Below are 135986 nucleotides of genomic sequence, written 5' to 3'. Positions count from 1 at the left end.
TATCCATAATTACGTATATAAAAACGTCTTTCGCAACTTGCTCTGATATACTCTATTGATTTTACTAAATATTCTGTGTGTATATAATTACGTATACAGAAACGTCTTTCACAGCTTGCTCTGATATACTTTATTGGTTTTACTGAAATATTTTCGCGATTGCTCCTTTTGCAGCAAAAGGCCACATCAGCAGCTATACCATAATCATGAGTCTAGTTTGTCTAGTATGCCAGGGAATGAACTCTCCCAGAACTTAGCCCGATCACCATTACCGATACTGACAACAGTGCTAACTCTGATAACTGGAGGTCAATATTGTCACAAGGTGGTTGTAGTGCCAGGGTATGTCAGGTTCTACCCACTCAAACCACAACCATCTTACTATCTTAGTTGCAACGCCCTGCTGAAAGCCTGAAGATCGAGGACCCCTAGACGACCCATCTGTTTTGTAGCAAAACTTTCTTCCAAGCAACAAGACTGTGATCCCCACTCGGCCACTCACATCCTCCCTCTCCTTTCCACAGAAAGCTCCTTCTGACACTATCAATTCTTCTTTCCAGAGCCCATTTCTTGAGGGCAAACACTGTTAGGAAATATATTGGCACTGAAGTCAGAACTGATCTCACTAGTGTTAACCATCCAGCCTTATGTAGTAACTTTCCTTTCCACGATTGTAGTCTGGCTGCAATCTTGTGTATCAATGGCTGCACTTCCACTCCTTTCAATTTTCTTATATTCAGTGGCAGCCCTAGGTAAGTGCAAGGGAAGCACTTAACCTGACACGGCAGACTCTGTAGAACTTTATCAAGATTTGTTGCCTCACATCTGATCGGGTATGATGCACTCTTGTCTAAACTTATTCATAAACCCGAAGCTTCCCCAGTTGCTGCAAACATTTCTTTAAGCACTTCCGCATCTTCTTTCCATGATTGACAAATACTGCCTCATCATTTGCATAGAGGCTAATCCTTAGAGTAAATTCCCTGGGTGCCATTGAAAAATATAACTCATCCATTGTGTGCCACTGAATGGCATGTAGGGGATTTTTTAACCTCACTGCTTTCTCAAGTAAATTTTGTAAAGATTCTAGTGCTAGGATAAAGAGCATTGGTGAGAGGGTGTTGCCCTGTCTCAACCCCGTGCGATGTTTGAACATTCTTCCTTTGGTTCCATTTAGTAAAACCGACGACGTGGCTGTGGCCACCAAGTTTATGATCCATCCTCTCGACCTCACTCTGAAGCATCTAGTGGCGGCAGCCGAAGAACATGTCTTTTTCGCTGAACCTGAAGAACTGCAACCTGTAATTATTAGTACGGACCACCGCAGCTGTTCTTATGCAGCACATCGGACATTGCCAAGATAGAAAGACCCTCTGACGACAAACTTTCAACATACATTTTAAATTGAGAACATGAGACTCCTTGGATGTTTGGGCAGCAATGTCATATCACGGTAGACGCTTCGAAATATGAAGCCATATGATGTTGGCTGCAGAAATGGAGCAGCTTAGCATCGAATCCCTTGCACGTGCTGGGCGAGATCAAAGCGGACAATCCCAGCAACGCCGCTTTCGCTGGCCTGGCAGCCTCCTCGCAATCAATTTGTGATGGCTCTAACTAGTTAGCCTTGCCGATGCATCCAAATCAACGTCCCCGCCGTCCACAGGGCATCAGAGGTCGCACCGCTGCTCGGTCGTGCTCCTCGGCGCTCGGCGGTGCTCTACTTTGGCCGCGTCCCTGCCTCAGTGCCTCCTGCTCGCGTACGTCCTGACAGAGGCGAGTGTTGGATTGGATGGGGAGAGCAGATGAGGTCGTCTGGGCTAGCTGCGCAAGCACACAAGTCCTGGGACCGCGCCGGCCATGGTACCGCCGCACCGTTCCACCACCCATGTCTGGAGGGATAAGCATCGCACCTGCCAACGAAGCTATCGCAAGCGCCGAAGTGATTCGTGCGGCCACTGGACTCTGGCTCGTTGGTCGAAGCGCGTAGGATCGGAGGCTCGGAGCTCCGCGCATTGTCGAGGTCTCCAGGAGAACTGACAGTCGGGCGAGGAAGAAGCAAGGGCCTTCGCTGTCTTCGGAAATCTGAAGGGGTGGCAGTACGTTTATGATCTTACGGCCAGGAGACGCCCAGCGTGCGGACGGTATTTGAAACTCCGTCCACCCGGACTGTATCTCATCTACCGTCCCCCCAGGGATCAGGCGCGTGGCCACCTGGCCGGGATTGCGGCCCAGAACTTCGCCGCCATGGCCTCGAATGAGAGCTCAAAATCTGCCAGGTGCGCGTTTCAGGCCCCGTGCACCGTGCTGGTGCTCAGGCCGGCGCGGCTCGTCGGCGCCGTCGTGACCTCCTCATGCACTGAGGTTTGTGCTGCGCTGCACAGACCGGAGGTCGCGCGCTCGTCGTCATCTGCATCCAGCCGCCGGAATGCCGTCACCGATCCCGATCTCGTGCTTCAGTGCCCACTCGCTCGCGCCCGCGTCCTCGAGCTCCCAGATCCTGAGGCGCGTGCCGACGCTGGACGCGAACCGCTAGCGGCCACGGGCCCACGGCAGTGCCCGGCATCAGACGGGGCCCCCGCCACGCACCGCGCTTGGAGTCGAACACCTCAGACGGGGCAGCAAGCACGGGGAGGCACAGGGGTCGAACGAAAGCACCGAGAGCAGTGCCCTCGCGCGCGGCGCAGGAAGCCCGGCCCGCCGCCGCGTGGTCGGGCTCACGACGTGGAACACTGCCGGCCAGGACGCGTAGTAGAGCAGCAGCCCGTCGCAGCCGTCGTGGTGCGGGAAGAAGCCATCTCGCCGGCCTCCGTGACGCCACCGTCCGGTATACGGCGACGCGCTCGTAGCAGTGGCGGCGATTAGGCCCAGTCCAGGGACGGACGGTAAATGAAATGCCGACCGGGTGGACGGTATTTCATTTACCGTCCGCCCTCGATCTCTTTTGGCCGTTGGATCTCACATGTACGGTAACGATCAGGTCAAAGTACCCAGACTATTCCTCCTTCCCCGCTTGACCGCAGTCCTCCTCGTCCTCGACGACGCGCTGGGCTCCGGTGCGCAGGTGTGATGGTTATCTCGCCGGAGCCGACGAGTGGATCGAACGGTGGTGGTTCAAGCGCCGTTGCTATCACATATCGTCGCACTGCGTCCCAATGAGATAGCTGCCCGTGTCGAGCACGGCCGTGAGCGCGAGCGACGGCGTGCCGATGCGGAGGTCGACGAGGTTCGTCGCCGGGCTCCCGTGGACTGCAGCCATTGCCGTGGCAGTGGAAGTGCCAACGCCGTCGCTCCACATCATCGATGTGATTGGCGCCGTGACCGCGGCGAGCCGGCCAGGAGGCCGCTCCCCCGGCGGCGCGGTCGGCCGCCGCGAGGAGACCGCGGTCGTCGACTTTCGTCAGGTCGAGTCGGATGCCACGGCCTGGCTGCTGGGAACGGTGAAGAACGGCAATTGGAACAGCAGGCAGAGGAGAAACCGTCGCTTGGAGGCGATTAGACATGGTACGAAGGATCGATTCTTGACGAACATGGTTAAGGCAAATTGATAGACAGACTGCCGGACCTCGGTGCCGTGCGGCAGCTGCGCACGCTGGCCAGCTGCCGAGCTGCGGTAGCACAGAGTCATGGTGTCCAAGTCAATGTAGTGGTCGAAGCCAACAAGTAGCCTCATTGTGTCATGCTTGTGAAGGCTCTCGCCATCGCCGGAGGCAGGCTCGCCGCAGTACTCAGAACGCCAGGAACCACGCCGGCCATGGCACCACCGTGCCATTCCACCTTGTCCGGCGGGGTAAGCATCCAGTACCTATAAAGCTCTCGCAAGTCGCAATTATCGGAATCGGAAGTGATTCTTGCAGCTGCTGGACTCTGGCTCGTTGGGCGACGCGCGGCTTCGAGCTCAGTGCGACGTCGAGGAGAACAGCAGTAGAGCGAGGATGGAGGAAAGGGTTGTTGCTGATTTCCGAAATCCGAAGGCGATAGGTGGCCGTCCATGTGCGATCTAACGACCACGAGAGGCCCAGGGGCGGACGGTATTTGAAATACCGTCCCCCCGGACTGTATTTCATCTACCGTCCCCCACCGGAGTCGGACACCACATGCCGCTGGCCACCTGGCCGGGATTGGGGACCAGATCTTCGCCGCCACGGCCGGCCTCGATCCCCATGCTGGTGCACAGGCCGGCGCGTCTCGTCGGCCCCGTCGTGACCTCCACCGTGAGCTGCCACAGCAATGTCGACCTCCAGCGCCGTCGCTCCGCGTCTTCGTTGCGGAGGGCGCCATGATCTCGGCGAGGAGGCCGCTCACCCGACGGCGCGGCAGACGCGGTCGGCCACTGCGAGGAGACCGCGGGCGCCGACGTGCGTCAGGTCGAGTCGGATGCCACGGCCTAGCTTGCTGGGAACGGGGAAGAACGGCAACGGGAATGGGAACAGCAGGCAGGGAGAAACCATCTCTTGGAGGTTTACGAAGGGGGAAATGGGTAGTTGTCCCTCAGCTTAAGAGCAGCCTGAGCAGTGGGCCCGCGCCTGCTTGGGGTATGACCGCTGTGTTGCACTGGCAAGTCTGAAAGAATGCAGTGGAATAGGTGAAGGTGGTGCGGCAATGGTGGTGGTTTGGTGGGTGCGTCATGAGCGCTGTTTAGGTAGGTTTGGGAGGTCGGAAAATTAGGTTTCAATTTTTTCGTGATTTCCCCATCTCGCTTCAATTAGGCTGCGATTTCTACCAGCCTTCCACATTAGCTGTCCAGAATGACCTTCCCTTCCCTCAGCTCGCTTCCAAATTTGCAGCGTTCAGTATTCAGAGAGGAAGTCAGTCAGAGAAAGAGCAACAAGAATTTTCTGCATCCATCGTCATCTTCATTATTAATTTGTCAGGTGCAGTAGCGAAAGGAAACTACATCAGATCAAGCTCTGCACAAATCTAGCACCGCGAGGTTTCGGGAGAAGGATCACTCGCTAGTCGCTAGTATCTAAGTAGTAGTAACTCATGCAGCTCTTTCCGAGCAATAACAGAACCAGATAGCAGCTGGGCAGCTTTGTATCTCTGATCTGTCATGGGATTTCACTCAGCTAAACGATAGTCTATTTGTCCTGCTATGACGAATTCCCGGCACTACAAACATGCAGCAAGGCCAGGTAAAACTGAAAGAGTTAACACTTGCATGTATATACAGAAAATTGGGGCTATCTCAGTCTGTACGAAATGCTAGAAGTGCTCATTATTGATGACCACCAAATGAAGTACACTTACGTAAAAAAAAAGCAAGGCATAACCTAAAATGACTCTTGAATATAGCAAGAACCAGACTAGTATCATGCATACACCATACATAAAGGCTGCCAGTGTCATCAATGGTGACCTCCTTCAGTTGTCTCCATTCTGATGTACATAACCGCATCCCGAAGGCAGAAAAGCGAAGGGATCCTCGGAGATGTCGAATCCAGGGCGAGTGAAGTCATCGAGTGCGCCAAAGCAAGGATCAAAGCTCAGCGGCGAGTAATAGCCGCGTGCATCATCAGCCATTTTCATGTCAAGGTTTGAAATGCCATCAGACGAGCTGCAAGGGAAGCACCCCATGCTCCTAGAAATTTCATTCATAGGCTCGCTGTCCTGCTGTTGCTCTGATGCTTCTGATACCTTGACATCATCCATGGGGAGCGCAGGTGTGTGGCCCTGGAAAAGCGCAACATGCCCGAAAAGCTTGTCCTTCCTAGAGAATGTTGTTCCACAAGAACAGAGCCACTTGTCACGACCACAATGCTTCTCATGAGTCTTCAAGTCAGCAATCACAGAAAACTTTTTAGTGTTGCAACGGCTGCAGGTGTATCTCTTGTCACAATGGCTTCGCTTGTAGTGATTCTTCACACACAAGATTGTCTTGAGAGGTTGGAACTTCTTGTGCTCTTTGTTCCGCTTGCAACCCACAAATGGGCATGAGTACCTTGTAACTGGTGCATGATCTGAACCAGAATCCTTTGTGGGCTTGGCAAGAGCCGCAGCAGTCTTGTACTCGTCTCCATGGCCCCTCATGTGCATCCTTAGGTTAGCATCTCTCTTGAAGCCCTTCCCACAGATCAAGCAGAAATGAGTATGCGGTGCTAAAATCTCCTCCTTTTCCAATTGCAATACTACATAAGAACCAGGGGGGAGATTCTCTCCCTCATGTTCACCATCATCACTCTCTTTTACATCAAGGTCTTCCATCGGAGTCGGTTCAGACCCTTCCCCACCACAAGGATTTGGGCATTTGATCAGATCATCTCTTTCATCTTGGGTAGTATTAAGGCTATTGATCAGTTCCTCATAACCAGAGGCCTTTCCAATGTCAGGAATATCAGTCTTGCTATCTACACTTGGTCGCTGATTAGCAATCATGCCAAAGCCCATAGGAGAACCAAGAGTATTGCTGAGCTGCCTTACTGCTGGATTGCTGCTAAGTGGGTTCTTCATTGAAGGGAGCAGCGAACCAGCAGTTGTGATAAGCTGGATTACAATGCTAGTGAGATCAGCAGTTATGAGCTGCTGCTTTGCTGCTAGCTCACAGGAACCGCCAGCTACTTGGTTCTCTCGGTTACTCATGGACTGCACAACATCTTTTACCTGCTTGATCTTCTGCTCAAGGAAAGTTAGGTTGCTAACTATAGCTTGCGGATCCCAATCTGTATTCTGTGAAGGATTTGGTTCAAATTGATTGCCAACTTTAGCTTCATTGTCATTAGGAAGATACAAACTGGAGGAGAGAGGCCCAAAGAATGGTGGAATGCCTGGCAAAGATTGGCCAGGTCTTGGAAAATAAAACTGCTCTACTGAATTGGAGCGGACAGTCTGTTGGTCAGGGTCAGCATTCGTTGCCGTACCACTTGCAACCAATGAAGAAGCTTTCATGGCAGTTTCCAAACTTGACATCCCGCCTTCCATTTCGATTCAGCACCACCTGACTTCTGCTTCAGTACTCCCTTCTATCCCAGGAAGTACAATCATCCGGTGTAGAATTGATCTACCGAGCAAGTATGAACCCTGAACAGAGAGATTCAGAGATTATAGGTTGCAGAAAGATAAATTTGAGTCATACTCATAACCAAAGCTGGAAGGAAGTTTGAATAAAAAAAACAAAAGCTGGAAGGAAGCTGTGACTGGTGGCCAGCAGAAACGGCCTTTCTCGTTCAAAAGAAAAACCAGTGCCTATTTCTGTTGACAATCCTATCTCTTGGTATTTCAGATGAAACATACCAGAAATTATTTCAGGATTCAGGAAACAACTGGGAAGTTGAAAGAATAGGTTCACAGTTCACTAGCTAGCCGAGGTTACTAGTCAGATTGTCAGAATCAGACCACTACTTCGCTCATCATGTCCTAGTATTTCACCGAACAAATATTTTTACTGAAGTATATTTTACTGATTGATAGATAACTTCTCGAGATCTTCACTAAAAGACAAGTCAATAATCTAATCTGAACGCATCAAGAGATTTGTGGCCAGAAGAGATGCATCCATGAACTCAGGCCATAGCAACATCTAGTAAAAGAGCTTGAAACCTAGTAGAGAGCAATCAGAAGGATGGATGCAAGCTCTTTTGGACAGGCGACACAAGGTCGACTGAACAAATGAATCATTAGGGAATCAGGCGCTGACGGTTCAGTTCAATGAACGGCCGTAACGAGATCAAATCGAAGATCCGAAATCTCCTAATCGAAGAAAAATTTCAGTAAACCACTTCCTTTCTTTGCCCCCCAGATGAATTTCAAGAATACACTGCAAAGCAGCCCGAGCCGTAGAGGCAAAGATTCCAGATCAAGGGATCTCAAATGCCTCATGTATCACCCTTTCTCCATAACCTCAAGATCCTCCTCTACTAAAAAATCGTTTATCTTCATCAGATAGGGCCCGAATCAGACTGTGTAATTTGGTTACTGAAAAGTAATGAAATCAGAGCATGTGCTCGTTTTTGGAAAGAAAAAAAGGCCCGAATCAGACAAAAGCAGGCAAAATAGAAGAAATTAATACAGGGAAACAACCTTCTAGAATTCTTTAAGCAATCTAAAGAATCATCAAGAGGCGAACAGCACAAATCCCGGATAAATTTCCCCCATGTTATCCTCACCAGCTCCTCAATCGGTGTTCTCGTTTCAATCGAGCCAGCTAGAAGAAGGTCGTAAGTAAATAAACAATTCAAAGGTGGACTTACAAAGCAGCAGGTCGGAATTGCGGCTCCCGGGCGAGAAAATGGGAGCCCGGTAGGCGGATGAAGTGGGTTTATAGGAGGAGGAAGGAGCCTCCCTGCCCGCTCCCCCCTCGTTGACCTCACGAGCTCCCCACCCCACCTCTCCGCCGGTTACTGATACCGCACTGGGGGTCTGGGGCCTGTGCGAGCTCCGTTGCGGTGCGCCCCCCACCTGGCTCGTTTGGCTCGTGAGCCAGCTCGAAAACCAGCTGCCAGAGCTTGCGAGGCCACAGCCATCAGCCAACAGGGTCTTCCTGGTTGCGGGGAGTGGGGGTCCCGTCGCCCGGAGCTGTAGGTGTCGTCACGCAGAGCAGCGCAGGGATGGTCTCGGTGAGTAGGGATGGCAACGGGGTGGGTAAGATGTGGGTAGGGCAAATATCCGTTTGTGACAATATTCGAAACTATAAGACATATCTGTACTCACGAAGTCTAACAGAAAAAATTTTATACCCGTACTCATACCCACCAGATACGGGTCGGATTTCGGATACACATTGGATATTTTAATAATAGCATAAATAACATATCACTAGCATATTTTAAATTTATCATCTATATAAGTGAACACAAAGCATTAGTAGGAGTAAACGAATCATCTTGCACCATTTTTTTCTTCTTATTTTCAACATCTATTTTGTAGTTGTATGTAAGTACATGTGTTGAATTCTAATTATGTATTTCATCTAAAAAATATAACAATGATCATATGTTTCACTACAAATAATAAGCAAAATGTCAATAACAATTTCACATATATTAGTTCACACAATCTCACTATTCGTCTATTTAGTTCATACAATCACAAGAAAATGAGACATAAAATTTGTGAATGATATGAGTTCACTAGATTATTTTTTGTATTTCGGGTACCCACGGGTGAAATTTTATGCCCATACCCATGCCGCGGGTAAAATTTTATACACATACCCCACCCGACGGGTGGGGTACCCGCAGGTAAAATTGTCATGGTGATGGCGCTGGCCGGCGGCGCGTAGGGACTAGGGCTGCGGCGCGCCTGCGTGCCTGCGAGGGGCTGGTGGTGCGCACGGGCCGAGTGGCTGGGGAGCGGAGGGGGCAGGTCGGCGCGTGCAGGGCCGCGGTGGCTAGGGAGTGGAAGGGCGTGCAGGACCGGGGCGGCTGGGGCGCAGGGCACCGGCGCTGTGGCGGCTGGCGGCCAGGGACGGCCGGACGGGCGAGTGCAGGGCGTGGGAGGCGACGGGCGAGGCGAGTGGCGACCGGTGACGGGTGAGGTGGGGAAATCGGCTGGGTGCTTGGGCTCGCGAGCAGTTTGAGCTGGCTCGATAAACTACTGAGCTAAATCTTATCTCAGCTCGTTAATATTTTTAATGAGTCAAGCCGAGCCGCTAATGAGTCGAGCCGAGCGAGCTAGCAAGCCACGAGTTTTTCAGCCAGCCTTCCCAGACCCAGCGCGGCGACTTAACGTGCTCCAGCTGCTTTGTACGGTGGATACTAACCCCGTTTGGTGTGGGGCCGTCGTGACAAATAGGGCATGCCAAATTTGCAGTGCTGATTTTGTACGATTGGATGCTATTTCACTGGATTTGCCTGCTTGATGTGCAAGCATGGGCATCAGGGCATGTGATCAGCAGAGAATAGGTGCTCTATTATAGATTAAATAATTGCTCCACCTGGTCCCAAATATTGTGCACTTCGACCAGTATTTTTTTTAATTCGGACAGAAATGTACTATTTCCAAGAGAGTATCTTTATTATTCTCAAAAAAATTGAAAAAATGCTCGGTGAGTTTATTTTTCTGGTTCTCTCTTGCTGCTCCCCGAATAGCTGATGTTCTAGGGCATGTACTTTAACTAGAGTAGAGTAGCAATCCTCCAGCGTGTAGGCAGCGAACTCCCCTCTGAAAAGGGCAACTCCATGATTCACGAGGGAAATATGTTGTTATCCCACCAATTCTCATGTTCTGGATAGTTCCCAAATTATGACAAGTGTGCTATGTATGTGATGCTCCACAAGGTGAACTGAGAATGAAGCTTTCCTGGAGCTGAAAAACCCAAGGCTGCAAATGCAACGGTGTGGATCACGCTATCCAGTCCCCAGGACGGCACAGCGCGCACCACAAAAGCCACGGCCCCAGAAGAACCATACCGACCCGGCTTTCTTTTGACATCATCGCTGAGGTCACAGGGAACAAAAACAGAAGGGATCAACAGGTGCCTTGTTTGGTTTTGCAATAAAACTAGCGCGTACGTTTTTCGAGAAGAAAATCTTATATATATAAATTATTAAATAAAGTCTATTTGTAAAAAAATTTTAAGAATGGGTGTAACTTTCCGCGACGAATCTAATGACGGTAATTAAGCGACGATTAGCTACAGTAATGCTACAGTAATCATCATCTAATCACGTGGCCAAAGACCTCATTAGATTCTTTAAAATCACTAGCGCGGGAGTTCTGAAATTGATTTTGTAAACTGACTTTATTTGACACTGTAATTAATGGTTAAAGTTGTTATTATTCCTAACGCGCTACAATTGTAATGCCAACCAAACAAGACCCGGAGCCTATTGGGCCCTGCTCCTCCGGCAGTCCAAATCAGTCCTGCGTGGACCCGGGCCCACCCATCCTCCGCTTAAAGTAGGATCAGTACACCAAGCTCCAATCCAATCTCATGGTGTGTTTAGGCAGCGTTTAGTTTCCAAAAAAATTTGCAGAGTACCCGCACATATATGAAGTATTAAATGCAGTTAAAAAAATAACTAATTACTAGCTTACCTCACCAACTAGCTAATCAGATGCGAGCCCCTCCTTGGACGAATTTCTCTTTTTGCTCCTCAGCCTATGGGGTATTAGCAACAATTTAACTGAGTAGGACGAGATGAATCTTTTAAACTTAACTAATCAATGATGGGATATTAATTACCAAATAACAATGAAATGTGCTACAGTATTCAAACCCAAACTTTTTCACCAACTAAACACCCCCTTTAGAGTTGGTGAAAAAGTTTAGGTTTTGATAATATAGCACATTTCGTTATTACTTGACAAATAATGCTCAATTATGAACTAATTAGACTTAAAAAAATTCAGCTCGTGCTAATCAGTTAGACTGTGTAATTAGTTATTTTTTCAATTCTATTTAAGGTTCTATACATGTGTCCGAAGATTCGATGTGACGAGTACTGTGGAAAAAATTTTGGAAACTAAACCGTCCCTCACTTGAAGGAGCTCTCTAAGTCTGGGGAAAAAAAGGCGACGTGTCATCCCACATGTTTACACTTGGCCATTTGGGGCTAAGGTGTCAGCATCTTCTTTTTCTTTGTTTGAAATGGAATGTGTCAGCATTTTGCCATCTTTTATTTTAACTAGAGAAGATGTACGTGCCTGTATTTAATTTTTCTTCCATCAAGCAATGATGTTATTAATTTTTTTTCTAAAAATAATACACATCTTTATTTTTCTTTCATAAAACAATGATATCAATTAATATCATTCCAAAACCATCAAGTAACAATGTCATTTATTTTTCTTCTAAATAATACATGTCTTTCTTTTTCTTCCATAAATAATGGTGTCAATTATTGTTCTTTCAAAAGAAAATAATACAATGTATGTGCAAAGGAAAGTATGTGCATGCTAAAGGAAAGAAATATATGGGTACAAGAGGTGAGTATAGAAAATTGCTGGTGTAAAAAATAATAGAATTTTGGTGGAAAACATGAATGAAACCAATCTCCCCTTCACTTTCGTCAAGTTTTTTGTCATGACAAGTGGGGCCTCCATGAGAGGTACGGTGAGTCTAATTTTAGTGAAAAATATTTTCAATTGTTTTAACTTTTATAGTATAGATTTGTTATCCAGATTAGGACAACTCTGTGATGGATCGCGGTTGACCACGGAATTTAATAGGGTTCTAAAGCAGTGCCGATTGCTCGAGCGAAACAAATATCTTAAGGTAAGTAAGCGAATCAGAAGGTGAGCAACTGTCTAAACAAAAGTCGCAACTGACTTGCGTAACCCACGAATAAAGGAGAGACTTAACCGGCAAAGGCAGATCAACTTGATCTCCTAAACAAATTCAAAAATAAAGGTCAACCAAGCAACACAAGGAAAGCATCAAGAATTAACATCTTGACGGGAACCCAAGGCTCAGAATAAATTCGATCAGCATGCTTGCAAGACAGAGAACCAAAACGAAACATGGAAAGCTGAACGAGAGATTCCACTGGCACAGAAACGTGCACGTACTGTAAATCATTGCCGTTTGCCAATAGGTTTGTTGGGACCATAATGCCGTCGCCACATGAAAAGATACTTTGAGCCCCCCTTCCTGCTGCACCGCACATCAACCATGGCCCAACATCTTTCCGCATCAGCTGACAGCTGGTTGACAATTTTACCACAACTTTCTCACCCTAAATTTGGATTTTTTTTAAAAAAAAAAGTTACAAGCTTGAAGCTCCACAATCCACACTATCCAAAAAGTAAATCAAGGTGAGCTTTGCCCCTATGATGAACTGATGACGTATAGATGTTTGCGGTGGCGGATCCAAAAAATTATGCTATGTGGGGTCTTTTTTCTTCTCTTTCTTCTTTCCTCTTCTTCTCTTTCCTTTTCTTAATTCCTCCTACCCCACACTGGATCCATCTCTAGATGCTGGGTATTACTTGGTTGCAAATACATCACAATGTAGCAGTTTATACAGGCAACCCTGATGGACATAGGCACCAAACATTCGCTCTGTTCGGCTGGCTGTGCCTGGTAGCTGGTGTTGATTTGTTATTAGAGAAAAATATTGCTCGCTAGTTGCTGGCTTGTGGCTGATGCTAATTTGGTGTGAGTGAAAAAACACTGCTGGCTGACTGGCTAACAAACCAGCTAAAATTTTGTAACTACACTTGAGGCGTAAGTCAACTTGATCTTCCCACAGCCAGCCTCGAGAGCATCAGCTCGTACAGCATCACCGCATCATGCCCTTATTCCTACCGGCACCACGTAGCGTATGCAAACAGAACAGGCATATGCTAATTTGAAATTCCCACAACATCAGGCTGTCAGCCAGCTTCGAGCAGCATCTGATTCAGGTGATTTCTCACTGCAATACTGAAATCTGCTCGGCACAGTTGCAAAAATGTAGCATCTCCTTGAACCTGAAGGCCTCACTCCTCCACTTCTTTGCTAGCAGCACAGTGCCTTGTTGATGCCTGTTTGCATACCGCCGCGCCGCCGCCACAGATCGAGTCCACGCGGCTGTACCGCCGTCTGCGCACAGCACGCCAGGAGCACCGTGCACCGTCACCGAGACACGTATACGCTCTCCCCGGCCATCCATCGACCTCCGGTGCTGCTGCGTCGTCGTGCTCTCCATCGGCAAACGCGCCTCTGGCTCATTGGCTCGCCGAAGCACCGCAGCATACTGGAACCTCCCGTGTTGGCAATGCCGGCGTGGAGGATAACGGCAGACGGGCGGAGGAGCGCACACGGGTGGTAATGGATCACGGCGCCGGTGTTCTCTTCACCCGATCAACCATGTTCTTATATATTTTTAGTTTTAAATTATATAAAATAAGAGTTCGGTTGTTTTAGGATCTGATCTTTAGATTATTTAGAGTAAAATTTAAAACTCTTTTACCACCCTGTAGTGCACCACGACCACGGGTGTATTTGAAAATAGTTAGAGGGTTAAACAAAAATATTCAGATTGCCATTGTTAAATCACGGTTCAAATTAGAGGGTTATGTGTAACTTGTAGGGTGTAATATGAAAATATTTATCCAAATAAGGGGATATTTGAAAAATAATCCCGGTCCGGCGACAAGGAAGCCGGTGAGGTCACGGCGCGCCGCCGGTGCTGGCCTCCGCTGGCCGTGTCCCGTACCTGCCACCGTGGCAGCTCCGCCGAGGGCCCTATTTCGTCCGGAGATGCTCCCACGGCAGCGCCGTCGCCTCGACGTCCGGAAAGCGGTGCTGGGCAACTCCACGCCCGTCCCTGCCACCGGCCGGTGCGCCCTCCCTCCAGCCCTGCGGTGGCACGAAGCATTCACCGCTGCGCAGGGCGAACAGGGCCGCACTAGTCGCTGGAGTGACCATTGCTTGAAATGTGCAGAGAGCCCGATTTTTTTTTAGAGTCTCGAAAAAATTTGGTCCACGAACACGGAGAACTGGTGGCGAGTCCTTGTCTAGCCCGTCTGCGCGATGCCAAAGGATGAGCCCTGGCCGGCCGGCCAACTTCACACGTCAGGTGCTTTGAAAGCCGAAGAGCAGGATGACAACTTTTATGCAGCAGAAATTTGGGACGAACTTAGTTACAGAACATCAATATGCATCATCCCTTGCTCAGGGTTTTAATATCCGACTGGTGTCCGGTAACCGCCGGCCTCCGGTACCGGTATACCGGTCCGGTTTGGCCGGTTACCGGTCGGAACCGGTGGAATTCAAATTTGAATTCAAATGGCGCAGTTCAACTGGTTCGTACCGGTATACCGGCCGGTTAGACCGGTTTACCGGTCGGTTTGATTAGTAACCGATCAAATTCAATTTTTTTTCTTTTTTGATTTAAATTCAAATGCCCGCAAAGTATACTAAATAAATGTTTGTATAACATATTTTAGTCTAAATGAACCCTCCAACCCTCTTTTCTACTATTTTTACATTGTATTTGTATATTTTTGTATGCACGTTTTTTTTGTTTAACTTCAAATCCCTGCAAACTATACTAAATGAACAAATTTTTGAGAAAATTTGACACCATTAGATTCGTCGCACCTTGAAGTATTTTTAGGATTTTTTTTGAGAATTTTTCATTTTTTTTAATTTAAATTTAAATTTTGAATTTATGCCGGTTTGGTACCGGCCCAAACCGGACCAGACCGGTAACCGGTCAAGTCAAACTAGACCGGTTCCCACCAGTTAGGTGAACCCTGCCCTTGTGATCTTCAGTCTTGTGTCATAAATATCTACATGCATCACTGTTGTGCGATGGGGTTGGACGGGTTTCACATTTGTTGTAATTTTTCTTCTGAGATTTCTGATAGGATATGGACATGCATGATAGATTGATAGTCGACAAATGTAATTTTTTTAAAAACAGTTCGCAAATCTAGGTTGCAAGTTAATATTTTTAAAAAGAGATCGTTGCTTTTCTAATGGACGGTGGGAGTGGCGCGCAACTTGAAACGATAGTTTCAGCTCCTCCATGCAGCACCACACCAAAAATGTCGCAGCATCTTTTCGTTTTATAAATGGTCGACAATTTTGCCATCTACAGACCACAATTTTTTCATCCTAAACTTGGACTTTAAGTCATTTAAATTTGGAAAAAAAAACATGTTCCTCATCGACATGTTTCTTACACCAGATTCCAGTTAGCAGATGAATACAAGCTTTTCTTCGTGATGCAGTGAAATTATTTGGATGTGTACATGTACCATTAGCAGGGCAGCTTATATTCTGGACATATAGGTGTAACTGAAGAAATCAAATGGATGCACAGGCCTTCAGGTTTCTAATGTTTTGCATGATGCAATCGAACTGAATACAAGTAGGGTTTATTATCCTGTTAAGTCATTTAGCTTGCAACGGATTTCTGAACTTTTTCCTAAACGTGATAAAAGCTAGGGAGCCGAGGAGCGGCCATGATGTTACAAAAGCAATGTAGGCAAGCAACCAGATTGACCTCCCTTGGTGCCGTGTCAGTTGGTTTATGGATCTCTTGACGGGAGCAATTATCTCATGAAGCTTATTACTGTAGATGTCATCTCCTTGCCGATTCGCAGAACCAGCGGGGCTTTCGTTCCCTGCTCCACTTACTTGTTCATTATGTTTCTCGCCAGATACTTCTAACTGTTGTCTGCCACCCACCCCGTTACTTAACTGTACTCCAACCTCATGGTCAGAAGGTGAGCCATCATTATTGCCAGGGCCATCTTTTGTTACTGGAGCTACCATTCCATCTTCCATGATATTAACATATGGGCTCTTATCAATAGATGATTCCAAAGAAGAGTGCAAAACATGATCATTTGCCTGCATTTAATTATAACAGGAAATATCAACATGCAAAAAAGTGAGCATTTAAGGTGGCAGATTCCATTGATGAGTTAGTTCAGTGCCCAAACCTTCTGCCGATGCATGTAAGAGCTTTCATGAAGAGCAAAGAGGAACTCAGAAGCAGCTCCAACCCACCTACACAATATATTAGATGACACCAAACTCAGAATATCAAGCAATAGTGGATATATATGCTATAGTACAAAACAATTTAATCCTCAATGCAGATACAACACAAATGTCAGATTTGTACAGACATCTTACCATAATCTTCCAGCAGTTAGTCCTTGAAAGAATGCAAGATGGCCACCATTTGGAGTAGTTGCCAAAACAATGTTCTTATTGGCCCTAAATCAAATCAAGAAGCTTCTGATTAATGCATTCTTAGTGGTCGTAAATCAAATAAAGATCCCCGTGATACATAAACAGTTGTTCAGGAATCAGGAGCATGAGTTTCAAAAGAAAACTTCACCTGCATTCATCCCAAGGTATAGCCTCCCGTGTGCAAAGGGGATCATCCAAAGCATTGATACAAAGCAAGGGAACTGACACATTTCCAACATAACTAGCACTGCTGCACTGGCGGTAGTAGGTATCCACCGTCTGTAGAAAAAAGTGTATTCGACAGAATAAGCTGTTACAGCGACACTTGGAATATTATCTATATGAATGCCATAAAAGCCACGGGGAAAGTGAAACATGAATTATAATATGAATGAGGATAGAATCAGCAAAGGTTTGCTGCCATGTAAGGTACCTCATATCTTGCAACAACGCAGGTAGCATGGTGGTCGAATTCCCGGATAGATCGTGACTGCCAAATTAGCAACAAAAGAAAAATAAGCAGTGGGGTATCAAGTCACGAAGAGTCCATCAAGACACAATTTCTGTGAAAGAACCTAGGGATGCAAAAGGTATATAACTAGTCAAACAGTTGGCAGCTCGTAGATTATCCTTAATAACACAAATACTATATAACACAAATGTTTAGTTCAATACGAATCAAGATTGCAGCAGAGGAAGTCAAACCTTTCTAATACCTTCCCAATTTGCAAGTCGGGCCAAGACAGGTTGATGTCTGCAAAAGACAAAGGTAAGCTGTCTCAACAGTGAATAGTGATCATGTTCTTATTATGTGTGCCCATGGGAAGGCATCCAACCAAAAATATTTGCATTTAATTGGAATTTATGTTCCTACAAGACAGAACTCAGATACATCGTCATGATACCTCTGGACTGCTATGTTCCAGCAGATCAGCAAGTGAAGGACTGAAGAATGGACACAACTAGTTATATGCAACAAACAAGCAGAAAGCGTAGAACACTGGTACATCCACTTCAAGCTCCAGACAGGTATTAGAAAACTACATTGAATAGTCTAACCATCCACAAATGATCATGGAAATATTATTGTGTTGACTTGTAAATCACTCTAGAAAACTATGGTTCAGTCACTTGTACTGTTGAACATCGTTAGCAACCACTACAATACAAGCTTTTCAAATATTTGCATCTGTTATTCCTATTCTCAGGAGAGAACTTAAATTATTTAAAAGAACAACTTAGATTTAAGAGAAGTAACAGAGGTCCAATGGGGAAAGTTGTGGAATCACAACTGACCATAAATTTCCTGAGTACCACTAGTGTACCTTTTTAAGATGTGGAGATTCTGCAGAAGTAAATAGTCTCATATAACATGTAGAGTGTATACAGCTTAGTGAGAAATAGAAGCTTACAGCTTTGCATAGCTCTTCAGACCAATTGCAAGTGCTTTGTCATAAATACGTTGCACAAGCTTGCGAGAAATAAATCTGTCACCTATCTACAAAAATGAAGTGAAACAACAAAACACAGTGAGGGTAACAATCAGTCTGTTGTTTTGGCACTATGCTGCAGAAACAATTAATGAACTTTGTTACATAGAATCCTAGCCAGTAATGAAGATGAGGTTGACAGTCTATGGAGAAACTTCTTTTTATAGGAAACTATATCCAGAACTAGTATAGCAGAAATATGTTTCCTGATACAAGACACATTCCCTTGTCTAACATGCCAGCGAGCAAGGTTAGCAGATAGGATGTATGTTTGGTTCCCATGTCTAGCTCTCTTGAGCACTGCAAGGGAGAATTTCCTTGCTTTTCAGGGAGAGCCAAATGTTTTTTTTTCTTGAACACGCAGGAGAGCTGCACATCAATATATTAAGAAGAGAAGGTGGAGAGCCAAATGTGCCTTCCCTGCTTCACTAGTAAAGCAAACATTAACTACTACTCCATGTTCCAAATTATGTGTTACTTTAGATTTGTTCTAAGTTAAGCCTCTCTAACTTTGACCAAGTTTATAGAAAAAATGTTAATTTACACAATACCAATAAATACACTATAAATACATATTTCAAGGTTGATTTAATGAAACTAAATTTGATGGTGTAGATGTTTGTACTTTTGTCTATTAACTTGGTCAAACTTAGACAAGTTTGACTTAGGACAAAGCTAAAGTGGCAAGTACTCCCTCCATCCTGGAATTTAAGGCAGTGGATGGTTTAAAATTTGTAGCAAAATGTAAGGCATCCTAGGGTACTTTGGATAAAAAGGCATGCTAATCTCTTTGGTTTTGGTGCTAGTTTTGTAAAAAAAAAATCAATTGTGGTGGGCCGGGGGAGTAAAAAAGGCAGGCTAATCCCCTTGGTTTTGGTGCGGGCACTAAAAATTAAGCAATTGATTAACTGAACAATGCACTAATAAGGGGTACATGTGTCTTTTCTCTACCTCCATAATCTGTCTGTGAAAACCCAGGATGCCCTACATTTCAGGACGGAGGGAGTAGCAAGGCTAGGAAAGGTTGGAAAAGGAAAATGAACAGGACTTAAGTCACTTAGGCATTTCCATATTTGGAGAGGTGCAAAAGTGTCTGGAATTATTGAGGCACAACTTAATAAAAATTTCTAAATACTTAGCATTCAAGTCTTCCTAGTGAATTACAGCAACTAACCAATAGATCCCATGGAGAACAAATAGACGCTGCTCCAGCCACGGGAGTATTTTCGCCTTCTTCTCCAAGATACTTGACCTGTATAAAGATATGGAATAAATATGCACTGTCTATATTATGTTCCGAAATCAACTAATCAAGTGATGCACTTTAGCAATTGTAAAAAAGGTAGGATGCGTATAATGCGGTCGATGTATTGCATTGAGCCCCTTGGGCGGTATATATAGGAGTACATGGCTTGGAGGGCAAGTAGCCTCTCCTAGAGATAAGGAAGGTTATCCCGGGATTACAATCAATCCTAAACTAACCATATCCGGAGTTGCCTAATATACTCTAACAGCAATTCTTCAATTTAGGATTAACTACCATTGATAGGGGAGGGATTGAAATAATGATCACGGGCATCATGGGATTCAGGAGATACAAAAAAGTAAAAAGTACAACATTAATGAAAAATCTGACCATGATTGCCAGATGACTGACCACCAATGGTGGATGCAAACGAACTACCAGGAACGCATCAAAACCCAACCAAAATTACTAATATGGATACAACAGTGAGCTCAAAGAAAGTAAAGAGGAAGAGTAAGTGGGTGGATCGATGGGGCTGGGTACAAGTACAAGGTTTCATGAACACTTGTCAAACTTCAATAAACCACTGCTTCACTGAAGTATGGTAAAATTGCAGAAGTAGTGGATAGATACTGAATGATTCTAACCTCATTGAGTACTTCTCTTGGAAAATATATAAATAACATATGTAAAGAAAGATTATTAAGAATGGATTGTGTCAACCAGTTTCTTGTAAAAATAGATCATGCTGATTCTTGGCCTAGTTACAAAACAAGTCACAATTGAAAATCTGAAACAAAAACATTAAGTTTGTACAAGTGTGTGACTCTTTTTTGAGAGAGAATCTACCATCCGTAAATCAGGCAACACTTGCGTATTGTTAGCTACCTATACAGGTAAAACTGCAATTAGCACTTTTCAGTAGTAGGTAGCAGCAAAAAGTGGACATCATAATCTGAAATAATTCAACAAAAAAATAAGGTTAAGCCAAGGTTAAAGTTGCATACCACAATATTGGCACCTATGCTTGTACCAATGCAGAACAGTGGGGTCTGTGGGTATCTTTGATGGAGGTATTTAATGACCTCTCGGACATCTTCAGTCCAACCGCCATTGTAGAAACAATCTGACTACCATAGGAAATTATAAATATTACAATTTCAGTGGTGATGGTTACTATAAAAAAAATCATTTGGTGCCTCTAAAACATGTTGCAGTGAAAACAGACAGCATGAACTTCACCAATTTGCGCCACCAATTGTGGCAATCATATATATGGTTAACGTAAGAGCCACAAATCTTGGGAAAACATTGCGTATTACAAGCTGGACCCAAACAATGACCAGGAATGCTTAACTAAGTTTAAATCAAATTCAAATACTTGGTGATTGAATTAGATAGCTTACAGTAATGGACACACCACCAAGACCTCTGTGGTTGCTTACGACAACATTCCATCCTTTGCTTGCTATAGAATAAACCGAGTGTTTTACATACTGCAACAAGTCATTACATCTTTAGAATGACTAGGAAAGATAGTAATACGTTATACAACAGAAAAATCAAGAGCTCTTCAAATATACAATGCAGAATATGTCAACATTAAAAATACACTAGCAACTTACAGCAGCAGCAGAATCACTAGTTAATCCAGGAACCACAACTACAAGGGGTGTTGAATCATCTTTAGAAATGAAACCGTCTGCAGCTGCAACATAACCAAAAAGGTCAGATAACCATGTAAAGATACATTACACACAATCTGTGATCTTCTACCTTCCAGATCAGAGGCAAGAAGCCAATCCAGAGCAATGGTTCCACCATCATGGACTGTGTACAGTTGTCTGTGATGCAGAGATTGCAATTAGTGAACTGCCAACTAAGAAAGCAAACATAGTGTTTTGGCTCACTCAACTAAAAAATAAGCAAATATCCTGAAGAAATTAGTTAAGGGCTTAATCATTTGTTACTTTCAATAAAATCATTTATAAATACATTAGTGAGAATTATATTGTGTTCCTTGTCAGAAAGCAAAGAATTACTTTCAATAAAATAAATTCAACCTTTTGCTAATCAGTTTTCTTACTTTCTTTTTTCTTTCCCTTTCTGCAAAGTTCATGTTGATTATGAAACCATAAGTTCCCCTGATAACCAATAGAGTCGCCAAAACAATATTATTTCAAGGAATTCATCCACGGAACTGTAAAAAAGCTAGAAACAATGCCCAAATATTCTTGCAGCGCTCACACAAGCTGATTGAGATTTGCATATATATAATCCACTTTATAGTGAAATAGGAGCAGCATGAATTCATTGCAAAATTAGATATTGTTCCCTCCGATTGCAAATATAAGTTGTTTTATCATTCCTTATTGTCAAACCGTTAAGCTTTGATCATCAACATATAAGAAGCTACATAGATTGATGACACATGATTGATGTTTCTAAGCGAAAAATACTTTCATACCATATAATCCGTTTTTTCAAAAAATTGCTGGGAAAAGTGTCATACCGAATACCATATCAATATCCTAAACATCGCATTAACAACTGATGGAGTGTAATTATATTGTGATGAGGTCATTGGATGTCAAACATATTTTAAAAATCATGGTGATGTATAACAGAGCAGAATAAACTCTTGACAGGGTCCAACTGTCCACTGTACTCAATTTTACAAAGGACGTCTAAATGGCTAGACTGAATACGGAAATTTAAAAGACTGGAGTAATGTTAACTCTCTTGCACTGAATCTAACCTCTTATACGTGAATGATGGGGGCCTCCCAGAGATGCCGAGGAACAATGTCTGCAGATGCGGGCTCGCCAGCCATGGTGTCGCCAGGTACCTGGATAGTTAATAAGTTAATAATTATACTACAAATCCGTCATGATTCCCAACTTAAATTGACATCATAGAATGCAATTAATGCGTCGCGTAATTCAGAACCCCAGCTCGCAAATTTCATCACAATTGACCAAACGCGCCCAACATTAGTACTGCCACTAAATTGCGGGGCCAAACCGAGACAGCCCACTGCCATACCTGCCGTGGAGGGAGCGGCACTTGGACGCGACGCGGTGGTAGATCTCCGAGGCCGGGTGAAAGGTGAGCTCGACGCGGCCGCCCCGAAAGCCGCGGAGGGCGTCGCCGATGACGTGGAGCTCGAGGAAGCGGTACAGGAAGACCGACACGACGGCGACGGCGGCGAGCGCGTAGCGCTCCGCGGGCACCATCGCCGCCGCGCGGAGCAGCAGCTCGGCGGGCGACTCGCCGCCGGCGACGGCCTGCGAGTCCGACATCCTGCGCTGCGCCGGGGAAGCAACGCGCGCCCTGGGGTCTGCGATTTGGGAGCAGCGATCCGCTCAGTGCGGGCGCACGATAAAAGATGAGCCCGCCCGCCCACCCGCACGCACTGGTCTCCGTCGTGGAGCCCTCCTCGCCGCCGCGCGGAGGCGACCCGTGCGGTGGGAGTTATGAAGCCGACCGAGCGGCTATCCCGAAGTCCGGCGGAGCACGCCGCACGCGATTCACACGGTGGACGGAGAGGCAAAGAGCGCCCGGGTCCCCTTGTTTGAAGTGACCTTCGCGTAAGTGACGCGGTGGGGCATGGATGTCGGGTACACACGTGGCTCTGGTTTTTTTTTTTTGAGATAGTCGTGGCTCTGGTGGGAGACGTGACGTCGCGTACCCTCGTCGGGCACTCGGGCTTCACGCCAAGCGGAGCGACCCGTGAGCTGAGTGGAGATTATATGTCTGGGCTCACTTTCAGAGGGCCGGCGTTCCCCATCTTTTGGTGCGGCCAAGAAGAGCGGTTGAGCAACCATCCACGTGAGCGTCGTTTTCATTTTTTTTTGAAGGAAAGTGAGCGTCGTTTTCCGAGAGGACGCCATTACGCCAAGCCTAAATTCCAGAGTCAAGGATGCATTTGGATCTAGCGCCGGATTAGTTGATTTTGTGGTCTTGACACACCAAACTTGAGAATTGTGGATCCGCACCACGTGTTTCTTCAACCAAACATCTTATCATTATATTGATAAAAATGGTATACGAAAACATTCAAACATGCTCACTTATGTCTTCTACAAGCATGAAAAAGATGACAACCAGTATTCATATTCAACCAGTACTCAAACATGCTCGCGAGTTTGTAAGGTGATGTGATGCATCTAGGGATGGTATAAAGGGTCTTAAAATTTAGCCTAAGTAATTTAAGGACCGGACTTTAAAAAATCAGATTCTAATCATATATAATTTTATGGTAAAAATATATAACAATTAAGTTGGATTGTGAAGAGACCACTAGCGTCACGATCTGTTACCACCCGTAGATGTATCCGCACCAAGTTCCACTACAGTAGTTTTATGATAAGAGGAGCGATCAGACATTGATGATGAAGAAGATTTAGACGCATGTATTTATAGCTTTACCGTTTCATAGGGCTTTCTCATAAAATCAGCTGATGTAATTCTCAGTTACCTTATGAATCAATATCAGGATTTATAACCCCTTGGCAAGGAAAAAGGATTATCATGCCACCAAACATGCATATACAGAAAATTTTAGGCCGTGTTTAGATGGGTCCAACCCACTAACATTGATTGTCCAAGTTCGGCCCATTCAAAATGAGGCCTAGCGAGCTGCATGTTGAGTCTTACATTTTTGTTTGCTTTTTTATTCCACTTACTAAGTCACTGCTTACTAGTAATTTTTTATGACGGATAGAACCATATCGATGGTGTGGTGGAGGTGCGACCGTTCCGTTTCCACCCACAGGCTCGAATCACTATACACAATACACAAACTTAATTATTACTAGCTATAGAGGTGCAAATTGGTGATCTTTAGGTACACCTCCAACTCTTTTTGGTTCAAAGTTTTGTAGTAATTTTTCAAAATAAGATCTGATTTTGAAGAAATAGTACAAAATTTTGAACTAAAGAGGATTGGAGGTGCACCTAAAGATCACTAATTGACACCCCTAACTAGCTAATATGCTCAGGCATTGTTACGAAAATTCATATAAATATATTAATTAACATAGTATGTGTCGGTCGAGGCTTTTAGTTTTTTCTATTTTACTCGTCAAACGCTAATTCTAAACAGTCTCGAATCCTTAACTTAACAACCGGTCATCCGGATTCTAATTAGAACTTCGATAAATGGACCAAAGAAATATTGCTTATTTTAGAAATAGGTAAAGATAAGAGGGTGTACGTGGTATAGGATCAAGCTCGCTAATATAAAAGTGTAGTGTACGCTATACGACTATAGTTATCCTTATTAGAAAAAAAATGTTTACAAGATGCATTGATGATTTATCCTCAACAGCAGACCAATAATCTAGAATAATGGAGTATCATGGGAATCTCTCTTTTCATCAGTTCATCACAGTACCACACATTATTCCACAGCGCGTGCACGCGCGTGTGCGACGACCAACAAACTGCGACAAATATCGACCAACTCCACCCACACGACGCAATCACCTTTAAAAACTGCGTGCATTCCTGACCGTAGCATGCAGTCGAATCAACCAATTTTTTCCAACCCCAACACATGACCAAGCAAGCATATTGGTGGATGAACCAAATGAAACCCCTGATCATCACTTATTCAAATCTCCCTCCGATCCAATCCATCGCCGTCGTCGCGCGATATGATCCCCCATCAGATCAGACGTCCTGCGTGACGCCGCTGGGCACCTTGTTGTGGTGCGTGTCATTGTCCGAGTACCAGCCGTGCTTGGTGGAGTCGAACTTCTCGCCGTCGCCCCACAGCGCGTAGGCCTCCTCGCCGTGCACGGCGTCGTCGCCGATGGTCAGCTCGTCGTCGGGCATGCGCAGCGGCACCACGAAGCGCACCACCAGGCACACCAGGCTGGTCGCCACCACGTTCCAGGAGATGATGAAGAGCGCGCCGCCCAGCTGCTTCCCGAGCTGGATGCCGCTGCCGTAGAAGGCGCCCTTGGAGTTGGTGACGGGAAGGAACATCGGGCACAGCGACGGGTGCGCGAAGAGCCCCGTGGTGACGCCGCCCAGGACCCCGGCCACGGCGTGGGTGTGGAACACGCCCAGGGTGTCGTCCACCTGCTGGAGCAGGCGGGAGCGCTTGTGCACCACCATCATCGTGAACCACGGGATGCTGCCCGAGAGCATACCCATCACGATCGCCGCCCAACCCTGGACAAGACCTGCAGAGGTGGACGACATAAGTTACTCAGTTACAACTTACTAATATAACAAGAAATGCCTCCATTATTTTGCAGAGGCTAGCTGGAGATGCCTACATTTCTAAACAATAGGAAATTTATGCCCATTTTGAAATTTATTTTATTTGCAGTAGTGAAATGAAAGCTGCAGCTAAATAGTATAGAAATTACTAGAGATTGGCCTGGTGTTGAACTGTCAAAGAGGTAGTGGAAGCATGCATGACTACGGTCTACGTAGCTAGGCTGACAAGAAAATAATCCTCCAAGATTATTGGTGCCTCTCGGTGGTCTGATCACTCTAATGTCTCTTGATGTCTCAGTGCATACTCCAATCTGACTAGAAGTCTTCATAGCTTTGGAAAAAAAAGAAGGAAGCTGCTTTTTGCTGCTTTTGTTTCCTTCTAGAAATACTCAGCTTTTAAAGCATGGTAGGCTACACACAGAGACGATATCTAGTGCGAAAAATCTTTTTTAAAAAAATATGTTCTTTCTTTCTTGCTAGTTGATATGAATAATCTTCCACACGTGCAGAGGTCACTTTTGTTCAGACCTCAGCTGTCCTACCTCGTTCATGGAATCTAAACTGATTTTTTCGTTTAGTTCTAACCCCATAAACCCCGTAAACGCAAAAAAAAATGTCACATCGAATATTTCGACACATGCATGGAGTACTAAATGAAGTCTATTTACAAAACTTTTTGCATGGATGGGCTGTAAATCGCGAGACGAATCTAATGAGCATACTTAATCCATGATTTGCAACAGTGATGCTACATTAACCATCGGCTAATTATTAATTAATCATGGATTTATTAACATCATTAAATTCGTCTTACGATTTACAACCGATCTGTGCAAAAAAATTTGTAAATAAACTTCATTTGGTACTTCAAATTAGTAAGATTACATCGCAAAATTTTTTTATAAAACATCTAAACACGGCCTCAGCATACTTTCCCCAAACTTCCTCAGTCGAGGGAAACGCTACAGAGCACTCGGGCGGTCGGGCGAAATAAAGTAACTCGGGTGTCATATGTCTGTCGCACAGCAGTTGGTTATTACACAAAGTGTTGGACTACTTTGTTATTAGTCTTCTAGATAAACTACAGCACTATCCAAAGTGAATAAATTAAACTCGTGATGTCGAACTCTCAATTCACTGGTACCACGCTTTACTGACACGGGTCAAAAGAGGAGGGTAGATTCAGTGCAGCGCAGCTGTGAAGAATCACAAGCTACAAAAAATTAAATGGCGGTCCGTGTCTAATTTCGTTGATGACAGAGTGATGATGACATCGTGCCCTAGCTATATGCCCGCTGGCGCGTTGTGATTAACGTATCTGCTGGTTAGTAATACTACAGCTATTGCTAATGATGACTAGTAGTAGTGAATAGTAACAGCGCATGGGAATGGGATCGGATCGACTGAGTCGTCGTGTGTAGCATACCTGCGCCGGGAGTGATGCAGACGAGGCCGGTGATCATGCCCTGGACGGCGCCGATGACGGAGGGCTTCTTGAAGAAGATGACATCGAGGCAGGTCCAGACGAGGAGGCTGGTGGCGGCGCAGATGTTGGTGTTGAGCACGGCGAGGGAGGAGTCGATGTTCGCGGAGTAGGGGTCGCCGCCGTTGAAGCCGGCCCAGCCCATCCACAGGATGCCGGCGCCGGTGAGCATGAGCAGGACGTTGTTGGGCGGGAACCTCTCCCTGTCCTTGGTGGACCTGGGCCCGACCCAGTAGGCGGCGGTGAACCCCGCGACGCCAGACGAGAGGTGGATGACGTAGCCGCCGGAGTAGTCCATGACGCCCCAGTGGAAGAGGAAGCCGCCGCCCCAGATGGAGAAGGCGCCGATGGTGTAGGAGAAGGTGAGCCAGAGCGGGACGAAGAGCATCCACGCCTTGAAGTTCATGCGGCCGAGCAGGGAGCCGGCGAGCAGGATCAGCGTGATGGCGGCGAAGACGCACTGGAAGTAGACCATGGACGCCATGGGGTACCAGGGCATGATCCCGGGGGTCTCGACGGCGCCGTGGTGGGCGTAGCGGTGCTCGGTCGCCGGGAGGGAGGCCTGGCCGAGGAGGACGCCCTGGCCGAGCGCGTGGCCGGCCTTGCCCCAGAACGGGAGCAGCTTCTCGCCGAAGGACATCTGATAGCCCCAGGTGACCCAGCACAGCCAGACGGCAGCGAAGGCGTAGAGCGCCATGAACGCCGAGTTGACGGCCCACTTCTTCTTGACGATGCTGCCGTAGAGGATGACCAGCCCCGGCACGCTCTGCATGCCCACCAGCGTGGCCGACACCATCTGCCACGCGTTGTCGCCCTTGTTCAGCCAGTGCGGTACGCCGGCGGCCGGCAAGTAGGCCAGCGTCATGTTGTACGCATTGGGGTCGTCCGACGTCATCTTCGATCGCTAGCGACGACGAGACGACGACCGATCGATCGATCAGCTACAAGCTGCGACGCGGTGGTGGTCGCCGGAGATAGTGGCGGCACCGGCACTGGTGAATGGTGATCGATCGATGAGGCTTCCAGACGAGGCTCCTGCCGTTATATATAGGGACCGGATATCCGGCTGACGCCTGGGGCAAAGGGTGGTTGGTGTTTAGTGTTGGGCGAGCGCAGCGAGAGCGCCGGTGAGTGGTTCAAGGAGAGGAGCTAGATCCTAGGCTGGGCGTAAAGGCCAGTGGGGATGCGGAGGCGAGGGAAGAATCCAAGCGCGGGGCATCGGTTTCGAAGGACCCAATCATGTAAGATTCTGGCGCCAAGAGACCCAGGCTTCTTCGTCGATTTTGTGCCCTTGCGCTTGCTCGCTTCTGAACTAGTTTAAGTGCTGCGAGTTCTGCTTGGCTGGTTGAGGATCGCCTCGGCCTGGCTGGACGTTCTTGTCCGGTGCTCGCTTGGGCCTATCCATCGTGCACGAACCTCAGTAGACAGTAGTCTAGAAATGTAGCAGAAATGCAGAATCCGTGTTGTGCAGATCAGGTTCAGGCTCAGCCTTGCTGCAGCTGGCTGGAGCGCAATAGACTAATCAGCAAGTGCTTGTAAACATCTGCCTGCGTCATGGGCCTCTGGCGACACACAATCTCGTATGCAGATACGCCAGGAGAACCCAAACTTAAGCCGTAGTGTTTAGAGCTGGCAGCTGGGGAGCTGCACAAGTACATGCATCTGAAGTACTAGTAGTCGAGTACTGAGCCGTGGCTGATTAAGCATGGCCCCCAGTTCAGTTGGCTTAGAACATCTTCAACAGTCCTCTAATAATCTTTTCCCAATAATTATTATTGGAAGATGTCCCGATAGCAGTTTTAGGATTATCGAGGGAGTTGTTTTGCAGTCTCTGAATAACCTTCTCTCAATCCAACTATCTTATTGGGAGAGTCACAACTCCCCTCTTTATTTAGGGAGAGGTGGGGTGAATTGTTGGGATGTCCCAATAATTATTGAAAAAAGAGAAGGGCTTTGGGATACTATTGGAGTACTAGTTTCTTATTTACTCTCCCGATATGGTAGTTCGATTGAGGATTGGGGGACTGCTGGAGATGTACGTATATGCAACCCAAAAATGATTGATGATTTAATATAGGAATCTTGCCCAAATTGACGGCTGAAGAAGACCATTGAATCTGTAGGATAGGATTCCCTCCAGCAAGCTAACACCATGACTTTGAGGTCAATAGTGCGAAAACGAAACCGCGCGTGGAACTGCTATTTTGTCTGAGAACTGATAGGTTCCTTTGATCCAATCATATGAATTAGAGGAGACACTTGACTGAGACGGTTCAATCAGTAATTGTTCGTCTGGCAGAAACTTACAAGGTGTAATACTTTTTCTTTCACTATTATCATGACATCAGGTAGATACCATTAGTACCTCTCGAAGTTCAGCAGCCGTTGGTTGGACGAAAGGAGACACCAGGCCTCTTGGAGCATGCATTTGTGCTAACTTGCTGACGGCTAACCAGATCCGGCCAAGCGAAAGACAATTATAGCAATAGCATACAAACTACTGATTGCCCATGCGGGCTATTGCGATGTTATGCTGTCAGGGATCTTGGGTTGAGCTATCTCATTGTCTGCATACGGCTGACGTGTAGTGCATCAACATATGGCATGAGGGCATGAGGCTGCCGCTCGGTCGGTCCGAATTCTGAATTCATGGCGCAACGCAGAGACGCATCTCTGATTCTCCTGTTTCTTTTCTTTTTTTTTTTGAAACCTTGATTCTCCCGTTTCCACATGCGAGTACTGGCAGCTTGATGGCTTCCCTAATTCGACGAGGCACACGGTCGCTTTCAGCTCTGCTTGGATGATTTCAGTCTTGGTAATCAGAAACAAGGTTCGGATCTCATCTGAAGTTTGCGATTTTTTTTACCAAAACTGAATTGTCTCTCGCGGTCTGAAACGAAATAAACCAGTCTGCCACTATTTAGTATTTACCATAGCACAATTTGTATGGCGGCAAACTAACCACACTCAACTCTCGCACGAGATAGGGCTCTTTCGGATGTAGCCCCGCACGAGGGTTGTGTGAGGTCCAGTCACTTCGAAAGTTACACGCTTACAGCAGCTTTGAAATCCATCGTCTACTTTTTTATTCTGACAGATCAAAAAGGCCCAGTAAATATCGTCTCCACCATAATGCTTAAAAGTTCAGTTCACACGTTGGATCACAAGCTTTTTTTTTGGTGCAAAGATATCTGTATTATACGGTAAGGAATACATCCATGAAGACGTACGAATACAGACGCGTCTATAGACGATATGAAGGATACAGAAACTGCAACCAAACTATACAGAGGATCCTAGAAAAACAACAAAACACAAGTAAGTCCTTTGGATCCCCTGTGCTCATCGGAAGTGCCGCCGCCTTCACCAAACCGTCGAACAAATGATCGCCGGAGCACGAAGGTGCAAGCACATAACCCAAGCCGAAGAAGCATCCCTCACGCAAAGGCTTCAAATGGAACCGATATCTAATACTCCTTGTGGCTCGCAGTCGGGGACGAACCCCGCGCTTCTTCGGCGCAGGAGCCGGCCAGGCAGCTCCCGCCCGCCTATCTTCCTCCTCCCCTGCATCCAATCCTCCCCATCCCCACGGTGGGGGTGTGCAGACCTGCGAAAGGCAGATCCAACACCCCCGAAACCATTGCCGCCGTCGAGCCATCGACGACCCGTGTCCAGCCGCGAACGGTAGAGAAACCTCGATGCCGGAAAGCCGACGACACTGCCACCGCCGCCGCCCCCAGATCCGGCATGGAGGTAAACAAATCCGGCACCGACGCCGAAGACACCAGCTCGGAAGAGGAGCCCAAAATCCGTCGTCGCCGGCCCAAGAACCAACGACTGGAACCATCCGCAGTCGCCGACCACCGCAGCAACCCGGAAGTAGTCACCACCAGGGATGACAAGAAATTCCCGCCCTCCGCAAGCAGACAGGGAAACAAACCTCCCGGGGGAACCGCTGGCAAGCCGGTCGGAACCACACAGGAGGAACAAAATCATCACCTCGCCGACCAAGAAGCACACACCGCCGCCGGCAGGGAAGACCTTTATTCTCCGCCGGAGTCGCGCCGTCACCGCCGCCACTCCCGGATCAACGCTCCGCCGCCGTAGTCGACGCCGAGCACCCAAACTACGCCTAGACCTAACCTATCTAGACTAGTATGCACAGCAGCCGTTGGATCACAAGCTTAACGGAAGCATCAGCTTAGACAGCCTACTCTTCTTCTTTACACAAATAAATGATCCATGAAGTGACCTGATGCACAGGTCGAATGTAACGCAAGGACACTTGAATACTTGACAGACAAACGAAATAGTACCCAAAAAAAAAGAACAAATGTCAGCATTACATCAGTTTCATTCCTAGCACGAACACATAACCATGATTAAAATACATCTATAACACCATAATTCTTAAATGGCAACGTATGCTATGGAAACCAGCCTGCTGTGAAAACCCGTGCAAACCACGATAAAAAAGTCGTCTAAATTTACTAAAAAAATTACACATGCAGATGATATGATGACACACGATCTTGTAAAATATCTTGTCCAAACTCGACTTCGTTTGTGAGATATAAAAATAACAAATTTCTAACAAATCATCTGACAGCTTTCTGGGTTGAAATTTGTTATTTTTATATCTTACAAACGAAGTCGAGTTTGGACAAAATATTTTACAAGGTTGTGTATCATCATATCATCAGCATGTGTGATTTTTTTGATGAATTTAGACGACCTTTTTGCCGTGGTTTGCACGAGTTTTCACAGTAGGCTGGTTTCCATAGCATACGTTGCCTTCTTAAATAGCCCACTTGTGCACATACGCCGTAAACAGAAGATGACATGCTCATCATCAGTACAGGAGTCCCCACACGTCAATTGGAAGGCCGGCAGAAAACGATCACCGCTGGCTTTAGTCTCACCTTCACCGTTGATGTTATAATTTGAATAACTAGGACATCGGCTGACATACTTACTGACAAACGACAATCAATAAAATATGGGGAGAAACCCAGTGCTAGAGTGGCAGAGAAAATGACAATACCAACAATTATGGGTACAGCAACTTTGAAATCACAAAAAAGGGTACATCTTTTCCTAGGAAGGAGAGGGAAACACCAGCTGGAACTTAGGAGCATGCAAGGACATTGATAAAAAGGATAAAGTACAACCAATATAACTATTAAATCTTGAGTAGGAAATCACGGAATGAAAACAAACTTCTATCTAGGAAACAAGCAAAGATTCACAGCACAAAATGAGATGTTTCAACAAAGTTGTTGCATAGTACATGATGACACAATAGGACAAAATGCACTAGATCATCATAGTGAATGCTTCCACAGCAAACAACCAATCAGCTGGCCTTGAACAAATCAGCAAGTCAAATTGAACTATTTATGCTATGTAGAAATGAGTTTGCCAACTTCTCAGGCCTCAAATGAAAGGCCTTCTCGTTGCTGGCTTCAAGATGAGTTCCAAGTTCCAACATTCATCAACCCTTGAAATCACTCTGAACTGAGGAGGCAACCAACACAGGTGTATCACCAGGATTGCTATGGGGTGTGTTACAACATGATTACATGACCTACTGGATGGTATTTTGGGACTTACGTCTCTTTCAGATCAAGATCATACCTGAGTAGCTGAAGCTTTAGTGTCTCTGCATCCTATGCCTTTTTTTCTCCTCATGACGGGTAACGTATCTTGTGTAGTTCCTATGATTACAGAAACAGAAACCTCATGCACTTGGAATAAACAAACACATAAGTTAAAATTTGCATGACATTGGTACCAAACAGCCAATGGTCCAGACAAATGTTTGTATAAAGAAAATGGGTTGCTTTTCCCAGGACTGTTATAGGCTATAATGCCAGGTCTCATAATGTAATGCCAAACACCAAAGCCAAGAAATAAAAGGTTAACCCATCATTTTACTTAACTGTCAAGTTTATGCTGTGAAAAATTGCAATAATGATATTATGTGAGTTTATTTTTGGCCTTTTGGGTCATATTTAGCTATTACAGCAAGATTAAAGTCAAGCCACAGCAATTATACATTTGATGTGAGGAAACAAGAGAAGTTCAAAATAGTGCAATATGACTATATTTATGTATTAACAAATGGAAACAAACATGCTGATGGAAAGTACTTATGTGCCTGTATGTGTGTGATATACAATACCAGAGAACCAAGATGGAGATACTAACACAGCATATCCTGTGCGCATGCGTACTTCTTTACAAAGATTTCATGAGTTCGGTCATATTCATCAGCACAAAGCCAGAGACTGGTAAATTCACTGTGCAAGGATAACACCATCCTAAAATTGAAAAGGAGTCATCTCAGTTAAAAGAAATATGGTACCAATCAAAGTTTACACCATATTAGGAAAATTGTTATGTTACCAGTAAGCAAAAGGAATATGAGATGCAAGATCTTACATCCACAATAGAAAACTTCTCCTTTGTTTTAAGGGAAGGTTGCATCCACTCAGAAGTATATGTAGAAAGTACCTCATTTTCATGCACAGAGGGAACTTCTGCTTCTACTATACAATAAAACTAATACGATTACAGTGACCGAGAGAGTAAATTTTAAATCATATATAATAGACTTAACAACATATACCTTGCAGGTTTATCCTGTGAGTAACAAAGGACTGCAAGAACACAATTTCAGAGAAATTTTAGCCTGTTATACAGTTATTATGATTCCAATATATAGAAAAAAGGGCAAATTTATATCTTATGGATGAGCACACATCAACAAAAGAAGCTAAGAATCAATTTATCACAGACCTGCCATATTGATGGCATATATTCCCGAAAAGAGAGACTTCTTTCTTCCTCCAGTCTTGAATATCTCAAAACAGTTGAATCCTCCATCACGTATTTCGAAGAACCCCTAAATACCACAAAAAATCACCTAGCACTTTCAGGTGAGGTGCCCAAATTATATATTTTGAAGAAAAAAACAGTGCAATTGGCCTGGAGACAAATAATTTATTGAAATGTTTAAGAGTGATAATGATTAAGTATCTGACAATTCATTTTATACTACAATTTTGCAACCAAATTAAAATGGATATTAAATTTGAAAAATTGCAATATGGTTCAATAACCGTCATATTACAGTTAATTTAAATTTGAGTTCAAATGATTGCTAGCTACTAATTCTTACGCCATCAACAGTTTTGGTTTTCTATTACAGATGTCAGAGTTGGCATATGTAGACCCTATTTTGCGTGATGGCATCAAATGTGCGGTTGTCATTCGAGCTGAAGAGATAAAGAAGGTCCATGAAGTACCATGTTTGGGTTCTGATGGCTATAAATCCGCATTGAAATATATGTACAAGTACATAAGATGTTGTGAGAATCTTCAAGAAATCAAAACTGAAGAAACTTTTTATGAGAACCTAGATTAGATTAGATTTAGAATGGAGTTGATTGTTACATTTTTAATAAAAATGATAATTTAGTTGTTTTAGCGGAATTTAATTGTTTTAGTAGACTTTGCTTATATCATTTTTGAATCTCATGTTATTTTTAAACACGTACCACAGGTACGTACATCCCCACTAGTTTACAAACTAAAATTGTTAACAGGAAAGTAAGCCAAGAATATTGACTACCTATTGAAGTCATTTGCTGTTGTAGTGCCATCTGCATAAATGGGTGCCTTCGTGACCAACACCAATGCAGGTTGAAGTTGCAAAAACTTGCGTATCTCGTGGATAACAGTTTCAGTGATGCTCTGCAGTGATTTCCTGCATCAATAATTGTAGTTGGCCCAAAAGCATAGAGATAAAATTGTGACATAAGCTTTTTAGCTAAAAAGGAACTGATGCTAAAATTCAATTCAAAATAGAATTTGGTGCCATTGCTGACTGTTAGCATTTTTATAACATGGTATAACTGTCAGCCTATCAAATTACTCTAAAATCCAGACAGTATTGTAATGGCTAAATTTCCTAGCCAAACTACTCGCTCTTTTCCTTTATCCAAATATATGCAAGAAGTTCTTAGAACAAAGACATAGAACTATAGAAGTATAGGACACTCTTTTGGTTAGTCACATGTCACCAATAATGACAGAACGACTTAACATAATAGATGAAATGACAACCAACAATTCAACAAAACATGTAATGACAAATCGATGGTTGTTGTGTAGGTATATACTCCCTCCGTTTTTATTTACATGTCATATTAGGTTTGTCCTAAGTCATACTTCACTAACTTTTTCTTAATATAATGATGCGCAGTTCTCCTGCGCATTCGAAGAAAATTTTTTTGACTAACTTTGACCAACTCTATAGAAAAATATAGCAACAACTATACTATTCAACATATGCACTATCAACATATATTTCATGATGGATTCAGTGAAATAAATTTGATATTGTAAAGTTATTATTTCTTCAACAAATTTGATCAAAATTTACCAAATTTGACTTGGAACAGATCTAATACGACATGTAAATAAAAACAGAGGGAGTAGTTTTCACCCTTTATTCTCTCCGACAGGTTGAGAAGCACGATCTATCCAATAGAAAGCACCAATGCTGTAAAAAAAAGGAAAGTATTAGAAAGATAACCATCATTACAGGAATGAAAATACAGAAACAGAGAAGCAAGTTATCTGCTTTTGAAAAAAAGGAGGAAAGGTTAATAAATATCGCTTGTTATTTTCTATGCAACAGCAATAAGGCAAATAACTATAATAAGACCATTTAGAGAAAAAGATGCAATGGGTCTAGTATAAAATGCAATTAATACAAAAAATATGTAACAAAATACCTGTCTATCATAACAAAATATATGCCAAGACCAAGAACTTCACTTCTTGACTGAGACTGCAGAGTCTGTAAAGTAAATAAAACCAGATAAATAAGAACATATGGATCTCGTAGATGAAGATATGATTTATCTAAGCATGGCAAGTAGAATGCCAGCTTTCATTTTCACCAAATGACCCTAGTAGTTTCTTAACGGCAGTGGTATTTTAGAGAATTAGGGACAAACTGTGTCAAATACTTTAGTATGTAGTCCTTTCTTGTAAGGTGTGTATGGATCTAAAACATGAAATTTAGTCTGGAGAGGGAAATTTTTATCTTAATTCTGGAACATTGTGCTTGGAGTCTGGAGTACATGAAATAAGATGATTGAGCATATGGTGGTGAGAGTGAAAATAAGTTTTAGTAATCCAGTGCTACACGAAGCTTGTCACATTTACCTAGTAAAATCCAATTTTGTTAGTCAAAGATTAACAAAAGAAAAATTCAAAAAAAAATCAGAAGCATGTGTTGCTAAATGTGTAAGATGTATCATTCTTGGCTGTCAGTAAATATCGTCTCTTCAAGGGAAAAAGAAAAACTCGAAGTACAGACGTTACACTTGTGGCCAATACACTCTTGTCCTGCTAACCATGGAATGGAACCTTTTTAATGCTCACAAATTATTCACCATAGACGATCCAGCCAGTTCTTTCCAGAGGTTCAATAGGTCAGAAGTGAGCAGTGAGCAGTATAAGATAGACCAGCTGTTATAAGATTCTGCTTGTTTGTTTATTAACAACAGCTCAAGGAAGCGGTGAACAACATATATATGAGCATGCCAAGAGGGTAGTGATTTTATGAGATATAGGACCCATACACAGAGAACTTGCCTTCAAAGCAGCTGTAAATTCAGAACTGTTGTAACAGCGGACATACAAGAAACGCTGCATGCAATCAGAGAACAGCATGTTTTGTAAAGAACACTGAAATTCGTCCTTGGTGCCATCCTTTTCAAAGTCTCCATTTCTTAGATGTGCTGAACCTATCAAATGTGAAAGGGGCTCTATGAAGGGTATGCAGTGCAGATTGATGAAATTGTAAAGCCTATAAAATGTTTGCATAGAACCCAGGCTCTTGCATATGTAGCCCTGGCATTAAGTCAATAACGCAAAATTAAGTAAGTGGAAACGGAACTTACTGACCCTCTGCAATGCGATTCCTCAGAATTCGGGCCAGCCGCAGCACATCAAACCGGCAGTCCAGATCCAAGTACATGACCGACTTCCCCAGGCCCCCAAAGTAGATGCCCTCCCACTCCTTTGGTAATATGCACTGCACTGCAGCCTAAGATACCAAACAAACACTGAAATTAGCTTTCGACAAAAATAGAAAGCGATGTCATTTTTTTTCTTGAGAATCACTCCCAGCCTAATATTTTATCTTCTAACAAACGGGGCCCCTCATTTGGAGCATTGCAAGTCTGAAGAGGATCAAACACTTATGCTCCCTATTTTCAAAAAGAACTCTGTGCTTCAGCATCGACAATGTCAGAAACTATTGTTGCCTATCAAAGTTGTGCAAATTCCTGAAGGTCCTGCAGATCTCCAGTGCTAAGTATAGCACCTAATATACATTGCACTCTACAGTCAATCATACACGCCATAACTCATACGTTTATTTCACGAAAATATTCTTTGCGACCAAAACTAGCGGAAATTTACTGAAGACACTCCCCCTTCATAACAATATTCCAAGCTTGGCACCATGTTGGCGCCATTTGCATCATATTTTGGACCAAAATGGGGCTTCTCTTACCATGAGGAGAAGGTGGGACTTGCCGGAGTTGGACGGGCCGGAGATCTCGACGACGTTGCCCGGGCGTAGCGGCGCGCGGTGGAGCGGCGGAGGGAGGATAATTGTGGGGCGCGAGGAGAGGGAGCGGGAGATAAAGGCCGCTGCCGTCTCGTCGACGGCTAGCCACGCTCGGGGTTCTCCTCCCGTCTCTCCGGCCATGGCTAGGGTTCTCAAACTCTCGTCGCCCTCTTTCACCCGAGTTTTTTCAAATTTATGGCGCTCGGTTCGATCACCTTATGCGCCTGCAGGTTTGTGTATTCTGTTTGCGCGCCTGCAGGTTTGTGCCTCGTGCGTTCTCGGGTTCGATCGTGTTGGGCTGGGCCGAGTAGCCAGTGACTGGTGTCGAGTGAATGTGGGGTACAGCACTTGACTGGAGTAGGAGTGTTGGACTTGGGCACGGCAAGAAGCCTCCTATTGGACCACGTGAGCGTTCAGCTGACCGGATAACAAGTAGACTACGGCTGCGTATGTTGGATTTGCTGAATTGATATCATGTCGATGATGAGCTTAGTGTCCTTCAAAAAAAAAAAAGATGATGAGCTTAGTGAAGTTCGCGATAAAGCCCCGAAGGCACGTGGTTTTCTAGCTTGGCGATTTGGTAGAGCCGTAGAGGGTATCCAACTATCCATCAACAATTAGTCCTGCTAACGGGTTGGGCTCTGATGGGTTTTTTGGGGCGGGTTCCGACGTGGGTCTATATGGATGGGTGCAAATGGGTTTAACAAGAGTTAGGGGCGGAGCACCTGTTATGGCGCACTATGGCGCGCGCCATACCTAAAGTCGGAGTCCAAAATTTTTTTTCTCCTCCTCGCGCTGCATTCCGCCCACCGCCCGCCCCGAGGCCGCCTCCGCGCCGCCAGCCGCCTCCGCCCTCCGCGCCGCAGCCGCCCCGCCTCCGCGCTGCCAGCCACCTCCGCCCTCCGCGCCGCAGCCGCCGCCCCGCAGCCTCCTCCGCCCCGCAGCCGCCGCCCCGCAGCCTCCTCCGCCCCGCCTCCGCGCCGCCGCCTCCTTCGCGTCGCCGCCGCCCCGCCTCCGCCATACCTTAAATTTCATCCATGCCTAACAAAATTTTTTATACCCTGTATATTTCATCACAGCCCAACAAGGCAAGAGGATTAGAGGAAGGAAGCAGGCGCCCGTGGCCGTCGCCCCCAAAGCCGTCGCTCCTAGATTCGGCCGTGGCCGCCGCCCCCGAAACCGAACCCTAGCCGCTGCCCGCCGGCCGTGCTCCCGAGTCCCGCCGGCAGCCGCTTGCGCCCCCAGCGCTCGGCCGCGCAGGGCGCGAGCAGGCACAGCCGCAGGCCGCAGCCGCCTTGCTTCCCCAGGGGCACAGCCGCACAGCGCAGCGGCGCAGGCACAGGCCGACCGGCCGCCGACAGGCGTAGCCCGCCTTGCACCCCCAGGCGCACAGCCGCGCAGGCCGCAGGGCCGACACCGACAGGCGCAGGCACAGGGCCACTGGCCGACCGCCGACAGGCGCACGGGCCGCGCAGGGGCAACTTGCGGAGTTCCGCTCCTACGAGGGGCAGGAGATGCAGATCAAGGAGAAGATTGTGCCTCTCAAGGTTTGGTTAGCTTTTCTATGTCTAATTGCTGCACATCAGCAGACTGTTTCTGGGCCTCTTGTATTTTTATACTCACATGAATGGAGTTTAAATATTCAAGTGACAGCTTATGAATGTTGAATCTGCAGATTGGCCTCCGAGTGAACAACACTGTAATAAGAGACAAGTTCTTTTGGGTATGTATGTGTGTATTTGTAGATTCTAGGAGCCCTGGTGTCCAGAAGATTTGCTATAATTCACCTGCATTTTTGGTGGTCAGGATATTGGCAACCTTGATAGTGACCCTGAGGAATTTGCGAGAACGCTATGTGACGATTTGAACATCGCAGATCCTGAAGTTGGGGTATGCTTTAAATCATGAATTCTTAGTGTTCGGTGTAATGAACTTCTAATTCAGCTGAAGCAGCAGCTTTTATGACAAGGGTTTCCCATCTTAGCTGGCCCGTATTTACACATTTGCAATCCCCCCAATTGTCATACGGGTGCGGTTACTAGATGAGAAGAGCATGCGTTAAACTATGTTGTAATTGCAAGTCAAGCAAACTGCCACTATTATTATTGCCAAATCTTTCTATTTTTCCGTGGATGTGGAACTCGCGATTGGCTTAGTTGTAATTTGTTGTTACATGAATATGAATATTTCTTGCACTGCAATTCTTTTCGTTTAAATACTTGTGTGCACTACATCAAAAAGGCATTTCAAAAGAAGAAAGATAGGAATATGAAATTGCCGAAGTATCCTAGACGCAACTAATAAATTAATCGGTATAACTCTATACTCTAATTGTATATCTCGTATTACATTTAATATTTTTACTCTAATGTTTCACTACTAATTGATGTTTTCTCATTGTTTCACAGCTTGTTTTGGTCCAATTGTTGATTTGACGAGTACTCTACATGTTATTCTTTATTTAAGGTACTTCTGAACGATGTTCTTATTGTGAACTTTTATTTCCGTGCAATATATGACTATAGTTTATAAATACATCGCCACACCTAAATTTTTGGTCGTCCTCCGCCACTGACAAGAGTACAGGTCGGGGTGGGTTGGGTTTTCACGAAAATGGGTCAGAGGCGGGTCGGGGTGGGTTGCGGGTCGCCGCAGTGGCTGGGCCCACAGAGCGAGATCAACTCCGTCAACGACAACCCGCTCATCGACGTCTCCCGCAGCAAGGCACTCCACGGCGGCAACTTCCAGGGCACGCCCATCGGCGTGTCCATGGACAACACCAGGCTCGCCAGGATCCTGGTCGTAGCAAACCACGCCGCCGGCGCCAGCTCGCGCCTTGGCCTGCACAGCCGTAGATGCCGCCCGCGCCCACCATGGCCCGCCCCACCGGCCGCCGCCTTGGCTTGCTCGCGTGCCGTGGCCCGGCCCGCCGCCTTGGCCTGCTCATCCATGGCCCGCGCCGCAGCCGTGGCCTGCCGCACACCGAAGCCTCCCACGCCTGCCGACACCGACCTCGCCCGCCCGCCCGTACCCGACCGCGCGACTGACGCGCCGGATCTGGTGATAGAGGCGGCGGCGGACAGGGGAGGAGGCCGCTTGTGACATCCGAAAAAGTTACCAAATAAATCACGCGCTAAATAAACTTTTTTTTCATCGTTGAGCTCAGACTTTTTCCCCGTCCGATCTCCCGAAAAACCGGTCCCGACATCCGAATCCATCGTTGTCTCGTCTCCCTGTTCGCCCTCGTCCCGCACGTCATGCCCGACCGGCGCGCGTGCGCGTCCGGCCGCGGTCGCCGCCGTGAATCTCTCTCTGTTTCTCTCTCTCTTTCTCTTTTTCTTTTTCTCCATTTCCTTTTTCCTTTTCTTTTTTTTCCTCCTTCCTTCTCTCTCCCTCCTCCCTCTCCTCCCTACCGCGTGCTCCCGAGCGCCGCTCGGCCCACGCACGCCCGGCCCCCGGCTCCCCGACCTCGCCCTCCTGCACGCTGCCGAAGCAACTCGCCGCCTCCTTCCCCTGCACGCGCCCCACACGCTGCACGCGTGCGCCCACGCGCACCACGCCGCCGCTCTGAGCTCGCCGCGCCGCTCGGCACAGCGGCACAGCGCCACCGCCTCGCCGCCCGAGCCGTACTGCTCGCAAGTAGTGCCCTCCTCCACGTGCTCGCCGACGTCCTCGACGCCCGAGCTCACACATCCGCCAGCGAGCAGGGCCACGTGCGTGCCCCGTCTTCACCGCCAGCCGTCCCCACGCGCTCCGCATGCCCGGAGAGCTCGCCGCGCCTTCCGCCGTCAGCACAGCGCCGCTTGCCTCGCTCACGCCTGCCCGAGCCATCCCATCACCATGTGCCGGCCTCGCCGCCCGCGCGCCACTCCACGACACGCACAACCAGCCGAGCACCATTAAAGGCACTCCGCCGAGCCTGTCGGCCGGCCACCGCCGCGTTCCACCCCTCCACCGCCTTCAGCGCCTATAAAAGGGCCCTCAACACCGCCCACCACCACCACAACTCGCACCGCCACCGCGCAACCCTGCTAGAGCTCTCCAGCGACGCCGCCGCCGCCACCACCATAGCCGCCGAGCTCCGCCCACCGCCGTGGGGAGCCGTCCACAGGCCGCCATCGCCCAAGGTGAGCGGGGGAATCTAGTCCCCAGGGCTCCCTCGTGCTTTTCCCCCAGCTCCGGGCCGCCGCTAAGCTCCACAGTGGCGCCACCACGGTCGCCGCCGTGGCCAAGCTCCCACGGGCCACCTCCGCTCGAGCCGCGGCCGGGAATCAACTCCCCGTGCCGCCCTCTCCCTTTCGCCCCACTCCCCGAGCGTCGACGAGCTCCCAGGCCGCCGGCCCAGGGCCGTCGCCGGCGTGCCGGCCTCCTCCCCTGTTCTGTGGGGAGAGAGAGGGGAAAAGAAAGGGCAATTTTGCCCAAAAGCCCCTCTCTTTCTCATTATTTCTTAAAGAGCCCTCCCACTCTTTAACCTTTTTGCAAATTAAACCCTCTCCTTTATCATATTCCAAAAAAAACCTTTTACCATATAAACTTAATTCTAAATAAACCCCTAGTCTTTTCAGAATAACCCGATTATATTCTAAAATTACAATCAAGTCCTTCCACCCTCCAAGCTATTTACAAATAGGCCCTTGGATCCATGTTTAAACCCTAAACACCCTGTTAACTTATCATTTCATGTGCCAAACAAACTCCGATAGACCTGAAACTTCACCACGCCATTCCTAACATAGTTTTGGCCATGGCATTAGGAAACCGCCCAAAAATATTACTCATGTCTCCATATCTTAATTGTTTCTGATTCGAGCTCAACGATAAAACCTTTATTTCTTTTTTCTTGATTGTGTGTTTGTTTGTATACGTCGTAGATCACGGTGTGAACGAGGGAGAGCCTGTCGACGAGCAGCAAGTGAACGAGGACCAGTTCCGCGACCCCGATCCTGAAGGACAGTACATCGATCAGGACTTCCCGGAAGGATTTGAGAACGGCAAGTTCAATCCCATCCTTTGATGCATGTTTTGTCCTAGTTTTTATAAACACAACCTATTGGCCTAATTTACAAAACTGCATATGTTTTACCTGTTGAAAATATGGTTGGATAGCCACCCCTTGATTTGTTATAATCATTCCTTGACCACCTAGATTAATGTCTGAATGTGATCTGTTTGGATGTTAATCGATGCTAGAATGCTTAGGACCTTAAACATGATACAACTTGTTTTATACAAAGAAAAGGTGTGAGTGTGTGGGAAGGGAAAAATGTGAAATTTTCGAAAGATAAGTTTAGACGGAATGGATGTCACTTCTGTGTGAATTGCCGAATGGTGTGCTCGTACCTGTGTGGTTGAGCAAGGAAGGGAGATATCCATCTTGTCACAACTAAGGATCGAGTTGGTGTGTCATCTCACCTAACTCAACCATCGTGCAAACCACTCGACCGTTGTATGGGCAATGGCTTAGCATAAACCCCACTAGTTAGTCTGATAGTCATCAGGAGAGCTGAGAGCAATGGGTGACTAAGGAGAAGGGATAAACTCTGTGTGACTTATGCCCCGGTTAAACCTCGGAGTTAGGTCAATGGCCCCTTGGTGGATCCCGTGGTGGCTAGTCAGGTCTAGCTAAGGTGGGTAATGGCTTTGTTGGGATCTGCACCGACACTAAGGTGATCGTGCTGTGGTACCCCGCTTGTTGGTAAAGTTGCACACCTCTGCAGAGTTAAAATCTATTCGAATAGCCGTGCCCACGGTACTGGGCGAGTTACGGTGTGGTCACATAACTAGTGTTTCTTCTGGGAATGGACGGGTTGGCGTGAGTGGTTTTGGAAAAGTGTCCTGCAGTTGTGTCGTGTGCTACGGCAGATGAGGAGTCCGATAGCAACTTAAAACTTGAATCCTGTGTGGATCAACACTACGCGTTACTTGGTACACGAAAACCTGCGTTGAAAATCATTTCTTTCAAATGACCCCCTGCATAAAAATTAGCTTTCCGCAAATTAAACCCTGGCCTTATCCTTGATTTACCATGTGTATTATATTATGTTTATACCCCTCCGTGGGTGTGGTTGGACTTGCTGAGTACGTTTGTACTCACCCCATTTCTAATTTTTACAGAGGAAGATCTAGACTTCGTTCCCGAAGACATTGGGTAGAGGTTCCGTCCTGCACCCAACCTTGCCTGTGGATAGGGTCACCCGCAGGAAGTTCCGTATGGTGCAAGAATCTGATGACCCCCTCTTCGTAGTTAATGTCGTTGTGTGGGTGTTAGTGGTTATCCTCGTGATAGTGGCGCTTCACTGCCCTTTCCGCGTAGAGTTGTACGGTGATGTACCATCTGATGTAATAAAAGTGTTATCAGCCTCCTGGGACTAATATTGTATCACTTTTAAGTCTTCTCTTATGAGGGGACGCTTCACCGCGCGGCACCAGAGAGGGCCCAAGCTCCGGCAGGAGGACATCACCGGGGAGGAGGTCGCGCGGGTAGGGCCGTCCGCTAGGAAAGGGAGCTCGGGCCGTTGCGCGGGGAGGCTGGCCACGGGATGGGCGCCGCCACGTGGAGGTGTCGCGGAAGCAGCGCCGCCGCTGGGAGAGGTGCGCCGGCAGCATGAGGTGCCCGAGGAGGAGGCCAAGGCGGGAGGGAGTGCTGGAGCGGGAAGAGGAAGGAGGCGACGGCGGCGCGAGCGGGCGGGATGGGAGCGAGCACCGCAGTCAGATTGGGGCGGGTTTGCTTGTTAGTGGGGCGGGTGGGGGTGGGTTAGCGTTTTGCATTGTCAACCACGGGTTGGGGTGGGTGTGGGTCGGGGCTTCCCCCATTAGTAGGCGTATCAACAATTATTCGTCTAGTCTCTACAGTGTTGTCATCACAGTCTTGTTTGCTATAGTAGTTTACCCACACATTTCTCTTTTTGGCATATTTCTCACTCTTCTCCTTGTTCTTATGCTATTTTTGTCCATTTCCATGTAAGCACACTTCCTCAAAGAGGCAGACACTTTCTTGCCATCCTTTTTATCTAATTTAGTGCAATATGGCACATTACGCGAAAATAGAAGTTGAACAAGTGAGTTGGGGAACAACAATTAGGACCCTAACCTAATAGATACCCTCATATATGTGACGACATGTTGTAAAATTATGTTTAGGGTAAGACTCCTAAGTGATTGTTTTATCCCCTTTATATTATGGATCCACCTTTTTCAATAAGTCGAAGTGGAAACAAATTGGTAAATTCTAACCTCCAACCCTAATAGCAGAATCAATGATTTATCCTCCATTCTCCACTAGTTTGTGACAAGTATTCGTATATCATCACAGACACGACGGTTTGCGCCTCCCACGGTCTTCTTTATTTGCAGAGCTCAATGAGAAAAAAAAGGGTGTCGATGTTTAAGGGAAATCCTAAGTTTCTAGATCTGTTGATTTGTTCTGAAACTAGCTAGCATCATATGAGAAAAAAATAAACTAATACTTCATGATTCCCATTCCCTACATTGGTCTGTCACTCATGCGTCTGTTGTCACCCCGCAAGGCCGCAACGGAAAAGGGTTACTTTTTCATCAATAAACAAAGGATCATGGAAAAGATCTCCCCTCAGAACCAACCATCAAATTATTCAAAGAAAAAAAAGATCAACCATCAGACGATGCACGAGCACATGGCCGGCACCCATCACCTCCTGCCGCGACGCGTAGATTTATCGCTAGTTGAAGCGGTTTAGCGAGGCACACTTCACTAGGCTAATTCCAATGCCAGTGGCAGTATCCTATGCCGCGGACGGCGCAGATCCGGTTCCTTCGCCGGCGAGGGCAGCGGCCGACGGCCCCGATCGCCCGACCCGCCGCGGGCGACACATGCCTCGCACATTGGCGTCCCGCCGGCCCACCAGCGGCGGCGCGAAGATCTCGCCCAGTGCGCGCTGCGGGCCCCAGGGGACTGTGCAGTGTGGAGATATACCCGTAGGCCGCAGGGCCGCCAAGTGGGTGTCCGGGGGGGCAGGCAGCACGGGCGATCCAGTGATCGGCTGCCATTGCGGCCGCTCACGCGCGCCTCACGTGACTCCCGTGCCATCGCTGCCGCTGCCGTGTCGCCTGCTTCCACTTCCGTCCTCCCGCTTGCTCTCTCTCGGCAGCCAGCACTGTACCAGGCCAGGCAGTTACAGTTACGTGCCTCCATAAGCTAGGGGCCAAACCGTTCGCATCACGCGGTGGATGCATCTGACAGGTGGGACCGATAGGACGGTGGCCCACGAGTCAGAGGCCCTCGTGGAGTGGGGTTAGTGGGGGCGGATAAACAATCACATGGTTAAAGGGCCATTTGGGAGTGGTTTATATTAATTACCCGGCGGGCGCCGGAGGGACGGGAGGGGGAAGGAGCTTGAGCTCGCTGCTAATGGCGGAGAGCGACGGGGGCGAGTCCGCGAGCCCGAGCCCTGGTCCGAGGGCTAGCGGCGGGGCCAGCCCCGAGCTACGCCCGCTGCGGCCGCAGCTCACCAAGTCGCGCACCATCTCCGGCTCCGCCGCGGCGCCCATATTGGCTGCTGATAGGGTAGGAGGAGGAGGAGGCGGCGGCGTAGTTGGTGTAAGAGACAGCATCCTCGTCCGCCGCTCCTCCACGGCGCCCCTCCCTCCGCCTCCGGCGTCAGCGGCGGGGGCGTCCGCGGCGCCGCGGCGGCTCACCGTTGCCGTGGACGATCCCTCGTACGCGGCGCCCAACGGTGGGGTGCTGGACCGCGACTGGTGCTACCCGTCGTTCCTCGGGCCGCACGCCTCGCGGCCACGGCCGCCGCGGCAGCAGCAGCAGACCCCGACGAGTGCTGACCACCGGAGCACTAACCCCACCGTGCCTCCGAGGGTGGCGATCTCGAAGAGGGAGGAGGAGAAGAGCCTAGCGTCCGTGGTAAAGCGCCCGGCGCTGCTCCAGGAGCGGAGGCCGCTGCCACCTCCACTTCCGCCCTCGCGCGCTCCGCGATTTGATCTATCTCCGTATCTCCCGCTCGTAAGTCAAAGCTAGCTGTAGCATGCCTCTGCCATAAAAGCTGGTCATAACTTTCACAATTCATGTGCTTATTTTGGCTCATTTCCCTTTATTGCAGTTGTTGGTTGTAACTTTCACTACCTCTGCCCTCGCTATTTGGCAATGGATAAAAGTTATGGGACTTCAGGTTATCTCTTCGATCTGTCATCTGTGACATTTTGTTCTGCTAACTGCTTTGCATCAGAGTTCATTCCGCTAACAATTTAGAAGTCTTCAATATTTTGCCAGGAAAAGATCATATCATGCAGTGATGTCAATGCTGGAGACCGTAAGGATACTGAGAAGGTGTCTTGGATTGACAGGGACCATGGCTCTGCTTCTATCAACTCGGGGAATTGGAATTTGGCTCCACCTAGCACCATCTTTGCTCTTGCAGTTCCGTTATTCCTGTTTAAGTACATTGATCAGCTCCGACGGAGACAAACAAATTCCATGAGGGCGAGAAGTAGTGAGGAAGAAGTGCCTCTCAAGAAGAGGATTGCCTATAAAGTTGATGTCTTCTTCTCAGGACACCCATATGCAAAGCTTCTTGCCCTCCTATTAGCCACCATAATTCTCATTGCTTCAGGTGGGATTGCATTGTATGTTGTTAGTGGCAGTGGATTCCTGGAGGCTCTTTGGCTTTCTTGGACTTTTGTGGCAGATTCTGGAAACCATGCCGACCAGGTTGGCCTGGGGCCAAGGATTGTGTCTGTGTCAATTAGCTCTGGAGGCATGCTGGTGTTTGCCACGATGCTTGGGCTTGTGTCAGATGCAATATCAGAGAAGGTAGATTCTTGGCGTAAGGGGAAAAGTGAGGTCATAGAGATCAACCATATACTAATCCTCGGATGGAGTGACAAGCTGGTAATATTCTGATTGAAAACTGCTTTAGTATGTAAAACAGTGTATTTGATCAGATAAATATGCAATACTTTTGTACTTTATCCTCTAATGTCAATGAGAGAAGTTGTGCAGTAAACACCAAATTCTATTTCTATAAGCATTGATAAAGTTGAATATTTTGTCTTAACGATATCTGTACTGGACCAGGGATCTCTTCTGAAGCAGCTAGCTATAGCAAATAAGAGTATTGGTGGTGGTGTAGTTGTTGTTCTGGCAGAAAGAGACAAGGAAGAGATGGAGATGGACATAGCAAAGCTAGAATTTGACTTCATGGGAACATCTGTTATATGTAGGAGTGGCAGTCCTCTAATTCTTGCAGATTTGAAAAAGGTAGGAGCTTAAGAATTCTCATCTTTTTGTCCCTGCTCGATGCACCATGCAGCACTCCTTTTGATGATTTCATCTCAGTAGCAGACCTCTTTTTTTGGCAGGTTTCTGTTTCTAAAGCGCGTGCTATTATTGTTTTAGCATCTGATGAAAATGCAGACCAAGTTAGTAGTTTTGTTCTACCCACATTTAATATTTGTGGAGCTTATCATATTATTCCATATGCTCACACTTTGTGTCCCATAGAGCGACGCAAGAGCTTTGCGAGTGGTGCTGAGTCTGACTGGAGTAAAGGAGGGTCTAAGAGGCCATGTTGTTGTAGAGATGAGTGATCTTGACAATGAACCCTTAGTGAAATTGGTTGGAGGTGAATTAATCGAGACAGTTGTTGCTCATGATGTGATTGGACGTTTGATGATACAGTGTGCACTCCAACCTGGCCTGGCACAGGTACATCTCAATGTTATTCTGGTTGTATATTGAGCAATATTAAACTCTGTAACTTTCCTTGAATCATGGTATTGTAGTATTTCTGTATGGTATCCCTTTTCTCTTTGCACAAATACACATGTATAACATAGACATTGTTGTTGCTACAGATTTACATGTATGAAAGTTCTAAACTCATAATATCAAAGGCATTACCCAGATGCATTACAGCTGTTAGATATTTGACCTCATTTTAAATCCAAGTCTATTCCAATGTTCGCTTATTATGCGATTGAAATTTGAAGCTCCATGGTAGACCAAATTTTATTTGGCCCTGAATTTTTTTCCCCTTGATATGGATCAGCAACACTCAAAATATTAACCCCTCAACCACTTTTTGCAGATATGGGAAGATATACTGGGATTTGAAAATGCAGAGTTTTATATTAAAAGATGGCCAGAATTAGATGGCATGAGGTTTGGGGATGTGTTGATCTCATTTCCTGATGCTGTACCCTGTGGAGTCAAGGTTGCTTCAAAAGCCGGAAAGATCTTAATCAATCCCGATGATGAATATGTTTTAAGAGAAGGCGATGAGGTCCTTGTTATTGCAGAAGACGATGATACTTATGCTCCTGCCCCACTACCAGAGGTGAATTTCGTCATTTCTACTAAGGTTCAACAAGAGTTTACCTCATAGATGCGATCTATTTTCAGGTAAATAAGGGTTTCCTGCCTAACATACCGACCCCTCCCAAATATCCAGAGAAGATTTTGTTCTGTGGTTGGCGCCGTGACATCCATGATATGATAATGGTAACTTTAATAAACTATTTTCTCTGAATGATGTCTGATAAATCATACTTTTGGTAACAAATGTTAGTGCTTTTATTTAGGTTTTGGAAGCATTTCTTGCTCCAGGTTCAGAATTATGGATGTTCAATGAGGTGCCTGAGAAGGAGAGGGAGATAAAACTGACTGATGGTGGTTTGGATATATGTGGGTTAACAAACATTAAACTTGTACATAAAGAAGGGAATGCTGTCATCAGGCGGCACTTGGAAAACTTGCCTCTAGAGACATTTGACTCGGTAAGTACAATTGCTCTTTTTTAGGACATTTTGAAAAATCTTAGTTTGCTAAAATAAAATAAGTCATGAATCAACAGCGAGGTAATAAAATATTTGAATGATCCGTTATTATCATATTCCAGTTGAAGCTTCAGGTGTCCATATAATCTTGTGTTCACAATTGTGTGAAATAGTCTGTTTAATATATGCCCTAAGTTTCATTAATCTCATGTTTAGATCTTAATCACATAACTGAGATAAAAGTTTGAAGCCTGCAAGTTGGTTTGTTTACATAGAGTTAAAGCATTAGTATTATATTCATGCTGTGATCATATTTCTCCAATTGCTAATTTACCTCCGCAGAAGTATCTCCAGTGCTAACTTTGAAACAGCAGATTTTAATTCTTGCAGATGAGTCGGTGGAGGACTCCATCGTACATTCTGATTCACGTTCTTTGGCTACACTTCTTCTAATTCGTGACATTCAGGTGAGGATAAGGCAGCTGGGTATTATAACACTGTATGAATGAAGGACTTATGCATTATTGATGTTTGCCTTCTTCTACAGTCTAAGCGTCTTCCATCAAAGGAGCTGAAATCACCTCACCGTTACAATGGCTTCTGTCACAGTGCCTGGATTCGGGAAATGCAGCATGCATCAGACAAATCTATAATCATCAGTGAAATACTGGACTCGAGAACAAGAAATCTTGTATCTGTCTCCAAAATTAGTGATTATGTTTTGTCAAATGAACTTGTAAGCATGGCTCTTGCAATGGTAGCGGAAGACAAGCAAATAAACAGAGTTCTTGAAGAACTTTTTGCTGAGGAGGTATTTTTCTAAAATGCATTCTCCATTTCTCCTTTATTTGTTGACTACCCAGCTTGCCATGTCTTGCAGCTGATTATTTTATCCTTTGCATGTTACAGGGCAATGAAATGTGCATTCGATCTGCTGAATTTTACCTGTATGAGCAAGAAGAATTGAGTTTCTTTGATATAATGGTTAGGGCTCGTGAGAGAGAGGAGATTGTGAAAGGGTACCGCCTTGCTAACACTGACCAGGCAATCATTAACCCAGAACATAAGTCTGAGATTAGGAAGTGGTCACTAGATGATGTCTTTGTTGTCATCTCAAAAGGTGACTAATTTTCAGGAGCATCTCACTTTTTTGTGTAAGTACGTATTCTAATGCTAATCCATCCTAATTGAAATGATAACTGGGCAAACATAATGTAAAGTACAGTACAGTACAGTCTTGATCCAAACCATTAGTTCTGTACATCAGACATGTTAATTTGTAGAATTCAATCAATCTCGCATAAACAGTTCTGTCGGTACCCCAGGACTGGGGTACCCCCTCTTGCTGTGTCTAGGCAAGGGCCTTGTAGTTATCCTTGACTACGTCCAAACAGCCGGACCCCTGTGGTCCGGAGTTCTGTTCTCTCGGCAACAGTCCCGGACCTGCCTCACGACTAGGAAAGATCCGGGAACGACGCGTGTCCCGGAGGAGGCGGGCAGCCCGAACAGCCGGGGCTTCGGACCTCCCGAAGGGTCCGGACCCCCGCGGAAGTCCTGGACCCCTCATAGGGTCCCGGACCTCTTGTATGGTAACCGGACCCCTCGCTAAGGGAAGAAGTCGACGCCCTACCTCTGGGTGGTCCGGCGCGGACACGTATACAAGGGCGCTTGGTCTCCATACAAAGCCTCACCCACCACTGCATTTATTGCGGTAGGTGGACGCCCCGCATTGATACAGTGGAAGCCGAGGCGATTCTTTGACCAGGAGGCACTATTGATCGCGTATTACCAAGGTAGTGGAGCCGCTTGCGCCGCCCACGCCGCGCCTGCCAGTCTGCCATAGCAGATGGATACGACGGCTCGGTTTCGCCCATTATGACGCCTACATAATAGCCTCAGCAGGCTACGCCGCAAGCTACGCTACTCCAACGGGCACCTAGCTGACGGGACAAGGAAAGACCCCCCTGGGTCAGAAGAGCAGCAGTACGCATATCGGAGGAAAAGATTCGTAACCACTGTTGTCTTTTAAGTACTCTGCGCAGTATGCTGCACAGCACGTTGGGCCCACTTGTCGGGGCCCAACGTCCAATGTATCCGCTCCCCCTTGATCTATAAAAGGAGGGGGCGTCGCTAAGAAGACCTCAGGCGGGGCAAGAGCCAAGGCCGGCAGAGGATAGATTCATACACATCACCAAGAACAATACATCTCCCAGTGGACGTAGGGTATTACGCTCCGGCGGCCCGAACCACTCTAAATCGTGTGTGCTTGAGTCCTTGTCCCAGCGTAGATTCAGCCCCATCGCCTAGTACTTCCCCGAGTACTCCCTCACAGGGAATAGGCGGGTGCGCTCCGCCACCCGGCTGTGGGTACCCTAGAACCCCCGCGACATTTTGGCGCCGTCCGTGGGGACGACAGGCGTTGGCTGGATCTTCGGGCTTCTGGGCCGTGTTCATCCTCTGCAACGACGAGCGAGAAGATGAAGGAAGGCAGGGCCACACTCACTCCACCTGTCTTGGCACCGGCGCAGCAACGCCCTCGGTGCGGCGGCGCACGACAGCGACGCCTGCTGTGCGTCGCCACTGCGACACCTCGGAGCCGGCGTAGCGGCGCACAGCGGAGGCGCCGCTGGGCGCTGCTGCCCCTACGTCGACTCAAGGTTTTCTCTCAAGCAACGGCCACACCTCCTCTGCGGTGGCATGGTGTCGGCTCAAGGCTTCCTCTCAACATGGAGCCTGGAGCCGACGGCCATCCCGGAGGAAGTGGACCGTGTCGTCCTGCCGTCTCCAGCACCGGAGATCCACCTCAGCGTTGCTCGGTGCTGCTGCAGACAGGACCCCGCCTCCTCGCGCGGGGGCCCCTGGCGCTAGCACCAAGGACAAGCCGGCGAACGACCGCACTTCTCCACGCGTCGCACCGGTCCATCTGCTGCGCAAGGGCTCTGGTTTCCATCGGCAACGGCGACGGCAGGGGGAGGGGGCCTCTTCCATTCAAAGCCAAAGAATTTGTCTCATGCCCTGTAAGCATGTGACAGCTCTTAAGGCAAGGAGGGGTCCCCCGAGCTCCCGAGGTGATGCTGGATGATGCAGTTCAGGCACGTCCAGGGCGCCTTCACCTCCGAAGAACACACTGTATAGCATGCAGCCGTAGGTTACTCCTAAGAAAAGACTAAGAGAATTCCTCCTTTGTAATAACGTGGCGCCTACGTGTGTGTCCAGAGCGGTCAAGGTCCGACCTTGTAAACCCGACCTCTGGCCCTATCACACAAACATGCAAAAAACGGTCCGGAGCGGTGGAGGTCCGACCTCGTAATCCCGACCTCTGATGTATACCGTGACAACCACAATAATAAAGGAGATTTACTTTCTCAGTTTTACCTAGGCTCCACCCTGATTACATTTATTCGCCTTGGTTTAGCTATTCTTTCCTCTTGACCGGAGTTTCCCTTATTGCTAACAATCCAAGTTAAGTTGCTAGCTTGTGGTCAGGTGAAGACACCCCTTCTAGCTGGAAGGCAGTCCGGACCCCTAAGGACCTGCTCTGGTGAAGTGGTATTTGTATCCTGGGGTAGAGAAGCTCCGCGTGGCTTAGCCTGGTAATGTACCCTAAGTTTACGTACTTCACTACCCTGTTACAAGTACTCTAGTATCCAGGACTGCTGTCTTTAGAGGTCCCGGGCTCACTTCTAGTATAAGGCTTGGTTTCTTTGCACCTTACTATGAGGTCCGGTAACATGCTTCATCGGATTGTCAACAATGGTCGCTCCAAGTCCACTCCGGTGGCCCGCTCCGGCGGAGACCGCTCGCCACGGTCGCTCCAAGTCCACTCCGGTGGCCAGCTCCGGCGGAGACCGCTCACCACGGTCGCTCCAAGTCCACTCCGGTGGCCCGCTCCGGCGGAGACCGCTCGCCACGGTCGCTCCAAGTCCACTCCGGTGGCCCGCTCCGGCGGAGACCGCTCGCCACGGTCGCTCCAAGTCCACTCCGGTGGCCCGCTCCGGCGGAGACCGCTCGCCACGGTCGCTCCAAGTGCCGGGTCCGGGAAGTGGTGCTTGCTCCCTGAGCGACCCGAGGTCTGTGTAGCCGCTTAGTTTGGTTCCGTACCCTAAGCCTACACCCTCGTCGCCCTGAGGAGAGCGCTCTAGTACCTGAGCCTGGCAACAGGTGTACCGGCCTCAGGGGTCCGGGGCACCCGCTCTCTGCATGAGCACACCAACGCAACCGAGCTTGCGTAGAAACACATCACGATAGTGGTCCACCCGCGGGTTCGTACCTCTCCCGAGGTGGGCCCGGGGGCCACTGTCGGTACCCCAGGACTGGGGTACCCCCTCTTGCTGTGTCTAGGCAAGGGCCTTGTAGTTATCCTTGACTACGTCCAAACAGCCGGACCCCTGTGGTCCGGAGTTCTGTTCTCTCGGCAACAGTCCCGGACCTGCCTCACGACTGGGAAAGATCCGGGAACGACGCGTGTCCCGGAGGAGGCGGGCAGCCCGAACAGCCGGGGCTCCGGACCTCCCGAAGGGTCCGGACCCCCGCGGAAGTCCCGGACCCCTCATAGGGTCCCGGACCTCTTGTATGGTAACCGGACCCCTCGCTAAGGGAAGAAGTCGACGCCCTACCTCTGGGTGGTCCGGCGCGGACACGTATACAAGGGCGCTTGGTCTCCATACAAAGCCTCACCCACCACTGCATTTATTGCGGTAGGTGGACGCCCCGCATTGATACAGTGGAAGCCGAGGCGATTCTTTGACCAGGAGGCACTATTGATCGCGTATTACCAAGGTAGTGGAGCCGCTGGCGCCGCCCACGCCGCGCCTGCCAGTCTGCCATAGCAGATGGATACGACGGCTCGGTTTCGCCCATTATGACGCCTACATAATAGCCTCAGCAGGCTACGCCGCAAGCTACGCTACTCCAACGGGCACCTAGCTGACGGGACAAGGAAAGACCCCCCTGGGTCAGAAGAGCAGCAGTACGCATATCGGAGAAAAAGATTCGTAACCACTGTTGTCTTTTAAGTACTCTGCGCAGTATGCTGCACAGCACGTTGGGCCCACTTGTCGGGGCCCAACGTCCAATGTATCCGCTCCCCCTTGATCTATAAAAGGAGGGGGCGTCGCTAAGAAGACCTCAGGCGGGGCAAGAGCCAAGGCCGGCAGAGGATAGATTCATACACATCACCAAGAACAATACATCTCCCAGTGGACGTAGGGTATTACGCTCCGGCGGCCCGAACCACTCTAAATCGTGTGTGCTTGAGTCCTTGTCCCAGCGTAGATTCAGCCCCATCGCCTAGTACTTCCCCGAGTACTCCCTCACAGGGAATAGGCGGGTGCGCTCCGCCACCCGGCTGTGGGTACCTAGAACCCCCGCGACAAGTTCCATATCTGCTCCTGGAGTTTTATGTTAACCAATGGTACAGTGAACCAATTCAGTAGAGCTCACATGTAATCCTTTGAATTGCACATTAAAAAAAGGGCGTACCCAGTGCCGTAGGCTTCCCGCACTGTGCGGGGTCTGGGGAAGGGTTGTTTTTAAACCCCAAGCCTTACCCACACAAATGTGCAGAGGCTATAAAATTTCCATTGCAGAATTAATGTTGTAGGACATGCAGCATGTCCTGTTGAGGCTACATTTGGTTAGTCCTGCTTCGTTGTTTGTTTCTCTCAATCACTAGCACTCTGAAATAGTGTTAGCTCCAATATGCGTCTGATGCTTTTATACTAGGGATGCCAGATTGTTGTCATCGGACACCTACATTAGTTACAATACGTTAAAACATATGGTGCAGTCCTGCAGCATTGGAACCTCTGCGGACTGCGGCGCCCCTGGGGATACTACCAAGAGTTTCTGACATTGATTTTTTTTTCTGATGCATGACAGTGTGTTAACAGTATAAATATTCAAACCGATCAAACACAGTTGTCTGTCGCTTCCAATATCTATGCTGGGTGTTCAGCTGGTGGTGGATAGCATTGATCCCACTTCAACATGCGTTAGAATTATCACACATTCACACTGGAACCTAGCAGAGTAGCAGACTGTACAATGCAGATAGACAGGCACATGGTTCATATTTACAGGTTTCGTCGTCTCCGAGTATATATATAAGAAGGTTGTAGTTTGTCTCTGTGTATCAACTAAATTATGTTACAGGAGGGGACGACCAGACAGAAGCAATGCCGCAGCCAAAATTCCACAGCCCACCGAATCTTCAGCTCTGCAGTAACCCGGTTATCTCAACTTCCACAAGATTTCACGTGTAGAGCGTCCATTCTGAGTTCTCCATTTGCATGGACCTCATTGACCCTCCTATCGTATTCATCGTCCTCTTCCTCGTTTTCCTCGGGTCTGTGTTCCTCTTCCTTTTCTTCTTCTTCATCCGAACACTCATTGCTCCAATCGTAGCCTGATCTGGATAATTTTGGCATGGTCCTTGCATCTTGGACAATCTTCATGATTTCTTCTGACGTTTGGTCTGAATAAGAAGGTACCCTGTTATCTCTCTTGTAGTACATGGCCTGTGCTGTCTCTGTGAGTTCCCGTGGCAGGTTCTTTAGGAACCATGGATGGCTCTTTATTTCCATCATTGTGATTCTCTGGAAATAGTTGTAAAAAATATGGCATCAACACTCGGCAGGATTATCATGACTGTCATTTACAGGTTGAGATCATTACCCTCATTGGATTGGTAACAAAGATACGGGCAAGAAGTTGTTTACAATCTGTAGATATGTGGACATAATCTGGTATCTTGTATTGTACTTGCGTTATTTGCTGCAGGTGAAGATTGACTGGAATGAGGGCAAAGTGATGTGGAGGAAGAGAAATGCTAGCAGACATTGGATGGTTATTTACAGCATTGACTATAGCCTGTCACCTGAACGGTCTTGCGTATATTCTTGGGATCATCCGGGTCTTCAAATGGGTATGCTCCCACAAGCATGACGTAAAGAGTCACCCCACAGGACCAGACATCTGCAAGCTACATGAAAAATTATCACTGTCATCAATGACTATAGCTGAATAATACTCTGTTAGATAAATATTAGCTAATTATTTTAGGATAAGAGTGAATCACGAGTTAGATTTTTCAGAATGGAATTAGATGAAGGAAATAATAGTCTGTTGCTCACACTTGATACGACTTACTGCAGTTTATGTTTTGTGCTAAACTTACAAAGTTCAAATTCAGTAATCCTACATGAGTCTGAGGTTTCTAGGACAAACTGGTGTTTTATTGATTGGGCAGCTTTTAAGTGGTGGAATTCTGTTCTGCTGTTGCATTAGGAATAAATAAAATGTATAGACCAGTATGTGGGTTGGGATAAATGACACAGCATAAACCATAAAGATGTAACCCTATACAACACACAAAACACTAGTCATAAGAATCAAGATGAAACAGATAGGGGCATGAGCATATTATGTTCAAGAAGTCACAGAAGCATCAAAATGTAAATGAGGTTGACAATCTTCAAATTAGCAATATGGCATACACATGAAGCCCAATGGTCATCCAGCTAGTCGTATCTTTATATGAAGCCCTAAGAAAAATTCTTGAAAGGAAGTCGCTGCAACAAAATTTCCAAAATAATGAATCTTCATATCAAGCCGTCAAACTTAATGCTATCATGATAGTGCATTTCCTACAATATAAAGTGAAGTCAAAGCTTGTGTAACATTCAGATTGTGCGATGCAAATGTTCATAGTATTGTCCTTTATTGATTTAGTTGCACGTCCTACATTCTGAAAACTAGATTCAACAAAAGATACATACGTCAAGCAGTCTGAGGAAGGGGGGATGCAAGCTGGAAAATAAGACTGCAGAAAAATTCCTCCTTAGAACCTGTTTTGTAATGAACCTATCAGAACCTATATATTCATGACAGTGTTTTATAAAAGAAACTAGAAGCTGAATCCCTCCATCAACAGTTCAATGGATAAGAACCTCTCATAGAAACATGGAGAATCTGTAGGATAAGAACCTCTTTTGTGGATGGATGATCTGTCATCAAACAGCTCTACTCCACTTTTTCGATGTCAACATCCCTTGTGGTACATGTTACCTCAACAAACCAAACAGAAGATGTTCCAGCACCTCATGCTGTGATGCTGACAATGACTCCTCATCCAAATCAGAAGCATTTATCAAGAGAATCTCAGGTTGTTTCAGTACTTGGAACCACAGCTAAGAATAAAATACACTACCAAATTGTTGCGAAGTTTATCTGGTAGCCAAACAAGACTGCCCACCAACAGAACGTCAGCAAGACAGCACTAGAATTTTACAACTTGTTTTAGTTCATCATCATCAAATGACCAAATTGGTTCAGCCAGAGAACACAGCTGCTTATTATGATTTGACAAATAAGATTAAGGACTACATATTTCATAAGATTCTTCCCTGCTCATGCAGAATTACACAATTTTTAAAGGAGCAACTTTTGTTTCACAATGATTGATCATTCAACCTGACTTTTCATTACATTGAGAAGCCAAGCATGTAACATCACAATCATGTACAATTGTACCCCCTGGTTTTGATTGGGGAGTCTGATCACTATTGCTCAATTTATGCACCTAAAAGGCTGGGTGAATCAGTAATGTTATGCTAAAAACACTGCAAATCTTCGACAGATTTTTTGTGTTCAACTTGCATCTTAATATTTCACATATGAACAAGAAAAACTGCGAGGGGCAAGCCCCCCCCCCCCCCCCCCCCCGAGCATTAGACTAAGAAGAAGAGGTCTTCTTCCATAGACCGAGGAAATCCCTGAAACCCAGCCCCGCCTAACACTGGGAGGCATTACCTGGAAGCCGCCCACCTAGGCCACACATGGTCCTCAGGCTATGGGGCAGACTGCTTCTCTAATAATGCTTTGGCACACGGGACCGACGAGGGGATTTTTTTTTTAACCCCAGCCTGGAATTCGCTCCCACCAGGAGTCGAACCCAGGACCTAGAGAGGTGCTACTGAAACCAACTAACCAACTCGGCTATTGGGTCGTTCGCACATACGAGCAAGAGTGCGAGGCAAAAGGGCACTTGCTCAAAGTAGTAGACAATGCCTAGATAAAGATTGCAAGTAACCTAACAGAAAATCTAGCATAGGAACAATAAAAAGATGTAGTTTATGCGAAAGAAACAAGGGAGATAAGCTCACCTTTCCATCATACTCGCGATGGGATAGCACCTCAGGTGCAATATATGCTGGTGTTCCCACTGCTGATTTGGGTCTTGAATGCAACAGTGATGACTGTTCCAGACAAGGCAAAAACATGATCAATAAGAATTTATAGAAATGTCATGGCATTGTGGTATTAAGCCATTAACCATGGATCCAGCAAACAACCTTGGAATAGCCAAAATCACATATCTTGAGCCGTGGAGCAGGGCTACCATCCAAGAGAACATTCTCCAGCTTCAAATCTCGATGGCATATTTGCTGGCATTTGAAAACTTTGCCCTCAGAATTAATCATGGGAAATAATAAATAGATATGAAGCTCATACATCAAAATACAGTTTTCACACTAAAACATAGAGACTACTACGAATCTTTTGTTCTTAGAAAGTAGGATGGGATTTTGTTTCAAGAATGAAGGAGGAAATCTTTTGTTTGTGTATTTTGTACCATGTAATGGCAGTAGCTCACGCCACATATCAACTGCTGAAAGAAATACCGGGCCTGCACTAAGCAGAAAAGAATTAAGTATCACTCTTTCGTTAAAAGATTAACATAAATTCAGGAACAAACTGCGAGACCTCATCCTCACTAAACCGCCCACGATCACAGATTCGATCGAAGAGCTCTCCGCCTGCTGCAAACTCCATCACTATCATAAGATGTGTGGGTGTAAGTATCACCTGCACAGTTTTTTCACAAAACAATTAAAACCATGTCATTCAGAAAAAAAAGGAGAAGAAGATATACTACTGAAGCTAACACGGTGGAGGCACAATCTGATTTCTTCATCCATTGAAAATTTACAGCAGTTTTTTTTTGTAAAAAAACTTCACACCAGTTTAAGCAGAAGGCTTTGCACCTTTTAAGTTTGAGATTCACGTGAAAAATCGACACAGAAAACATATGGACTAACTAGTATCTAAAGGGCAGGGCACCCCTGACATTAAAACGCATACCTAATTCGTGAGAAACACAAGAGGAATAGCCTAAATGGAAAGGGACAAAGGACGGAAGAAAGAAGCAAAAGTTGGCACCTAATTAAACAGCCCCAATCAAAAGATTCCCCACTACATGCAATTAAGAGGAACTAACAAAGTCTCGAACTAACTACAAAATATATTTTCAAAAAATCCTCGATCCGCCACCCTTTGAAGCCTATCCCTAGAACTAAAATGGCACCATACAACCTGTGATATTAAAAAAAGGCGAAGCGAAATGATCGAGAGGGCAAATGGGCAATCAAACGCTTCGGTCGACATTGACGAACCTCCTTGAAGCGAATGATGTTGGGGTGGCGTAGCGAGCGGTGGTTGATGATCTCCCTGTACACATTCTCGTCAATCTGCGCAATTCAGATCCCCAAAACCAACAAAATTAGAACCCCGTCGAAATCCACCCAGACAGAGTATCCACCACCAAGCCGTAACAAAAAGTCCAACGAACCCGGTGGCCACGCTCGATGCACTTGACGGCGACGAGCTCCCGGGTCTCACGGTTGCGCATCAGCCGCGCCACCCCGAAGTTCCCCGACCCGATGTCCCGCACCGCCTCGTACTTCTCCATACCTACCTTCTCCGCCTCCGCACCCCGCCGCCCGGGCTAGCCGCGGTCGCGTGCCCCGCGTCTCCCCCTCTCGGCCTGAGCAAGCACTGTCCGGCGGCGCAGCCCGCGGCGGCCGTAACCTGATTGCACCTGAGTGGAGAAGGAGCGGGCCGGTGCGGCACGACGGCGCAGGCAGCGGCGCGTGTGGGTTTGCGTTGCGCGGTTGCGCCTCGTCGGCCGGCGGGTCCGGCGCGTGTGCGCTAGGCGATCGGGGATTATATATAGTGGAGCCGTGGAGGTGGTGGTAGGAGCGCAGCGTGACGGGTAAGCCGCGCCAGCCTGATAGCGGAAGGGAAGGGAGGGAGGGGAATGGAAGGTGCCAAGGGGGATGGGGAGGAGCGGATGTCGGGTGGGCCCCGCCGGCGGTGTCCGTGTCCCGCCCCGGGCGCGTGGGCCTTGCGGGCCTGGCTGGCTTCGGTTCGCCGTGGGGTCCGACGTGTAAAATTCCGTTTCGCTTGAGGGTCGTGACGCCGTGTTCTTCCGCGGTGTTTTTGTTTGATCAGGAAAACACCTTTTAGACTCGGAGAGAACCATTTTGAAGTGTATCAGTGGAGATAAGATTTCTCAAATTTACTTATTTCTGTTTCAGATTTAGGAGCTAGCCGAGCTGTTTTATTTGAAATTTATGTAAAAGAAAAACCAAGGTTCCTGATCCAATCCGCATGTGCCAACTGGTATCCTACACGAACTGAGGGCAAGTGTCCACCACGTACCATGTATGGATGGATGTCAATTTGAACTAAGCGTGGATCTTCGGTTGTTCAGATGGGAAAATATTGAATGTGTTACATGAAAACTATTCAAACGCCTATACAGAGGATTGCACATCACTATATTAAGAAAGTAGGATAGAATTACAGAAAGTTGGTTACAACCTGTGGCCTGTGGGCAGCGCCGCGTTCATAGCACTACTCCTAGGCTTAAACAGAAACTAGAGTAGGATCCGCACGCTATCGGATTACTTACCAAAGAGACTAATGTAGCAGGACCTGCTGGTGGTCTTGTGAATCACCTCGGAACAGGCGAGCATTCCGCTCTTTCTAAACTTGCCAAGCCTTTTCCGAACGCTTGCTAGAAATTGATGTCGTGCGTAGTCCTGAACGGGGTTGTTCCTAAGTTGCATGGTCGCCATGCTAAGTCGCCTCAGAATCATCTCCCAAATAAGCGAGGTGAAAAGAGCAAGATATAAACAGGTGGTTGACTGTTTTCCTGCACCTGATTGCAGAGGTGGCATACTGTTGCAGCTTAAGACCGTGACATCATCACTCTCTGCAGTCTAGAGGCATCCCTTAGCTTAAAGGAAAGCTAAAGAAACAATTTAACCTTTAACGGTGACCATGCTTTCTATATCAAATTTGCACCATCAAAAGTGGTAGTCTTGGTGCAACGTCAGGTATGTTGATTTGGTTGGGAACTGTCCATGCTTAGTCCATCTCCACAGACAACGATCGGCCACATATGTCTGCAGGTGGGCGTTCTCCACTCGGTTCCATAGCATAAGATGGGGCCTGCTCAGAGTCACAGGTACGACAGTGAACGAGCACATCACAAAAGCGACCCCGGGGAGTTGATGTGTGCCGCGCGCCACCAAGTGACCTGCGCGTCATGGTGGCGGCAGAACGCGACCGTCTGCGTCGGAGCCTCTGGATGGATCGATGTGATCTCCCTCCTCCCTGCCGACTTGCTGAGCCGTCATGACTCACGCTTGCTCTCTCGATCGATCGATCGGCTCCGCTGTGTGCGTATGGGGAGGTAGGGCGATTCCGGTGCGTACGTGCCTGCGTGCCGGAACGCGACTCGATCGAGCTCGCCGATCGCATTTAGTTCGGGATGCGCCGGGGCCCAGGGGACGTGCGATGTGGACTTTGGCTTGTGTTTGTTTGCATCGAGGGGTAGTGTGTGTGGCGGCGAGGTGTAATTTGCAGCTAGCGACTGGAGAAGATTTTTGCGAGTGTCGATTAGGGTGATGCCATGCTACCAGGTCGTGATGTCTATCTGATACGTACGCTGTCAGCCAACGCACCAGGCGGCTGCAAGTCTGTAACATCGCGGCCGGAGAGATGTGCTATACCATCGGAAAACAGTAGATCGACAAGCTACAACAGTTGCAGTAGTAGACGCCTCTGATTGAGCTTCAGTGTGATCGTATAGCTAGACTACGACTAGACCACACTTGTGTAATTTGTAAACGCTTACAGGTAGCAACACCGGAACTTGAAAACTCGCTAATGTTGGTGTGCGTTTTGGTGTCGATCTCTCTGAAGAGAACGACGACGACAAGATAAATATCAAGCAAGCTTTGTCAAAGTTGAAAAGAAATATTACTATATACCTGGAGACTGGAGTAGTTGATAACCAGAGTCATGGGTTGAACGTTGAATCCTGAAACACCAGATATGCAGGCACGAGTGGAGGTGAGTTATTATAAAATCAAATCAGTATCTGCTCATTTTCTTTTTCTAACCGTTTCTTTTTTGTAACTAAAGTTCTTAGCGCCGAAGGTACTAGCTGCAGGCCGCCACGTGGCCCCGCCCGACGCAATGCAAGCGGCAGGCGAGAAAGCGCCAGCACCTCGCTGGCGACCAGCACCCTACCGACGTGGCGCGGGCCCCGACGGAACACGAACGCATGGCCGCATCCTTGCGGCTGCGTTGCCCTCCTGCCTCGGTCACCTGCGTCGCGGTGGAGCGGCCAAGGGACAGTGCAAGGCAGCGGAACAATCCAAGATGCAGAACCCGGCAGTAGATCATGTCCCCGTGCTGAAACAAACAGTACGCCGGCACCTTGTTGGCTCCTGCTGCCATGATCGCAGAGAGATGTTAGATATCTAGGCAATTTTCGGTATATTTTAATTCCAAATATTAATATCAATTTCATGATATAGATGAGTGATAATGTGTGTACAAGATATGTGCATGTGTTCATGTTATTCTCACTAATAAACATGAACAAAGAATTAAACCAGAGTAGGTTTAGTAAGTACCCCAAGGCGGGACCAGTGCCGGAGGCACCGGTTGCGCCGTTACCAGCTGGAATAGACATGCTATTCGACTGGTCTTGCTCGAAGTAGCCGAACTATGTCGATGCAGGAAGATGTTCGCAGTGCAGTCCCACGAACGGTTACGCCGGGAAGTAGACGAAGTAGTCGTTCGCACGAGCGGTTACGCCGGGAAGTAGACGAAGGAGTTGTTCAGGGAGCGAGCAGTCGCTTCAAGACGCTCCCCAAAAACCTAATTGCCCGCGTCCCGTGCAGGACCTTCAGCGAGCAGAGGTTCCGGAGGCCCTGCTCTCGTTAGACCTGTGCGCGCAGTGCTAGCGGTGGATGCCTCAGGTTCAACGAACCTGGACGTCATGAATGGCTTTGATGAGCGGCAGTTAATGTGCCTCAGGTTCAACGAACCTGGACGTCGTAAAGAGCCTTCAATGTCCGGTCATTAGTGACGACATTAACCCTCTGTTTTAATACTCTTTACTGCAAAACATCCTTCTCATCTCAGCACATCACGTCGCACCGGCACCTGCACGTCACGTCCGGCCGCGACACGCCGCGCCGCGCCTCGCCACGGCCCGGCCCGGCGAGGCGAGTGAGCGCGCGCGCGTGTGGTTTACCGTCCTCCTCTTACCGGCTTCACAAGTGGTGTACACGAAGTCCACCTTTTAAGTCGGTTGAGATCCTCCTCAATTCCCGGTACGGAATTAAGCATTGATTCCCTAGTATTAATAGTGGACTTTAAATTCTTTTAATGCTTTAGAAGTAATGGGCCAAGCCCATTACTCCAACAAGAGAGAGAGCACCGGCCACTCGAAGAGACGACGATGCGTGTCAAGTTAATCGTGGTGACATTGGAGTGACACCCACATGTAATGGGTACAACAAACCCGTAGCAGCCGTCACTACTCGGCGCGAGTCAGCGGTACACGCATGCCCGGCACGGGGTGTTGACGCGTACCGGTCGATCTATCGTCATTAGTCGCCTGAGACTGAAACTTCTGCGTAGTATGTCATCTTTATTCAGTTCATCCTTTTAAAAAAACCACCTTCAAAACCACATCAGGGTCAAATTAGTCCAGTTTTGACAGTTGGATGGTCTTTGTTGTCCGATTTCGTAATTGAAGATTGAAAATCAGACTTTTGCGATAGTTGGAGGGTGTAAACCGGATTTTTCCTTTTTTTTTAAGAAACCGGAGGGGCAAGCCCCTAACCAAACACAGTTCGGACTTCAGAGTACAAGTTTAGAAGAAAGGAAGAGAGAAACCAGAGAGGAGACTCTGGGTTGCTTTTCGCACCGTTCATGCGAGATGCGACCCTGTTTACATGGTGCATGCTGGATGGTAACGTGTACCAAATAAAGTTTTCACATCAAATAATTCATATATCCCCTTTAAAGGAAAAAAAGAAAAGGGAAAGAATCAATGCCACGCACGTAGGTTAGGTTAGGCATATTCTCCTCCAATAATCTCGCGGCTAGCTAATTAGAGCAAGCAGTTCTTCTTAACCAACCTGACGGAAAAGGAAGGCACCCTGATAGCTCATCCCGGCGTGTGGCGTGGGATCCATGCAACCCTGCATGCATACAACTCACTGCAAAGTAACGCCCTTTCTGAATTCGGTGGCCCCTCGAAAGCCAGGTAGCTAGCCAAGCGAACCAACAGCGAAGCAAGAGTTTGGTTGGTTCTATTAGACGCGTAGCTTTCCAAATCCCGCTTGGAGTTATTGATAATCTGGGACTTAAAAAGGTTCTGCATCAATCATCATTCGTCAGGATTTGATTCTCTATCTGAGAGACCGAGACTGCAGAAACTCTTTCAGTCTTTCTGCACCGTCTTTGGTTGAATCAATAAACAAGATTCAATAAACCTGCTTTCTGCATGTAAGTGGGGGCATCTTTTGAGATCAGCCCTGCCCAAGCATGGCATGATTCAACAGGGGGGCTCCTTTTGGTTTGACAAGCTGGTCTAGGCTCATTCATGGAACCCACTTGCAGGTTGGAGCTGTAGCTGGGTTCTGAAGAGTACTCGTAGGGGTACATGATTTGCAGCACTAAGTTGCAAGGTGTCACTGACGAGCGGGCCCGGTGAAGGAGACTATTCGTGCTTAACTGCTTATTGTGCGTTCCGTAGGTGTGTGGTCTTGGCGATTTGAGCTTAGCGCGCACGCGTACGTGCCGTGATAGACTGGTAATGGCGTGGGTCCTGACTCGTCCTGTCGATGGCTGGTACAGGGAATTAGAGCTGGATCCATCATGAAGCATCAGCGTAGGCCACTGTATTATTCCTTGGGCTTAGAGATGAGACAGATAGTCATCAGGCCCAAGGCCCGTCTGATACCGTTCCCAAAAGGAAACATTTGTGACCCGATTAAGGGCTTATTCGGTTAATAATATCTAGCATCGTGGTTAATTAGGACTTGTTCGGAGCTAACCGAACGGGGCTTAATTGGGCTTAAATCGTCCAGGCCTGGCGAGAATAGATAGGCCCATTTATATCGTCAAAACTTGATTTGTTCGATCGTGAGTTGTGCAGAACAGAGCAGAGAAATGCAGTTCAGTACCGAACGTCAATCTGATCTGTACCGATGCTAGATATTATTATGTTCAAATGTTCAATTCGCCCATGCTGGAACGGTGCTTTGAACAGGTCTCTTCGTCTTCAATCCTTTTGAAAGCTAAGCTCTTGTTTTTACCAGACAATCCCAACGCAACACCCTAACCCCCAAGGCCTCGCGTGCAATACACAGCAAATTGCACGCACACGCGCAGAGACGCACTGATCGATCAACCACAAACAACCAGGCGCACCATTTCCGATCCCTCGTCGGTCTCTCTACACTCTACTCTTCGTCCTCGCCGATGATGAACTTGCCGGTGCCGGGGTTGATGGCGGCGATGAAGAAGAAGAGGACGTTGAAGAGCACGAGCGGCTCGATCTCGTTGATGGGCACGCCCGTCTCGATGTTGAGCTGCGCCAGCGCGCCCTTCCCCGTGATGATCTCGCCGATGATGGAGAAGGCCACGCCCAGCTGCGCCAGTCGCCCCACGAACAGCTCGTTTGACTTGGTGAACCCGAACAGCGGCCCTGCATTGCGCGCCACGACGACACAGGATCGTCAGATCAAATAGCCAGCGCAAAATGATAGCTGCGTGGTGCTGCAGCCTGCAGGGGTGATGCAGTATAGCGATTGATTACCTCCCTCGCTGAGGCCGAGGGCTCCACGGAAGCCCTTGCCGGGTGGGATGACGGCCTTGTCAAGGCCGGTGACGTCGTCGACGAAGGTGCCGCGGTCTCCGAGAGCGCCGATGGCGCCGAGGAGGGTGAAGAGGATGAAGAAGAGGAGGAGGGGCTCCGCCTCGTAGATGGGGATACCCGTCTCCAGGTTCAGCTGGGCAAGGATGCCCTTCCCGGTGATGGCCTCTCCCAGTAGGGATGCCTGCGCATGTTCAAGACCAGTAACATAACAAAGTACTAACACACGAATTTGACAAATATGCATGTTTTGTTTAATTTGGGAATTGCTAACCACTAGTAACTTGAGTATTATTCTGGCTTCAAGCTAGCTACTGTGATTTTTAATTTTTGACCGTTCGAAATTATTTTCCTTTCCCCCTCTTGTTGCCGACTGAATTTCGTGTGGAGGTGAAACAAGCTCAGCAATGTGGTGATATCCTACAGCAGTGCGAAATGTATGGCTGCGCCTTTTTTGCTGCAGGTCGACGTTTTTTTTTTGTGATGATATCAGAGATGGTGGGTACTGGTTGACCAGTATGAAGATGCATAAAAAAGTCTTTGTTTACTTCCTAAGCGTGCATGAATGGTCCACTGACTCCAGTCTATGCAGCTGCAGAACATGAGCGTATAATTAAGTGTTTGTTGAGCACTCACGGCAAAACCAAGCATGGCAACACGGCCGACGAACAGTTCGTTCTCCTTGGTGAAACCGATCCCGCCGGACGTGCCGAAGATCCCGTCCTCAACCTTCGGCTTGGGCGCAGGAGCCTGCACGACATCGATCGGGACCATCACACACACGGCAGTCACCACCATGCATGCAGAAGTAACAGCTGAAGAGATGAACAAAAAACCAGGAGCATGCATGCATGCGGGACACGGACCTTCTTCGCCGGCGCGGTCTTGGCCTTGGACTTGTTGAAGATGGCCAGGGTCTTCACGGAGACGGACCTAGAGTGCCTGCACGCCGACGGCAGCGCGAGCCGCGGGTACGGCGCCGGCCGGCCGGACTGCAGCGACGGCAGCGCGCGGCCGCCGCTGACGCTCGTCGACATGAGCATGGACTGCGCCATCCGTGCCGCCGAGCCTGCTGCTAACGAACACACACAGGGCAACGCTCGCGCGCTGAGAAGAAGGGGTCGAAGCTGTGTGCTCGCAGGTGCTGCGTGGTCGTGGATACTGGAGTACTGGCTGACTGGCTCGGCGGCTGCGTGGCCAGTTCTTTATGAACAGGGTCACATACGCGAGGCTGGCGTGGCACGAACTGGAGGAGGCGATTGGCGAGCGGCGGGCGGAGGATAGGGTGCGGGGTGGGCTGCCAGGCGGCCACGTTTCCGCGAATCCAATCTATGGCTGCGGCGCCGTCCGGGGGGCAGGAGCTGGTTTCTCCGGCCGCACGTACGGCTGGAGAGGCACGGGCCGGGGCGCGGAACAATCTGATGGCGCCGGTTGGTAGGATACACGCGTCAGGAGAAAAAGTGCTCTCTGTCTCTCCGGTCCCGAGGCATGTGCCGAGTTGCGAGGAGTACATTCTACACTGGACTGGCTCGTAGTGACTGAGAGCTACGGTCTGTGGACTCGTGTGTGGAGCAGCTAGCATCCTAAGTTCCTAACCTCTCGTACATTCTACACTGCACTGGCTCGTATAGTGTATGCTCTTGCAATTTCAGCTTCAACTGCGAGAGCACCATTTGTGTGGCGGCTTAGTCGTGGGTGCATGATTCCACCACCACCAGGTTTGCAGCCCAGAATTGCAATCCTGACAGAAACGGAGGCATGGAAGAGTTTCAGCCTAACAGACTGGGAAAAAACACAACAAACAAGACGGAAAGACGGCCAGCCAGCCACGACTGATCCTGATACATCAACTGCCATATTACGTTCTTGAACCATGGATCCATATTATCTGTGGAAGAATTGCATGAAGAAATTTTGCCATATACCACCCTGCGCTGTAGTCCCAACTCGCATAGTTGAAATAATCTCGCAAATTGCAATGCATCAGGCCATTTCGGGGCCAGCAAAATATTTCAAGGGATCCGTCGGATATCCCCGAGTGGCCTCGTCTGCGTTGTATTCTATGGTGAGCGCGCAAATGGATTCAGACTATTATATGCTGTTTGCCCACCCTAAACTGAATAAATAAATATATCAAGGGACCACAGACATCAAGTGGTTCGACAGTGTGGTTAGCACTCGAGACTTTGAATCTGGCGACCTTGGGTTCAAATCCCGGTGGGATCTATTTTTTGTTTTGTTTTTGCTCATAATTAGCAAGAACCTAATGACACAGCAAAGAAGAGGAACCACAGCTCACAGTACTCAAATCCATACAGCTAAATGAGCTGATAAAAAGCTACTATCGTAGTAGAACAGAGTCAAGGCATCAACCACAGGAGTACAAGATTAACTCCACTGAGTGAAATTATAATATTTTAAAGACACAGAGTTGTAGCCTTATGGGGCCATTTTACAATTGCCAAAGGCACACTAGTACCTGTTAGCGCGCCCCACCTAGCCAACCCGGCCATAAAACCCAGGTGTTATAGTGGGAGGGGTGGGGGCCTTTATCCTTGGTCCAACATTCCCCCTACGGCGTGCGAGCCCGACGTAGCCCGCAGCAGGTTCTAGTGCCCGGCGTAGCCCGCAGCAGGTCTCAGCACACGAGAGACGCAGGGGAAATCGCGCAGCGGAAATGCGTGGCCGGGAGGGATCGAACCCAGGACCTCGGCTCTGATACCAAGTTAGAACGCCCTACCTAGCCAACCCGACCATAAAACCCAGGTGTTATAGTGGGAGGGGTAGGGGACTTTATCCTTGGTCCAACATTCCCCCTACGGCGTGCGAGCCCGACGTAGCCCGCAGCAGGTTCTAGTGCCCGGCGTAGCCCGCAGCAGGTTCTAGTGCCCGGCGTAGCCCGCAGCAGGTCTCAGCACACGAGAGACGCAGGGGAAATCGCACAGCGAAAATGCGTGGCCAGGAGGGATCGAACCCAGGACCTCAGCTCTGATACCGAGTTAGAACGCCCCACCTAGCCAACCCGACCATAAAACCCAGGTGAGCATGCCCCACCTAGCCAACCCGACCATAAAACCCAGGTGTTATAGTGGGAGGGGTGGGAGCCTTTATCCTTGGTCCAACAGTACCTTAGATGAGGCTTTGGGATGAAAAACTTTGATACACTTTTCTTCGTTCTACTTGCAATCTGTATACATGCTGCATGCATGTCCCATCAGCACTCTCCTAATAAATAGTAAATAGTATATGTGTATGTGGTAGTGCACATACGGGCAACCAATACTTTCTGGTAGAGATATTAGCAAGTGTTGGTACGCATAAAGATGTATTCATACGTAAATGTTTACTCTCCAGCATCAAGACTTAAAACATATCTCTTTGTCTTTACACGACCAGAACTATAACCTTCTAAAAGTTTAGAGTACACCATCACTCCATCAGGGAAGGTGCGTTTAATCTTGATGTCTCTGCTGATTTCTTTCTCGTCCATACGCTTTAAATAGATCAAAGCCTAAAAATATGTGGAGCAGATTCATTCCTGCCATACCGAGAAGAGCTAGTGGAAGCTCAATGCCCTTATCAAACTTGTGGGCATCAGCGATGAGTTTGTAAGTGATCAAGATATGGCACACCACCCTTGCTGACACAAAGGTAGTCCAGTTGAGTGCCCATTCCAGCTTAACCACTTTTCGGCTGAAATCACGAAATCCAGCCATTCGCCTCAGTTTCCTTATGTGCAAAAATATGGAGTGCAGCTGCAATCATAAACATTGTCAGTTGGGCTGCTTGGTGAATATAACTTTCAGAAAAGTGACTGCAGCTAAAGGAAACCTCCGAATAGAAAAATTATCGACCAAAGGCATCAACAATTCTCACAGTGGAGACTGAGATTTTTTTTTTGAGATCTTTTATAGACATGAGTGAACAAATTAATATCCTCTTCTAGCAAGATGAAGAATACGCTTGTATGATAATTGAACTAACAAAATATCCATTGCAAAAATAGAAAAAAGCTCTAAGATCATGTTCAACCATGCATGCATCAAGTCCATCACAGTAAACCATGCTTTAGTTAAAATGAGGATGCAAGTGCAAGCACCAATGGTTGAAAGCCCAACTGGGCAGGGAAAACAATTAGCTTTCAAGGTCATACTGAATGGACCAGCCGCCTTATTTACATTGCAGGGGCAGCAGGGCAAAGTGAAATGTCCTCTAGTCATATCATCATTCTGGAAACCATATATCGGGAGAATCAAATATTACTTGTATTTTTAACTTCAATGCAGAAAATTTGGGGCTAATGCATTCGACTATCTACTGACAAAGCATATAATTGTGACAATTGTTGTCACTCACTTCAATGCAGAAAATTTGGGGCTAATGCATTCGATTATCTACTAACAAAGCATATAATTGTGACAATTGTTGTCAATCTGGAAACCTTTTTTCCTTCCTCAAAGCAACTCAGTCTGGAGACTCCAAAATAGCTTAGAGCCAATGGCTCATAAAATCTATGGCAAGCATTCCCTTTTGCTATAGCACTATGCATTTATATCTTCAACGACAAGTGAGTAAAAAAGGCGATGCTTGCAAGAAAGAATAAATCTGTTTCAAGCACCAAAAGTAACATAAAATTGTTAACAAAATTTAAATTTAAATGCCTCCCAAGGATCAGAAGAGTAGATGTACCTCACACACAAGAGTGAGAATTAGGTAGTTGATTGTGACATTCCTATAGAGAGCTAGTGTAAAGCAAATGAGCAGGATCAGGTGATGCATGAGAATTCCAGGAATCCATCCACTGAATAGCTGGTAACGGAGCATGTCCAATTGGTCGTATGCAAAGTAGCCACAAGAAAAGCAAAGAGCAGAATATGCTCCAATCCAACTGCCACCAAATAGTTCACGATGCTCAAACATGTTCTCGAGGCCCTTATTATGCCATTGATTGACAAGAACAAAGATAACTGCAAGTGCAATGGCATCAAGTCAAAAACAAGCCTAAGATTTAAAGACATGATGTAATTGATGGTGCTTCCAATTTTGCATAACATCTTTACAGGTTACAGGCCATTATCATGTGAGAATAAATTCTACTGGTAGGTGTCTGTCTAAATTTTACTGGTAGGTGTCTGTCTGTTACAGACTCATTGTCGCAACAATCCCCCATAACAATTATTGGTGGCTTTGCACATTAGTTCATTGCTTTGCCAGCCCCGGATTGAAGAGTACTATGTAGATGAAAGAGAATGCTATAGAGTGTAGAGGAGCATACATTCAATCAGTACTAAAGGGAGGGAGAAGTTTTTTGTCACCTAAACAGTTAAACCAAAGATACTTTTGCACAAACTTGGCAGCATTTGCCTGCAAAGTTAGTACGAGAGGCTAGGCTACTATTGTCGAATCCCGCGCGAATAGGGCATCTAAGCAATCACGCACAATTCCAACCAAGGAAAGCTCACACCAAGACAAATGACATCACCGCCATAGAAGTAACAACTCACAAAATTATCGGTACTCAAATCCACGCTGCTCCCGTTTCCCCAACAAGAAACCAAAGCATTATGCATCACCTAGATTGTATAGTGTTAAACCACTGCGCTCCTCTTTCCTCAACTCATCTAATGCTGGAACCGAATTAATCATATGGTTTCTTGCAGTCGACGCATACGGCATACCCGAGTAGCAAAAGGTAGGGAACGGAGGGTCGGGGTACGGGGAGGCTAGGGAGAGAATCTAATACCGGAGGCGGAGGTGAGGGAGGAGTGGAGGAGGGAAACGGCGGTGTTGACGAAGAGCGGGTCGCGGGAGACCGAGGCGCGGACCGCGGCGTTGGCAGCCTGGAAGAAGGCGAAGCCGGCGGCCACGGGCGCCAGCTCACGTCGCCCCCGCACGCCGATCTCAAACCCCACAGACACCGCCCACAGCACTAGCGTTGCCGCGAAGAACGCGCTCGTGTCGCCGCCGCCCGCGGCGGCCCCTCCGGCGCGGTGGGGCGGCATCGGGTTCGTCGTCGACTCGTCGTGGCGAACGAGGAGCCGCACGTCCGCACCGCTCGCTCGGCTCTGCCCCGGCCACTCCCACTGGGCCCGAACGCTATCAAGCCATTGGGCCGTACAAACTAGAAAGGGCGTTGTAATCGCAGCCCAATTAGCGGTTGCCTTGATTAATACTGCGGGACCCTCCTGCAGTCCTGCTAAACAATTACGAGAAGCCTTCGAATTTGAAAGGGATTGAAAGGAAAAAAAATTGGGGAATTAAAATCTCGGTACCATCTCGCTCGTTGGTCAGTCGCCGTCTGCTCGATCCCTACCATCCCCACCAGCAGCACCGGCCGGCCGCCGCGGTGAGCGGAGAGAAGCGGCCATGGCCTCCAAGCAGATGGAGGAGATCCAGCGGAAGCTGTCCCTGCTCGCCTACCCGCGGGCCAATGCCCCCGCGCAGTCCCTCCTCTTCGCCGGCGTCGAGCGCTACCGCCTCCTCGAGTGGTTGTTCTTCCGGTACGCGCCCACTCGCCCGCGCCGCATTTCCTTTCCGCTCCTCTCTGCTAGATTTGGTCTTCGATTTTGGAATTCTGGTTCGGAACTGAGGGTTTGCCTGTTTGATGTGTGTTCCGGAGGCTCCTAGGCGACAGATCGCCGTTCACGCAGCAGAACTGGCAGGGGGATAGCTTGGACCGCGACGAGGAGAACAACAGAATCCAACGTAATGCTTTGGTTCCATAGGGTTGATATTTTCCATTCCTGGGATCGTGCGTGCTACTAACGGTGGCTTTGTGGTTCTGCAGACCTGGCGGAGATAGCTAACTTCCTGGGCATCACACCTTCAGTAGACACCGAAGCGATTCAGGTGAGAGAAATGGCTGCCCTATTAGTGTTACGTGTTCCATTTGCTGGATTTATGCTGCTATTATCATGCATGATGTCTAGTATTGCACAAATGCAAACTTTGATGCATGGCGTGCCATGTTTCGGGGGTTCATAACTGTTGTTATTGCAGGGTAGAGGCAGCTATGAGGAGCGGGTGGAACTGCTCCGTCTCATTGTCGATCTAGTGGAAGCTAGTTGCTATGCCGACAATCCAGAATGGAGGTTAGGTTTACACACAACTATTTGTATCCAAAATGAAATGTACCTACTATGATGATTGTTGATTATAAAGGAGAATACTGTACATAAACCTTGGGCAGCTTGTAATTTTTTTCCTAACATCATAATCTGATGCCAAATAAAATATGTTACAGAAAGCATTGCATTAATTTGCATGGGTGGGCATTGAACATGAAGCACATAATAATTTTCACTGTTGTAGTGTTGATGAGCAATTGGCGAAGGATGTGCAACTCGTAGACTCAATTGCTGAGAAACAAGCCCAAATTTTTTCAGAGGAGTGCAAGCTTTTTCCTGCAGACGTTCAAATACAATCAATTTACCCTTTGTAAGTGTTTCCAATCTATGTTCTTGCCAAATGTATTGTTTAGGTGCTTTAGATTTCAAGCGTATTCAGAATTGCTCCCCTTGTCTGGATCTTTCTTGCTATGGTTCCCACATAACAAGAATGTTAAAACCACCTCATGTATTCTATATCTTAGTTGAATTCTTGTTTTGTAGGCCTGATATTGCAGAACTAGAGTTGAAGCTCTCTGAGTATACAAAAAAGATGTCCAATTTGCAGCAGATGGTTCAGGAATTGGCATCAAAGGTACAACAAGATATGCAATGGTACAAAAGTTTTCAGTTCAGCACCATTTGTCCCATGAACATTGGGTTCTGCTGAGCAGAATCTGAGATAAATTCATCTACACTAATTGTACAGTTTGCTTAGTACTTCTGGAACTTTAAATCTTACAGAGATTGTGTGTTAGTTATCAAAGGCAGAACCCATCAACCTTGACATACTATGATGTGTCTAGGACGGCAGACAGTGTCTTGTTCATGTTCCTTACGTCCCATCCTGCATATTACAGATTTTTCTGATAATTCCACGTTTTATGTAGCAAAGCATACACGCATTTAGCTTAATTTTGTTAACAAATAAACTTGGGATACACTGTGATCTGAAATGTTGTGCTTGATTTTATTTGTCCTAAGCCTACCACAACTTCCATGGGACTAAAAGGCTTTGGTGCTGTTATAGCTGGTTTTATTTGTTGTATATACTCAATTGCCATATATTTATCTAGTATTATGTAGCATGCTATTTTGTGCTAACAGTGTAGTTGCTTGTGATTAGTATGATTACAACCCAAATGAAGACTATGCCGAGACAGAGTTGAAGTTGAGGGAACATTTGCAATCATTTTTGGAAACGGTTAAATCCTTCAATACGATATATACTAAGGTGAATATCTAATGCAGCAAGTCCTATTTTCCCTGTATCTTCTGTATGTATACCAGTTGTATATCCTCAAAATATGTTTTTCTTTTAACTATTATTATTTTTAAGTTATGTGTCATTAGTTGATGAAGATGAATTATATTTGTAGGAAATTCATCCTTGGACCCACATGATGGAGGTGCCACAACTGCATGGCTTTGGTCCAGCCGCTAATCGCCTGTTAGAGGCATATAACACCCTTTTAAAGGTAATGGTGGAAGCGTTGGTTCTTTTTGTTGGCCATTTTGTTGCTCATTTCTTCTTTTTTACTTTCACTGACCTAGTGATCTACATGCCGTGGTATTGTTAATCCAAGGGATAAAAAACTGTGTAACCAACAGAAAAAAAAGAAGAGAATGCATTTCTTCTGGGAAATAAGAACTAACATAAACTACTGCTTGTGTGCAGTCACTGAAACTGAACATTTTTCTTATTCCGTATTCTTATCTCTGTAATGTCTTGAAATATGATTGTATTGCTTATGTGTAATTCATGCTGTATCTTGAGAATACCATGCCTCTACAGTTAGTAGGAATCTTCTCAGACCATTACATTCATGCTGTATCTTGAGAATACCATGCCTCTTTCAAATTAGATAAGTAGACAAGACACTCTGTTCATTTTTTGCTACTTGTTGCATGACCTGCTTATTTGTGAATTTTCAGTTCTTAGGAAATCTGAGGAGTCTGCGAGATTCATATACTGCAATGGCTGCTGGGTCACTGTCGGCGTCAAATGAGCCTTCATCAGTCGCCAAAATTATTTCAGACTGTGAATCTGCACTAACATTCTTGAATCACAGCCTTTCCATCCTTTCAACTTCCCTGGCACGGGAGCAAGGGGAAACACTATGATTCTACAGCACCGGTGGTATATCAGGATGCAGTTCCAGGGAACCTATCGAAGCCTGTAGTGATTCATTTGCTTTTAGTTTTAGGTGAGGCATGTAGTAAAGGTTTTGTGCCATTTGTTGGTGTGCTCCTGTAGTTTGTGCCATTTTAGGTGAGGCTGTAGTTTGTAACTCAAGAGATTGAAATCACTTACTTAAAATTATATCTAGAGTTCTTTTGGAAGTTTAACTGAACTTGTATATGTATGCCCTTTTATCCTTGAGAAGTTCTCTCTTATTGATCAGATCTTCTGTATTTTAAAACGATTATTCCTTCGGACACTATATTTCTTGTGAAATTGACTTTGTTGAGGACTTGAGGTACATTCAGAAACACGGCTCACAGGCTCGGCAGATACAATACGGCATTACTACAGGTATTCAGAACTCCTGTGAGCAGTTGTTCGAGGATACCTGTATGGCTCCCAGACTAAGCAAATAAGCAAATACAATACGGCGTTACATCTCACGCCTGCCAAGTTCTCCACGGCTTGCACGGTTGTGCTATGTTTATTCTTCAGCTTGAGAACTAACCTCTCCAGTTCGTCAGTTACGGGCGAGGGGGACACCCAAGAAGTTCGCATTCCGCGGACATTGCAGCATGACTTTGTAATGACCCTTGGTTGCGGCGGCTCCCTTCTTGGCTCCAGCCTTTGTCGGAGCCTGATGCTTATCATCGCTCGGCAAAGCAGCATGGCTCATGTGATCGCCCTTCGATCCCCCCGTGGCCACCGTCGCGCTGCCGGCCTCCGTTGGAGCCCGGCGGCTACTGGGACACCTGCAGCGCAAGATCAACTCGGTGAGTGTGCAGGGTATCGAGAACGCAAAGATTTTAGCTTCTGATCGAAGTATCCGTCGCGCTTACCTCCCGGTGTAAGCCGAACAGCCCGGAGGGATCCGGCCGTGGCCGGCGCCGTTCTCAAGTCTGGCATCGCGCACGCCGGCGTACGAAATGTACCTGTTCTTGGGCGCCCTTTCGACAGCCGCGCAGGCGGCGAAGCAGAACGCGAGGAGGAGGGCGAGGAACGAAATGTACATGTTTCAGCATATATGTTCTAAACTGATTAGAACAGGCATCCAAACTTCATAGATGGGCTAGTAGATCAGCAGGTGCTTCTTTGTGAAAATCCTCATAAAGCCTCTGCAATTTATGAGTAATCAGATGATGATACATGAACATAACAAAAATGCAGCTAAGGAAAATGCTTAACAAAAAGGAATCATGTTGATGGCATAATCCCTAGAAAACAAACTACAATCCAAACTTGTCTAATTTGTCGTGGGATACACTCATCTCGTTTTGCATTCTCCAAACTACGAACAATGACAAAAGCCTAAGTTTGCACCCCCAATATGACCTGACAGTGCATTAGTATTTTTCAAATCTTTAAATAAGCTTTATATTTATATTTGAATGAATAATAAGAATTCAACAATAACATGTTGTATAGGTAAACTTATTGAGCAGCTAGTGATATGGATTAAAAATACTCCACCTTTCGTTTTTAATCTTGGTCTTGGTGTCCTGTACCTTAGCCTAAATCTTTGTTTTGACACTGAAAATTTTGAAGCTCTGTTGCCACACTAAAAATAAAGAACACATGTTACCAATAGAATAGAAGGACTGAACATATACCCAGACCATGGATATGCAGATAGATAATTGCCGGGTGGTAAACCCAGCCGGGTGGCAGAATGCACCCGCCTAAGCCCTGATGGTGAATGAACTCGGGGGGAGTAGCTAGGATTAGTCCGATCTAGATCAAGAACACGATGAACACAGAAGGTTTAGATTGGTTCGGGCCGCCGGAGCGTAATACCCTACATCCACTGTGTGTTGTATTGTCTGTCCGCACAAGAGATTGCTCGAGAGTGATTCTAGCTGGTGAGCTGAGAGTGTGAGGGAGAGAGTCTGAGCCCCCCTGTCCTGAGACTAGCGTGTGCTCCCCTTTCATAATCAAAGGGAGGCATGTACATAGCTGTTGGGACCCCGACAAGTGGGCCCAACGTAGATGTATTTAAATAACATAACGCCTAGCGCTATTATGGTGCTACGCCTGGGGAAGATCTTATTCCTGATTTCGCTGCCTCGTCCGCATGGATGTACTGACCGGCGCAGACCCTCTAACCGGCGTGGTCTTGCCCTGTCATGTTGGTGCGGCGCTTGCAGCTAGCCGGGTAGGCTGCGCCACGCATGTTGTTCATGCCGCGTAGCTTGCGGCGTAGACGGCATGATAGAAAGGGCCGTGCCGTCGCATAAATTTAATGCGGCAGACTATCGTGCACCGCGCGGGCGGCGCCTGCGGCTGCACTGTGCATCTTGGTAATACGCGACCAATAGTGGAGTCTAGCAAAAGCTGCCCCGTGCTCTGCGGCGACAGAGCACGCCTCAGCCTCCCACATTAAATGCGGTGGGTGGGCGAGTCTTCCGGCGGAAGACTCGTGCCCGTGCCCGCGCCCGCGGACACGTGGTGACTCCGGACCCCTCCTGGGTGAAATGCTGGTTCCCCGCGCGCCGAGGGGTCCGGATGGCATGGGGTCCGGGGACCCCCGGCTATCTGCGCCGGGCGCTGCCTTCTCTGGGACATGTTTCTAGCCTATCTGAAAAAAAAGAGCTGTTAAAACTACCAAAAAAAGAGCTGTTAACACTACCAAATTTTTTGAAAGTTTGAATCTTTTCAGAAGTGTATGTAATTTGTTCACCTCATAGTGTCTCTGCTCTTTAAAATACTGACTAACATTATTACTGTTTTTGCTCTTTAGATACTTTAAATATAACAGAACTAAGGTCCCCATGTTAGGGCAACAATGTGCCACCTAGCTGATTTGCGGGCTATAAGAAACAAATGTGAGAGTTAACTCATCAGATTACTATAGCATTTGAAAAAAAATCGCTCCAATCCACTATAATGCCGATTGCCAAGTGGGGGTATTTGACGTGTATGCTTGCTTGTGTTTTTGAAAATTCTGAACAAGATGGATGTCATAACACTAGCTGCCCATAATTGCAATTATTTATTTACTCATACATTATTAATTCATTTCAGAGGGATGTTGCAGGGAAAACATAAGCGCATTATGGAAAAAGAAAAGGACTATCGTACAAGGACAAAGTGGCTTATCTCAATAGTTGTGTCCAGTGTTATGTTTTTGTTATTGAAAACAAGTTTCCTATATGTGATGATAAATTATTGTCTACTAAACAAAACTATTTTTTAATACTTTTTAAAAATACATTATTGATTGCGATTCTTTTTCTGGTTCATTTGCAGCTCTCTGAGTGGATAAAAACAAGCTCCTCAGAATTGGAAAATGTGAGCAAGACCATGACACCTGTTAGATTCTTTAGCATTCTTGTAAAATAACGATGCATGTCTATTTGTACATTCACACATTGCACATTTTTCTCCTATTTTTATTGCTCTAAAATCCATCCTTTTCATTTCCTTTTTCCTTCCAGTGGTACCATCCAGATCGATGATGAACTATAACATGATGTGCCCTTGGTGTTCGGCGAAGCAAAACAGATGGCAGGCTGGGCAATGTCAATGGCACAAAGCTCAAATGGCCCCTGACACTCAATTTAGTCACACATGAAGCTGCCATATCAGTTTTTTTGTGTGTTGAGCTCTGCATTCCGGTACTTCAAAAAAGGACCTGTAATTAGGGGTGGTAAAGGGCCTAACATTTTGAACTAGAAAATCTAAGGATCGGGCCCTAAAAGGGCCGGGCTCTAAACATATGTATTTTTGAACTAAAAATTTTAAGGGCTTTATTGGGCTGTGAAGAGACTATTAGGGCCACGGCCCATTACCACCCCTACCTGTAATTCGTTCCACATGATGCTATTCTTCGTCTAGATTGCTCTACATAGAGAACAATGGAACTAGATGCTTGTTCTGTAAAAAATTTTATTGTTATTGTCTGTCTGTTAACACGTGCGGCACATGCACTCTACTAGTAGTAGTAGTAGAGAAGAGAAGAGATAGCGCCGGGTGAAGATGGGACAGAGGGGTCGTGATCGTCCGGTTTCCATTCCAGCAAGTGTTGCTATCCGGCGAGATATTGATTCCAGTAGGCTCGTGATCCATTCGTAGGTTCGGCAGGCCAGGCCAACTCGACCTGAAAAGAGAAGAGTTAAAGCCCAGCAAATGAGTTTGGGTAGACCTGGCCCATTTGGATCCGATAGGTTCTTGCTTCTCCTCTGCCCAAACTTCAGCCCATGTAAGCACAATGAGGTAAAACTGGAACCAAGGAAGATGACGTGAGGCTTCGTGCTTTCAGTGCCGACGGTAAGCGCTCACCGCGGCAGTGATGCTTGGCTGCCGTCCATCGTCCAGAGCAGATTCAATTTTCGTTACCAAGTATATGTTTTTTTCGCTTACACTGTGTCATTTGATACCATTAGTGATTGCAGCGTTGTGCCCCAACCAAACAGCATCTGATCTAGTGCTCCTGTCTGCGGACCTTCAGAGTGCTAGCCTGCTCTGCCTTTCTTCGTCAGGCGCTTGTAAAATTTCTATTTACATCAGTGCATGCTTTTATTTCAAAAAAAAACATCAGTGCATGCTCTGTCACTACCCTCCGCCATTTTTAGTGACGATATATTGAGAAGGCATGGACTAAGTCAGCTAATTAAGACCATCTCCAATAATAATCATTCTAAAGCAAACCGTCCCAGGTGGTTCTTAGATGAGTCAAATCAATTACTGAAACAAAACAACTTTTTTTTTTGAAATAAAGTGAAACAAAAGCAACTAACATTCTGGATGTGATGCAACAATATGGTTGGATTCAAGGAAACAAAATTATGCGAGAGTAAAAGCGGAAAGAAACCATACAAAAGTTTCATACATTTGCTGCAATTTTTACTATTATATGACTGTGTAATGAAACTAATGCAGAAGGATCAACCAATTATAGTTCACACCAATCCATATTTTCTATAAGAGTTCTACTTGCTAGTTGCTGCGACGGATGTTCTAAGAAACCGTTAGGGCAGCTCCAATGTGTGTGCTAAGGGGGTGCTAGGAAGAGAGAGAAAGGAGAAGAAAGGGTGCTATACATTACAGTGAAGGTGCTAGCTTAGCAATTGCTAGCACCGAGATCCTAATCAAGCATCCGGTACTAGAAGAGAGAGAAAGCACGCGCCCGTCCTTCTTCGTCGTGCACGCCTGGTCATCCTTCGCCGCCGCCCCTTCGCCGCGCGCGCCTTGCCCTCCTCTGCCGCCGCCCTTCCGCCGCCGAGCCTGCTCCTCCACTGCTGCCGAACCTACTCCTTCGCCACCGTCATGCTTGCTCCTCGGCGCGCCCACTCCTCCGCCACCGTGCCTACTTGTTCCTCAGCGCGTCGGCTCCTCCACCGCTCCTCGGCGCGTCCGCTCCTCCACCACCGCCGCGTCTGCTTGTTCACGCGCCCGCTCATCCGCCGCCGTCAAGCTTGCTCCCCCCCCCCCCCGCGCGCTCCTGCTCCTCTGCGGCCGTCAAGCTTGCTCCTCCGCCTTGCGGCGCCTGCTCCTCCATTGCGCGCGACGTGGTGGCGGCTGGAGCACCGCTAGGAGGGGGAGGATTTGAGCGCGAGTGGGGGGTGGGGGCGCTGCTAGCGTGGCCCGTAGCATTGCTGGCGCGGAGGAGCAGGGGAGGGGAGAGGCAGATGCGGATGGAGGAGAGGAAGGGGGACATTATAAAAAGATGTGTCTGTGGTCCCAGCTTAGTCTATAGATAAGGTGAAATACATTGGAGGGAATTTTTGCTAAGCTAGCACTCATGACGTGTCGCGGTATTAGAACCACCCATATTCCATACACTGGAGTTGCCCTAACATACCATAAAGAAAGTTTAATTGGATGATAATATCCACATTCCGCATAAAAAGGGATGTAGAAAAAATTATAGTTGAGCTGACCAATAACACTTGCACATCGGTTCAAAAAAAAATAGCGATCGAACACGTGAGATGTTTGAAAGCCAAACATTTGAGGCCTCTTTACCCGTAAACCTCGTAAACACAAAAAAAAACATCACATCGAATGTTTTGACACATGCATGGAGTACCAAATGAAGTCTATTTACAAAACTTTTTGCATGGATGGGCTGTAAATCGCGAGACGAATCTAATGAGTCTACTTAATCCATGTTTTGCAACAATGATGCTACAGTAACCATCCGCTAATTATAGATTAATTATGGATTAATTAGCATCATTAGATTCGTTTTGCGATTTACAACCTATCTGTGCAAAAAGTTTTATAAATAGATTTCATTTAGTAATTCAAGTTAGTAAGATTCTATCGCAATTTTTTTTTTGTGTTGGAACTAAACACGGCCAGAGTGAATTTTGCCTTTGAATGTATCCCATGCTCCGGAGCCTCCACCGGATGAAAGAGAAAATTGGTATTTGATGCCTCTCGAAGGTGGGCTTCGCTGAAATATCCCGTTTGGAGTGGGCTTCGCTCAAAAGGGTACATCAAAGAGAACCAAACTGCCGAGAAGGACTCTGGGGATTTTCTAATTTTTTTATATCATTGGAGTCAACATGAACATGGGATATTACTCTTTTGCCCCTGACCAGCTTGAGATCCGTTTTGTTGGACGGGGCTCTGTTCTCTCGTAGTCTCGTTCGTGCGCTCGCAACAAAGGAGAAAGGGAGTTGAGGGCCGCCGCTTGCTGCGCCGGCGCCGACCGCTCCGACCGCCCCGTCCTCGCCCGGCGCGGCAGCGCCCCGGCCCGTCCCTGTCTCCGCCTCCGGCGCGCGTGTCCGGCCCCGGATTTGGGCCCGCAGCTCCGGCGTGGTGGCGCTTCTGCACGCGGGCGGCGGCCATGGCGCGTTGAACTCATTTCGATCTTGAGGTGTGTACTCAGATTTGCTTTGATTTTGTGCATTTGATTCAATTTGCCAGGACCTATGAATCCGACCGCTGTGCTCATTAACCCTAGAGTTTGGAGGCCCATGGAATTCAACTGGCTTGAACTACTTTCTTCAGAGATATCTGATCCAGAAAACATCTCTGTGTCTGCAAGGTGGGTAACATGCAATAGATTACTATAGTAGCAGATAACTTGAGTAGTTCCACATAAAATTTATGGAAATTAGACATCTAACTTCATTTTACTTATCAAATATTTTATCCAGGCTCGATGGGGAGCCTGAACCTAGTTTAGCTGTCGTGAGTCCTCTTGCTGATGGTGGTGGTGGTAGTGGTGGTGATAATACTTTCCAAAATGCGGAACACCCACACCAAGGACAGCTTGTTGATTGGGATACACTGCAGATTGTTGAGAGGCAAGATGAAGAAGAGGGAAGGATGGAACTCATTGATGAAGACCAGATGTATGTGCTTTTGGGTTTAAGGGATGAGGATGATAAGGCCGAGCAGGCTGCTAAGGAGGCTGTCGCAGCAGCTAGTGCTGATGGTGATAAAGGAAAAGCTCCTGCTATGGAAGATACACATGGTGCCGCCATTCCTGTTGATGATGACATACCAGGGGAGAGGATGATCTTATATGACCCAAACAAGCCTAGCATGGATCTGGGTACCGTTTACCCGTCCATGGAGGAGTTTAGGTTGGCAGTAAGACAGTTTGCGATAAATGAGGAATTTGAATTAAAAATTGTTAAAACATGCCCCAAAAAATATGTTGCTGACTGTAGAGTTGAAGGATGCCCATGGCATCTTATTGGGAACAGACAGCCAGATCGGAAGACTATAATGGTATTTATTTACTGATTACAATGTGCTTATTGTTTAGTTATGAGTTATGAGCTGTTGTTAATTGTTTTCATTTGGTTATTGGTTGCAGGTGACAACTTTGATTGCTGGACACAATTGTACATCCAGTGCAAGGAGGCGGACTACTACACCTACAAGTGCTTGGGTAGCTTCAAAGGCTGTTGTCATCCTTAGAAAACATACAAATATGGGACCTAAAGAGTTGAGGGACAAGCTACAAGATGACCATAAATGTGTAATTCATTATGACACAGTTTGCAAGGGAAGACAAATAGCTCTGAAAAAGTTATATGGCAGCTGGGAGGACAGCTTTCAGATGTTGTTTAATTGGAAGGCTGAGGTCATGAAGAGGTCACCTGGTAGTGTCATCGAGATTGGCATTCAACAGGTAGATGAAAACGTGTATTTCCATAGGTTCTTTTGTGCATTGGGGCCTTGCATAGAGGGTTTCCGAAATGGATGCAGGCCATATCTCAGCATAGATTCAACAGCACTCAATGGTAGGTGGAATGGACATTTAGCTGCAGCCACTGCTATAGATGGCCATAACTGGATGTATCCAGTTGCCTTTGGATTCATAGATGGTGAAACAACAGATAATTGGACTTGGTTCATGACACAGTTACATAATGCTTTAGGTGATATTCCTGTACTTGCTATTTGCACAGATGCATGCAAAGGCCTTGAAAAGGCAGTTAAGGATGTGTTTCCTAATGCTGAACAAAGAGAATGCTTTAGACATCTAATGCAGAATTTTATAAAGAGGTGGGGTGGGGATGCTTACTCAAAAATGTATCCTGCAGCAAGAGCGTACAGAGTTCAAGTGTTTCAGTATTTCTTCAATTCTGTTGTAGAGTCTTCCACTGAAATATTGCAGTGGCTGTACGATCATCATAAGTTAAAGTGGATGAGGAGTGCCTTTGACCCTGCTATCAAATGTGATTATGTTACCAACAATCTTGCCGAATGTTTTAATAATTGGATTAAAGATTGGAAGGACCTTCCTGTTGTTGAGCTTGCAGACAAGATTAGAGAGATGATAATGATTTTGTGGAACAAGAGGAGAAGGATTGCAGAAAAGCTTCATGGGAAAATACTACCCGCTGTCCTGCATCAACTAAAAATGAAGACAAGAGGATTAGGACACTTGTATGTTGTGAAGGCTGATAGTTTGGTTGCTGAGGTATGGGACAGCACCACAACTCATAATAGGCATGTTGTGAAGCCATATTTGAATGAGTGCACATGTCTCGAGTGGCAACACACTGGTAAGCCTTGTCAGCATGCTTTAGCTTTGATTACGGCACAACAAGCTTTGGATGTGAAATTGGAGGATTTTGTGCATGAGTACTACTCAGTTCAGAGATTCAAAAATGCATACTATACAATAATTGAGCCATTGCCTGACCGGACGCATTGGCCAAATGTGGATTTGCCTTTTGTGGTTGGAGCACCACTAGATAAAAAGACTGCAGGAAGGTACAGAAAACTGAGGATCAAAGGCTTCCTAGAGGGTGGAGGCAGCAAAGGAAAAAGGGATGCCAAGGAGACTGCCAAGGAGGTTGACAAGGAGGCTACTAATGAGGCTGACAAGGAGGCTGACAAATTTAAAAAGAAGATGATTAGAGGCAAAAGAAGGTGCAACGGATGTGGAGAGTTGGGTCACGGTGAAACTAGCTACAAGTGCCGACTTAATGGCACAAAGAAAAGGCAAGTACACAATACATCTCTTTAATTCATTGCTGTGCCAAACTAGCTACAACCATTTTAATTGATTTTGCAGGAAGAGAAAGCCAAGAAAGAACACCACCAAGTATGGTGACAAAGCTAAAGTACCAAGCCAGAAAAAGCAAAAGACCAAGACAAATATAGATGACAATGGTGCAGCCCCAAATGTACATGAAAATGAAGCAAATATAGATGACAATGGTGCAGCCCCAAATGCCCAGGAAAACATTGTTGCTGTCCGAAGTCCATCAAAGCCAACTAAAGAGTCAATAATGCAAGCCAGCCCCCACAGGCTGACTAGAAGGTTAGGAATACTATCAATTTATTGATGTTGTGTTGATGTAATTAAAAGCTGAAATATGTCTGACAATATCACTTTTGCAGTCGACTTGCTATGCTAATGGGAGAAGGTGGAGGTGAGCAGGCAACCATGCAAAATTCACCCCCAAGAGATCACCAGCAAAAAAGCTGATTCCAAGGAAGTTGAAGACCAAGTGAAATGAGAACTAAAAATATTTGGGCATTCACTGTGCATGTATCTTTTTCGTATGTTCTTGTTCACATACTGTCTATGTGAGATGTGAATTGAACAAGTAGTATATGTTCTTCAATGACAATTTGCACCTATATCAAATTCCAGGTTTCCAATCAATCAGAAAAATTGGCTTTGTGAGGACAGGGATTTGCGGCTAGCATCTGGAGGTGTCCAGGATGCCGCTTGGCCTTTCTTTCTTTTTTTTTACAACACATGTACGTCCAAACGGGAAAAAATAACGTTAAGAAGGGATCCGATCGGTTACAAACTGGGCAGGGGCAAAGTAGTAATGTTGTATGCTCATGTTGACTCAACCTGTGTAAATAAAGTTACAAAATCCCTATAGTCCTTTCTAGCAGTTTGATCCCATTTAATAAGCCCTTTCCAGCGAAGCCCACTCTAAGGGTACATTTCGACGAAGCCCACTTGTGAGAGCTATCAAATACCAATTTCCTCCCGGATGAAATCGCTGTCCCCAAGAGGCCAAGACCCCCGACCTAGCCGACCCCGCGCTCTGACACCCTGCTTTCTCCTCAAATTCATGGCCTCCGCCTCATCCTCCGTCCCCGCCCGTTCTCCCACCGCGTAGCATTCTAGGGTTTCGGATTCCGGGATCCAGGCGCCGCCGCGCCGCCCGCAATGCCCGACTCGCCGGAGCAAGTCGTGAGGGAGGTCGGGAAGCACCTCGCGCAGCCGCGCCTAGGCAAGGACGCTCTCGTCAAGCTGCTCAAGGTGACCCCTGCACTGTTCCACCCGCTTTTCCTCCTGGCTCATTTGCTCCTCGATCTAACCGAGCGCGTTTCCATTTCCCGTGAATTGCCGCGCCGCCTCTGATGTTTCGAATTTGATAGTATAGCCCTTGCGATGGTGCACTGGCGCGTTGCTAAGTTTGGTGGTATTTGCTCCTCAAATTGGAAGTTAGGGTTCAGGAAGTGGATGCGCTCTGCCGAGTTTCTGACAATTTTTAGTGAATTTGAATACCAAGTTGCAGTACGTACTAATTTTCATCTGAAGCTGGAGTGATAGTGAAGTAGCGCTGAAGAAGTTGTGTATATACCTGTAGAGGATGTCATGTTTGGTCAATGTGGTGCTTCTGTTTGAGCGAGTAGATACTCAGGAGTTGGTTTCGTAATGGGGGATTTTCGGGGTTGATGGTGAAGATTTGTGGCACTTATTGTTAATCATACATGCTTCCCTGGTGAAGATTTGTGGCACTTACCCCCCTTCTGTTTAAACTAGTTTTGTTTGTGGGGTTATTTTTCAAGGCGGGGAATAAATTTACCAGTTTCCTATTAAAGACCGTCCTGCCAACTTGAAGCAGCAGAAAAGCAATCATAAATTCAGTGCTTTGCCGCTGCTTGCTGTTCCATGTTTGCTTTCTTTCTGAACTGCTATAACAGAGGAAGCTGCTAGGCATGATTTTCACATGAATATTTAGATGCAGAATGAAAGGATTTATGAGGCAGGGTCATACTCATCTCTGTAAATTGACAGCGAGTCACTTTAACATTTCAACGATTTGTTACCTTTTAATCTCTTGTGTAACTGTGATTTGATCATGCTGTTGTTTTAAAAGTTTCATCCTAGCATAGGGTTCAAAAAAAAGTTCATCCTAGCATAGAAGTTATTCTGGAACTAGCCATGAACTTGTACATTATTAATCCATACTCAAGTTGGATAACCATAGTGATGAAAGGGTCATATAATAGTGGATTAATATTCTTTACTTCCCTAACACACTTTTTGTTCTTATCTGCAGCAAGCTGAAAATGCATTATCAGAGCTTAGTCAATCATCCTCTCTGCAGGATGCTCTTCATGCTTTGAGTAAATCTCTAGCCCAGACCACTTTACTCAACCATAAGGACAAGGATGTCAAACTTCTTGTTGCTGTTTGCTTTATTGAGGTTATGCGGATCCTCGCACCTGATCCACCTTTTAGCGATGAAATACTTAAGGTACATAACAGTCATGCCCTCTGTATCTGGTGATGCGAAATACTACCTAATAGTTACATCTTTCTCAATAAAACTTCTAAAACTTCATTACTTTTGAGAATAAGTAGTGAAGATAGCAATTTGACCAAGGACTGCACTCAATAACACTTGGTTAACTGTTTTTTTTACAGGAAATATTTAGGCTATTTATCAGCATATTTGCAGACCTTACTGAAACTAGCAGTCCATATCTTACTAGAAGGATGAAGATATTGGAAAGTGTTGCTGCGCTTCGATGTTCTATGATAATGGTTGACATTGGCTGTGAGGACTTGATTCTTGATATGGTCAAAATTTTCTTCACATCGGTGAGGTACAAGTAAATCTATTGTTTTGATTGCTGTCCTCTTAAACTTTGTTCAAATCATCATTCGAACATGATGCATTTGTCCATCATTTTGCTTGCAAATGCACTTGTTCTTTGTTGAGCATATTTTAGTAGTAATTGTGAGATGTGTTTTTTTAGTACATATATCAGCTTACTTTCTGTCCACTTAGCATTTTATGGAGACATCTAGATCTAGGAGCTCTTAGGTCATCAAGACTTCCAATACTGTGTCCCAAAACTGCATAAGTGCGTGCCTTTTTTAAAGACAAGCTGTATCATGGGACAAGTGCGATTTACTTATTTGATGGAGTGGGTTCAACAAGTGCCTTGGCCACCATATCGCTATGCAAGTGTGCATGCTAAGCATCTTTCTATATTTTCTTATTAAACTGGAACACTCAATTTTCATTTTTTCGTCATTGATAGCCTTTCTTGATTATGATTGAAATGCCCTTCCTGTACGCCTGTTATGGTAATTTCATGCTTGGGTTTTGATGACTATGGAATTTGTCTGGGTGGCTATTATTTGCCATGTGGACTCACTATTGCTGAAAACATATCTGGAACACTCCAAACCTAGAAAACTCCGATAAATTTCTGTAAGATATGTTATTTAATAGAATTGGTCAAATTTTCTGGATACATTTCTGTTCCAGTAAAGGTGCAGTTTTGGAGCATGTTAATTTTTGTGATTTTTATTGACATTTTTTCTTATTAACTTTCTGGAAGAAATAGATATTAAATACATACCTGCAATCTCAATTGTACAGTATACTCTATTATGATGTCTCATGCCGATATCATTGCTTGACCAGAGTTTGACGCTTTGACATATTTTTGGCAACTTGCAAATTGCACTAGATTCAATCTTAATCAACATAAAAACATACATCACAAATATATAATTATGTATGTGTATCCATTGCATGTAGTTTTGCCATGTACTCTTCTTTTGCCTCAGGAGGCACGGAGGATCATGGTTGCTGAGTCTTTTGTTTAATGGAATTACATATTCCAATATAAATGTATTTTAAAAAGAAAATGTTGCATTATTGTTAGCATTTTTTGTATACTACATTCCTGATTATTTTTGAAATTTGAATTTCTTAGTTTCATACTTGTCTGCCGGATACTTGTTTGACTCTAGAAACTTAATATGAAGTCTTTAGTAACATCTTTTCTGCAAACCTTTTTGCAGGCAAGGTCTTCAGCAGAGTGTGTGCCAAGCCATGCTATCAATTATAGTGCAAATATTGAATGAAAAAGTTACCCAACCTCTTGTGGATTTGATTTTACGCAATTTAGTAAAAGATGGCAAGGTGTGTTTTTTACTTTCTAGTTTCTTTACTTGTTGATGGCATGTTTCTTCAAAGCTTGAAGTTCCCAATGGTGTGGACAAATACTCATACATGTGGGGACCTATGTTACTCATTCTTGGGTCCAAGTATATGATCAGCTAATGTTTAGTTTCCTCTTTTCTGCATGTGCAGGGAGCATCCCACAAACTTGCTTTTGACATCATCCATAATTGTCCTGAGAAATTGGAGCCTATCGTTCGCAGTTTTTTGTCCTCATGCATTTTTAACAAGGATATTCCAGTTAATGACCTCAGGAAATTACATCACAAAGTTATTCTGGAAATATACCAGTGTGCACGCCAGATCCTTTTTGCTGTCATTCCAAACTTGACACATGAACTTCTCGTATGTTGATTCTTTTTACTTTGTTACACCATTGTACCTGTATAATATTCTTCCTGAATTTGTACCATCGATATCTGTAGAGTGAGCAAGTTGATATACGACTGGAGGCAGTTCACCTGATTGGGAGGCTTCTTGCCTTATCTAATCTTCATTTTGGTCAAGAAAACAAGTTAGTTTTTATAGAATTCCTGAAGAGATTCTCCGATAAGTCTGCAGAAGTTAGAATTGCTGCAATTGATGCAGCAAAAGCCTGCTACATGGTTAAATCATCTGGGGATGAAGCGCAAGATATACTTAGTAAGGCGCTTTTATTGGTTGTTCTTCTTTATAGATTGCTGTGTTGTCAGCCTTTTCATGTTGATATTCATTTCTTTGCAGCATCTCTTCAAGGAAGGTTACTAGATTTTGATGAAAAAGTGAGGATTCGAGCTGTTAACACTGTCTGTGATTTAGCCAAATCAAATCTTAGCTTGTTTCCTCATGAAGTGATATTGCTTGCAGCTGAGAGGCTGCGTGACAAAAAGGTGAGCATAAACTGTTTGTATTTCTCAATGCGGCTACTTCTCTACAGTGTTTCACCCCAAACATACTTTGTAGGCATCTGTTAGAAAAAATGTGATGCATAAGTTGCTGGAGCTGTATCGAGATTACTGTGAGAAATGCTCAAAAGGAACTGCTACAGTGAACACTCATTATGAACAAATCCCAGCTAAACTTATAGTTTGTTTCCATAATGATATTGAATCCTTCAGGTTTGTTCTTTTTTCTCCCTTTGTACATTGGAGTTTGCCCACAGTTCTGAATTCTAGCTTCTTTATCATGGCAGGCCACAGAATATGGAACTAATATTTGCTGAAGAACTCTTCCCATCATCACTTTCTCCAAAAGAAAGAGCAACCCATTGGATTGAGTTTTTTTCTTATTTCAAACCGGAACATATTAAGGCTTTGAACATCATCTTTTCTCAGAAGAGAAGGTAGGTATCTCATATCCACAACAGATAATATGCAAGTGCAATAACTCTATGCAAATGTTTATTCTGAAGAAGTTTACTTTAGGTTGCAATTGGAGATGCAAGCGTATTTATCGCTCCGAGCAAAGAAGGTTTGTAAATTATTAATCTATTGGCAACAGCAGATGTTTGTTCTCAAAATGAAGCCTGCATGTGCTGTAGGAGGAACCTTCAGATGAAATACAGAAGAAAATCTGCGCATCATTCAGAAAGATGGCAACATCCTTTGCAGATACCTCTAAAGCTGAAGAATGCTTTAAAAATTTGCACCAGATGAAAGATAATAACATATTTAAGGATTTGGTTGGATTAATCGATGAGGGAACTACTTTTGCGACAAGCTGTTTGATCAGAGTAATACTCTTTTAGCCCTTTCATGCTGCAAACTGTTTGATCTCTCCTTGTTTTTGTTATCTTCTCTCGAATGTACTGGTTTCTGTTATCTTGAGAATCCCATCAATATCAACTTACCGGCGATGTTGTAGTTCATAGTTTCTAGGCTTCACTGTACAATGTTCAATTGTTTAATTGGCATATGTACTCTGTAATCATAGTTGCAGAATTCTACTTACGCATCAACTAATCTTGCTGATAACCCCTTTCAATTGACACTTGTGCAAATGTGCATGCCCTTCAAATTTGAGAACTAATGGATAGAATAATCCTCACAAAAGTTAGTAGCAGAATTTGTCCTTTTCATTTCTCCTTCTGTAATTTAAATTCTAACTTTAATATTTTTTGTGATGCATTGTCGCTCAATCGTGCCTCTGTTTACTGCTCAATTGTGCCCTTATCTTGATGTAATATTTGCTACCATAACAGACACAGAAAACTGTGGAAGATGTCAACATGCATTGAGGAAAGAAAACATCATGATATTATGTACCTTTAGATTCCGTGTATCTATCTTTTTAATGACCCGCATCTATTCACCATGATCGAAATACTTAGTAAATATTCCGGTGAGTCAAGTCTACTGCAATTTTAATAGCAGTTCCACATCCTGATATACTTTCTAGTACAAAACATAATATGAACTTTCCATGTTCAGTTTCTTACCACAAGTTAGGGATGTGAATTGGTGCCCCTAAGGGTCATTGCCAACCCTTTTTAGTTCAATTAATCTAACTAGTTTTCCAAAATGTAACATGTTTTGGAAAATTAGTTTAATTAATTAAACAAAAGAGGGTCAGTAGTGCTCCTTGGGTGTTGGGTCACCATTTCACGCCCTTACTACAAGTAGGGTTGAAAACGGTCGGAAACGGTAATTATTCGGTAATCAGTTTTTTGGTCGTTTTTCTTTGATTGCGAATAAATAGGATATAGAATCTTGTATACAAATTTGTATTCTTGTTTTGAGCATTGAGCTTGTAAAGATTCATAAAAGGTAAACCTCAAATTCATCCTATATTTTCTCAAATGATAGATATAAAATTCGGTATGGATTCGGAAACAAATTCGGTATTTTTTTCACTTTTTTTTGTTGTAGGGAGCAAATAATGCATAAAATAATTTATGCAAAATTTTATTCTTATTTGTAATAATGTGCTTGATAATATAAGAAATGATCACCATCCAATTTTATACATATCTATTTTAAAATATTAAATTTGTTCTAACAGTTCAGATTACCACTTTCATCCCTAACTACAAGTGGCTAAATTTAAATTCTGCTGAGATATAAAAAAAAAACTTAACAGATTTGATCAATTCAACTTTTTTTTACTTATAAAAGGACACATCTCAATTGGTATGCCCTAGTTACTTCTATTCATTTTTCTTCGCCTGCATAAGTGCTCTTCTTCTTAATACAGTTGTCCTAAGTCCTAACAGATCGTTAAAGCTTCAAATTCTATGCTCATTGTATCTGACAGTGTGTGCGCAACATCTGCAGGATTCGTTTCTCAAGAGGATTGGACACAAACACCCAATACACAGCTTTTTCAAAATTCTGTCTATAAAATGTTCATATTCAATATTTAATCGGGAGATGATCTGTGCTATCTTTGAATCTCTTTTATCCTGTGGAAATGAACTAACTGATTATGTGGACTCTGCTTGTGATCTTTTACTGGTAAGCATATTTATGATAATATAGAAAGTATGAGTTGGGGTAGATCTAGTATTTCTCCATCAAATTGGAGGGCTGCATTTGAAATTTGGGCCCTCCAAACATGCTTGCAGTTTAATGGTGCATCCCTTGTGAAAGGAATGAAAGGCAGATTGGTTTTTTGTTTGTAACTGCTTGCAACAGGTGGCATACCTTGCCAACTAGGAGTTGACAAAATCTACGATTCTGCCATGCAATTTAACATATTTATAATCTGGATTAAGGGTCCTGATTCTACAGTTATAGCCAATTGAATCTATGTTTTTACAATATTTATTTTTAAGATCCATTATTATGTTCTTAAAGACGTCTGATCTGACTCAGAATCTTTGATTTTTACAACCTTTGACTGCAACCAAGCTATCTGTTTCTTCTTAGGCATACTAATTGTACTCTTCACTGTGTGATTTGTTTATGTTTTCTGCATTAATCTTTTTTCTGGCAATTGGTTGCAACAGCTTGCATGTCTCAGGCTATTAGTTAGCAAGCAAGCTACGTGTTTCTTTGCAGGCATCGCAAATTCTACCCTTGTTGTAAGCCAGGATTGGACGTGTTTATCTGGCCTCCTGTATAATTTCTGTCTCCAATGCTCTGAGCCTGCAAGTTGTTTATGATTATCTTCTGCATTTTCAATCCTCATCCTTGATTGTGCTGCGATGTACTTAACAATGTTAAAGACTTCTTAATTGTAGATTCCATGTAAAGAGCACTCTTGTTTGACTTCCTGCTGACACTTACAACTATTTCCATGCTTTCAATCATGCTAAGCAATGCTATCATCTATCCAAGATTGCTTACAGAACCACAAGGACTGCCTTCTTAGATTTATGTTTGTTATTTCAGTTGGATTGTATGAGTTGCATCTTACTAGAATTTTAATGTTTGAGTTTATCAATGTGTTTTCTTCTGATTCAAGAAGCATCTTGTATGCTTCTCACTCGAAGGTGTAACCATGTAGGTAGTTGCATTGGTGTTTCCATCATTATTCCGAGGGTCAGAGGAGTACTTGCTTAAGTTATTATCCGAAGAATCAGTCCTGATAAATGAGAAGACTCTCCGGATCTTGGCACATTTGGCGAAACCCACACACCATTTATCTATTAGTTTCAGGTAATTGCATTTGTATATCGTATGTGAAGCTGTATTGTCTTGATCTATTTGTTTATTGATGATTATTCCGAACATGACAAATGCTTATTTAAGAAGTGTAAACATTATCTCTTAGTAGACCCCATAGGATAATAAGTACTTACACACAGTGGATGACAAGGAAATATAGCAACCTATTTGAGCAATTAAGGCATTCTTAAGGTTTGGTGTCTGTATAAATACTGCACCTCACATGTGAGTTATCAAGGACAAGTTCTGATTTACTCGTGCGCTGCGACATGTTAGCTTCATATATAGATCAAAACTCAGAGAATATATTTACTGTATCTGTTATTTCAAGGAAAAAATTCCACTTTACTCCACTGAAGTATTGTGATAGCCCACTTAACACCTTATTTGTTTTTCTGCTGTGTTTGAAGTTTTCAACCCCTTGTTTCATGATATCGCTGCATTAAACCCCTAATGATGGTTACCCTATCTTTACTTTGCGGGGTGGAAATGGTTTAAGTGGTTTAGCTGACGTCATTCAGCCAGCTGGCTATCCAATGAGGTTGAACCACCTAAACGTTCTCCACCCTTGCAAAATTATCACTATGGCTTATGGGTTAGTTGCACTGATATTAAGAAGCAAGGGGTCAAATAAACCAGAAAATATTAAAATACTTTAACGAGTTAACAGATTCATGATTTTTCGTTATGGTGAAAAGTGAACTTTTCCCAATTTTCTAAAGAAGTGACTGCAGTACATCTGTTTGTAAGAGGGATATTTGTACATTTCGTAGTAAAGACACTTTTATTTCTGTTTCCAGCAATGTCATCTACCCATTATTGGAGCAAAAGTGCATTGAAGGAACTCGTGCTGAATCAAAATATGCTATCACTGCAATTGCTTCACTGCACTCCCCAGATGATCAGAAATTTGCTAAATTATGCAAGGTAGGTTGTAGTTCAGGCCCTTATAGTGATCTGTTATTATATTTAGGGATGTCAATTGATGACCCTTAGGTGTCCCTCCCTCTTTAGTTTAAAATTTTGTACTAATTCTCCAAAATGAGATCTCAATTTGGAGAATCAGTACAAAATTTTGAACTAAAGAGAGTTGGAGGTGCACCTAAGGGTCACCAATATGCACCCCTAATTATATTAATATATTTTTGAATGTCTGAATCCACAATTGACATTATATGTTGTGGACACTATATTTGACAAGAAGTACCAGTGCAGGAGCAAGGCAAGGGCGTCTACAACAGAATAGGCGCCTAGTTTGGTTAATTCCGGTTTGTTAGGCTTAAGTTTATGAGGTCTGTTAAGATAGAGTCTTTATATTCAGGGAAGAGAGGAGTCTTGGTAAGTAGAAGGATAGCCTTTAGAGCTCAGAGCCTCCTGCGTGAGGGCGAGCTAGGGTTCTATCCAACTACTGAACCTGTTATCTGTGATTTGGGATTGATTAATATAGCAGTCCACATCATTTGGTATCAGCTAGGTCTTTCCTCCGCCTGTTCCATCTATCGCCTGCCCACAACCCCCCTCTCCCCTGCGCGCCGCTAAACCCATCGCTCCACCGCCATTTCCGACGACGCCGATCAAACGCCGGCCACCCAAGCCTCCATGGAATCCATGTTCGACAAGCTCGTCAAGATGGTCGGCGACCTTGGCAAGCGCATGGACGCGGAGATCTCTGCCGTTTGCCAAGAAACAAGTCTCATCTCCGCGTCGGTGAAGAACGTGCAGACCCAGATCCTGGACAAACAGGGTCGCTTCGACACCCACGATGCATCCTCGTTCGGCAAGCCGGCGACCCCTGGCCACAAGCTGCAATTCCCGAAGTATGACAACAACGATGATCCCATCACGTGGCTGCACATAGGCGAGCAGTTCTTCCGCACCTACGGCACGCCGGAACACCTCAAGGTTCCGACGGCGTCCTTCTACCTCGACGGCGCCGCTGGCCAATGGTACTATCGTCTGGAGAAAAACCAGGGCGTTCCGTCGTGGAGTCAGTTCGTCGACGGCATCAACCGGAGGTTCGGGCCCCCACTGCGTAGCAACCCCTTGGGCGAGCTGACACAACTCCGCCGCACCTCCACGGTCGACGATTACTAGGAGCAATTCCTCCTGCTCCTGGCTCGCTGCGAAGATGTCACGGAGCCGCAACAGATCGCCATCTTCACGGCGGGACTCCAGCAGCCCCTCAGCACGGACGTCGAGATGCAGAAGTCGGCAACACTAGAGGACGCCATGGCTCTAGCCCGTGCGTTCGAGCGTCGCCAACACGTGACCACGGAGCTGTCCACCGGTGGAGGCTGTACGACGTCGCGTTCCGCTCAGCGTGCATCGGCCTCCTCGTCGCAGTCCACGCCGGCAACACCCACCACAGGCTCTACATCAGCACTGCCCGTGGCCGCGCCCAAACCTCCATTGCCGACGGACGACCATTTCAAGCGGCTCTCACCGGAGGAGATGGGCCAATGCTTTCTGGAAGGGCTGTGCTTCAACTGCCCTAAGAAGTTCTCAAAGGAACATGCCAAGGTCTGCTCTGGCAAAGGGATCTACTACCTGGAACTTACGACGGGGACGCAGCGGAGGACGCCGTCACCATCTCGGTGCACGCCGTCACCGGCATCTGGACGAGCTCCACTCTACAACTCCGAGTAGCGATCCGCGGCGCCACCATGGTCGCGTTGATCGACTCCGGGTCGACGCACTCCATCTCCGACGCCATGGCTCGTCGTGTCGGCCTCGTTCCCACCCCACGGCCGGGTCTCTCAGTGGGCGTCGCGAACGGCGATCGCGTGCCCACCTCCGGCGTCTGTCGTGGCGTGTCCATGACCGTCGAGGACGAACAGTTCTCGACCGACCTCTACGTCCTCCCGCTGGAAGGCTACGACCTCATCTTGGACTGCGATTGGTTGCGCTCCCTGGGACTCATCGTCTGGGACCTCTCCAAGCTCTCCATGACGTTCTGGCGCCATGATCACAAGGTGCGCTGGACAGGAGTGCACGCCACACCGTTGCCACGTTTGGCAGTCACGCGGGCCGCCAACCCCCTGATGGCCCTCCTCGCTGAGTTCGACGACTTGTTCGCGACGCCGTCCGGGTTGCCGCCGCCTCGACAACTGGATCACCGGATCCATCTGCTGCCCAACACCCCTCCGGTGGCCGTCAGACCATACCAGTACGCCCAAATGCTCAAAGATGAAATCGAGGCCCAATGTCAAGCAATGCTGGAGCAAGGGATTATTAGGGCCAGCACCTCGGCGTTCTCGTCACCTGTGTTGCTGGTTCGCAAGCGTGATGGCTCTTGGCGCTTCTGCGTCGACTACAGAGCGCTCAACAGCAAGACGGTCCGGGACAAGTTTCCAATTCCGATCGTGGAGGAACTCTTGGACGAGCTTAAGGATGTCGTGTTCTTCACAAAGCTTGATCTACGCAGCGGGTACCATCAGGTCAGGATGCATCCGGATGACATTGCCAAAACAGCGTTTCGAACTCACCATGGGCACTTTGAGTTCTTAGTGATGCCTTTCGGCCTCATCAACGCGCCATCGACGTTCCAAGCCCTCATGAACGAGGTGCTGCGGCCGTTTCTCCGCCGGTGCGTATTGGTCTTCTTCGACGACATTCTCATCTTCAGCCGCACCGAGACAGAACACCTGCAGCATGTCCGGGCGGTCCTCAGCACGCTTCGGCAGCACGGCCTCGTCCTCAAGCTCTCCTAGTGCTCCTTTGGTGAACGCCGGATCCACTACCTCGGCCATGTCATCGAGAACGGCGTGGTTGCCATGGACGTCGACAAGGTTCAGGCCGTCCAGGATTGGCCGCTACCGCGCTCCATCAAGGCGCTCCGTGGGTTTCTGGGGCTCACGGGGTACTATCGGCGCTTCATCCACAACTACGGCGTCATCGCTGCGCCACTGACGGCCCTCCTCAAGCGGGACGCGTTCCAGTGGGGCGACGCGGCTACGGCGGCGTTCCATGACCTCAAGCGCGCGCTGACGAAGGCTCCGGTCCTGCAGCTACCCGACTTCACCAAGGCGTTCGTCGTGGACTGCGACGCATCGGGATCCGGCTTCGGCGCAGTGCTACATCAAGGGCACGGGCCAATAGCCTTCTTCAGCCGCACCGTCGCGCCGCAACACGCCAAGTTGGCGGCATATGAGCGCGAGCTCATTGGACTCGTGCAGGCCGTGCGCCACTGGCAGCCTTACTTGTGGACGGCAGAGTTCATCGTGCGAACGGACCATTGCAGTCTCAAGCACCTCTTGGATCAGCGTCTCTCGACAATACCTCAGCACACCTGGGTAAGCAAACTCTTTGGGTATAGTTTTCAAGTGGAGTACAAGCCTGGGAAGCAGAATGCGGCAGCTGATGCCTTGTCACGGCGTGACGAGCATGAACTTGGCGCACGCGTTCACGCTCAGTCCATGTCGCGGCCGGAGTTCCCCCTCTTCGACGCGTTCCAGCGTGAGGCGCAATCTCTCCCTGAGATAGTCGTCAAGCACCAGGAGATCCACGACGGTGTCGCCGGCACAGTGTGGTCTGAGGCCGACGGCTTCGTGCTACACCAAGGCCGCATCTACATTCCGGCATCATCTTCGCTCTGGCCGCAGCTGCTCAACCACGCGCATGACACCAGCCATGAGGGGATCCAGAACACCCTCGAGCGGCTGTGCTCCTACTTCTACTATCCGCAGGCGGCCAAGCTCGTCCGCGACTACATCCGGGGGTGCCTCGTCTGTCAACGGAACAAGACGGAACACCTGCACCCGGCCGGACTACTACAGCCCCTCGAGGTTCCGTCGTCCGTGTGGAGCGACATCGCCATGGACTTCGTCGAGGGTTTTCCCAAGGTCGGCGGCAAGTCCGTCGTTCTCGCAGTGGTGGACCGTTTCTCCAAGATGGTCCACTTCGTTCCTCTCGGCCACCCCTACACGGCTCTCTCCGTCGCGTAGGCGTTGTTCGACAACATCATACGCCTACATGGGTTCCCGTGCTCCATTGTGAGTGACAGGGACCTGGTGTTCACTAGCACGCTGTGGACGGAGCTCTTCTCGCTCGCCGGCGTGAAGCTACGTCTCAGTTCTGCTTTCCGGCGTCAGACTGACGGCCAGTCGGAGGTGGCCAACCGCGTTCTCGGCGTCTACCTGCGGCGCTTGGCTGGCGATCGGCCACGCAGCTGGCTTCGCTGGTTGCCCTGGGCGGAGTACTGCTTCAACACATCGTACCAGACTGCTTTGCGAGCTACGCCGTTCGAGGTCGTCTACGGCCGGCTGACTCCGTCGCTGGTGCAGTATGATCCTGGCATGGCGCGCGTCGTCGCGCTGGACAAGCAGCTTCAGCATCGCGACGTGTTCTTGGCAGAGATTCGGGAACAACTACTTCAGGCGCAGGATTATATGAAGTCGTCCCATGACAAGCTCCACAGGGACCTTTCGTTCCAGGTGAACAACTGGGTGTGGCTGCGCTTGCATCAGCGCACCGCGTCCGGAATTACTGATGGCTCCAAGTCCAAGCTATCACCACGTTTCTACGGGCCGTTCCAGGTGGTGGAGAAGATCGGCTCCGTGGCGTATCGTCTGCGGCTACCTCCTAAGGCAAGAATCCACGATGTCTTCCATGTCGCGTTCCTCAAGAAGCATCATGGTGAGACACCTACAGCCATGGGCGCCCTGCCGCCAATCGCGAATGGTCGTGCATTGCCGGTGCCTGCCAAGGTACTCCGAGCAATGCCCAGCAGGAACTCGTGGGATTTGCTGGTTCAGTGGGAAGGGCGCAGCACTGCAGAGGCTACTTGGGAACCTCTCCAGGAGTTCAAGGAGCGTCACCCTGATTTGGCAAGAAGTACCAGCGCAGGAGCAAGGCAAGGGCGTCCACAACAGAATAGGCGCCTAGTTTGGTTAATTCCGGTTTGTTAGGCTTAAGTTTAAGAGGTCTGTTAAGATAGAGTCTTTATATTCAGGGAAGAGAGGAGAGTCTTGGTAAGTAGGATAGCCTTTAGAGCTCAGAGCCTCCTGCGTGAGGGCGAGCTAGGGTTCTATCCAACTACTGAACCTGTTATCCAACTATTGATTAATATAGCAGTCCACATCATTATATTACAAAAATAAAGCACTGACATTTTTTGAGATGCTGTGTTTCGCTTTCATGAATGATGGTAGCTTGTGTTCCAGCTGTTATGTTTTCACCAAACCGTTGCATAACATTTTCCACATGACATTAATTAATTTCCCATTCAAGCTCACCCAACTTTGTCTATCCTATTCTTATCCCATTTGCTTGCATCTCACTTGCTGCAAGGTTTACGTTGCTGTTTGTGTATACTTGCATATGTTGTTTGATCACAAGTGGCATGATTTATGTTATCCTTCTTTACCATTAATGTAGGCGATAAATTGCTTTGGATATTACTAGAGAAATCCCTCTTTTAATCAAATAAAAGCTTTTGAGGTTTCTCTTCATCTTATTCACTAGTGTGAACTATGAACTGCGCACTTAGAGGCTCACAAATCCAGCTTTTATATGTTTTGTTCATGGCTGAGAGCAGGACAAAGATTAAAATATGATGCAATAGGTTATTATTCAGAAGAACCCATGTCACTGATTTCCAAAAAATTTCCATGACATAATCAAGTACTCCCTCTGTTCTTAAATATATAAAGTGTAGGACAATCTAATTAGTTAAAAGTATCTACTTACAAAGAACATATTATATTCATCGTTATTTATTGTTCTTACTAAGCACATATTATGTTCATCTTGGTTTATTATTCTCATATTGAAATGCTTAATACTGTTGTCAATTATGTCTATCATGCTATGCTACTCACGGAAAGTTTGTTGTCAAGATGGATCCTTGTTTTAAATTTTTTTCTCTCAACTTGACACTATATGATCATTTCCATTTTGTACAATTTATGTCATCTATTCTTCCCTGCAGAAAGTTGTTTCTGGTCTAAATGATAATCGCAATGTGCCAACACTATTACAGTCTTTGGGCTCAATATTGGAGCATTCCCCTTCTGTCTATGAGTTATATGGCAGGCAGATCGTCAATTCCATTCAAGATATTTTGATGTCAACTGAAGTAGGTATTTTTGTAGAATAATATCTAGTCTAGAGTTAAACAAGCTTATTTGTTTTGCTTTGGTCTATGTAGTTCATTTCAACATCTGGACAGTCATCCCTTGATGGCAATTCTACATGCTGCTGCTCATGCAAACTGAAGGTAAGTTCACTGTTCGAAAGTAAGCAATTGATTCATGTTAGGTTTAGTGTGGATGAAATTGACTTCAGGGTTTCTACATATTGCATCCACCTTGGAAACAACTTTCTTCTACTTTTATTAGCATGTTGGCATGGGTGGGGAGAAACAGGAGACTATTAGGGATGCATCTGTGTTCTGATCTGAATTTTTTGTGGTCTATTGTAGGTTTATTGTCTTAAAGCCCTTGTCAAAGGTTTTTTACCAAGAATAGCTCGTGCTCGAATTAATGGTATTCTGGGGAAGTTGTTGGAATATGAGAAGGGTCTTTTCCCAGACATTGCTCTATGGTTCGTCTTGTTCTACTTAACCCCTTTTCTTTTCAGAAAACAATTTGCTATTCCAAATTCTCTGTATTTTCTTATAACCTCAGCTTTCAGGCAACTGGCAAAGTGGCGATACTAATTTTTTTTAGAAAAAACTCTGAAATGTGTTGATTAGCTTTTCTATGATATTTGTTAAGGTCAATATTTCTAGTTTGAAAAATTAAAATCTTATGCCTTCTCTGCTTAAAAGTCATCCACTACGCGCATTACAAGTTTCGTTTTATATTGGTACCAATGTTCTAGAGTTATTGTGATTGTGAAACATGGTCCAGTATTTTAGGAATGCCAGCCCATTTCAGTCAGATGCTTCTTGTTTAGTTCAATGACAGGAAATAGGAACTCAATGAACCTTTTTATAGAGGTAAGGAATGTAGAATTGTTTCTTTTACCTGCACTTTATAGAAAATAAATGAAAGAGTTTTGCACATACCTACAAGACCAGTTACTCTAGGAGAGTCCCCATTTTTGCCATCCTCTTCATCAGTTCTCGGCATGTAATAAAGAAACAATGCATTCAGAAATTAATAACACTATCTTGCTGTATTCTGATTTCCCCATCTATCCCACGATTACGAGGAATCTCAATTCTACAGCTACCATATATGCTCGTTGGCCTATCTAACAACAACACAAGTTTGGAGCTTACAATTGAACTATACTACTGCATCAAGCCACCTTGGCCAATATAAGCTAACACCGATTCTATTTCCTCTCGTGCTGTATTCAGTGAAAATGATAGTCTGTATCTGCAGCTGGCCGCTGGGAAATGTGTACTGAAATTAGCTACAAGATGGGATTCACATATTTCACCAGAATTATTTCGTAACACAATTCTCATGGCAAGGGTATCGTCAATATTTTGCACTTCTAATTATTATTATTATGTTTTTATTTTTCATATTGAGGCAGCATTTCTGCCCATTAACCTGCTCAAAGTTATTTGGTACTTTAGTTTTCTGAAGGTCATTCATTTTGAGGTGCAATCTTCTCTGTGCAGAGACATGTATGCTTGCATGCATCAGTTCGCCTTACATACATTGGTTACTAGTGCAATTAGTATTGAGACGTTTAACCTGACCGACCTATCATAATTCCATATTTCAAACTTGCTATTATTTATTGGAGGATATCTGCATTTTAATATTTACCTCTCCTTTTGTAACGCATATTTTATTTGGCTTCCAGGATCCTTCATATATTGTTCGTAAATCATTTATTTGCAAACTTTATGGCCTCTTAAAGAGACGTGCAATCCCAGTTAGATATGCATGTGCTTTGGCACTAGCGTCAACAGATTGCTCTGGAGATGTCCGTGCTGAAGTAAATGTCCTCTTTTCTTTTCTATTTCTTTGTCAGTTCTCTCTCTCTCTCTCTCTCTCTCTCTCTCTCTCTCTCTCTCTCTCTCTCTCTCTCTGTATATATGCCACACAACCTGTATGTGTTCACGGGGTTTCCCTGTACTATTGCTAGTCGGCAAATTACTTAAGTGAAGTGCTAAAGGAGCAAAGAAGGTTTTTTGTTCAACAGAACAGAGCAAGCAAAGATTCAATTGTAGACAACCCAGCATATGCTGTGGTTTTCTTGATCCATACTCTAGCATATGATGGGGGGTTCCCTTCCAATTATATTGAAGATCAGACTAGCTTTCCTGAATTTTGCAGGTATTTTCTTATTTTAGACTTTTGGATTCTGCTACAAGCTCCGTGGTACTTAATTGGTTCCTGTGGCTAGAAAATTTGATGTTTCTTATGTGTTCCTTTGGTTTGTTGACAGCCCGCTTTGTGTGATGTTGAGGGCACTAGTTGAAGTAGACAGTTTTAACAGAACTGAGCATGGTCCCACGATCAGTTCCGTATCAGTTCTGTCAGGGATCTTCCGTGCTATTCAGAAGGCTGAGGATCCATCTGATTCTGAGATCACTCCAGTATGTCTTTTGGCCACTGTTAGACATGTACAATTTACCTACCATTTTGTCATCGAACACTGACATCCTAAATCCCTGTCACAGAAATTGCACATTCTCTCGAAAATTGGCTTGCTTATTATAAAAGATCTTGATAAGCATTGCAAGATGTCTGATTCTCCACGCCATATTCTTTTGCCCTCATCTTACTATAAATTATCTGGGAGTGAAAGAAAAGTAGATGTAAGCCACTCTGTAAATTATTTGAATGCATAGCTTAGTCTATCTTTCCAATATAACTAACTTTTTGTCTGGTTCCATTATTTCTAATGCAGGAATGCCAAGAGAATTTCATTAGTGATAAGCTTGTAAAGAGAATTCTCAAAGCTCATGAACCTTATAAACATCAGGTATATTCTGTCTGCAATGCTCCAGTTTCGTATAATGGTACACCATCTAGCACCTAACACGGTGATGGTCTAAGCTCATTGACATGTATTTCAGGACAATGTTAAATGCTCTTTTGTTTCTGAGAGGGTATCAAGTGAATCTGCTCCTGAAAGGGAAGCTTGTTCCGCGCTAAGCAAATTAGTGGGACGGAATGCAAGTGTTTGTGATAAAGGGAAAGGGAACAAAAGTTTGGCATCTGGGAAATCTGTGTCCAAGAAAAAGGATCAGAATACTAATAGTAGCTTGGAGAAAGAAAATGTGTCATCTTGTGGTTCTGCTGGCACAAAGTTGTCATCTCCAGGCTCCTTGGGTTTATCTAAGGAAGCTGATTCTGGAGATTGTGTCTCCCTCTTGGATAAGCAGAAGCGGCCTATGAATAGGTGCTCCACCAGGAATACTAGAGCTTCAGAGGCAGATCCTAACTCTTGTAGGAAAACTGTGGTATGCTCGTAGTTGCTAACCTCTAATCAAATTATAAGTTTGGCTAGATAATGAATTACTTATAGTTTCCCGCATGAACACTTATATCTATATTCTTATTGTTTTTGCAGGACATTTCCAACTTTCGTCTCAGAGAATGGTAAGCAGAACAGTTTGTCATGATTTCTTTGTTTGTAAATGATTTGACTAATTGACTCCTTTGCATTGGTTGGTATATGCACATGACTAAGCTGATATTGTGAAATGTCTTAAATGTATTCTACAAAGGTTATCTCATGAAGTCATGATATCATGTTTTAGTTTTACACCATAGTGCAATATATCATTATATCATATGAATTATTCTTGACCTAGCTGTGTAGGGCCACCTTGACCCACTTCCTGCTTAATGTGGCTTCATCTTCTTGTATAATTGTATTACCATCAGATCTATGTGTGTAGGTATAATTGGTCGGCCTCATTCATTTCATGCTAACTGAATATTGTTTCAATGTCCAAAATGTCCTGCACAAAAAAAATCCATGTAACAAAAGGGTTTTAAACTGAAAACAAACTCCCAGAAGACATCACTATTCTAGAAAGGAATTTAACTTATATAAACCTGATTCTAATAGATCAGTTTTACTTTATCTCAGATAAATTCAGAAATTAAATTGCACAGACTTTATCTTTGTATCCTGCCGTGGCCAGTGGCCTGGATTTCTGGTTACTGGTTCTTGGATGGCATAATAGGCATATACCTGCCAGTCCAACCACAACTCTGTTTCGTTCAATCAACATAAAGAACTAAAACTCTCTTACAGAATGTGCTGGACTGCTGGTGTTGCAAGTATAACAAGGGGGTTGAAATGAACTTGTCCAGCTTATTTCATAAAAGTCTGTTTTGTACTTCACTCTTAAGTTTATCTTGCAAGTTTTCATTATTTTGATGGCACTAATTATGAATTATTAATAGTTCCTTTAAGAGAGATCATGACAAGGGTTCATCTGAATCCCAGAAGCATGAAGCTTTGCTTTCTGGCTCTTTGGTTTTATGGTGAAAATTATTCCCTTTTAATTTCATTTTGAACCTTTCCAACTTCCTATCTATGACTACTTACATATCAACTTACAGCAGTGAACTTGAAGACATTGGTGATTGCGATGACAATTTTGTGAAACCGCCTTTATCAAACAAAAGAGGTAACCGGCCTATGCCTAGGATGCAGACAGCACCTCATTTTGTCAATGGTTGTACAGAGTTTGTATGGGCAGATGGCTCTGAGACTAAATCCGTGGACTGTGGTTCATTTAAAAGTTAAAACTGACTATGTGAGGTCTTGAACTGTCTTACCTGACTGAACAAAATCTAAATACTATAAGTTGGTCTTAAGTCAAAGCTCAACATAAAAGTGATTCCGATCAGCTGTCTGTATGGAAATGGAACTATCTTAAATAATTAGCAATTATTAGTCCATTTTTACAAGGTGCTTTTCTTCTGACAATTTTATGAGGCTATTACAAAATGTATTACAACTGTTCTGTGTCTTAGAGAATTTTATGCATACCGTGTTGACACAAGAGATAATACAGTTCTACACATTTTTGTAGCCGACCTTAAGAAAAGGGGCAAGAGAGCATTACAGTTGTTGAATTCGCAGAACAGTTCTGATGTAACTGGTGTTGACACAAGAGATAATGTAAGTCGTGAAAACAAAGCATGATCTCATTTGTATCATGGAATTACCTCTAATTTTTTGCTTTGGCCCAGGTTCGATGCACTAGAGCAAGGAAGGTGCGAGTATAAACAGCTAGTATTCACTGTTTGTCGGCCAATGTAAATACTTAGTTTTAGAATCATTTCTAACCTGTGCGCATCCGCTTGCCACTATTTTGGACCAAAGGCATTGGCCCTGCTTTATAAGTTTATATTGAAATCATATGTACGCAGGGGTTACCGGCTTTCTACAAAATTAGCGAAGTAGAGACCCACATCAGCTTGCAAATGTTGCTGTGAGGATACGAAAAACTTGGTCTCAAACTCTCGATCGGCCATGTAACAGTGCAATTTAAATAGAGACGGACAAGTGAGTTAGTGTGTGATATCTTATCTAATTTTATCCTTGATTAGTAGTTTCTGTTGGACATGCCTGATAGTCTGCTAACTTTTAGGTCTGTGTTCTAATCTTTTTACAAGCAGTGTAATTTGTAGAGTGTTGTGTGCTTGTTTCCAAGCACACAAATGAACAGAAAATGCACAAAAACAATTCAAGAAAATTATCGGTGGTGCATTAAGCTTCCTAAGAGGTAAAGAGGATGAAGCCTTCATTGCCATGCCCCTTGCCCGATCGAGCGCGGCAGATGCGTTGTCTCCTTGCTACTGGACATGAAAGCTAGTTCAATAATAGCGTTAGCACAATCACTCGGAACAAAGTATTAGCACAAGGTGTGAACCACATATTAAAGGGCAACTGATTCAATACTATTGTTTGGCACAGAATTGGTCGACACTACTCAAATTCTTGGAGCTGGACTGTGGGAAGGTGTGTTTTGGCTGAAAACTTTTGTTATGACATACTATGTTTAAAACACTTCACTGTATGCTACGAACTTGAAATCCTAGATCTGGATTGTTAGACAGGCCCTTGACTCAAAACATTTATTCAGGAAAACGAAAGGCAGCCTACTATAAGCTAGGACAAAGAAAAAGGACAGCCTAGACGAAAAACTAGGATCAACGTGCTAAATCTAGAAGAGCAACAAGGGCACAATCATCTCAATTATTGCATCACACGCAACCGTGCCGTGCGGGTGAGGCCTGAGCTCGCATCGCGACACTTGAGAAGAGCACCATCAGTGGAGGATTTTGCTCCTCTTCCCCGCGTAGATCGCTAGGAGATATATCGCAAGGCACCCGGCCACCGTGCCGCAGGTGGTCTCCCAAAACTTCATGTTCTTGTTCCTTGCCTCCTCATCGGTCTCCGGATCTTTCATGAGTTCGATGTGGATGTTCATGCCGAACAAGCTCACGACCACGATGCCTGCGGTGACCACTACGGTCGCTGTTGACAGCAGGACGCCCATTTGCAGCAGCTGGTTCTGCTTCTCGTCCAGCATTATGTTGATGTAATCCTCGGTGTCGTCCACGTATTCTCGGAGCTGTGGGCACAATAGGCACAATATAGGTTACAAAAATCATGCACGGAACTGTATTTGGACTAAGCTATTCAGGATTATAGCGTAAGTTTCAGTGACTGGTCCAGCAGGAACTTTGGAATTTCTCAGGGTATTGCATCCATTTATCTTCAAGTTTACGTAATTGACAGTATGATCCAACACCTTGTGTTTGTAATGTCAAAGACAAAGTGCAGCACGTCAAACTGAAACAGTCATTGTTATTTCCATCATTACTTTATTCCTAGTAAGACATATGTTTCGTCTGTACTACTACAGCAACCTATCATGAAGATGATAAGTTAGGCCAAGCTGCGAATAAAGAGATATGAAACATACATTGTACAATTTGTTCAGCGTGCCATCAACCTGCACAAAGTAGGCTTCAACAAGCATTTCCAACTCTTCAATATCAGGCTTAACATAGGCAGAACTTTCGCGGCCAGTGTCTGTCTCGTCGTCACGATCTTCTTCCTCCCTGAATACAGTCATACAAGTCAAGATTAAAAGGGAAATCATGTGTGCGCTACAGGACGTGAAGTATTTTCTTTTAATCAATACGTCTGCCAACACACGACTCTGTTCGCAAAACAAATCTTCCAATATTTTTTAAGGAGTTTGCTTAATGTTCTCATCCTAGCAACCACAGAAGTACAGAGTTGAATCAGACTACATACTTCTCGTCGTGATCAGTGGATGCATCCTTATTTGAATCCACCCTGCTCAACGTCTCGGTGAATCCTTGGAACGCAAGTTTTCTTGTCAGATACATCTCAGACATATCCATGTCATCGTCCAGCAAGTGCTCGAGTTCATCCCTGACCTATGAAAGAACAAGCCACATGGCAAAAAAAAAAAAAAAAAAAAAGAAAAAAACAGATCGCCAAATGATCAAATGTAACAGCAGCCACTTCAAACGTTTCAACCAAGAACAGGATCCCTGCGTCCTACCTTCTGCACGCGCCCTGACAGCGCGACCAGCCGGTTCTTGATGTGCCTGACGTGCTCCAAGTTTAGCCTGCTAACCTTGGAAGTCAGCTCATCCAAGGCCGGGTACGCTTCCTTCTCAAGAGCCAACGTCTACGATGAATAGTGAACCCATTTTTAAATAATTGCAGAGATGTCCCATGAATTCATTGTCAGCAACAAATAGGTTGCAACAGTTCCATAGTGACTTTTTGAAAGAGATGTCGGGTTTAGCGATGTACCTCAGATTTCAAGCATTTGCATGTGTGCTCGAGGCAGACCTCGAGCACCTTGAGCTCGAAGGGCAGGGTCTTGTTACTCCCCGCCCCACAGAGAGCCACTGTTGGCCCGTTACCCTCGCCCTGCTCCGGCTCGTTGCTACGATCTGTCGCTGAACCCGTGCTGGAGACGTCCTTCACAGGAGCAGCCGGCAGTTTTGGAGAAACATCACGAAGAGTTCATCAGCTTAACTGTAAGCTCCTTGAGGAAGAACTAATATTAGCAGAACACAGAGCAAACTCGGCTGCGCCTGCTGGAAGGAAGAAAGGCACGTACCGGAGACGCGACGCGGGCGTGGAGGTCCTTGTGGAAGGGTCCCAGGAGCGGGTTGCTGGAGTCCAGGACGAGCGCCTCGGTGGCCGTGACGATGGCCTTGACGTGCTCGAGGTTGACGACGACGGCGCGCTCGCGGACCAGGATGGTGGAGGGGGAGGCGAGGTCCGGGTCGAGCACGCGGAGGTCGCGCGTGGGCACCCCCGTCATCTCCATTATCCGGTGCTTCCCCAGCTCCGCCTCGCGGGGCTCCCCCGCCGCCGGCACCACCAGCCACTTCCGGCTCGGCGCCGCGCCCTTCCGCCGCGTCGCCGGTGGCGGCTGCTTGCGCTCCATGGTCCCCCGCGGGCTGCCTCGCGCGTGCCTGGCCTAGGGCTCCGCGCTCCGCGGGACCGCACCTGCACAAGCCGCCCGCCGCGGAATCAGCCGATCACTATCAGCGGAGGCTTCGCTCGCGCAGTTCGTTACTAGTAGTTCGTTGGGGCCTTGGGGGCGTGGAGGGTTGGGTTGGGTTGGATCGCGCTCGCGAGCTGAGGACCCCGCGCCGCGCGGACGCGGTGCCACCTGGCGCGCCGCGCGCGGGCGCGGAGGCAGCCGGTGGCGGCTCGGGAAGTTGGGTCCCGTCGGGCGCCGCGGTTTGGTTCAGGACTCAGATCGGTCGGCGTCCCGGTGGCTGGGTCATGAGTGTGACCGGCGGCGTCCCCGTGGCTGCGACGTTGCGCGCACGGGCAACATCGCGTCGGACGCCCTCAAATTCCCGTGCGTGGGTTATCTGGTGACCGCGAGCATTGTGACTTGTGGTGGATTGAGTTCTGAGCGCGGGTTGAAATATTGGCGTGGGATGGCGCGCTACCGCGGGTGAGCTTTTGTTTTTATCGGAACGTCGTCGCTGTACCGGGTGACTTTACGCCGTGAGGTGATTTGGATCTATTGGAAATTTGGAATCTGTTGTACGTATTATTATTTAATAAAATTTTCTGACTATTTGCGATAGTGACAACAGTCGTTAGAACTGTAGGAGCCAGGAGGACGACCGAAGCTACCACTCCTCTAGTCCTCTCTCTCTCCCTCCCCCCTCTGCAATGGGCGTGAGTAAACACTGTTGTTATTCAACTGCGTGATCTGACCCATACGTTGGCCTGATCTTTTGAACGCAACTAGTGGAGATATTAGTACTTCTTCCATCAAACAGTGATGTCATTTATTTTCCTTTAAAAAATAATACATATTTTTCTTTTGCTTATGTAAACAATAATGTCAATTATTATCCTTTCAAAATAAATAATAATGTGAATTATGGGTGAATGTATGTGCAAATAAAAATCAAGTGTGTGTTAAAAAAATAATATGCGGGTACAAGAGGTGGATAAAGGAAATTGCTGGTGTCAAAAGTATTAGATTTTCGGTGAAAAATATTGACGAAACCAATCCTCACGTCTCTTTCGTCAAATCTTTTAGCCTGGCAAGCGGAGCGTCTGTGAGAGGTAAGGTAGGTCAATCTTGATAAGAAAGCGTTTCAATTGTTTCAACATTTTATAGATAGATTCATCGAGTTAGGGCAAGATTTGGCTCAACGCTCCGTTCCGAAGATGCTGGGAATTAGAGAAGTTTCTTTTCTTTTTCGTTTTTGTAGCCTTTTAGCAGCAACTACGTGCTATCATTGGGCCTTATTCAGTTCAACGGAATGTTAAACCTTTTTCGTCTGGGCTTTAAGCCTTTTAGCAGCAGCTGCTGCTGCTGGGCTCTGTATTGGGCCTACGTGCTATTATGCTAAATTTCGAAGCTAGCCCAGCTCAGAAAACGGCCGGCGCTCGCTACACAAAAAGTCACAAATAGTAGGCCACTAGAAACTTCAGGCGCGGCCTTGCCGCGCCTCCAACTAGAGTCAACTAACTAATGGGGGCTAGTATGTTTCTTCAAAGCCATGTTGGTTTTTCATCTTATGGGCTATCACTGCACCGTCGAACATCAACAAATCAATAGATTGAAGTATACCAAAGATGAAAAGTAGGTCATCAACATTATAAATCCAACTTGAGTACATAAATATTTTATTTTTACACAGGATATTAAAGGGTGATAAGTTGAAATTCTGTTTCCACTTATCACCCTTTATTATCCTTTGTGAAAAAAAATCTATTAGCTGTCATATGAAATATGATATGTAGACGACAAATTAACACCACACCATAAACTTAAACATCCAAGGTATTCCCTACTTGAGACTGGCACTTCGATGGAGTCGCATATTTGTTCTGTTATCTTAGCATGAGGCTCCCAAATTGTCGGTCCAACTTTTGCTCTTTTCTTCTGCACATGAACTCCAACATCTTTCTAGTGTCTGCATTATTATATAGCTATTGATAGAGAAAACCTCTATTATCCAGAAGAATCTCATTTTGCTGGAAGTTTAAGGAGCATCTAACAGAGGACTCCCCTGTTTGAAATGGAAAATTAAGGGAATTGAAATAAGTTTCAAACGTGAATCAAGGATAGCCAATTGGTTTAGAGATTGTCTTATCTGAAACGTAAATGAGTGTGTCAAAATGTACTACAACTGAAGAATAATGAATTTTTGTACACCATAAGACAAGATTGTCTTATCTTTGTACACTCAGGACACGGAAGCATAGCTTCTCACAAAACGACTTTGTTGGGTCTGCAAGTTCAAGAGTCAAGCTGGATAATCTCTAGTGAAAGATTGCAGAATGCATTCAAATTATATGGCAGCTATAACGAGCCTAACTTTCTGATGTCGTCTGCTAACATTTAACTTGTCAAAGCTCCTAATAAACTTCTTCTATCTATCATTTTTTGAAAGGTTCTCCTACCTATTTGATAGTTCTTCTGTACAACATTATGGCAAGAGCAAACTTGCATGCACCAAGAATCTGGTTGCAGTTCATCACTCTAGGTAATCTTTGCATATAGAATTCCTGAGAACTCATTTGCCCCCCCCCCCCCCTTTTTTTTTTACTTTGAACTGAACTAAGTGCAAGAATCGATTAATTTGATTGGTTACCTGATCCTTTGCAAAGATTTAATTACTCATGGTTGAGGATTCTGTCCAGGATCTTACGATCGCGGAAGGTAGAATTACGTGTTCTTGAGAATTTCAACATGTTTCTCCCAAGCTTGCCGCCTTCGTTCTCCTAGATGCTAGGTGACTCCACAGATACAGTACCGGCTCATTTGGTACAGTGACATGCTCATGGTAATGTCATTGGTGTCTTAGATTGCTGAATTACAGTGAACTGCAGTAGCCTGCTTTCCTTGTTGCCTGGCAGCTCATGATATTGCGGTCGAAGTGCTAGTCAACAGGCTGTCCCTCTTGGCTCTAGTGTCGGCTTGCAGTTGCCGTTTCACACCATTGTAAACTGCACAAATAGAGTTAATCACATCGCGGTTTAATTTTCTCGCAAGTACAAACATGGAATTGACAACACTTGATGCATGGTATTGCGTGAACAGGACTGTGCAGCTTGCTGTGTAAGGCGCTGGATATTTTGTCGAATACTTTGCAAGCAGCAGAGACGATGCGTCTATGTTTGCGCTTCCAATTGCTCGCCAACTTGGCGATGGATGGTGCCGGCAGTAGAGGCAGGGCAAACAATCGGTAAGCAGCACTTGCTATGGTGTCCGAGAAGGCAAGACGGAGGAGGCTGATCCTCTGATAAGCGATTTGGAGCTGGACTTTGATGTAGCACTACTAGCACATAATCAGGCTAGCTTGCACTTGTTGCGCATAAATACACTGCAAGGAACATCGGGTACGAGAATCAGTAACTTCAGGCTTCATAAGAAAATCATCGAGCATATGTTGTGCATCACCTGTGTTGACATCAACTCAACCGGGTGCAGCGCTTGCCTGCACGCGTGAGGACTAATTGATGGCGCACCAGTGAGTCAGTGACCAGGCACCTCTGCCGCGGGGTGATTTCTCCACTCTTCCTTTGTGTCGCTCCCAGCCGCCATCTCCTTGCCCGTCGTCTAGACTGTCGCGGAAGATGGAGTACCCCAACTGCGCGCCGGCGAGTAGAAACGCTAGTTGTCGGGATTCTTCGAATCGAATCCAACCTGTGCGGCGTTGGAACACAGCTTCATCGCCGATGGAGATGCCACGGAGATGATGAGGGAAGGAAACGAGTAGAGAGGAGGAAAGCTGTCGCGCTACCGGCACGGAACCAGGGAACGACCGGAGACGAAGCCACGAGCCCACGAGGGAGAGGGGTGGCGGGGAAGAAACATCTCGGGCTGCCTGCGGCTAGCGGCGCTAGAAGGCAACGACCGAACACGGAGCTTCGAGAGGCTGAGACCCGCCCGCGCTGCTTTGGCCGTAGATGGATGATCCAAAGGTCGAGATTTGTAGGTGACGTGGCCCAATGAGAGGCGTGAGCCAAGGTCAGGTTTCGTCTTTTAAAGATTTCCCATCTCGTTGATAGGGCCCACACGCGCACCCAAATTAGTACAACTGGGCACATGGTTCGTCCTGCTCTCTTGTTCTCATCACTCTTCTCTCTCCCTTCTCCCCGAACGGTAGCGAAGCCAAACATGAAAAACAAGGGTTTTTTTTATTCCTGCCATTACAATTCTTCAACTTTAGAGAAATGTTATTACAATTCAGCTATTTTGAAACTTGCCATTATAATTCTTCATACATCCGAACCTTGCCATTTTATACGTCTTCTACGTGCTTGGGCCCGCTATCAGGATGTATATGTGTACGTATATTCTGTAGGGACGAAAACACTACTGCTTCACTCCCTCCACTCAATGACGTGCGGGCCCCGCTGGTCAGGTTCTTCTTCAACCAGAGCTCCCCTGCTCGAGCGGAGCGGCAAGGACAGGGGCCAGGGGCGGAGCCAGGATTGAAACATAGAGGGGGTAATTTACTAATGCCGACAATTAGAAGGGGCCACACCTTACTAATGAGCAACATTAGCAATGAGATTATGGGATTTTATGTGTAGTTACACCAACATTAGGGGGCCATGGCCCCTGCCCGCCCCCTTGTCTCCGCCCCTGACAGGGGCGGAGGGCCGGCGAGCTCGGCAACAGAGCGCGACGGGAGAGAGGAGGCGTGGCCGAGGAGGAAGAGGATGGCCGGCGCGAGGGGCGAGGCGGGGCACGACCGGCGCGAGGTAGGGGATGCCGGCGCGGGGGAGGAGCAACAGCTTGGAAGCGAGGCAGGGCGGAGGTGCGGAGCCCGGAGCCCCGGAGTAGGGGCGGAGCCGTGACGCAGTTGGACGAGGAGGCCCGTGCGGCATCCGGCTCGCCCGGCGGCGGGAGCGGCGGCCAGGCATGAGCAGGGGAGGGCGCTAGCGGCCGGCAAGCGGTGGCGTGAACGACGGCCTGCACGTGCGGCGGCGGGAGCGGCAGCCGGGCGGGGAGCAGGGGACGGCTCGAGATTCCTCCTCCCTCGCCGGCGCATGCGGCGGCGGCAACTCCGGCGCGGGGCCATGGCGGCGGGAGCAGGGTGGGTCGGTGAGGAACCAGCGGCGGTGCCACCCCCTCCTCCCTCGCCGCGGAGCTTGTGCGGCAGCCCTCCTCTGGCTCCCTGCGGCGGCGCGAGGTCGTGCTCCCACCAGGACGGAGGTTGAAGAAGAACCTTACGAGTGGGGCCCGCACGTCATTGAGTGGAGGGAGTGAAGCAGCAGTAGTGTTTACGAAATATACGTACACATATACGGTCTGATAGCGGGCCCAAGCACGTAGAAGACGTATAAAATGACAAGGTTTGGATGTATGAAAAATTATAATGACAAATTTTAAAATAGCTGAATTGTAATGACATTTCTCCAAAGTTGAAGAATTGTAATGGTAGGAATAAAAAAAACATAAACAAACAAGCAGACCCAATGAAATCGACGGAAGGTTCACGGGACGCAGCTCCCCACCACTAACCGCACCCGATCGACGCCACCGCCCCGCCCCGCTATGCTGCAGCTCCAGCCCCCTCGCTTCCTGCCCCTCCCGCGCCGCCGCCTCGCCGGCCGCCGGCGTCGGGCCCGGCCAGCGCTCGCCCTCAATTCCAAGTGGAACCTCCCCGACGTCAACACAGGTGAACGCTTGCCCCCGCTAGCCCGCTACCTGGAGCCCATACCACGCTGGGGCGCCGGGTGCTTCTGTTTTCTGTCGCTGATCTCCGCGGCCACGGCGTGTGCTTCCTCTGCAGATGCGGTGCGGGAGCGGGTGCGGTCGTGGATGTCCGTGGCGCGGGGCGCGATCGCCGATGCGACGCACGTGGCGCGGGAGAGGGCGAGTCACAAGGAGGACCCGGAGGCTGGGAAGAAGAAGCAGCGGAAGGAGGTGGCGGTGGAGGAGCAGGCTTTCGTTGCCGTGCCGGAGGTCACCGTGGAGCCGCTGGTGGATCAGGGCTGGCTCTCGCTGGACGCCATCGTCTCCATCGAGCAGTTCGCCAGGTGAGGTCAAGTGGGCTCATCTGTGCCTGCGGGTCTACGGCATTGACTAGAGCTACTAGACAAACAAGCTTAATCAGACACTGTCTCATGAATCATTGGGGCCACCTGATTGGGGCTAATAAGTTATCTACTATTTGTCGTGATTTACCCATTTCTATTTGGTCGAGAGTTGTTGGATCCTTGATGACAATGTGGTACGACTTGTAGCTGTGGGCCAATTTGGTGTTAAATCAGCCAGTAGATTGTGGTAGGTCCCTGTGGTGCTATCTAGTGAACAAGGGTTAGCAGTATGAAGTAGCTTTAACCTTTCGCTCTTGAGGTACTTTATGTAGATGAATTTGTGTTGGGCTGATTAATCCGGCATGTTCAAGAGGCCAAACATTTCATTTTTATCACATATGGCCATATCATTTTATCACATTTCATTTTACATTTACAATGCCACTTGGGTATTGAATAATTGGTTAATTCAGCATGTTTAAGTGACCAAACAACAACATCAAACAACACTTTTTAGTTCCAAGCAAGTTTGGGTACGTAGAGTTGAAGCCCAACATGAACCAAGTAAAGCAGCATGTTTAAGAGAGCATATGTGCGAATCAGGTCTTTTGAATAGGCCAGAGCTAAAGCATCTTTCCATTGGTTTGATCTTCATTCAGACATGATTTTTCTGTTAGATTGAATGGGTTTACAGGGAGACAGGTGCAGAGAATATTTGAAGCACTTGCTCCCAAACATCTGCACAATGATGCTCGAAGCCTGGTTGAGTATAGTTGCTTCCGGTACTTGTCACGAGATAACTCTGACCTCCATTCAAACTTGAAGGTAAAATTAGTTGCTGATTGAGCACTTTTTTGTGGAAGACTGTAATCTGGTTCCATTTTATGTCTGATAAGTTCGCATATAATAAAAGCCACTTACGATTGGCTTGTAACAAACCATAATGATGCTCTCTGCTGATTTTGCACTCACCTAGCTTAGTTAAACTTTCCATATGTGCTTCTACTTTAATTTTATAGTTTTGAAATGTCTGCAGGAGCTTGCCTTTCAAAAGCTTGTCTTTGTGACTATGCTTGCTTGGGAAGATCCATATAAAGAAGACGACAGTCCACTTTCCTCACTAGACAACTATTCTGTACTGGTGATGACTTATTCCTCTTTCTCTCTCTTTACTGGAGTAAATAATGGATTCTGAATTAGATATTTTAAAATGTTAGGGAAGACTTGTTGGAGAAGATGCCTTTGTCCGAATTGCTCCTGCTGTTGCAGGTGTTGCTGATGTTTCAACAGCTCACTATCTCTTTAGGGCTCTTGTTGGTGCAGAAAAGGGACTTTCATTTGATCTGTGGACAACATATCTTGCTGAACTTTTGAAGTAAGGCTGCCTCAGCATATATTAATACGAAAACTGGAGCATTTATCTATCATAATGGGAGATTTATTTCAGTTTAGGATAGGATACTGACCATATCATCTATTTCTTCACGTCCATCCATAGCTACACCTGTAACTTAGACCAAAAGAAATGTTGATCATTCAGAGATTAGTATATGTTGGTTCTTATGTGACTTAATTTTGTCATGACATCATCTTAGCAATATATTATGGCTCCTTTAATTTTGCTAGATAAGATCAGTTGTTTAGGTTTATACAGTTCCGCCACCTAATTGTAATGTGAATTCATCTCTACTCTATCTTCATGTTAAACTTTTGTGCTGAATGTTGGAATTCTGTTCGTTAATAACAGTGTTATGTGCAATCAATAGGGTTCATCATGGCAGGCACAGGCAGACACATCAAATGGGAGATAACTTTTTGTCTGACGAGCAAGTTCTATGCATAGGCTCTAGTAAAAAAAGACCTGTTCTAAAATGGGAGGATAATATTGCATGGCCTGGCAACCTTACTTTAACAGACAAAGCTCTATATTTTGAGGTGGGTCTTTGTGCCTGAAATTTCTGTATTTGGTGTGATATTTTTGTACTAGCATTTCTTTGATCTCTCTATGCGATTTAAGATTTGAGAGCAACCTCAAGTTCTCCACCTCTTATTGTTACTGGCAGGCCATTGGACTGTCAGGTACCAAGAAACCAATGAGGCTTGACCTTACGGATCAGAATTCAAGGGTTGAAAAGGCGAAGGTTGGACCATTTGGGTCAAAACTGTTTGACTCTGCTGTCACAGTTTCTTCTGGTTCAACGTAAGTACCCATTCATTTACTACTCTTGGAATGCAATTTTCCGTGCACATGTAGCTTGATAGTAGAATCATAGGGCCCCGGTATGCGCCTAGTGAAGTACTGGTTGCTTCTATACATGCTTGCTTTTTGGTGCTGGTAAGTCATAAAACAATGTCTGTAAAGGAAAACATGTTTAACTTTATCATGTGTGTATATGAGGAATCCTATGAAATCAGAAGTGGCAATCACTTCACAAGACCAGAGGTCGCCTTAGTACTTGTTGGGATGAATTTTATGTGATCTTTTAGACTTTTACCTGTTCAGGTAAGATGTGTTGATAATTTCACCGTGTGAGCAAGCACCTTAAGTAGTTTCAGTTAGTTCTACAGAGTGTTGTATAATATCACGTGCTTAGTATGATCTCAACTCTGAAGCTAACTAGTTTACTGCTAGCAGATCAGATGAATGGACCTTAGAATTTGTTGATTTTAGCGGGGAGACAAGACGAGATGTATGGCTTGCCTTCATCAGTGAAATTATTTCAGTTTATCGATTCATTCGTGAATATGGTCCAGGTGATAATGATCCAGCAATTCATGATGTGTATGGTGCCCACAAAGGCAAGAAAAGAGCTGTTAGCAGCGCAACAAACTGTATTGCAAGGCTTCAATCTCTGCAGTTCATACGGAGATTATACGAGGAACCAGCTAAGCTAGTGCAGTTCTATTATTTGTCCAATGCACCATTTGGTGATGTTGTTCTTCAGACACTAGCAGTGAAATTTTGGGGTGGGCCTTTAATCACAAAGGCAAAATCTTCAAATCACATGTCACCTCAATGGCAAAGATCTTCAGAGGACCCATCTAGCGGTGTTGCACATGTTTATGACGTAGATGGTAGTGTGTACTTACGCAAGTGGATGACCTCTCCCAGCTGGGCATCCAGCCATTCAGCCAACTTTTGGAAAAATTCTTCTGTCAAGCATGGTGTAATATTGAGTAAATCTTTAGTTGTAGCTGATAAAAACCTTGTAGAAAAGGCAATGGTTAACTGTAAAGAGAAGAGCAAAGTAGTTGAAAGGACACAGGCAACAATAGTTGCTGCTACAATTGAAGGTATTCCAAGCAACATTGACCTCTTCAAGGTATTTGGCTTTCACCTAGTTGTGTAGTGTACAAAAACCATATGATTCTTTGAAAAGGTCTCCTAACATATCTCACATCTTTTTCATGCTGCGTAACTATATGTGAAGAATTCAAACTTGTTTAGTTGATTTCTGAAACATATTTTTTTATTTTATCACTGATAATCAGTTGAAACACCTATTAATTTTCCTTGTTAAGGAAAAAAATGTCCCTCTGCATCCTACAAGTGATTTCTTGTTTTTTACAGATATCGAAACATGCTATACTATTTTTTAACATTTCCCTTTTTTCTTGAATCAGGAACTTATGCTCCCTTTTGCAATTATGGCTGAAAATTTCAAGAAACTGCAACGCTGGGAGAACCCACGTTCAACCACTTGTTGTCTATTATTAATTTATACTGTTATTTTCAGGTAAGACTTTGTTATGTGTTTTTTTTTCTTGGTCACTACTAATAATCAAATATTGATTCATCATGGGTATATCAAATATTAATTCATGACAATCATGGCTCTATTACAATGACTTGAAGGCAATGAAATATCATTTCCTTATCTTTCATAATATTCCTATTCTAGACATATGGAGAGTGTGTTTTCGTTTGTTAAAAGAAGTTGTGAGCAAATCATATTTTTCGCATATTCTATGGTCATTTTCTCAATTATGTTGTCATGCCTTTTAAGACCATACTAGAATGGGATCGTTCTCTTCACATCTATACCTTACTTCAACTTGTAGGAACATGCTTTCTTATGTATTACCATTCACCTTGATGATGATGGCCCTTTCCATGCTTGCCGTGAAAGGGCTGAAAGAACAAGGACGGCTAGGTAGATCTTTCGGCAAAGTAACAATTAGGGATCAACCGCCTTCAAACACAATTCAGAAGATCCTAGCCCTTAAAGAGGCAATGGCATCAGTGGAAAATTATCTCCAGAACCTGAATGTCTCTCTGCTGAAAATCCGCACAATCTTTTTAGCTGGCCAACCTGAGGTAAGATAAAATGAATTCTGTTAGTGGTACATTTGTGACAAGCTGTGAGATAATGGATACATTGGTATGCTGCCTTAAGTATTTGTTCTCATATGGCAGGTGACGACACAGGTGGCGCTTGTTCTCCTAGCATCCTCAGCTGTTCTTCTTGTATTTCCTTTCAAATATGTTCTTGGATTCTTTACGTTTGATCTCTTCACAAGGGACCTAGAATTCCGGAGGGAAATGGTGAGAGCCTTCATGGACTTCTTGAAGGAACGGTGGGAATCAATACATGCTGCCCCTGTGGTCGTGTTGCCATATGAGGGCGCCGAAAGCAGCCCCAAGACACTCCCTGCAAAAGCTTCGGGGCAATCTGAACCCCAGACTGTGCAGCGTGGTGGAAGTTATGTCACTTCAAAGAACGGTATCAGCAGTTCATGATCCGTTCAGCTTCGAGCATCGTGTTGTTTGTTATGTACAGTTAGAACGTGTACAGAATATTTGAGAGGTCAGATTAGGCGTAGTCCGTACCAAATGGTGGATTCTGCAGGAGCTCTTGGAGCAATATTTTACTACGTCGGTAGGATTAAGAAATTTTGTCCAATTGCGCTCTCCATTCTTCCAGTTGATGGCCTGATACTTTTGTAATGTCACGTTTGACACTTTACAATTCATGTTCATGATCTGTTTGGAACGGCCGCAGGATTCAGGGGGAGAATTCAGAAATGCATTGCAAGTTGTATAAGCGACCGCGGAGCTTATACGAGGCATGTGATTGGTTGCGTTTTCCTCGGGAACTGATGGAAGGACCCAGCTGCATGCGGTTCTATTGTTTCTATATCTTGGTGGGTCCATCCCGGGTCAACCAAAACTTGCCTCAACGTGGGGATTTTTGCCTGGCGCGGAGGGCTTCCCTCTCTCTGTTTTCGAAAGGTTCCAGGCAATTTTCTCTGGCACGGAGTCCTTCCCTCTCTTCGTTTGGAAAGGGTTCCAGACATCTTGAAGAAGTAGCAATGGTGGCAAGCTCGCTGCGGCGTTCCATTCTTGTTTGGTGCAACCAGTGGGGGCGGAATGGCGGATCCATGGTGGCTCAGGGCGCACGGCCATTTGGGCTCCCATAGTCGCCAGATCCACCGACGACGGTTCGATGGAGACGGCAATGCAGTCGGCGTTCGTGTTCCTGCGGCACCTGCGCTGCTGAAGCTGAATCCACCTTTGACCAAGTGTCCAAGCGCCACTGCGATGCACATCCATACCTGGCAGTCGGCGTGGAGATGGAGGGTGTGCTGGATGACTGGATCCACCTACTCCAACATTTTCCTGCACCTATCTTTTGTCCTTGGTCGCGCGTACCTGCTGGAGCATGGATCTTCCTTCCACCTGATGCAGGTCAAGTCGCCGCCATGCGCTGCGCAGCCGTCAGCTCCAACTTTTCCATGGCAAGTCAGCCCCCACACCCAAGGCCGCAAACCATGCCTCATTTGGTTATGGAGGGTTCATCTTCCCCGACCAAGCCAGCCATTAACAGAAAAGTAGTAATTTCACTCAAAATGTCTGCAACATTATGTGCCATCCATCAAATCCCACCATGCACTTAGCAATAACTTTTAGCAATTCACAATTTTCTTTTTTTTTGCAAGTAAATTGTCTTCTCAATAATGTCTGTTCTGTTTATGGTATTCAAAGTGCTAACTTTTGGTAATTCACGATTTAAATGCTTCAACTTACATTGTATAGTGCTGATTCATACTTGGGGATTACATGTTTAGAGAAAAAACAGAGACAAAACAAGTAAGACATTTTAGTTTAACTGAATTGGTTCCCATCCATATCTTTCTGCTGTTACCAGACAATGGAACTACACATTGTTCAAATCTCATGCACAAGCAGCATACATTTTGAATCAAAACTCAACCTGGACTTTTCCCCTCCAATCTGAATCCACCGAGGCACAGAAAATTTTGCTAGCAAGAAAGATTTAAAAATATAACTGGAGTACTCCATCAATGATGTTCGAAACCAAGCCAGACCATCAAGCATCAAGTACAGGTATACCCATTAGTACATCAAGCAGCAAAAGAACATGTAAAAATTAGTATAGTGCACAATTCCATGTGCATTAGTTTAATACATTGAAAAAATGGTCCAAGGCTGTCATCACGATACACTCTTATTAGGATGCCTAATGCTAACTTTAGATTAGGTACTGATCCTGGTCCATCATGTCTTGCATATTGTCTTTGTCAGCAGTTGGAATATATCAGCTCATTAACACCAAAATATATATTTGTTGCCTAACATAATTAGAATGTATTCTAGTAGCAGCGACCTTGGCTCCATCAAGCCTCCCTACAAGGGAAAACGTTCTTACTGCAAAGGATAAAAGAAGATTGTCACAATGTAAGGTTGGAGTGTCTGGTTAGCATGTTAACTGGTATGACTAGGGCATTTCCATCAAAATAATGCCACTAGTGCACAGCAAATAATCCAGTGTTGGAGCTGTAAAAGATATAATTTCTTGTATTAGCTGCTGCGAACTTGATGCCACAGAAGTTCTTAATCAAAGGTATTTCCTAGTATCAACAAAAACACACAGATAGAGATTAGTGTGATCCAAGAGTAATTATTGGGTCCCAAAAGTAAATCATAAGGCCTCCTCCAACAAGGGGAGATATCGCTGGCTTAAGTTGAGCTGGAGGAGAGAGAAGCCGTGAAAATTGCTGCACTAGCTCTTATCTCGCCGCTAGCCTATAGCACGTTTGCCGCAGAAATAAGAAAGTGGGAACGCAAAACCAGAACTGGAGGAGCATCTTTTTAGTTTTTTATTGTTTTACAGCTTCATCTCGCCTGGCGATTTCGCCAATACCGCTGGAGACGGCCTAAGGTGCTGGTCCATGTCCCCTGGTTTGCACACTTCGTGATTTGGACCGGCACGTAAACTTTTCAAAATTCATTATGCTATGTAGTGAACAAATGGTAACTAAATAAAAGGCACACTTTAGTTTACCTAAATCATGCTCAGAACATTTCAGTCAAGATTTGAACATTTTATTATGCACTATAGATCATGAAATGTATTTTAACAACCGACACTTTTTAGTAGTTTTAATTACCAAGCCAAGTGTGCCATGCTACACTATACAAGATTGGAACATTTCAAGGAACCCAAGAGAAAATATACTTTACCAGTTTTCAGCTTGAACAGTCCGTAAGACAATCCTTATCTAGAAAAATAGGGAGATGGTTAGGCGGATTTTACATCTGCCTTTGGATATGAACATTTCAGATGTTTTATTTACTTAACATTGGACCTCTAAGCGTACACTTGGAAACAATTCAAGAATCCAGGAATTCCAGAATGTGGAGAAACATTTATCTCCTAGCAGCAGTTGTTAAATTGTAATACCTGTCCATTAAGAACTATCTATCAAGATGGTTTTGGAACAGTGGCATTCCAACATAGGGGACCGAAATGATTATATATATGAACTACTAGTTCATTTGATGTGTTTCTTTTCAAATGCTAAGATCAATCATTCTAGAAATCACCCATGATCTCTTTGCATTAGGATGCCATGACGAAAAATATGTTCAAGTTGTTTCTAGAAACCACATCATAATCACAAATATTACTCTTCCCTACAGTTCAGTACCATTTGTTTGGAACATTTTAGTTATTTTTAAAACCAAATGGGTGCAAAATGTGTAAGTAAACCATAAGGACTGAAAGGTTATCATCACTAATAAGTGAAGAAATTAAAATTATCGCACATTTTAGAACCACCATAAGGATTGAAATGTTCTTGTCACCAATAGTGGTGAAAGGTGAAAACGTGAAACCAAAAGCATGGCAAATTTTAGAACAAGCATAAGGACTGAAAGGTGCTCGTCCATGTCCCCTGGTTTGCACACTTCGTGATCTGGACCGGCACCTAAACTTTTCAAAATTCACTATGCTATGTAGTGAACAAATGGTAACTAAATAAAAGGCACATTTTAGTTTACCTAAATCATGCTCAGAACATTTCAGTCAAGATTTGAACATTTTATTATGCACTATAGATCATGAAATGTAACTTAACAATCGGTACTTTTTAGTAGTTTTAATTACCAAGCCAAGAGTGCCATACTACACTATACGAGATTGGAACATTTCAAGCAGAACCCAAGATAAAATATACTTTACCAGCTCTCAGCTTGAACAATCCGTAAGACAATCCTTATCTAGAAAAATAGGGAGATGGTTAGGCGGATTTTACATCTGCCTTTGGATATGAACATTTCAGATGTTTTATTTACTTAACATTGGACCTCTAAGCGTACTATTGGAAACAATTCAAGAATCCAGGACTTCTAGAATGTGGCGAAACATTTATCTCCTAGCAGCAGTTGTTAAATTGTAATACCTGCCCAATAAGAACTTTCTATCAAGATGGTTTTGGAATTGTGGCATTCCAACATAGGGGACCCAAATGTTTATAATTATGAACTACTAGTTCATTTGATGTGTTTCTTTCCAAATGCTAAGATCAATCATTCTAGAAATCACCCATGATCTCTTTGTGTTAGGATGCTATGACAAAAAACATGTTCAAGTTGTTTCTAGAAACCACATGCTCATCACAAATATTACTCTTTCCTGCAGTTCAGTACCATTTGTTTCGAACATTTTAGTTATGTTAAAACCAAATGAGTGCAATGTGTAAGTAAACCATAAGGACTGAAAGGTTATCATCACTAATAAGTGAAGAAATTAAAATTATCGCACATTTTAGAGCAACCATAAGGATTGAAATGTTCTTATCACCAATAAGTGGTGAAACCAAAAGCATGTCACATTTTAGAAGCATATGGACTGAAAGGTGCTCGTCCATGTCCCCTGGTTTGCACACTTCGTGATCTGGACCGACATTTTGGCCAGTACCTAAACTTTCATAATTCATTGTGCTATATAGTGAACAAATGGTAACTAAATAAAAGGCACATTTTAGTTTACCTAAATCATGCTCAGAACATTTCAGTCAAGATTTGAACATTTTATTATGCACTATAGATCATGAAATGTAACTTAACAATCGGTACTTTTAAGTAGTTTTAATTACCAAGCCAAGAGTGTCATACTACACTATACAAGATTGGAACATTTCAAGCAGAACCCAAGAGAAAATATACTTAACCAGTTCTCAGCTTGAACAATCTGTAAGACAATCCTTATCTAGAAAAATAGGGAGATGGTTAGGTGGATTTTACATCTGCCTTTGGATATGAACATTTCAGATGTTTTATCTTGAAAAAAAAAAGGAATTTTTAGACCCAGTAACGCCTATCAAAATGTTATGTACTTGGCCATGACCTCTTGAACCACTAGCACTTGGTTCTCCTCATGTATTCCAAGTCTGGACATACAACATCTTTTTATTTATAATATTATGGCTGGCAAACTTTTAATCCAGCAAATATGTCAAATTCCTTCTTCCCAAATTTTGAGAATCTATATGGAATTGAACACAAGACAAATTTGATAAAAGGTTATATAGGCTTATGCGATGTCAGCTGTTGGAGACACCATAAGGTTATGCAAAGAGCTAGTCTGTATAGAACTTAACACAAGAAAAATGATAAACGATTCTTGAGAATACACCTGGAACAAAATAGCACATTTAAGTAGAGTACAACAAATTCATGCAAATTGTTTGCATATTATTAAAAAATTGATGCTACATAGCTTTAGATAAACAAAAATAGGCAAAATAATGAGGAACTGTAATATCCACTGTATGAGTTATACCTGATTTTATAACTGAATAACAAATATTCTAAAATGTATCTGGAACACTATCAAAAGAGGCAAAATAAAAAATCCCATGTCTACAACCATTAGCATAATCAGAGGTACTCTTTGCTATATGGAAACAACATTAAGATAGCAACCCATATACCAGTAGTTCTGGAACATTGGGGATTGAGATATCAGATATGGCCATGAAAACAGAGAGCGCAGGTGTACTGCTTCCCAGGGAGTTCAGAGTTGACTTCATCAATCGCAGTTGAAAAGCAGCTCTTTCATTTGTTCTAATTCTTAACCTATACGGTGAGCTCTATAGGTAGACACCACATTGAATCATTAGGCCTTAAAAATTACACCTTCAGTTTTTGTACTACAAGAGCTGACCATGTATGCTCAGTAACTTGTCTAAACATGGAATCCTATCATCCATCAACCATTATACAGATCACAAGCCCTAGCACATATGGTGCCAACTAGGTACAAAATACACAAATGAAACAACTTAGAAGTGAGGTCTCAGGTCTGGACTTGAATCTCCTAAAGCAATGCGCATGAAAACTAGATATGTGAAAAAATAGAAAATAGAGAAAAACAAACAGACATGGAGAGATGGCCTGAAATCTAGCCTCTGTGCGAAAATTGTGCTTTCAGGCTATATAACTATGTAATGAAATTGGTTCAGGATTATTGTGTAGAACCTAGACTCTGCATTATCAGGTATAAGTGTAACATTTTGTTTCGTAAAATGTACTAACAATTAACCTACCCGAAGCTACATCCTAAAAAGATATTCATTAATAATAGCAGATGTTATACTGAAGAAACATTTCAACTGCTTTAGCCAGGTCATTAGATGGGACTCGATGCTCTGATGAGGACTGTGGTGTACCTGGTCTTCCCATGATAAGAACATTTTAGTAACTACTAAGTCAAGGTATACCATCTTTAGCATGCCACAAAACTTTCTAGGTGAAATGAATTCAAACTACTAGTACTACACGTTCAGAAAAAAATGGCATCTGAAAGAAACATGGACAAAGATGCATCTATTCTAACATTTCGCGCTCAATGCAAATATCATAACCTAAGGATGCAGAAATACAGGAACATTTGAATTCATAAATAACACTAACCTCAACAAGCAGATGCTAAGGAGAAGGTGTTATCGCTGCTGCAACAGGGGAGTTTACCAACTGCATATTGCCAGGAATAATGGGATTAGAACAGTGAAATAATGCTGCATTTGAAAAGTAACCCAGATCTCCTAGTAAAAAGTTCAAGCAAGCGTACCAAAAAAGATGTTATCCTTGGCAAAACCAGACACCAATCATAAATAAAATGTGCACAAACTAACAAAGAACAGAGCCGATATTCGATCTATGAGCAAACTGGTTCCGTTGACCCAGTGCAGACGAAGATGCAGCCGTCCAGGGTACCAACCGTCCAACCCTAATAGGGGACCTCAGTGCCCCAAAGCACCCTAGGGGACCTAATTGCCTCCATCCTCGCAGGGAGAACAGAGAAGGTCCACTTCCTGCCGGGATCTCGGCATGCTCGCCCTAACAGGCGACCTCGCCAGATCCATCGGAACTGGGACCCCACCGAACGCATGGACATAGGTGACACTTCGGAACCTCGCCGATCCTTGCCGCCACCACGTTGCCCGGCAACCCATCACCGCAGAATCGTCGATGGAATCCAGGGGAAGGAGAGAGAGAGAGAGGGGGGAGCAGAGAGCTGAGAGAGGGATGAACATGGAAGTTGCAGTGTAGGGGGTATATCCAAGAGACCGCCTCGTTGGGTCACATTTCGTGCCTCACGGGTTCAGGCAAAAAATACTAGGCCCCTATTTAGTTTCCAAAAATTTTCAAGATTCTCCATCACATTAAATTTTTGGACACATAGAGCATTAAATATAATTTTAAAAATAATTAATTCTATAGTTTAGCTGTAAATGATGAGATGAATTTTTTTAGCCTAATTAGTCCAAAATTAGACACTAATTACCAAATAAAAACGAAAATGCTAAAGTAGTCAAATCCAAAAAAAAATTACAAAACTATACACACCCTAGAGCAAAATGTCCGGTGGAGGGACATTGGCCTTGTTTCGTTCGCGCTACAATTGTAGCGCGCTAGGAATAGTAACAACTTTGACCACTAATTACGGTGTCAAACAAAGTCAGTTTATAAAACCAACTTCAGAACCCCGCACTAGTGACCTTAAATAATCTAATGAAGTCTTTGACGCGCAATTAGAGGACGGTTACTGTAGTATTACTGTAGCTAACCATCAATTAATTATCGTCATTAGATTCGTCGCGAAAAATTACAACCATCTCTAAAAAATTTTGCAAATAGACTTCATTTAGTACGTTATGCATGCTAGATTTTTTTTCGGAAAACGTGCGCGCTAGTTTTGTTGCAAAACCAAACAAGGCCATTTCGTGCCTCACGGGGTTCAGGCAAAATACTAGAGCACTGGTCTCCAGTCACATTTCATCCGAGTTTGAGGCATCCGGCTGTTGACCATGTGGGACCAGCACGAATAGAAAATATTATGTGGTGGAACTTTTTGCATGCAGCCCTGACCACTACCATCTCGGACGGTCGATAAGCACAGCGGTCGCTGGTACAAGTAGTACTCTTACTTCTATTCGTCGTTGGGAGGGCAGCCTGTGAGCAGCCGGTGCTCTCCGAGCTGCCACGTGCCCCCTCCGTGAGATAGCCTGACGCGGGCCGTTCGATCCATCGCGGGAGGTTAATCCGCGTCGTTCCTCGGTTCTTTTGCAAATAGACTCTTCAATACTCTTACTTCTATTCGTCGTGGGGAGGGCGACCTGTGAGCAGCCGGTGCTCCCCGAGCTGCCACGTGCCCCCTCCGTGAGATAGCCTGACGCGGGCCGTTCGATCCATCGCGGGATGTTAATCCGCGCCTTTCCTCGGTTCTTTTGCAAATAGACTCTTCAATTTTTTTATTCAAACCCGCCGTCCATGTTTTTTTGCGAAACACCCCCCGCACCACCCTCCCCACATCCCCATCCGCCCCCGCCCCGGCACAGCCTCCCCTCCCCTGCCTCCCCCGCCCCCTCCCCTAAACCTGTGTGCCCCGCCGCCGCCCTCTGCCCTTCGCCCTCCTCCCCCGCCGCCAATTGCCGTCCTCTGCTCCTCACCCTCCTCCCCCGTCGCCGGTCGGCCACCGCGTGCCTCCCCACCTCTCGACCCCCATCATCTGCTCCGCCCCGCCGCCGGTAGGGGATCCGACCACCGGTGTCCCGGCAGCGGATTTGGCCTGCTCCGCCCTCCGGCGCCGTCGTCCGCCGAGGCCCTTGCCCCCCTTCCCCCTCCCGCTCCATCCCGGTCGCCGCCGGCCTCCGCCCTGGGGGATCCCGGCATGCAGGTGGTGGATCTGGGCGGCGGCGTGGAGGAGGAAGCGCGCGAGCGGCGGATCCGGCCGTCGGTGGTGGTGTCTGGGACGGCGGTGGTGGCGGCGCCCGGGCGAGGAGGCGGGGCATCGTGGAGGGGTGGCGGCGGCCTCACCTGGGCAAGGAGGCGGGGCGGGGCGGAGGGGCGGCGGCGGCCTCACCCGGGCGAGGAGGCGAGGCATGGCGGAGGTTCACGAGGAGATGAGGAGAGAGCAAGCGGGGCGGTGGCGCTCGGGCGAGGGTTGGCGACGGCGGCGGTTCCGGGGAGAGGGGAGGACGAAGAGGATAAGGGAGACATTTTTTTTCACATTTCGAACTGGGCGCGGCGGAGCGCGCTACTGTCCTAGTTTTTTTCACTCTGGGGAGAATTTCTTACCCCTGGGCCGTTCTCTCAGGCTACTGAAAGCTGCCTTGCCTCGTTGCTCAACTGTTTCGATGGCATCGGGTCCGTTCCGTGCGGACAGCCATTAATTCCCAAGGACAATAGCATGTTCATAATCTTGAAATCTTGCCTGTCAGCACTAGTATGAGAAACAGGATCGTAGAGTGATATTTTCATGAACACTGCACGTACGCAGCCATGATGTGCACACATAGGAGTAGGAAAAAAGGGTTCCGGGAAACAGAGCACATAACTAAGGGTCTGTTTGGCTCCAGGACTTTTTCCAAAAGTCCCTATCACATCAAAAGAAATCTTACTATTTTATATTATTAAATAAAATCTGTTTATAAATGTTTTTTGACAGCTGAGTGCTTTTTCGCGAGACGAATCTAATGAGCCTAATTAATCGATGATTGGCTACAGTGATGCTACAGTAACCATTCGCTAATCATAGATTAAGATACATCATTAGATTCGTCTCGCAGTTTAGCCCCAGGGTTCTGCAGTTAGTTTTATAATTAATATTTATTTAATACTTCTAAATACTAAAAAGTCCCTGGGACTTTTTTGAAGTCCCTGTTTCTAAACACCCCCTAAAGCATGTAAGGAGTCCTCACCCTGTACTTGCCACTGACATCGGCCCAAACTACGGCCCCGAAAGCAGGCTCGCCGCCGGTATGCGCCGTGAGCTTGATGACCACCTCGAACGTCGCTGTCTGCCCCACCGTGCTGAACTTCAGCGTCCCCGGCGACACGGCCACCTCGACGTTGCTCGGCGACACCCAAGCCGCACGGTACACCGCGGTAGCAGCCCCGACGTTGGTCACCGTCCTTTTGAACCGCATGACGCCGGAGGTGGCGTTCGCGCCGAAGATGGCGACGAAGGACGGGTAGTTCACGTCGCTGGACGCGGAGGAACAGTTGTACGCCGTCGACGACCTCGTGATCGCCATGATCTGGGCGTTGGTGTAGTTGGCGGCGCAGAGGAGCGCGACGAAGTCCTCCGGCCCGGCGTCGAACACCAGCCCTGGGTCCATGGCCGCGTTGGGGTCGACATGGCCTGAGCCCATGTCCAGGGGGCTCGCGACGGTGGCGTTCCCCTCGCCAGCGGCCGTGATCGGATTGTTGGTGTTGTCGGTCTCAGTCGCCGTGGTCATTATCGCCGACTTGATCATGGCCGGGCTCCAGTCCGGGTGCACCGCACGCAGCAGCGCCGCGACGCCGCTGGCGTGCGGGCAAGCCATGGACGTCCCGGACTCCACCAGGAAGTTGCTGGTCAGTTGCGTTTGGCCTACCATCGCGAACGGGAGTACCGGCGCCACGGACGCGAGGATGTGGTCTCCTGGTGCCAGGATGTCTGGTTTGAGCACGCCGGCGTAGCTCGGCGACGGCCCACGAGACGAGTAGGAGGTGACCACCGGCGCCGGCCGTGCGCCGAGGATCGTCTGCTGGAACTTCATGGCGGCCGTTGGGACCGTGATGGAGTTGATGTAGTTCAGCAGCGCTGGTGCGTCTTCTGGGCTGATAATAACAGCCGGGAGAGGCATGGAGTCATCGTAGTCGGCATCGTCTGAGATGAAGATGGCTCCGGCGACCCCGGCCTCCGCGACTGTGTTCAGCTGCTCAACCAGCGCCCCCGTGTCACGGCACACAACTATAGCGGTCGTTGAATTGGCCAGCGCCTCTTTTGAGTTGCACGCTGATACGATGTCGTTGTACACCAACCTCGTGTACACTATCCAAGCGTTCTCCGGGTACGTGGTGACGCCGCCGATGCTACCTCGCATGTCGTCGTAGTACACCGTGCCGGCAAACATCTTCCGATCCACCGTGCCGGCCGCGACTGTGAGAAGCCACGGGATGCCGTTGTGCAGGGTGCCGGGCCGTGGTCCATCATTTCCTGCGGAGGCCGACACGAGGATGCCGCGCTCGATGGCGGCGAAGGCGGCGATCGCCACGGGGTCTTCGTACAGCGGCGCGCCATCGAAACCACTGGAGATGGAGATGATGTCGACGCCGTCGGCGATGGCCGCGTCCATGCCGGCCAGCACGTCGGACGCGTACTGCCCCTCGGGCCAGATGACCTTGTACATGGCGACGTGGGCGCGTGGGGCAACGCCGCGCGCCGTGCCGCGCCCGTACCCGAAGTAGGACGCGCACGGCACCGCGCTGCCTCCTGCCATGGACGACGTGTGAGTACCGTGGCCGTTCATGTCGCGCGTCGAGTTCATGGAGATTTTGATGCCCGGGTTCGAGGCGACCAGGCCCTTGTTGAAGTAGCGCGCTCCGATGAGCTTCCGGTTGCACAGGGAGGGCGTGAATTGGACGCCCGGTTCGCAGGTGCCGCGCCACCGGGGCGGGACCGGGGGCATGTCGGCGTCGTTGAAGCTCGCGCTCTCGGGCCATACCCCGGTGTCGATCATGCCGATGATGACGCCCTCGCCGAACTTGGCCGCCGGCCACAGCCCGCTGGCGGAGTTGAGACCAAGGAACTCCATGGAATGCGTGGTGTCGTGAAGCGTCGTGGCGCGGCGGTCCGGGTACGCCGAGACGAAGCCCGGAGTGCCGCGGACGGTGCGGAGCTCGGAGGCGGATAAGGTCGCCGCGAAGCCGTGGAGCGCCTCGTCGTAAGTGTAGAGGAGCTGCGGGCCGGCGCGGCCGTCCGCGGACGCGTCGGTTATAGACGCGACGGCGGCGGCGTACCAGTCGCGGTGGTCGGCGTGGTGCGCCGGCATGGACGACTTGTCCATGTGGACAATGTAGCCCATCCGCTCGGCGCGCACGGTTGCCGGAGAGCGGAGGAGGAGGCACGCGTGGATGAGAAGTGGTAGCAGGGGTTATAGATGGCCATTTGGCCCGATACCCATGGGGGCCCGAAGCCCGGCCCATATTAGCCCGACCCGAGCACGGCACGGGCCCGAATATTATTGGGCTCGGGCCGGCACGGACACGATAGCCGGGCCGTGCTTGGGCCTCAATCCTGGCCCATGGACACGTCCAAGCACGGCCCGAAAAAGCCGGCCCGATCGGCCCGATGGGCGGCACGGCGGCCCAGGCACGGCCCACGGCCTGCTCGCCAGGCCAGGCCAGCAAAAGAGCCATTGGAGGCGCTGCCGGCCTAGCCCAGCGGAGCGGGTATGTAAATGGCGCCGGCCTCCATTCGCTCGCCCCGGCCTCCATTCGCTCGCCCCGCCCGCCCCGACCCCTCTCGGCCTCTCCGCTCCCCTCGCAGCCTTGCCTAACCCTAACCCTAGATCGAGCCTCTCCGCTCCCCTCCCGTCTCCGTCTCGATCTGACCGTCTTCTCCAACTCCGGTCGCCGGCTCGCCGCCGTTGGCCGTCCACTCTACCCTCTTCTCTTTGTTTTCCTGCCTACTTTTGCATCTTCACCGGTCGACTCGCTTTCTCAACTCAAATCCGTCCCCAAACCCAGTCCTCCCTCTATAAATCTCGTAGATCCGGCCGTCCTCGATCTCGCCGGATCTGGTAAGTCCCTAAACCCTAACATGTTTTTTTTCAGTTTTTTTGATTTCTTTCTACTGTTCTGATATTTTTGACCTCTCTGCGCAGTTGCTCGGCCGATGCAAAGCTGTTGGGGTACCTGAGGGGGCTGGATCTGGGTCTTTGGACCCTAACCGGCAGCTCGGTTCCCTCGGTTTTGCCGACCGACGCGAAGTCGTGACGCGCCGAAGGCCTGGCGTGCGGCCTGCCCTCCAGGCCATGGACGACGACGAGGGCCACACCATCAACGATGAGTTGCGGATGATGGGCCTGGAGGGCGACGATGAGGACGGTATGGAGGAGGAACGGGAGGAGCTTTTTGGTCGGCGTGGTAATGTGGAAGTAATCATGCCCCTCCCCCTCCTGTTGGTGTTGGTGTTGGTGTTGGTGGTGCCGGTGCGGGTGCTGATGCTGGTGTAGGTGCCGGTGCTGGTGCCGGTGCTGATACTGGCGCTGGTGGCGCTGGTGGTGCAGCTGACGGTGCCGCGCCGGACTCTGTCAGCCACGCCGGCGAGAAGCGGGGACGGCCCTGCACCTCCAAGGTGTGGGACGAGTACGAGAAGCTCTTCAAGCAGATCAATGGTAAGACCGTCAGGTATGGAGCCAAGTGCCTTCACTGCAAATCCATCCTTTCTGGCTTTTCTAGTAGCGGCACTGGCCATCTTAGTCGGCATCTTCTAACTTGCCGTAGTAAGAAAAAGAAGTCTGGAGCTCAGTCAATTCTTAGTTTTGATGCTGACGGTAGTGTGGTTTCCTGGGAGTACAGTCCTGATGTGGCTCGTACTCAATTGTGCCGTTTGATTGCAAAGCTTGATCTGCCTCTAGGGTTTGGTGAAACAAATGAGTTTAAAGAGTACATTCAGATTGCTCATAACCCTAGATTTACTCCTGTTAGTAGGCAGACCACTACTAGAGATATTGCCAAGTACTTTAGTGAACGCCGTGATGATCTTGTGAAGTACTTAAGCTCTAATTCTGTTAGCTCTGTTGGTCTTACCTCTGATATATGGTCTGGTAATGCTAAGGAAGATTACCTTAGTGTGGTTTGTCATTATGTTAATTCTGATTGGCAACTAGAAAAGAGAGTGTTGGGTCTCAGCCTTATTGATGTCAGTCACAGTGGTGACAACATTGCTGAGCGTGTGCACACTGTGATCTCAGACTTTGGCTTGACTAATAAGGTGTTCTCTATCACTCTAGATAATGCTTCTGCTAATGCCTCTGCTATGGAAGCACTGACACCTTTAATTAGAGGTTATATTGGTGATGAATACTTGCATCAGAGATGTGCATGCCATATAATTAATTTGATTGTTAAGTCTGGCTTGAAAAGGCTTAAACCTTACTTGGAAGCATTTAGGACTGCTATTTCATTTGTGAACTCTTCTAACCAGCGCATTGCTGCTTATAAGTCCTACTGTATTGCTGTGGGTGTGAGGCCTAGGAAATTTCAATTAGACATGGATGTGAGGTGGAACTCCACCTATCTCATGCTTAAGCATCTTGTTCCTCACAAGCAAATATTTGGTGTGTTCATCCAAACCCAGTACCCCAGAGCAGAAGGTACTCCTTATCTCTTAACTGATGGACATTAGTATGTTGCTGAAAAAATTCTAGAGTTCCTTGAACTATTTTATGATTCTACTGTTGTCTTATCTGGTGTTTACTATCCCACTGCTCCACTTATATTGCATAATCTCATTGAAATTGCTGGACAACTTAAAAATTATGAAAATGACAGAATGCTTAGAGAGGTGGTAATTCCTATGAAATCTAAATACCTTAAGTATTGGAATGACATACCTCTGCTTTATTCCATTGCATTCATCATGGATCCTAGAGCTAAAATAAAAGTGTTGTGGGGTTCTAGGGGTACCCACAGCCGGGTGGCGGAACGCACCCGCCTATTCCCAGTGAGGGAGTACTCGGGGAAGTACTAGGCGATGGGGCTGGATCTACGCTGAGACAAGGACTCAAGAACACACGATTTAGAGTGGTTCGGGCCGCCGGAGCGTAATACCCTACGTCCACTGGGAGATGTATTGTTCTTGGTGGTGTGTATGAACCTATCCTCTGCTGGCCTTGGCTCTTGCCCAGCCTGAGGTTTTCTAACGGCGCCCCCCTTTTATAGATCAAGGGGGAGCGGATACATAGAACGTTGGTGCCCCGACAGGTGGGCCCAACGTGACTGTGGCTACAGTGGTCGCGAATCTTTCCTCCGATATGCACACTGCTGCCCTTCTGACTCAGGGGGGTCTTTTCTTGTCCCGTCGGCTAGGCGCCCGTTGGAGTAGCGTAGCTTGCGGCGTGGCCTGCTGAGGCTATTATGTAGCGTCATAATGGGCGAAGCCGAGCCGTCGTATCCATCTGTCACGGCAGGCTGGCAGATGCGGTATGGGCGGCGCCAGCGGCTTCACTGCCTTGGTAATACGCGATCAATAGTGTCCCCTGGTCAATGAAACGCCTCAGCTTCTGTCATATCAATGCAGACGTCCACCAACCGCAATGAATGCAATGGTGGGTGAACGTTAGTAAGGAAACCCAAACGGCCATGTCTTGTAGACACGTGGCGGCTCCGGACCACCCTGACGCGGGCGCGTCGATCTCTTCCCTTAATGAGGGGTCCGGTTACTATACAGGGGGTCCGGGACCCCATGAGGGGTCCGGGACCCCATGAGGGGTCCGGGACCCCGCGGGGGTCCGGTCTCCTTGGGAGGTCCGGAGCCCCGGCTGCTTGCGCACGAGTTCCTGCCTCTCCCGGGACACGTGGTGTCTCCGGACCTTTCCCAACTGTGGAACGGTCCGGGCCACTGCTGGGAGAACAGGACTCCGGACCTCAGGGGTCCGGCTGTTTGGTTGTAGTTAAAGATAACTACAAGACTCTTGCCCAGACACAGCAAGAGGGGGTACCCCAGTCCTGGGGTACCGACAAAAAGGTTTTAGCAATGCTCTCAGGCTGCTCTCTAGTTTAACTGGTACTGACTATTCTGCTTATTTTACCTCTGTGAGAGCTGCTCTGTCTGACATGTTTGGCAAGTATGAAAGCAAGTTTGGTTCTATTAGATTGGCAAGGCCTACACATAAACTTTCTACTGGTAAGAAAAAAGCTCAATGGGGTAAGATCTT

The 135986-nt window shown here is 46.4% G+C and overlaps 16 protein-coding genes and 4 long non-coding RNA genes across 37 annotated transcripts; 8 read left to right on the top strand and 12 right to left on the bottom strand.

Annotated features, from left to right (window-relative positions):
• Positions 1–5136: 5136 nt before the first annotated feature.
• On the bottom strand, positions 5137–8487 carry LOC120672848 (zinc finger protein STOP1 homolog). 2 transcript variants are annotated; one of them, XM_039953455.1, is made up of 2 exons: positions 8187–8487; positions 5137–7017 (listed from the first exon to the last, which is right to left on the bottom strand). In XM_039953455.1, the coding sequence occupies exon 2, from the start codon at positions 6916–6918 to the stop codon at positions 5365–5367; it is 1554 nt and encodes a 517-aa protein (XP_039809389.1). In that variant the 5' UTR covers positions 6919–7017; positions 8187–8487; the 3' UTR covers positions 5137–5364. The 2 variants fall into 2 exon arrangements, with proteins under 2 accessions (XP_039809389.1, XP_039809390.1); XM_039953456.1 differs by lacking the exon at positions 8187–8487 and adding an exon at positions 8017–8170.
• A 7077-nt stretch (positions 8488–15564) lies between these two features.
• LOC120672996 (embryogenesis-associated protein EMB8-like) lies at positions 15565–22852 on the bottom strand. 2 transcript variants are annotated; one of them, XM_039953657.1, is made up of 14 exons: positions 22355–22852; positions 22068–22157; positions 21086–21153; positions 20935–21017; positions 20716–20805; positions 20317–20439; positions 19238–19315; positions 17986–18071; positions 17279–17327; positions 17007–17063; positions 16722–16852; positions 16514–16597; positions 16318–16384; positions 15565–16225 (listed from the first exon to the last, which is right to left on the bottom strand). In XM_039953657.1, exons 1-14 carry the CDS (start codon positions 22609–22611, stop codon positions 15764–15766), a joined length of 1725 nt encoding a protein of 574 aa, XP_039809591.1. In that variant the 5' UTR covers positions 22612–22852; the 3' UTR covers positions 15565–15763. The 2 variants fall into 2 exon arrangements, with proteins under 2 accessions (XP_039809591.1, XP_039809592.1); XM_039953658.1 differs by having other exon boundaries at positions 20935–21011.
• A 1797-nt stretch (positions 22853–24649) lies between these two features.
• LOC120676985 (ammonium transporter 3 member 1-like) lies at positions 24650–28203 on the bottom strand. Its single transcript, XM_039958329.1, has 2 exons — positions 26970–28203; positions 24650–25503 (listed from the first exon to the last, which is right to left on the bottom strand). Exons 1-2 carry the CDS (start codon positions 27919–27921, stop codon positions 24986–24988), a joined length of 1470 nt encoding a protein of 489 aa, XP_039814263.1. The 5' UTR covers positions 27922–28203; the 3' UTR covers positions 24650–24985.
• Positions 28204–32186: 3983 nt separating this feature from the next.
• LOC120674046 (DNA repair protein XRCC2 homolog) lies at positions 32187–37950 on the bottom strand. 6 transcript variants are annotated; one of them, XM_039955124.1, is made up of 12 exons: positions 37624–37950; positions 37011–37152; positions 36699–36850; positions 35831–35895; positions 35539–35595; positions 34663–34797; positions 33828–33933; positions 33658–33688; positions 33435–33574; positions 33237–33349; positions 32664–32743; positions 32187–32543 (listed from the first exon to the last, which is right to left on the bottom strand). In XM_039955124.1, the coding sequence occupies exons 1-10, from the start codon at positions 37819–37821 to the stop codon at positions 33326–33328; spliced, it is 1050 nt and encodes a 349-aa protein (XP_039811058.1). In that variant the 5' UTR covers positions 37822–37950; the 3' UTR covers positions 32187–32543; positions 32664–32743; positions 33237–33325. The 6 variants fall into 6 exon arrangements, with proteins under 6 accessions (XP_039811058.1, XP_039811057.1, XP_039811056.1 ...); XM_039955123.1 differs by having other exon boundaries at positions 33211–33349; positions 33435–33577; positions 37624–37948; XM_039955122.1 differs by having other exon boundaries at positions 33435–33577; positions 37624–37947.
• An 8036-nt stretch (positions 37951–45986) lies between these two features.
• On the top strand, positions 45987–50754 carry LOC120674043 (probable ion channel POLLUX). Of its 2 annotated transcripts, none has more exons than XM_039955119.1 (12): positions 45987–46672; positions 46770–46838; positions 46940–47557; positions 47744–47926; positions 48028–48087; positions 48170–48373; positions 48756–49004; positions 49070–49168; positions 49249–49443; positions 49818–49910; positions 49991–50254; positions 50353–50754. In XM_039955119.1, the coding sequence occupies exons 1-12, from the start codon at positions 46067–46069 to the stop codon at positions 50569–50571; spliced, it is 2859 nt and encodes a 952-aa protein (XP_039811053.1). In that variant the 5' UTR covers positions 45987–46066; the 3' UTR covers positions 50572–50754. The 2 variants fall into 2 exon arrangements, 1 of the variants encoding a protein (XP_039811053.1); XR_005674957.1 differs by having other exon boundaries at positions 46018–46672; positions 49834–49910.
• A 4661-nt stretch (positions 50755–55415) lies between these two features.
• On the bottom strand, positions 55416–60482 carry LOC120674044 (serine/threonine-protein kinase SAPK4-like). 2 transcript variants are annotated; one of them, XM_039955120.1, is made up of 10 exons: positions 60074–60482; positions 59898–59972; positions 59209–59310; positions 59078–59131; positions 58797–58889; positions 58608–58700; positions 57222–57290; positions 56321–56425; positions 56119–56217; positions 55416–56039 (listed from the first exon to the last, which is right to left on the bottom strand). In XM_039955120.1, exons 1-10 carry the CDS (start codon positions 60191–60193, stop codon positions 55680–55682), a joined length of 1170 nt encoding a protein of 389 aa, XP_039811054.1. In that variant the 5' UTR covers positions 60194–60482; the 3' UTR covers positions 55416–55679. The 2 variants fall into 2 exon arrangements, with proteins under 2 accessions (XP_039811054.1, XP_039811055.1); XM_039955121.1 differs by lacking the exon at positions 57222–57290 and having other exon boundaries at positions 60074–60481.
• On the top strand, positions 55973–56424 carry LOC120674045. The gene is made up of 2 exons (XR_005674958.1): positions 55973–56104; positions 56224–56424. It is a non-coding gene; the product is annotated as an uncharacterized LOC120674045 (long non-coding RNA).
• Positions 60483–65795: 5313 nt separating the features above from the next.
• LOC120673195 (photosystem II 22 kDa protein 1, chloroplastic-like) lies at positions 65796–67807 on the bottom strand. The gene is made up of 4 exons (XM_039953932.1): positions 67342–67807; positions 67112–67225; positions 66419–66659; positions 65796–66307 (listed from the first exon to the last, which is right to left on the bottom strand). The coding sequence occupies exons 1-4, from the start codon at positions 67528–67530 to the stop codon at positions 66063–66065; spliced, it is 789 nt and encodes a 262-aa protein (XP_039809866.1). The 5' UTR covers positions 67531–67807; the 3' UTR covers positions 65796–66062.
• A 1964-nt stretch (positions 67808–69771) lies between these two features.
• LOC120672789 (TLC domain-containing protein 2-like) lies at positions 69772–72607 on the bottom strand. Its single transcript, XM_039953378.1, has 3 exons — positions 72219–72607; positions 71165–71442; positions 69772–70230 (listed from the first exon to the last, which is right to left on the bottom strand). The coding sequence occupies exons 1-3, from the start codon at positions 72475–72477 to the stop codon at positions 69928–69930; spliced, it is 840 nt and encodes a 279-aa protein (XP_039809312.1). The 5' UTR covers positions 72478–72607; the 3' UTR covers positions 69772–69927.
• Positions 72608–72722: 115 nt separating this feature from the next.
• LOC120672788 (AUGMIN subunit 7-like) lies at positions 72723–76039 on the top strand. The gene is made up of 9 exons (XM_039953377.1): positions 72723–72975; positions 73095–73180; positions 73263–73324; positions 73475–73566; positions 73787–73912; positions 74086–74176; positions 74708–74815; positions 74961–75059; positions 75517–76039. Exons 1-9 carry the CDS (start codon positions 72842–72844, stop codon positions 75703–75705), a joined length of 987 nt encoding a protein of 328 aa, XP_039809311.1. The 5' UTR covers positions 72723–72841; the 3' UTR covers positions 75706–76039.
• A 40-nt stretch (positions 76040–76079) lies between these two features.
• On the bottom strand, positions 76080–77395 carry LOC120672790. Its single transcript, XM_039953379.1, has 2 exons — positions 76606–77395; positions 76080–76518 (listed from the first exon to the last, which is right to left on the bottom strand). The coding sequence occupies exons 1-2, from the start codon at positions 76776–76778 to the stop codon at positions 76287–76289; spliced, it is 405 nt and encodes a 134-aa protein (XP_039809313.1). The 5' UTR covers positions 76779–77395; the 3' UTR covers positions 76080–76286.
• Positions 77396–82520: 5125 nt separating this feature from the next.
• Positions 82521–83467, top strand: LOC120675074. Its single transcript, XM_039956165.1, has 2 exons — positions 82521–82760; positions 82873–83467. The coding sequence occupies exons 1-2, from the start codon at positions 82645–82647 to the stop codon at positions 83465–83467; spliced, it is 711 nt and encodes a 236-aa protein (XP_039812099.1). The 5' UTR covers positions 82521–82644.
• Positions 83468–83603: 136 nt separating this feature from the next.
• On the top strand, positions 83604–85775 carry LOC120675876. Its single transcript, XM_039957086.1, has 3 exons — positions 83604–85180; positions 85254–85502; positions 85583–85775. Exons 1-3 carry the CDS (start codon positions 83658–83660, stop codon positions 85668–85670), a joined length of 1860 nt encoding a protein of 619 aa, XP_039813020.1. The 5' UTR covers positions 83604–83657; the 3' UTR covers positions 85671–85775.
• A 431-nt stretch (positions 85776–86206) lies between these two features.
• Positions 86207–106499, top strand: LOC120673621 (sister chromatid cohesion protein PDS5 homolog A-like). 9 transcript variants are annotated; one of them, XM_039954563.1, is made up of 30 exons: positions 86207–86465; positions 87493–87690; positions 87861–88042; positions 89256–89376; positions 89548–89760; positions 89841–90057; positions 90139–90284; positions 90358–90512; positions 90587–90736; positions 90819–90864; positions 90935–91126; positions 92667–92846; positions 93841–93992; positions 94802–94928; positions 100930–101076; positions 101149–101217; positions 101422–101543; positions 102307–102424; positions 102765–102899; positions 103050–103240; positions 103353–103503; positions 103588–103725; positions 103818–103892; positions 103987–104373; positions 104484–104512; positions 105329–105409; positions 105488–105555; positions 105964–106052; positions 106124–106189; positions 106304–106499. In XM_039954563.1, exons 1-29 carry the CDS (start codon positions 86373–86375, stop codon positions 106157–106159), a joined length of 4008 nt encoding a protein of 1335 aa, XP_039810497.1. In that variant the 5' UTR covers positions 86207–86372; the 3' UTR covers positions 106160–106189; positions 106304–106499. The 9 variants fall into 9 exon arrangements, with proteins under 9 accessions (XP_039810497.1, XP_039810499.1, XP_039810496.1 ...); XM_039954565.1 differs by having other exon boundaries at positions 105491–105555; positions 106124–106499; XM_039954562.1 differs by having other exon boundaries at positions 106124–106499.
• A 302-nt stretch (positions 106500–106801) lies between these two features.
• On the bottom strand, positions 106802–109535 carry LOC120673622 (magnesium transporter MRS2-E-like). The gene is made up of 6 exons (XM_039954568.1): positions 109048–109535; positions 108735–108905; positions 108478–108606; positions 108204–108349; positions 107866–108004; positions 106802–107511 (listed from the first exon to the last, which is right to left on the bottom strand). Exons 1-6 carry the CDS (start codon positions 109378–109380, stop codon positions 107206–107208), a joined length of 1224 nt encoding a protein of 407 aa, XP_039810502.1. The 5' UTR covers positions 109381–109535; the 3' UTR covers positions 106802–107205.
• A 1501-nt stretch (positions 109536–111036) lies between these two features.
• LOC120676691 lies at positions 111037–113371 on the bottom strand. Its single transcript, XR_005675959.1, has 3 exons — positions 112876–113371; positions 112067–112798; positions 111037–111481 (listed from the first exon to the last, which is right to left on the bottom strand). It is a non-coding gene; the product is annotated as an uncharacterized LOC120676691 (long non-coding RNA).
• LOC120676692 lies at positions 111478–112871 on the top strand. The gene is made up of 2 exons (XR_005675960.1): positions 111478–111958; positions 112116–112871. It is a non-coding gene; the product is annotated as an uncharacterized LOC120676692 (long non-coding RNA).
• Positions 113372–113515: 144 nt separating the features above from the next.
• Positions 113516–120468, top strand: LOC120676690. The gene is made up of 12 exons (XM_039958018.1): positions 113516–113598; positions 114882–115105; positions 115220–115466; positions 116144–116291; positions 116503–116607; positions 116684–116841; positions 117233–117401; positions 117530–117666; positions 118102–118789; positions 119091–119203; positions 119529–119784; positions 119884–120468. Exons 2-12 carry the CDS (start codon positions 114982–114984, stop codon positions 120205–120207), a joined length of 2469 nt encoding a protein of 822 aa, XP_039813952.1. The 5' UTR covers positions 113516–113598; positions 114882–114981; the 3' UTR covers positions 120208–120468.
• Positions 120469–121778: 1310 nt separating this feature from the next.
• Positions 121779–127334, bottom strand: LOC120676693. The gene is made up of 2 exons (XR_005675961.1): positions 126845–127334; positions 121779–126747 (listed from the first exon to the last, which is right to left on the bottom strand). It is a non-coding gene; the product is annotated as an uncharacterized LOC120676693 (long non-coding RNA).
• Positions 127335–129953: 2619 nt separating this feature from the next.
• Positions 129954–132128, bottom strand: LOC120675073 (subtilisin-like protease SBT3). Its single transcript, XM_039956163.1, has 3 exons — positions 131285–132128; positions 130300–131203; positions 129954–130131 (listed from the first exon to the last, which is right to left on the bottom strand). The coding sequence occupies exons 1-3, from the start codon at positions 132126–132128 to the stop codon at positions 129954–129956; spliced, it is 1926 nt and encodes a 641-aa protein (XP_039812097.1).
• Between the last annotated feature and the right edge of the window lie 3858 nt (positions 132129–135986).

Source organism: Panicum virgatum, chromosome 5N, assembly GCF_016808335.1.
Source record: "Panicum virgatum strain AP13 chromosome 5N, P.virgatum_v5, whole genome shotgun sequence".
NCBI lineage: Eukaryota > Viridiplantae > Streptophyta > Magnoliopsida > Poales > Poaceae > Panicum > Panicum virgatum.
The sequence above is the reverse complement of the archived record's forward strand: the minus strand, read 5'-3'. Positions and strand labels throughout refer to the sequence as shown.

Excerpts from the sequence above, each read along its gene's own strand:
- LOC120672848 (XM_039953455.1), bottom strand. The coding sequence starts at position 6,918 with ATGGAAGGCGGGATGTCAAGTTTGGAAACTGCCATGAAAGCTTCTTCA.
- LOC120672996 (XM_039953657.1), bottom strand. The coding sequence starts at position 22,611 with ATGTCGGACTCGCAGGCCGTCGCCGGCGGCGAGTCGCCCGCCGAGCTG. Across the intron at positions 20,806-20,934 it reads CTAGTGATTCTGCTGCTGCT|TATGTAAAACACTCGGTTTA; the intron begins GTAAGTTGCTAG and ends GACTTGTTGCAG. Across the intron at positions 18,072-19,237 it reads GTTCTCCATGGGATCTATTG|ATAGGTGACAGATTTATTTC; the intron begins GTTAGTTGCTGT and ends TCATTTTTGTAG.
- LOC120676985 (XM_039958329.1), bottom strand. The coding sequence starts at position 27,921 with ATGACGTCGGACGACCCCAATGCGTACAACATGACGCTGGCCTACTTG. Across the intron at positions 25,504-26,969 it reads CTGCATCACTCCCGGCGCAG|GTCTTGTCCAGGGTTGGGCG; the intron begins GTATGCTACACA and ends CCACCTCTGCAG.
- LOC120674046 (XM_039955123.1), bottom strand. The coding sequence starts at position 37,821 with ATGGCCGGAGAGACGGGAGGAGAACCCCGAGCGTGGCTAGCCGTCGAC. Across the intron at positions 34,798-35,538 it reads CCTGTCGGAGAGAATAAAGG|GAAATCACTGCAGAGCATCA; the intron begins GTGAAAACTACT and ends TTATTGATGCAG. Across the intron at positions 33,689-33,827 it reads ATATGCCATCAATATGGCAG|TCCTTTGTTACTCACAGGAT; the intron begins GTCTGTGATAAA and ends GTGTTCTTGCAG.
- LOC120674043 (XM_039955119.1), top strand. The coding sequence starts at position 46,067 with ATGGCGGAGAGCGACGGGGGCGAGTCCGCGAGCCCGAGCCCTGGTCCG. Across the intron at positions 46,839-46,939 it reads TAAAAGTTATGGGACTTCAG|GAAAAGATCATATCATGCAG; the intron begins GTTATCTCTTCG and ends ATATTTTGCCAG. Across the intron at positions 50,255-50,352 it reads AAGAACTTTTTGCTGAGGAG|GGCAATGAAATGTGCATTCG; the intron begins GTATTTTTCTAA and ends TGCATGTTACAG.
- LOC120674044 (XM_039955120.1), bottom strand. The coding sequence starts at position 60,193 with ATGGAGAAGTACGAGGCGGTGCGGGACATCGGGTCGGGGAACTTCGGG. Across the intron at positions 58,701-58,796 it reads GTGATTTTGGCTATTCCAAG|TCATCACTGTTGCATTCAAG; the intron begins GTTGTTTGCTGG and ends TGTCTGGAACAG. Across the intron at positions 56,426-57,221 it reads CCTTCCTCAGACTGCTTGAC|CTTGCAGATGTCTGGTCCTG; the intron begins GTATGTATCTTT and ends TTTTTCATGTAG.
- LOC120673195 (XM_039953932.1), bottom strand. The coding sequence starts at position 67,530 with ATGGCGCAGTCCATGCTCATGTCGACGAGCGTCAGCGGCGGCCGCGCG. Across the intron at positions 67,226-67,341 it reads AGACCGCGCCGGCGAAGAAG|GCTCCTGCGCCCAAGCCGAA; the intron begins GTCCGTGTCCCG and ends GATGTCGTGCAG. Across the intron at positions 66,660-67,111 it reads TTGCCATGCTTGGTTTTGCC|GCATCCCTACTGGGAGAGGC; the intron begins GTGAGTGCTCAA and ends GAACATGCGCAG.
- LOC120672789 (XM_039953378.1), bottom strand. The coding sequence starts at position 72,477 with ATGCCGCCCCACCGCGCCGGAGGGGCCGCCGCGGGCGGCGGCGACACG. Across the intron at positions 71,443-72,218 it reads CTCCCTCACCTCCGCCTCCG|TTATCTTTGTTCTTGTCAAT; the intron begins GTATTAGATTCT and ends TTGCACTTGCAG. Across the intron at positions 70,231-71,164 it reads TTCTCACTCTTGTGTGTGAG|CTGCACTCCATATTTTTGCA; the intron begins GTACATCTACTC and ends TTATGATTGCAG.
- LOC120672788 (XM_039953377.1), top strand. The coding sequence starts at position 72,842 with ATGGCCTCCAAGCAGATGGAGGAGATCCAGCGGAAGCTGTCCCTGCTC. Across the intron at positions 73,913-74,085 it reads ATACAATCAATTTACCCTTT|GCCTGATATTGCAGAACTAG; the intron begins GTAAGTGTTTCC and ends CTTGTTTTGTAG. Across the intron at positions 74,816-74,960 it reads TCAATACGATATATACTAAG|GAAATTCATCCTTGGACCCA; the intron begins GTGAATATCTAA and ends TTATATTTGTAG.
- LOC120672790 (XM_039953379.1), bottom strand. The coding sequence starts at position 76,778 with ATGTACATTTCGTTCCTCGCCCTCCTCCTCGCGTTCTGCTTCGCCGCC. Across the intron at positions 76,519-76,605 it reads TGTTCGGCTTACACCGGGAG|GTGTCCCAGTAGCCGCCGGG; the intron begins GTAAGCGCGACG and ends CTTGCGCTGCAG.
- LOC120675074 (XM_039956165.1), top strand. The coding sequence starts at position 82,645 with ATGAATCCGACCGCTGTGCTCATTAACCCTAGAGTTTGGAGGCCCATG. Across the intron at positions 82,761-82,872 it reads AACATCTCTGTGTCTGCAAG|GCTCGATGGGGAGCCTGAAC; the intron begins GTGGGTAACATG and ends TATTTTATCCAG.
- LOC120675876 (XM_039957086.1), top strand. The coding sequence starts at position 83,658 with ATGGGACCTAAAGAGTTGAGGGACAAGCTACAAGATGACCATAAATGT. Across the intron at positions 85,181-85,253 it reads CTTAATGGCACAAAGAAAAG|GAAGAGAAAGCCAAGAAAGA; the intron begins GCAAGTACACAA and ends TTGATTTTGCAG. Across the intron at positions 85,503-85,582 it reads CCCCACAGGCTGACTAGAAG|TCGACTTGCTATGCTAATGG; the intron begins GTTAGGAATACT and ends TCACTTTTGCAG.
- LOC120673621 (XM_039954560.1), top strand. The coding sequence starts at position 86,373 with ATGCCCGACTCGCCGGAGCAAGTCGTGAGGGAGGTCGGGAAGCACCTC. Across the intron at positions 90,285-90,357 it reads AGAGGCTGCGTGACAAAAAG|GCATCTGTTAGAAAAAATGT; the intron begins GTGAGCATAAAC and ends CATACTTTGTAG. Across the intron at positions 104,374-104,483 it reads ACTCTTGTAGGAAAACTGTG|GACATTTCCAACTTTCGTCT; the intron begins GTATGCTCGTAG and ends TTGTTTTTGCAG.
- LOC120673622 (XM_039954568.1), bottom strand. The coding sequence starts at position 109,380 with ATGGAGCGCAAGCAGCCGCCACCGGCGACGCGGCGGAAGGGCGCGGCG. Across the intron at positions 108,906-109,047 it reads ACGCCCGCGTCGCGTCTCCG|GACGTCTCCAGCACGGGTTC; the intron begins GTACGTGCCTTT and ends GCTCCTGTGAAG. Across the intron at positions 108,350-108,477 it reads TGTCAGGGCGCGTGCAGAAG|GTCAGGGATGAACTCGAGCA; the intron begins GTAGGACGCAGG and ends GTTCTTTCATAG.
- LOC120676690 (XM_039958018.1), top strand. The coding sequence starts at position 114,982 with ATGCTGCAGCTCCAGCCCCCTCGCTTCCTGCCCCTCCCGCGCCGCCGC. Across the intron at positions 115,467-116,143 it reads TCCATCGAGCAGTTCGCCAG|ATTGAATGGGTTTACAGGGA; the intron begins GTGAGGTCAAGT and ends TTTTTCTGTTAG. Across the intron at positions 116,842-117,232 it reads TATCTTGCTGAACTTTTGAA|GGTTCATCATGGCAGGCACA; the intron begins GTAAGGCTGCCT and ends TGCAATCAATAG.
- LOC120675073 (XM_039956163.1), bottom strand. The coding sequence starts at position 132,128 with ATGGGCTACATTGTCCACATGGACAAGTCGTCCATGCCGGCGCACCAC. Across the intron at positions 131,204-131,284 it reads CTTCGCCGCCATCGAGCGCG|TCGCGGCCGGCACGGTGGAT; the intron begins GCATCCTCGTGT and ends GGCTTCTCACAG. Across the intron at positions 130,132-130,299 it reads CAGATCATGGCGATCACGAG|CAACGTCGAGGTGGCCGTGT; the intron begins GTCGTCGACGGC and ends GGTGTCGCCGAG.